Raw genomic sequence first — 121,896 nt, 5'->3', positions numbered from 1 at the left:
CTTCGTCTCCTCTCCGCACAAAATCCAAATCTGACTGCTCAACGCTTTCATCCACAACACAGAGCAGGATTAAAAGCGTGCAGCTCACCTATGTGGAAGCACCTGCATTTGTTTTACAGCGACTGCAGTTGTGTAGGCAACCAGGAAGATGACTGCAAAACCTGTTGTTTCATTCTGACATAATTATGGGGAACTGCATTCAAATATGAAAACCAACAGAGAGTTGAAATTTCAGACCTCAAAGCATTCTTGTGGTTCAGCTCAGGAAAAACAAAGAAAGTTGGTGACAAAGCTCACTATTGCTATTTTGAACAAACCCCCTATTGATTTAGAAGAAGACGCTTAATCACTATTCAAAGTGTTTTTTCAGATTTTTTTAACGATACGGGGAAGCAATTTTTAAAAAGCAGGAATGCAATGCTGCTGTGTTCGTTTAACGGACGAGTTGTATTTGTTAAGAAAGTGTTTGGCCTCGGACGTGATCACGACTCCTGTGCATTTGCTGGTTTCTGTTGCTGCTTCGTGAGGAGAGTGAAACACATGGTCACCTCGGCCTCGCACCCTCCCATTTCACTGTGGCTTAGATCCAAAACACAAAACAGCCTGTGGTTTTTCAGCAGAATCTACAGTTCTTTTTCAATCTCTCGGTTTATGTTTTTGCACACACCTCGCTCTTCTCTCTTGCTTTTAAAAAAAAATCTTGGCCAGCTGAAAATCGAAACTTAATGAAGCGAGGTGGATTTAAACGCATAAAGACTCCTAGCTGAATGCCAAATGGATACTCCTGGCATACTCTGCACATAAAAATAAATTTAGTTTTTTAATAAAAGTGGAAAAATTAATGATGAGGTCCGCCCCGAGTTCCTGAAGGCTCTGGACGTTGTAGGGCTGTCCTGGTTGACAAGCCTCTGCAATGTTGCGTGGAGATCAGGGGCAGTACCTGTGGACTGGCAGACCGGGGTGGTGGTCCCCATCTTCAAGAAAGGGAACGGAGGGTGTGTTCCAACTACAGGGGGATCACACTCCTCAGCCTCCCTGGGAAAGTCTATGCCAGGGTGCTGGAAAGGAGAGTTCGTCCGTTAGTCGAACCTCGGATACAGGAGGAACAATGCGGTTTTCGTCCTTGTCGCGGAACACTGGACCAGCTCTTTATCCTCTCCAGGATACTTGAGGGTGCATGGGAGTTTGCCCAACCAGTCTACATGTGTTTTGTGGACTTGGAGAAGGCATTCGACCGTGTCCCTCGGGGTGTCCTGTGGGAGGTGTTGCGGGAATATGGGGTGTCTGGCCCATTGCTACGGGCCATTCGATCCCTATACAACCGTTGCAAGAGCTTGGTTCGCATTGCCGGCAATAAGTCGGACTCGTTCCCGGTGGGTGATGGGCTCCGCCAGGGCTGCCCTTTGTCTCCGGTTCTGTTCATAATTTTTATGGACAGGATTTCTAGGCGCAGCCAAGTGGCGGAGGGCTTTCGCTTTGGTGGCCTCAGAATCTCATCTCTGATTTTTGCAGATGATGTGGTTCTGTTGGCTTCATCGGGTGAGGGCCTCCAGCTCGCACTGGAACGGTTCGCAGCCGAGTGTGAAGCAGCGGGAATGAGGATCAGCACCTCCAAATCTGAGGCCATGGTTCTCAGCCGGAAAAGGGTGGAGTGCCCACTCCGGGTCGGGGATGAGTTCCTGCCCCAAGTGGAGGAGTTCAAGTATCTCGGGGTCTTGTTCGCGAGTGATGGGAGAAGGGAGCCGGAGATCGACAGACGGATTGGGGCTGCAGCTGCAGTAATGCAGATGCTGCACCGGTCCGTCGTGGTGAAGAGGGAGCTGAGTGTAAAAGCGAAGCTCTCAATTTACCGGTCGATCTACGTCCCTACCCTCACCTATGGCCACGAGCTGTGGGTAGTGACCGAAAGAACGAGATCGCGGATACAAGCGGCAGAAATGAGCTTCCTCCGAAGGGTGGCTGGCCTCTCCCTTAGAGATAGGGTGAGAAGTTCGGCCATCCGGGAGGGGCTCAGAGTAGAGCAGCTGCTGCTCCACATCGAAAGGAGCCAGCTGAGGTGGTTCGGGCATCTGATAAGGATGCCCCCTGGGCGCCTCCTGGGCAGACCCAGGACACGCTGGAGAGATTATATCTCTCGGCTGGCCTGGGAACGCCTTGGTATTCCCCCGGATAAGCTGGAGGAGGTGGCTGGGGAGAGGGAGGTCTGGGCCTCTTTGCTTAGGCTGCTGCCCCCGCGACCCGGCCCCGGACAAAGCGGATGAAAATGGATGGATGGATGGATGGAAAAATTAATGAATAACGACAAAGACACTTTGGAAACGATAAAACCCAACAGACTTCAAAGGAGAGGAAGGAATCGCTTTTCTTTTTCCGTCAGTTTTCTAATATCAACAAAACACTGGTTTTCTGTATGACTTTATCAGGTTCCCACATCATTGCTGAGGATATTTTTGCCCACTTTTCTTTACTATTTGTTCAGTTTATTGAGGTTTGTTTATGAACAGTTGTCTTAGGGCCCAACCACAGCGTTCAGACTCAGGTTGAAGTCTGGACCTTGACAGGCCCATTGCAGCACCTTGAGTCTGCTGTGAGAATGACTAAAGGTGTCCAAATCATCACCCCTCAGCCACCGTGCTTAACAGTTGGTGTGAGGTGTTTGTGCTGATGTGCTGTGTTTGGTTTTCCCCTAACATGGTGCTGTGTGTTGTGGCCAAACATCTTGACTTTTTTCACATTTGGCTAAAGGGCAATGTTCCAGAAGTCTTGTGGTTTGTGCAGATGCAACTTTGCAAACATTCAAAGCTGTTCTGCCATGTTTTTGTGTAAGGAGGCTTTATCCATGCAAACCCTTCCAAACAAGCCACGCTTGTTCAGTCTACTGTCACGAACTTTGACATTTAACACGGTAACTGAGGTTTGTAGAGTCTGAGATGTGGCTCGTGGGAACAGTCTGACCTTGTGGTGAATTTGCTCAGACGTCCACTCCTGGGAAGATTGTGGGATTGCATTAACGCATTTCTAAATGCTCCAAACCAGCAGATTTGTTCATACTTGCTCATGATCAATTAATCAAATGCATTTGATTAGTAGCAGCACCCGGCTGCTACTTAATCTCTTAATTTCCATGGAAGCAGTAAGGGCTCAAAGACGCTGGTGAAAACTTATTTTTTTACATTTGACTGTAGATGAGAATTGAAATGCACACTAAAAATAAACTGGGCATAAATCTCGTCAGCATGCACAAAGTCACTGGATATAAAACTACTGGGTAACCAGTATCAATTCAAGGAGCTGTCCTGTTTTACCCAAGCATTAGTGCTGTTTTGTATTGTTCTTTGACCATTTTCCAAAAGAATGGATGTGCAACTGCATGTCTTTATGTAATGCTACTAAATCATCACATATTGTGACAGGTTGCCTTTTCTACAGTGTGTGAAATATAAATACTCATGCAAATACAATATGTATGAGTATTTGCCTCTAGTGTGTCTGTATCTTCACCATAGATTGGATGCTTTAGTTGCATAATGAATTACTGTTGGTCAGCGTAACAGGCTACCTAATAGCGAGCAACACTAAAAACATACAGACACAAATTGCTCTTTTTAAAACAACTATTTTCTGTGTATTTTAATCAGGGGGCTCAATGTAATTTATCCCTGATATAATACGTTTGAAGCTGCTGTGACTCTGATGCAGACAAACTGGTGAGGAGCAGAGTCTTGCACGACAGCACTGACATGGCTAAATATTGTAAATTCTGTGTGAGGTGAGCGGATGTTGCTTGTTGTGTCAAAGTTAAATGTCAAACCACACTCTAATACACACGCTCACTCACACATACGCTACCAGGACCACCTGACAGGACATGTAAAAACTCAAAAGTACACACAGGCCCACACACACACACACACACACATATATATAGAAACGTGCAAACACACAGGCTGTCTCCCACACTCTTTCTCAAGTCGGTACATGCCCACCCCTCAGCCCTCATTCCACAGAGACACAGGAAGTCAAAGGGTGACCCATTTCTACTAGAGCTTTTACTTTGTTTGGCGTCTGTACAGATGCCACTGAGCGTAATGGAAACATACTGCATGCGTAGAGACAAGGCGACATTTTACACTGACCTCAACGGCTTACACTACACAAATCTACAATGAGCAGTCCAATGAATTTAGCAGATCTGCTAAGCGTGTACTGTAAGCACAAACACAATTACTCACTCTGTAAAGTTTATTTAGATTTATTGGCAGATGTCAGCTCTGAGTGATTATAAATGTTCATCATTACAGACAGAAGAATAAAGACTATATCAGCACAATAGCAAATACACACTAAAAACAACACAGAGGCAAACCAGCTGCCTTTTTTTTCTTTCTCAACAACAGGTCAGTGTTAACTCGAATCAACATAATGCTTACTGCTGGTGTAGACTTGGTCCCTTCCCTTTCAATTTTATGCAGCCAAAAGGCATCATGATTACCATAATAAGCACACACAATACGTCACCAAAAAAAGAACATTTCACTACTTCAAAAGTTCAAAATCAACCTGCAGCAACAAATCATTTTCTGTCTAACAACAAAACAAAAATAGGAGCTTTAAAGCACTCTCATACTATTTGATTATTTGGAATTCATTTAAAGTAATAAAAAGCAAACTTTAAAAGGGCATTTATGTGTTGTTGTGGCATTTATACTTTTTTTTGTTTAAGGCTTTTTTCTAAAAGTACGACATGATGATGAGATGCTAAGTATGAGGCTAAATGATGCCCCCGCAGCAGCCTACATGCTGGTTAACTCTGCAGCGTTGTACTGCTTTCAGGAGTAGGTTGCTGGTTAGCATGCTCTGTCAGAAACACTGATTTATGTGCATATTTTTCTTGCTATGATACCAGTTATAGGTTCCAAACCATCTAAACAAAAGACCAGAAGTGTGAAAGTGAAACCTACATTAACCGATTAGCATGTAAACAGGAAAGCTTCTCTACTTTTATAGCAACAGCTGATTAAATGACTATATATGTTATATAAAATTGGCCTTTTTCATAGTTTATTGGCAAAGAAATATCACTGGAGTTCCCCTTAGACCTATGTAGCTTTTTGTTTCTTTATTAATGTTCCTTAATGCCAAAACTCAGATCAGCTTGCTGAATGGGAGCTTTCCAACAAAAATACATTCACCACTAGCATTCAGCAGCTATACAGCTACATGTCTGATGGAAGGAAACGATAGAAAGAGTATTACGCTCGCTTTCACCATGATTACACTGGGTGATTGCCGGCACACTTGCCATAAAGCTTTATAAAGTAACGCTTTGCTTCTGGAAGCAAGTCTAAGCACTCAGCAGCCATGCTGAAACACATTCAGGCACTTATTTAGGCACTTGTAATCAAAACTGCACGGCGATTTGCCGTGTATCCCGCTCGTGCTCAACATCTTTGTTGATATGTCAATTTTGCATTTTCTTTTGTGCTCTAATGTCTGCAAAATAACTCGTACACGAATAAATCATGTAGGCGATCGTGGAATTCGTTTCTTTGTCAGACTAGAAGTTACACTTTGTTTGTTGTGTAAACAGAAGAAGTTTTAATTGACTGCACAGAAACTCTAATTGCAACTTTTCAGATGGATTTGTTGCTGAATGTTGCCTGCAGCTCTTTCAGTGTCAGGTAGCCGGTTTTACCGGGCTCCATGGGCATGGAGGAAGATCTGCACATGGCGCCAGGCACGAGCCAGGCTGAAGAGCTATCATCGCTAGCAGCTGTCATGGGTGTATCCTCCTGATGGCTGTCAGAGGACATCTGTGGTTCAACAAGGAGGCTGGGAGGTGTTGGAGGAGAGAAGGCGGGGCATGTGTGTGGAGGAAAGCGTACAGGAAGGATGAGGAAAGGAATGTTGTGATCATCCAAGAGAAATTGCTCTCCTCCTTCCATGTACCTTTCTTCCTCATTGTCAGCTTCAAGTTCGATTCCGAAGCCCGAGTCTGGGCTCTGCGGCTCCCTCTTCAAACTCTCGTAGGTTGGAAAACCGCAGAGCGAAGGGCAGAAGGACGGGTGAAAATCATCGTGGTAGGTAAAGTAGGCCGGGGTGGGGTCAATGCACGCGAAGCCACCGGAGGAGCTGGAGGTGAAATAGCTCCGGTTGGAGAAGATGGATGAAGAGGCGGAATTGTTGACGATGCCGCTGGTGTCTGAGTTCTGGAAGTGAAGCAGGGCGCTGCTGGAGCTGGAGGAGGGAGAGGTGGATGGGACTACATCAAAGTCCTCACACACCTCCACGGGGGAGATTTGGTCGATGGGCTGTGCTGTGAAGAACGACTCTGAAACTGAGAGCGGATTCAGCCATTTCTGTGGGGGGGAAAACACTCAGACTATAATATTCACCCAAAGAATCACACAACAGTATCAGAATGTGTGTATGTGCGTCACACTCTGAAACTGAACAAACTGAAAGGTGAATTAGCACTTTGCATAGTAAGGACAGGTTTCACGAGTGAGCTTAAGTGCATTTTTAGAATATTTTGCTTGAACAAGGGTCAAAATCACGGAGCAGGAGGGATTAGGAAAACTTATCTTTTGCTCCCACTGATGCAGCCATTAACATCTGTTCTAATTTCCCCCTCAAATTGTTTGAATTTCACATTTTCATTGCAGAAATTAGGCTGTCCACTTAACAAAAAGGCTTCAAACCAATTGCAATCCAAGATTCTTGGTACCTGCACTCGCTGTTTAAGCATATGTGTAGGACAGACAGACAGTTACAGCACCATGGGAAAAACTGCTCTAATAATAAAAATGCTGTTCTCGTTTTGTTCAGTTTGAGGACAACTGTTAAAAATGTCTCATTCTTAATGATCCGTATGCATCAATGATTATTTTATGAAATATGGTGCTTTTTGGATGCTCAGACTCACATTTATTTAAATGCTATATGTATTTATGAAGTTACTTTGCTCAGTAGAAGTTTGTGTGAGATTTTGAATGCAGAATTGAAGTTGTGCGTATGTTTCTGTGATGGTATTACTCGTTTTTTCCCATAAAAGGATGTCAGCAGTTCTCTTTTGGGATACCAGCCTTACAGTTTGTATGATGTAGAGTGAACATGCGCAGTGACAGTTTAACTGGTTGAATCTTGGCGAATGTGCCAGAAAGCAGAAAACTAGAACTTTACAAACTATTTCAGGTGTGGCGGGAATCCAAACCCATCGCCACAGACAACTGACGGGAGTGCGGTTCAGGTCTTTCTCCCTTTGTTGTGGGCTGTGGGAATCAGCGCCTTTGATGAAGAGCTAACTTTATGACATTTTATCATTTTAATCAAACTTCATTGTCTTCATTTAATAAACATTACTGAGAAGGAGAAGCAGGTCATAAACTAACACCGTGGCCTTTGCATTATATACTTATATGTTGTTTTGATCCACGTCTAAAGTGAACAAATTTAGCCAGCGAACAGCGCACACACTCACACTTAAACAGTTAAAGGTCCCATGAATACCACATAATATACTACTTGCTGTGTGTTGACACCTCTGCAGTGAAGCGGTCTGTGTTGCCTGCGGCTGGATATTTTGATAAATGGATTGTTAGTCGAGAACATTTATTATTTTTACCTTTAGGTTTCCTTCGTGGACAGAGTGCAGCGACTGGAAATACTTTGAAGGGTTCGGTACTGCCTTCCCTTCGAGCAGCCTGAAACAACATGGGGTCGAGCGTGTATATCAGATATACAGAGTGTGTAGATATACACACATACATGCAAACATATGCGCACTCTGATAACAGCCAAAGTCACAGTTTACTCACCCCCTGGTGTTGCATCTTTTGTAAACGACCAGCACAACAACAATAATGAAACACACGGTGCCGAACAGTCCCATCTTCACCAGTGAAGACAGACTAAATCCCTCTGAAACAGAGAGCAGACAGACTGAACATGCACAAATGTACATATTCAGTTGACCTTTACTTTGTTGCCTAGACAACGAAGCAGACTGGATGCATCCTTTTTTCCAGCTGCACTTATTCCCAATGAAAAGGTTGAACTGTGATGCTTTTAAGACTGACAAGAGATAAGCAGAGTGTTCACCAAGCTCACCGTTTACACTGTTTGTGTTGTTACCAAGGTTGTCCGATGAATTCACTTTCCAGGATGACGCTGGACTCCAGTGGCTCCAGTGGCCGTTATATCCAGATTTTTCAGTTTTAACTCTCACTCTGACGTCCCCATGCCCCTTTAGTTCAGACAGAGCTAATCTCAGCTCTTTGTCTGGTGTTTTGAAATCTCTAGCCTCCTGAAAAATTGAAAATTCAAGACAGGGTCAAAATAAAGGAATAAAATACAGAAATACTTCTCCAGGCTTCTTAAAGGACAATCAAAGCTCTTCTTTGGATGTTTGCTGCCTTTTATTCTGTTCTCTGTCAGGATGAGGTCCGAGCTCAGGGGAGGCCAATCCATGACTGATCCTCCATTGTGTGTGTTTTTTCTATCAGGTATGCTTTTACTGCATTGGCAGTGTGTTTGGGATCGTTGTCATGCTGACAAATCAATCAGACACTTTCCAGGTGGTGTTTGATGGTGAATCAAACCCTGATGGTGGTTTTCTTTGTTGATAATTCAGTTTGACAAGATCTCCAACACCATGGGCTGAAAAGCAGCCCTAATCCACGACAGAGCCTCCGCTGTGTTTTAGAGATCACCTCCTCCATACATCCTTTTTGAATCTAAAAATTTCAAATTTTCTCCCTTTTTCCTTTTGTTAAGAATGTCTTCATCTACTGCAGATAGTATTTAGGCCTGCCAACTTCCTCTTTTGTCCTTTGCTTTTACACGTTTATCAGTTTTTTAAGCTTATGGCTTTTTGGAGTCTTTGGTTTTATTCTTGTCCTACCGTATTATCTGATGTGTTTTTGTAACAGGGTTCTGGCAACAACGTGCCTAAAATACACCATTTAAAACATTTTTTTGTGCCAAATTCATCTGAACATGATCAAATACAAGGACTGGACTAAAAATGAATGAAGAAGCAGAAGATGTCCAAAGCAAAAGCCTGAAAAATCTTGAGAAAGCCTGGGAAACTTTGCTCAAGTCCTCTTTAAGACCCAACCCATCAAAAAATACCCAGAAAATTCTGATTCTTTTGGAACTGAGATGTTTAATAATCCTTATAACAAAATCTACAAAACATGTTTTGCTGTATCATGTTGTTTATGATATATTTTTATAATTTATTTATTATATATTTTTTCTATCGCATTTCATACATTGGGCATTTTCAGCAACATTTCGTTAAGAACAATGTTAATTTTAGACCAAAAAAAAGAGTTTTGTCCATAACGTTTTGAAATCATGGCAAGTATTGCTAATGTTGATAAGATGAGGTCTCAGAAATTGATGAACATGTGGCAAATATGATACAAATGGCTTTATTGATTTACTCAGTAATTTGTCTAAAAACTCTGTTACTGCATGTATGTAGATGCTCACCGTCCAATCTTGGTCACTGGTTTTGGTCTGGATATGGAAGTAAAGGGCTGACAAGTACGGTAAGATTTTTTCGCCTGGGCTCCACGTTATGTAGAGGTCTGTGCCGTTGATGCTGACATTGGGAGCACTTGGAGGATTCATTATAACTGCATACACAGACGCACAAACAAGGCAGATTATTAAATGTTGGTAATTGTTGCAGTTATTAATCCATCGTTGTAACTTATTCCAACTGTGCGGTGTATCAACAACAATTTGAATAGAAGTCAGAGCTACTCACTGCAATCTACTGGGCGATAGTTTATTAGGGCCTCCACTAACACTCCATTACAATTCACACTAAAGTTCAGTCTTTTAAAAGGATTTAAAGTCTGGAAGAAAGCAATAAACCATTAAACAATGAGGATAGAACTTGTGTGAGTAATCCAGTTTGCCATGTTTGCATGTGTCCGATACTTACTTTGTTTTCAAAGACAATACTGCAGCCAAACAGAGAGTTCTCATGTTGTTCAAGCTTGCATTTTTGGCTAGATGAGAAAAGGACACAAAAAGGGCAAAATCTTCACTTAGCACTGACGTTTTGTAGCCAAACTGTGACCCATGATGTTCCTTTTTGTAAAATTAAAACCTTTGTCCCCCAACTAATACACACAGTTTTCAGTATGTCAGAAATATCTTACATATACAGGGCAGGACTGCCATGTGTCCAGATTGTCATCACACCCGAAAGCCAACAGTCTGCACCGGGACCCACGGCAGAGCTGTTCAGCGTGCAGCTGACATTGTTGTAAAAGTCATTTGCACAGGAAAGTCCTTGAGTAACAGAGACACAACAGAAAACAGGAGTTGGGATAGTGTTGCTTTATCAGTATCACGAGACTTTACGTTCAGATTAGACTGAACTCTGTGTGCACTCAAATATATGTGATGCTTTTAAGACTGACAAGAGATAAGCAGAGTGTTCACCAAGCTCACCGTTTACACTGTTTGTGTTGTTACCAAGGTTGTCCGATGAATTCACTTTCCAGGATGACGCTGGACTCCAGTGGCTCCAGTGGCCGTTATATCCAGATTTTTCAGTTTTAACTCTCACTCTGACGTCCCCATGCCCCTTTAGTTCAGACAGAGCTAATCTCAGCTCTTTGTCTGGTGTTTTGAAATCTCTAGCCTCCTGAAAAATTGAAAATTCAAGACAGGGTCAAAATAAAGGAATAAAATACAGAAATACTTCTCCAGGCTTCTTAAAGGACAATCAAAGCTCTTCTTTGGATGTTTGCTGCCTTTTATTCTGTTCTCTGTCAGGATGAGGTCCGAGCTCAGGGGAGGCCAATCCATGACTGATCCTCCATTGTGTGTGTTTTTTCTATCAGGTATGCTTTTACTGCATTGGCAGTGTGTTTGGGATCGTTGTCATGCTGACAAATCAATCAGACACTTTCCAGGTGGTGTTTGATGGTGAATCAAACCCTGATGGTGGTTTTCTTTGTTGATAATTCAGTTTGACAAGATCTCCAACACCATGGGCTGAAAAGCAGCCCTAATCCACGACAGAGCCTCCGCTGTGTTTTAGAGATCACCTCCTCCATACATCCTTTTTGAATCTAAAAATTTCAAATTTTCTCCCTTTTTCCTTTTGTTAAGAATGTCTTCATCTACTGCAGATAGTATTTAGGCCTGCCAACTTCCTCTTTTGTCCTTTGCTTTTACACGTTTATCAGTTTTTTAAGCTTATGGCTTTTTGGAGTCTTTGGTTTTATTCTTGTCCTACCGTATTATCTGATGTGTTTTTGTAACAGGGTTCTGGCAACAACGTGCCTAAAATACACCATTTAAAACATTTTTTTGTGCCAAATTCATCTGAACATGATCAAATACAAGGACTGGACTAAAAATGAATGAAGAAGCAGAAGATGTCCAAAGCAAAAGCCTGAAAAATCTTGAGAAAGCCTGGGAAACTTTGCTCAAGTCCTCTTTAAGACCCAACCCATCAAAAAATACCCAGAAAATTCTGATTCTTTTGGAACTGAGATGTTTAATAATCCTTATAACAAAATCTACAAAACATGTTTTGCTGTATCATGTTGTTTATGATATATTTTTATAATTTATTTATTATATATTTTTTCTATCGCATTTCATACATTGGGCATTTTCAGCAACATTTCGTTAAGAACAATGTTAATTTTAGACCAAAAAAAAGAGTTTTGTCCATAACGTTTTGAAATCATGGCAAGTATTGCTAATGTTGATAAGATGAGGTCTCAGAAATTGATGAACATGTGGCAAATATGATACAAATGGCTTTATTGATTTACTCAGTAATTTGTCTAAAAACTCTGTTACTGCATGTATGTAGATGCTCACCGTCCAATCTTGGTCACTGGTTTTGGTCTGGATATGGAAGTAAAGGGCTGACAAGTACGGTAAGATTTTTTCGCCTGGGCTCCACGTTATGTAGAGGTCTGTGCCGTTGATGCTGACATTGGGAGCACTTGGAGGATTCATTATAACTGCATACACAGACGCACAAACAAGGCAGATTATTAAATGTTGGTAATTGTTGCAGTTATTAATCCATCGTTGTAACTTATTCCAACTGTGCGGTGTATCAACAACAATTTGAATAGAAGTCAGAGCTACTCACTGCAATCTACTGGGCGATAGTTTATTAGGGCCTCCACTAACACTCCATTACAATTCACACTAAAGTTCAGTCTTTTAAAAGGATTTAAAGTCTGGAAGAAAGCAATAAACCATTAAACAATGAGGATAGAACTTGTGTGAGTAATCCAGTTTGCCATGTTTGCATGTGTCCGATACTTACTTTGTTTTCAAAGACAATACTGCAGCCAAACAGAGAGTTCTCATGTTGTTCAAGCTTGCATTTTTGGCTAGATGAGAAAAGGACACAAAAAGGGCAAAATCTTCACTTAGCACTGACGTTTTGTAGCCAAACTGTGACCCATGATGTTCCTTTTTGTAAAATTAAAACCTTTGTCCCCCAACTAATACACACAGTTTTCAGTATGTCAGAAATATCTTACATATACAGGGCAGGACTGCCATGTGTCCAGATTGTCATCACACCCGAAAGCCAACAGTCTGCACCGGGACCCACGGCAGAGCTGTTCAGCGTGCAGCTGACGTTGTAAAAGTCATTTGCACAGGAAAGTCCTTGAGTAACAGAGACACAACAGAAAACAGGAGTTGGGATAGTGTTGCTTTATCAGTATCACGAGACTTTACGTTCAGATTAGACTGAACTCTGTGTGCACTCAAATATATACACTCATACCATGTGAGAGTCTGTGGGAGTGGGCCGCATGCACTGAAATGATAACTATCAGGAGGTGTGAGCACAGCAGCACCTCCATCGCTGCGAATGTGGTATGACTGTAGGCAGAGAAGAGCGGTCATACACTGAGCGTTAGAAGGGCGAGAGGAATAAAAAGTTGTAAATACACCAGCTTAGACCTGGAAGTCAGCTAAATACAATCACCACAAAGCTTCTAGGAAGGGCAATATTCACAGCTTGAAAAGCTGTGGCAATATATCAACTGTGTTTTACAGTAAGGACCTCCTCTAAGCCATACTGTTAATGCAAGCAACACCTTATTTAGTTTACAGTAGCTGACTTCATACTTTGCAGTGTGTGTGGCTTTATGCTAATGAAACAAATGAGAGAAGATGAACAAACCAGTCTAAAAAAAACCTCGGGGAACATTATGTGACCTGAAAGAGATGAATCTTCCCATCACGCTATTTTGACTCCAAAAACTCACTAAAACTATCCAGTACAGTAAAAAATCATCAACTCCAAGCTGAAAGACACACTTGTGTTTGTGTGTATGTACTTTAAAATTATTACATCAGCAAATGATTGTTTTTATTAATTAACATAGTAATTCCCCCCCCCCCCTTAAACAGGACTAATAAAAAATGTTTGAAGAAGTAATAAATTACCTCATGAGTCTTGGTAGCAGGTGGTCAGGAAACACATTGTTGCTTCCTCTTTTGGACTGACGAGAAGATTTCCTTCTGTTCCTTTCTATTTGAACATCGCCGTCTTTTCTGGTGCTGTCGTTCTGTCACTCACAGTCATCCCCCTGCCTCCTCCTCCTCACCCCTCCCTCTTCTCTTAAGTGCCCAGTGATATTTTCCACTTGAAACCACAGCTTACAGGGGCTTACAGGAAGCTTCGTGCAGCGGTGAGTGATAATGAGAGACGATGGGCCGGGGTGGAGAGTGAGATGATGATGGTGGTGGTGGGGGCGGTGGGGGCTTGGCTTGTTGTACAACACCTCCTTCTGCTCACCACCAGCTGCAACTGCTACCTGAGGCCCCGTTGCCTTGTTTAAGGTAATAATAATTGTACCGAAAACAAGAAATCCAACCACATCCTGTTTTAATCACAATTGTAAAGTGGGTTGTATAAAGAGAAACTCGCGAATTGCTCTATGAAGTGGTTTATGTCAATGAAACTCATCTTAAAAAGGACATTCAAAGGATTATATAGGCTAAAGCTACCCGATTTAGAATCGTGGGGTTATTTAAAAATGCAAACGCGAGAAGCTGTGCATGAAAACCGCTGCTGTTACAGCCGCAACCGCTGCAGACACATACTGAAGTACTTCCAAAGAGACAGAGAGTAAAGGAGGTTGAAAGTTAAAGCAGCAGACAGCTCTTCAGTCAGTGGCCACCAGGCATTTCTGTAGTCAAAGGCCACCTGTTATTCCGTCTCACTGTGTCAAACGTTAACCCTTACAGCGAGGGCTATGTGGCAGTTGTTAATGGTGATATGGGGCAAAACGGTAAGCAAGCGAGTTTCTAGAAATACAAAATGACGAGCTGGAAGGGCATCACTTGTTATACAGCACAATCTGGTTAATTTGCACCTCAAAAGGTTGTCACAAGAAAAGTGACCGTAAGAAACCAGAATTTGTCTTTGTGCATATTGCCAGTAAAATCCGAAATATATAAAAACAATACCAAACAAGCTAAATGTGATAGGTAAAGTTGAAAAAAAGAAAAGAAACAGAGAATCTCCTGTTTAACAAGACACACAAACTTTTGTAGGTTTGTAGGTTGCGAGCACAGTGATTGTGCAAACCAAATCAGTGAGATCAATTTAAGTTTGCAGAACGTTTTTGTTCATCTTTGTCTTAAAGGTCATCGGAGGCCATTGTGTAACTTGCCTTTATACTAATCATATAGGCCTACAAACCACACGCACAAAAAAAACTTTCATGCAGAACATTACAACTGTTGCGACACAGTGTTTTTGAACTCAGCTATACTTTGTCTGCCTGAGTGGGCTTAGGCCTGCAGTAGTAGGCCAGAGGGTGATGGCGTGATGCAGCCGCCACGGGTTCCTGCAGTTACTTAGGTGTCAGCATCAGTGAGAACCAGCGAGACGAGAGCAGGGGAGGGTTTAAATGTGCAAAGGAGCGGGGGGGTTGGTGAGCGTATATGACACTCACTGAAAGGTCAAAGTCCGCTGTGCCTGTGGCAGGAAGTCGTCGAAAAGACCATAGAGATGTTTGTGCTCGGAAGGCAACAAAATCATCATACCACAACCATAGTGGGGAAATGTTCAGTGGCGAGAAGGTGAGAAGAATAACAAGGGAGGGTATACTCATAATACGAACCCTACAGCTCTATAAAACAAAGCACAGTGCTGCTCTTGAAAACTACTGGGTTAACACTGTTTCAAGATTAGTTCTCCTAACTGACAGAAATACATCATTTATTGACTCATCCCCCCCAACAATCAGACTCAACTAATATAACCCCCCCAATAAAATTATGAATTATCTTGCATAAATAGGCTGTTGATTTTCTTTACTCATTTCAGGTATTACCAGCATAATAGTTGCATGTTTGATCATCTTGGAATTTACCCAGATGTATTTATTTATTTAGACAGCGATTGTGACACCCCCCCCCAATGTTCAGCACAAAGTTATGCAGATGCATACATTCATATACAGCATTATTGTACATGCTTTAACAGAGCTAAACTCACCAGTTAACCTAACTGGTGGGCTGTGGGAGAAATATTTGATATTGTTGGGACAGGGAAAAAATGCAGGGTCCGTGCAAAACATCCCCAACTATCAGATGTTTCCAGACATTGATGGTAAATGTGCTGCAGTGTTATTCAAGCTTTGGACTATCGACTTCACTGATGAACAACAGCGTGTGGGGCCAAAGACTAGATAAGTTGCAAATGTTCAAAACAAATGTGGTAGATAGCATAAGTGCCCTCTTATCTGTAGTTCCATCAATCAATCAATCAATCAATCAATCAATCAATCAATCAATCAATCAATCAATCTTTATTTATAAAGCACTTTTCATACAGAGAAAATGTAGCACAAAGTGCTTTACATAGTTAAAAGCAGCCCAGCCCACCCTCCAACTCACTCCCCACACTCTCAATACACATATATCCCCCCACCCACACACACATACACACACGCGCACACTTAAAGAGTAAAAATTGGGCTGGGCTCGCATGAGCCAAGTGAGGAAACACTATAACAGGGAGCCGTCTGCACCGGGAGCCGGTCACAGACCGCAGCCTCCAGGCTGGGCACACAGCAGGAGGGAGGCAAAGGAGCCCCCCAGCCAGGCTGAGAGGACCCCAGAGACCCAGCAGCCACGGTCAATAACAGCCCCGGTGCAGAGAGCGCCCTCCGAGGAAACACTGGAGATATGACGCAATACGATATATACAGGGTAAAATGATAAAATAAATAAGAACAGGATATAATATAAATATAAATAGAATAAGAAGATTAAAAAATGAATAAGAATAAAATCAAACAAATATTAGGTAAATCCTAAATTAATAATAGAATAACAGGATAGAATAAATAAGCATAAAATAAATAAACGCTAAGTAAAAGCTAAATTAAAAAGGTGGGTCTTGAGCCTGTTCTTAAAAACATGTACGTTCTCTGCGGCCCTGAGCTCCTCCGGCAGGCTGTTCCACAGACGAGGACCATACCACTGAAACGCTGCCTCTCTGTGAGTATGTGTCCTGACTTTAGGGACAATCAAAAGGCCAGTACCAGAGGACCTCAGGGTCCGCGAGGGTTCGTATGGTAAAAGCAGATCTGAGAGATAAGACGGCCCAAGACCATTAAGACATTTAAAAACCAATAAAAGAACTTTAAAATCGATCCTGAAACACACGGGGAGCCAGTGCAGCGATTCTAAAACCGGTGTAATGTGGGCCCGCCCTCTGGTCTTCGTCAGCACACGAGCTGCTGAGTTTTGCAAGAGTTGTAAAGTTGAAATATTCTTCTTAGGAAGACCAGAGAGCAGGGCATTACAGTAATCAATGCGACTGGTAATAAAAGCATGCATCAGCATCTCCGTGTTGGCCCGAGAGAGAATAGGGCGGACTCTGGCTATATTTTTTAGATGATAAAATCCAATTTTAGTTACATGTTTAATATGTGGGATAAAACCAAGCTCAGAGTCAAAAATAACACCCAGGTTTTTCACTTGTAGCGAAGGACATAGTGAAAATGCCTCTAATTTAGACAAGAGTTTCTCTCTCTGAGCCTCAGGACCGACAATTAAAACTTCAGTTTTGTCCTGGTTAAGTTGTAAAAAGTTTTCTGCCATCCAAGATCTTATATCCAAGATACAGTTAAAGAGGGCATCCATTTGTCTGGTGTCATCAGGAGACACAGAGATGTACAGCTGCGTGTCATCAGCGTAACTGTGGAAGTTCACTCCATGCCTCCTGATGACACCGCCGAGAGGGAGCATATACAAATTAAAAAGTACAGGGCCTAGAACCGACCCTTGAGGCACACCACATGTCATTTTATGGATCTTAGAGGAGCATGTATCCATACTCACCATAAAAGTTCTGTCAGAGAGATAGGAAGTGAACCAGCTGTGTACAGCACCAGAGAGGCCCACCATGTGTTTCAGTCTGTTTAAAAGAATAGCGTGGTCTACTGTATCAAAGGCTGCGCTTAGATCCAGTAGCACCAGGACTGAGAGTTTTTGGGCGTCCCAGTTACATCTAAGATCATTTAAAACCTTTAGGAGAGCCGTCTCTGTGCTGTGGTTCACCCTAAATCCAGACTGGAATATCTCCAGGATCTGTCTATCATTGAGAAAATCAGTAATCTGAGTAAAAACAAGTTTTTCTAAGACTTTACTTAAAAATGGTAAGTTGGATACAGGTCTGTAGTTATTAAAATCATTACAATCCAAATTGCTCTTCTTCAGAAGGGGCCTCACCACCGCCGTTTTAAAGGCATCAAGTGAACAACCCAATGTGTTGGGCCAAAGATAGCACAATCCTGTCAGAATTCATGCACTACATATGTATATGGTGTATATATGTGTAGTTTCCACATATATAAGTATATATATGTGTGTGTGTGTGTATACACAAAATTTATATGCAACTTAAAATAAACAGAGAAAAAAAAAACGTAAAACATGTTAGCTTGCTGTGATAAACCAGAGCTAGCAGCTAGCAATGCTGGATTCTCTGTAAAAGGGAACATGGCACCACAACGCGGAACTACACACTGAAAGCATGAACCACTGGACTTTTAATTCATCATAGTGAACTGATGACATTTTGTATCTACATTAAACTTCTGCAAAAATGTCAAATTAGCTTCACACAGGCTTCATAACAGATGAGCTCAGACATGAAAGCTGTACTATCTGCTGATCAGTTCACACTTAACACATTCAGCTAGAGCTGAATTTGACAGTTTATGCATTGTCTAGTCAGCATATGCATATGCAACTTCAAAGAGACCCCTCCACCTCCTATCTTTGTGTAGTAAAGGATCAGATTGCTACTACAGATACTTATTATATAGGTCTGGGTTGACAGGAGAGGCAGGAGGTTGTGACAAAAACACAAGTTTCAGTGGTTTGTGTTGAAACCACCTCCATTCTACTGCCTTTACACATCACACAAAGAGCCAAATAACCGCTTTAGCTACTACTGCCATTTACAGACCCAGTTCTCCAAGTTATAATATGAATTGGGATTGCATTTTATAAAAGCGGTTATTTTATTCATTCATTTTTGTTTACTTTATATGCACATGAATCATATTGCTTTTGTTCTGCAAACTAAAAAAACTTGTGTTAATTGAGCGGGATATTACAGAACTTCCCCTGACTAAGCTTTTATTTCGAGCGCAATATTTATCTCTGTTTTGTGCATGCTAAAAGTGCAAGCAGCACCATCTCCAAAATAACCTACAGTGAGTCATAAGACTGGTGTGTGTGTTGTGGTATCAGAGTAGGAAACAGGACCTCGTTTTGCAGTGCCCTTTTTTTTCTTTTCACCATTTTCATCACATGCTTGGTGAGCTGCTGTTTCTTTCTGTTATACAGACAAAACAAACGATATATTAAAAATAGAAAATAGTGTAATAGTAGACCAAAAAAATTTGAAAATTAAGGTCAAATAAATATATGTTAAGCGACAAAGTAGAACAGGAAGAGAATGTCTCTACCGACTTCATCTGTCTTGTGACGCTACCACAGATGTGGTCTGCCAATCACAGGGCAGCAGCGAGGAGTTACTATGATACAGGGGAGTCTAAGGACAGAATATTTTGTGTAACATAATTAAGAGAAAATCTGACTAAGACAGTCATTTGGACCTTGGGCAAGATACTAACCCCGTGTTTGCCTACTGGTGGTGGTCAGAGGGCCCGGTGGCGCCTGTGTCCGGCAGCCTCGCCTCTGTCAGTGCGCCCCAGGGCAGCTGTGGCTACAATGTAGCTTGCTATCGCCAGTGTGTGAATGTGTGTGTGAATGGGTGGATGACTGAATGTAGTGTAAAGCGCTTTGGGGTCCTATGGACTAGAAAAGCGCTATACAAATGCAGGCCATTTACCATTTACCATTTAGAATTTTAAGTGTATGAGGAAATGGTGACTTAAATCTAAGGATGCAGGTGATAGTATAAAAATATTTTCAATAATAATGTATTATTATCATATAAATGATAGTTATAGGCACCTTTGAACACACTCAAGGACATCTTACATTAATTAAATACCAAACTCACAGTATTCATAAATTAACAACAATGCAGAATCAAACAGAATAAGTGGGCTTTAAACTCTCTTTGATATTTGGGCATATTGGGGCCCGATGAATGTAAAAACAAAGAATTACCAGATTTTTTTTTACCTTATTTTTGTTTTTAAGAAAAATAAGCACCACATATGAAAATATTTGTTTAAAATTTTGATAGAACAGTAGCAGTATAATGTCCTCGTAAGTGGATATCAGGCCCCTGTAGAGCAAAATTGAGTATTTTGGTCTAAATAACCTAAAATGTGATGTCCACATATGTGGACGCCAGGTCCTAGGAGGTTAAAGGCTTGCCTTTAAAGCCAATATTGTAAATGTGGTGCAGGACATGCCACTCAGCTGTGAAGCCCACAGTGGTCTGGTAAGAGGGCAGTATAATCTCAGCATACGGGACGTACGAGTGCCACTGTGCAGAAGATCAGAGAGATATGAAGGTGTGAGGTTACAGAGAGACTAAATAAGAAGCAGACACTTAAAATTAATGTGACATTTATCACACATATGGTTTATGGAAGAGGGTCTGGTAACACAAGCAGCCACATACTTTGAACCAGTTTTTTGTGCGGTAACCCAGAGAGGACAGAATTATATTAATCAAGTAATGCAGAGCATGAGTGAGAATAGAGGCACTGTCATGAATGGGTGAATTAATATTATGTAAGTGGAGATATTGATGCGTGCTTCATTAAAGGAGGAAAGAAGAAGGAGAGATTAGAAAATCAGAATCAGAATCAGGAAGACTTTATTTATCCCTAAGGGGCAATTAACATACAACAGAGCAGCATGACGTTGAAGATAAGGACAGGGCATAAACAGGCAGTAGGGGTGAGATAATAAATACACACAATATAGAGTACATACACAGTTTTAAAATTACACAGTATTAAAATTAAAGTGACTGAAAGGTGAATAAGTGAGTAAAAGTGAGTAAAAGTGAGTAAAGTGTCGACAGTATAAAAAGAGTGTAGAGTAGTTTATGTTTCTTCAGTCTGTTCCTCTTCTGAAGGCTGAGGGAGTGGAACCAGAAGGCGATGGAGAAGGTCATGATGCTTTCCAGGAAGGCATAGTAAAAAGTCATCATGATGGGTGTGCTGACTCCAAAGGAGTTGAGTTTTCTAAGGAGGTTTAGCCGTTGGTGGCACCTCCTGAGAATCTCCTCAGTGTTGTTGGAGAATTTCAGGAGGTTGTCAAAGATGGTTCCCAGGTATTTGTACTCCTCAACTACCTTCACTGGCTTCCCATGGATGGTGGTGGTGACTGAAGCAGCCAGATCCCTCTGCCTACTGAAGAAGGTCACCACCACTTTGGTTTTGCTCACGTTCAGTTCAAGTTTAGAGCTGTTACACCACTCTACAAACTCCTGCAGAGCGGGCCCGTGGTGTTGTGAGGGGCCTGTCAGCAGTGACAGGAGAACTGTCTTGTCAGCATTTTCACCAGGTGACAGTTGGGCTGTGTGGATCTGCAGTCATCGGTGTAGAGGATGAAGAGCAAGGGGGAGAGCACACAGCCCTGGGGGGAGCCAGTGGAGGTGGAACGGAGACCGGAAAGAGAGTTGTTGACCCAAACTTTCTGAGTCCTGTTGGTCAAAAAGTCCAATATCCACAGGATTAGCTGATCATCCAGGTGAAATCGGGAGGAAAGTTTAGTGGCCAGGATATGAGGCTGCAGAGTGTTGAACGCTGATCAGCAAATAGAAGTCTGGTGGAGGAGTCAGGGAACTCCAGATGTTTGTGGATGGAGTCCAAGATGAAGATTTTTGCATCATGGACACCTCTGCGTGCACAGTAAGCAAACTGAAAAGTCATGCACAGACAGAATTTATCACATATATCCCAAACAGTTCCTACCAGAAGAACCTCTATTTCGTCACTGTTTAATTTGACAACCACAATTCAAATCAAATCAAATCACTTTTATTGTCACATCACATGTGCAGGTACATTGGTACAGCACATGTGAGTGAAATTCTTGTGTGCGAGCTTCACAAGCAACAGAGTTGTGCAAAATACAATAATGTAAACAAGCAAAATACAAGAATGGCTACATCTGAAACTAATAAATATATGTACAATATATAATAGTATATGCATTTCTGGATGTGTATACTAAATATTTTTCTACGTGTGTGTGTGTGTGTGTGTGTGTGTGTGTGTGTGTGTGTGTGTGTGTGTGTGTGTGTGTGTGTGTGTGTGTGTGTGTGTGTGTGTTTATTCAATTTTATCTTCCGTAAACATTCAGTAAGAGAATAAGGCAGGAAAGTGGAACTAGACTTAGTGGAGAGACAGAGCTGTGTGTCATCAGCATAAGAATGAAAAAGTATGACAAATTACCTACAACTGTGAACTAAAGGTAAAAGAAATGATAAATATAAGGGGGACCAAGGCAGAGCCCTGTGTAACACCACTAAAAACTAGTCATGTGGAATCTTATGACATGGATATAATTTGTGGTCGAAACTCTGAAATGATTGAAGGTAAAATCGCAGTTTAGCAGCCTTACAAGCAGAAAGCCATTAAGGATATTAACTAACTTAAAAAATATTTGTGTTCCATCAACGTGTATCTAAAGCTTGAGGACTGAAAAAATATCAACTGGTAGGTTGTTGAATTTGGAAATTCATGTATATATATCCTGGCATGGTGGTTAGCACTGTTGCCGCACAGCAAGAAGGTCCTGAGTTCAATTCTAACACCAGGCCGGGGTCTTTCTGTGAGGAGTTTGCATGTTCTCCCCGTGTTTGTGTGGGTTCCCTCCGGGTACTCCGGCTTCCTCCCACCGTCCAAAAACATGCAGCTTGTGGGGATAGGTTAATTGGATAACCCAAATTGTCACTAGGTGTGAATGTGCGAATGAATGTGAGTGCGAATGGTTGTCTGTCCCTGTGTGTTGGCCCTGCGACAGACTGGCGACCTGTCCAGGGTGTACCCTGTCTCTCGCCCAGCTGGGATAGGCTCCAGCGCCCCCCGCGACCCTGAAAAGGATAAGCAGAAGTGAATGGATGGATTGATGGACGTATATATATCCTACACCTAAAGAGATTTAGTTCATTCCATTGAAATGTTGGATTTTGGCATATTAAGGTAACGGTATTTGGAAGAGAACCTGGAGAGAAGCAGAAGCAATACATTTGTGTGAAAAGTGGAGAGCCAAGGAGTAGAGTTAGTGAAGGTAGATCAGTTTAAAAGCCTGGGGTCAACTATGCAAAGCAACAGTGGGTGTGGGTGGAGATGAGTGTTAACATGAGGATAGCAGCAAGAGTGAAAGCAAAGGTTTAAAAGATGGAGCCCTTCTGTGATGTATGGTGTGGCTCTGACAAAAATACAGAAAGCCGAACTGAAGAAGATGGAAGAAGTGTTTGGATAATTTTCTTATGTGAATTAAATCCTTAAATTAATTTCTGCTAGCAAACATTAGCAAGAAAAAGAGAAATAATGTTATTTCACCATCTTCTGATCGTCTAGGAGTGGTGAACGGATCAAAGTCACTGAAATTCAAAGGACTCCCCCCCACCACCACCACTATGGTCAGCACAAACTGCTAACACTAAACGAACCTTGGAGTTAAACCTCAGTTGAGAAAGACCGCACTCTTTTGCTAATGTGTTGGGGTTTTTTTCTAAATGCTGGTCAAACATTAACATGGATACAGGAAAACAAATGAGTCATAAGCAAGTGTGTCAGGCAGTTCGGTTTGTTGCAGATTGCAGTGGACATGTCTATTCTGATACTCATACAGTGGTGTGAAAAAGTACCACCTTACTGCTTACACGGGAATTAAGAGGGTGAGTAGCAGCCAGATGCTGCTAATCAAACATACTTGATTAGCAGCAATCATCAGCAAGCGGAGCGCCTCTATAAAAGCAGAGGTTTCGACAGTTTGCTGTTCTGGAGCATTCAGGTGTGTTAACAGGGTGAATGTCATGCCCCCGTGTTGGTCATCATAATAATGCTGATCCAGGATCAACATTGCAACTGACCAATCATGTTGGCTTTGCAATGTGTGTGTGGTGGAGTCTGCTAATTAGCTAATGTCTTGGCTAATGTTAACAGATTACACAATGTCCTTGGTCAGTTTCTCCTGGACCAACATTGTTATGATGTGGAAACAACACCATCACCATCACGGGGATATCCAACTGTGTTGACACAATGGCTAGGAGGAAAGACATCGGCCATGATTATAGAGAAGCAACTGTTACTGCCCATCATCGCGGGAAAGGTTATACGGACGTTTCCAAACAATGTGAAGTCGGTCATACTGTAGTGAGAAAGATTATTCACAAGTGGAAAACACTTGACAGTTACCAATTTCCCAGCAATGGACATCACAGCAAATTCAGTCCAAGGTCAGGTTGTGCAATGCTTAGAAGTTAACCACGTAACTGGCAGCAATGTGCTTAACATAAATTTAGCTCAGATGTGAAAAGACCTCTGGTAGTTGAGAATGCATTTCAAAGCAGGAAAGAAAGGCGCAAAGTGGTCCAAGCTGCCACAGGTGAGGTGACACAAGGTTGATCCAGGACAAACTTGGCGATGTGATAAGAGCTTTCAACTTTTAACTGCCCTAAACCTGTAGCAGTGTGGTCAGAAGAAACAAACAAGAAAACAAAAAAAACTGCTTCGCAACATTTTGATTCCTTTTTTGGTCAGATGAGATCATTCAGAGATAAATTAAAAAAAAAAAAAAAAACCCACAGCAGAGGGGGAAAAACCCACAGCAGTGGGGAAGCAAAACAAAAGGTGTTAGATTTCTTAAGAATATCATGCAAGACATCCGAGGACATTACACCCTTTCATCTTCTGATGATAATAAGAAAAACATATTGGTCTGCAAAGGAATTGTGCTCCAGATTCACTTTGAACTGTAGTGGTAACGATCCTTGCAAGCAGCAATGAGCCCGGAGAACCAATGAGACGGGCTGGAATCTGTATAATCCCTTTAGGCACTTATTTTCAAATCTCCAAAGAACAACTTTGACTGGCAACTAAAGCACCACAGCTCAGTTTTTCCTGATCATTTTTCAGTAGACTGCATTTTTCTTTCAGCCTGTGATGGTTACAAGCTAATCCATGTCTGGGAAATGGCTGCAAAGGTGTGCAAGGGCTCAAAGATCAACCTCATGCTGGATTTTCCCTTTATTTAAAGCCAGATGAATACAAATTAAAATACTAGTAAATAACAAATTTCATAAATACGGAGACAATAAATGGCCAGACACCCCCCGTTCCCCGAAAAAGAAAAACAAGAGATCTGCAAAAGAAATGTTTTTCTTTGATTTTATTTCACAATTTGATGCATTTAATGTGTCCTTTGTTATAATACCACACACAAATGTCAACTGGCTAAAACAATATAAAACATAACTTCCACAATTTTCCGTTATTTATATTATGTACATGCACTCATATATTTAGAGGCAAAGAAAGAAAAATATCTCAGGCCATCTCTCACTCTCAAGTGCACTTTCATTTATCTTCTTTGCTGGCTGAGAGGCCATTCCAATGAGGATGCTTCAGTTTTTCCACGTGGACTTGAGTTTGGACTTTTTTTGTGAGCACTGTGGCATAAAATAACTGGGTGGACGGGGCCAAAAACAAACACACAGCAGTAGTTTATAACCTTTACGATGCAACTTTTCTACACAGCATGTTTGGAAGGTGATGACACACTGATGTCAGATGGGCGTAAAGTTTGGTATGGTGACAGTTTCTATTTCAGGTGTTTGTTTTTTTTAACACCATGTGGTTTCACTGCAATAAAAGATTATCAAGGCTCAAGGGAAGAACCAAAGGCCTGACTCAAGTGCCTTATTACTCCAAAGTCAAGCCATGGAGGTTATGTTTTCAGTGTTCAACAGGGGGTATTTGATCCCTATCAAACTTGTTTTGGGAAAACTCTCCAAATACTTTTAGTGGCCTTGGTGGAAGTCTGCACTCTCTCCCTTCCTGTTGCTTCTTGTTACTCTCCTAAGTGCACGGCTTAGCTGAGCACATAAGAAATGCCAGGATTGTCTTTTAGGTGCATTTACCTTTAGATGGTTTTTGATGGGTCACTGCCAGTTTTCTTTAAGTGCTTTGTGCCAGATGGTATGCCTGTGTATTTGTCATGATAATGAAACAGCGGGCAGAGAGAACAAAGGAAGAACAGACAGACTCCTGTTGTGCTTCTGCTTTGTCACAGTGAGAGCCCACATTCATGAAACACTATCTACAGTACTCCTGGCCTCTGATGGTTTGATAAAGCGTGTAAGGTTACCAAAAGGGCAAATCTCTGCTGAACATCACACTGAGTGGGTTGGGCATGATGTCTTACTTTTACAGCTCTGTCAGCACATTAGTCACACGCAGTTTTATTCGAGGCATGACCAAAACTGGATATGGATAGTACACATATTACAAATGTCATACTGACAGCAGGATTATCAGTTATGCACTGAAAATGCATAAAAACTGGATTTTTTTTGAGGACAGGTAAAATGTATGATATTACTGAATTGTCAAAAGAAGGGAAAAGAAAAACAGGCTCACTTGTAGCCTGTATCAAAAAATATATTTAGAATATATTTAGAATACTTAAAAGTGGATTCTTATTGGAGTGGTCCTTCAGGTGCTGCCTGCCACCTGTTTGTGAGCTCTCGGTTCAGGCTGCTCAGGCCAGGTCGAGGCCACCTCTCCGCTCTATGTGGGGGCAAACTTCTTGGCCTGCGCCCTTACCCTCTTCTCGTAGTCCATCCTGTTCTGACTGAATGATCAAACGAAAAGAAAGTGATACAACAGCCTTGCAACCACACTAATAACACATCACTGTTTAAAAAACAGGTGTGATTTCCCCTTAAAGCTTATAACAGTGTTAATATATTAATTTTAACTTGAATACATAAGTGACCTTTGGCAAATAGAGGCCTGTTCTTCCTGTAAAGAGGATGGTGCAGTTCAACATGCACACCTGATAATGTAGAGAGCTAGCATTTCAACTTCAGGTGACTTTTGGCTTTACAAAGGGTCGCCACAGCGGGTAGCTCTCTGTGCTTGATTTAGCAGATATTTTTACGCCGGATGCCCCTCCTGATGCAACCCCAAAAGAATGTATATCTCTGGGGATCAGTCACTTGTTAGGCTAATTTGCAAACCGCAATCACGTAAAAAGCAGATGCGGTTGTTAGTAGTTATCATGTTGCTATCAAATCACATGACATTACTTAATAATATCACAACATTGCTTAATAAAAATAAATAATTTCTTTCTTGATTCTTTTTTTGTAGGATCCACTGAGTAAATCAAACAACCACACTTACCAGTAAATTGTGTAAGCTTCCGCTTGTGCTGGATCTTGAATGTTGGGCTCATTCAGCAGCTCCTGGATTCCCAGAAGAATCTAAAAAACACAGCAATACAACCATAAATACATATAACTTAAAAGCAAAGCAGCCAACTCCAATGCCATTGAATTGAATCATTACTAAGGAACAGAGGGCTGTATAGAGAAATTACAGATGCCCTCCTTTTATGCTCCAACACTGTGAAAGTAATTGGAGTAGTCACAAAAACAAAGCTGCATTCGCGGTGAAGTATGGAGGACGGGACTATGAACACAGGAGCTTTCAAACCTGTTTGATGGTGATAGCAGGTCTCCAGTCTTTGTCCTCCTCCAGGATGGACAGACACACAGTGCCTGATGGGTAGACATTTGGGTGGAATATCGGTGGCTCAAACTTGCCTGAGGACAAATTATTGAAGACAAAGTCGTACAATCAAGCACGGGAACACTGACCACAAAATACATTAGAATCACTATAAGAAACCATCATTAGTTGGAACTAAAATCACAAGAGGCTGTGTGAAAGTGAATTTACACAATAGTGTTATTTTCCTTTAATTTTGTCTCAGAGATCAAAAACAGGCCTTTGAGTAAATCATGGGATTGTAGCGCTATCGTAGCACTGTTTCCTAACATCAGAGAGGGAAATTCAGGCATATAATATACAACATGTGATTCAGAAGTTAACAGTACAATGACACCAGGGAATTCTGGGATTGAGCTTTGGTTATACACTTTCAAATCTTATGTTGTGACTAAAAACATGACGCTGTCTTCTATATGTAGAGATGATAGTTATTTATCTTAGAGTCATGCTTTGACCAAAGCAGTTCACTGACCACACCGGCTTCGTGGCCCGACGCTGTTTTTAACGTTTCTGCTGTCTGTAACTTTCCAACATCAAACATTACACCGAGCCCGTCCTTTTTCTAACCATGTATCTTTTTCATTGTCCTAATGGATTATTTCTGCTACAAAAGCTTTTATATTTTCAAATACAGGAAAACTACAAGTTATTTTATTTGTTTGCAGTGTTTCGTGCCATCGCTATAAACTTTCCTTTAATCCTGTTCTCTTTTTGTCTCTAATGTGTGACTTTCTGTATGAATTTAATGTTCTGCTTTTTTCACTCGCTTCTGTAAACCCTGTTTTTAAAGGTGCTGTTTGAGTTAAATTGTTATTATTATTACATACCGAGAGTGGAGAAGAGATAAGAGGTACTCACATTTGGGTGGAGATGAAGGGTAGTCATCCTTGAACAGCATTCTGAGTTTATACAGTCCTCCTTCCCACAACGTCTAACGAAGAAGAATGAAAACAACTGTGTAAGCAAAGTAACTAACAACATACCAAGGTTATTTAACAACAGCAAAGCAGCGTTACAAAAGTAACTGCATAAACAAATTTCTAAACTGGCGTTTTCGTTCAGCTCATCTTTTTATCCCCATTCTTTGGGAGTACAAGAAAAATACATACAATGTTTTAAAAGCATAATTTCATAGATGTTAACACTAACTTTACCATCACAGTAATTGTCGCCACTACTTATAATACTCTTGACTGTAAAGTTTTGCTATTAAAGCTTGTGAAGAAAAGCAATGTTACTTTTTATTTGAGAAAAGAGTGGCTTGAAGTTGTTTTGATGATTTAGCCTATGTGTAGTACTTCCAAAGAGAACCTCGAATAGAAGCACATTACTCAGTTTTTGTGTCAAATGTATCTGATCAGCAATGAAGACATCCTGTAATTTAGCAGGTTTCTGTCCTGCATACAAAACTGTAGTTATACTAAAGCATAGCACAGATTTCTACTTATCAAAAACACAAGAACATGTAGAGATTTCAGACAAATAAAAGAGGAGACTGTAATTGCTCTCACTGAAGTAGGATTCCTGGTGCTTACATGCATGGGCACGTGCAAACGGCTCAGTGTGATCCGGTTTGGTACTAATGTGCAGACAGGTTGGGTAATAAAGTTGCTGAAGGAAATGGGGTATGCATTTTATGTGTGTGCGAACAAAGTTTGTGCTTAAAATCCAGCATCTTAGAAGGCCTCCTGCTGGTTATTTCCTACTCTACATCCAGCTCCAGGTAACTTACTCCTTTCTTCCCTGGGATGGCACACTCCCAATTCATCAGGTTCATGGTCCCATCTGGATTCTTAGTGGGAACAGCAACAAATCCCTGTGGTTTACATGACACGCAAAACATCAGCTGCCAACCCGAGTCTGGTTTGTGTTAGAAACACTCACAACAGTTAGTTTCAAAAAACACTGGACATGAAGTTGCTGCAGATGACAGATGCTTACAAAAGGGTGGTCTTTTCTCCAGGCTTTGCGCTCCTGGGACAGTCTGCTAAGAGCGATGCCAGACATTGCTGCTCATCAACGCCCCCCTGTGGAAAAACAACCCCAAAACAAATTGATTAAATGCGAATCGTTAACAGGCGGGTAATGTCCTTGTTTCTACTAAAACGGCGACACATGTTTAGCTTGTTATTACCACAAGTATGACTTGTTTATGAGTCCTGCTGTAACGCAACGGTAAGTACAGGTGAGCTCCCACAATGCTAACAAACGCTACACATGAATCACCTCGCATTACTGTGGGTCCACTGTCTAATAACATCACTTCTCGTAAACTCACCTCGTGTTTTATTTGACTAAATACCAAAAGTGAAGTTATATAAGTCTCAAAGGTGGCTCGTTTGCTTCGCTAATGCTAACGTTGCCCCCGTTACGACGGCGACCGAAAAAAAAAAACACACCCTTCGACGGTAAAAAAGAAAAAAACAAATACAACCAGGCTAGCTAGGCTACTAATGACCAAACCGGAAGAACAGTTTCTTTTATCAACATTACTAAAAACACTTTACTCAGATTACACTGAAGGAATTTTTCCCACAGTTTTGTAAAACAACGTGAGTCTGAAAACCGTTTCGACTTGCTAGCCTATCGCGAGGAAGGACCCCAATTTGTTTATCTCGTTAGGACCTTCAGGCAGCGTAACGGGCAGCCTAGTGACACCCATCAGAGATGACTTGATGCGTAGTTCACAGCCGTCTAGTGATTTAATCCTTTTGAGTCACGTCCAAACCCAAAATGTATCACCAGTCACGTCACAATTTTATATTTACCTTAATAAAAACCCACCTTTGTCTGACTGATATTCATATCACCTGGATAGCATCGTTACTATCAGTGATCGTTTTATTGTGCACCATCCCATCATTCAAATCAAATCACTTTTATTGTCACATCACATGTGCAGGTACATTGGTACAGCACATGTGAGTGAAATTCTTGTGTGTGAGCTTCACAAGCAACAGAGTTGTGCAAAATACAATAATGTAAACAAGCAAAATACAAGAATGGCTACATCTGAAACTAATAAATATATGTACAATATATAATAGTATATGCATTTCTGGATGTGTATACTAAATATTTTTCTACGTGTGTGTGTATACACATATTTTACAAATTAAATAGAGTCAACAATAAATAAAATATATAAAAATATACAGAGTTGAGACATGTGCAAAATATCTGCTTGTCTGATGCATGATAAGCAGGGTATTGCAGATGCACCTCTCCCAGTTTTATCTTGTGTGATCCGAAGATCCTTCCAGGACAGGTGAAACCTGCTATTTGTGTCTCTACCTGCTGGTCTTCATAAATCTTTACATGCCCAGGAAATGTCCCAGGGAAAGCTGGCACCTTTCAGTGCACAAGCTCTTGAGTTCCTCATCCTATGGACAAAACTTATGCTTATGCTTCAGCGGGAAATATATATTGTAATGTAAAATCTAACCTAACGTGCACCTCCTGAAAAATGTAACTACAGTTCCAGTTAATGCAGCCCAGAACTACTGTGATTGGCCTGTTCAGCATTGTTGACTTCTCCTGAGCATTTCCAGCTTGTAATTTGCTGCAGTATGAAGAACAATCATAGCATTGATAAAAGGACTCACAAATATCAGATTCCTGGAGGGAGATTGCTGAAAGATCCAGAATGCGCATGAAGGAAGGTACAAAGTAGAAAAACCTGACAACCGCACAATAATTAACAAGTAATCCACCACACATGAACATAAATGAAGACAAACACGTCAGCCACTTAGGAAGTTGATTGTAGGCTCTCCAAAGACTCCCCGCAGAAATCCAATTAGCAAATTTTGTTTTTCTTCCTTATGAATCTTTACAATAGATTCATTTAACCTTCATATGATTTCATGTAATCTACATCACAACATGCCTTTTAGGTCAATATATATTAATGAGGGTCAAAATAAAGAGCAAGAGTGATGTATCTGCTGCCAGTTGCAGAGCGGAAAGTTTGATTCATTTTTAGACAATGCGTTCAGCTGCTGCCTCATCTTCAGCCTGAGAAGAATCATTTCAAATGAGCTGTTCGTTCCTTTTCGCCCAGTTGGAGCGCTCTTTTATTCCGGACTCGGCATTTTTTTTTTTTTTACCTCAATGAGACATAGCAACAGCTGACATCATACAGAGTGGCTAAGATTACCCCTTTGCTACATTGTTAATGAGAAACAAAGTGCTACTCGAGGAAGAATAGAGTTGGAATAAATATATACTCTGATCAGTTTTTTATGAAGCTTTCAAAATAGCAGTCCTCATGATTGATTTAATGATTCTTTCTCAAACTGTAAATGCGTATTAGTGCACTTACACTTCCTGATGACCTACATGGTGTGCACAGAACAGCTGCACGTAGCTCATCCTGGCGTGAGCTATAATCCATAAACTTTATTTTGGCAATCGGGCATCTTTCCAGACACCTCATATAAAACTGCAGGAACCGGCTCAAACTGGTTTCCATTTCCTCTGTGTCAGCAATCTTTTTTTTTTTTTTTCAAAAACGCTGTGCATGTTTTAGAAAAAGTGTATTAAGTATTTTTAATTAGATTTTTATTATTATTATTTCTTCTTGGGTGCACACTAACAATGAATTACAATGACTTACGTTTTCAAAACTGGCAACTTTTACACAGTCCGATCAAGTGAAAGCAAAAAATCAAGATAATTTAACCTACCCCCCCCCCCCCCAAAAAAAAAAAAAAAAAAAAAAAAAAAAAAAAAAAAAAAAAAACAGGATCTGAAACAACATGTTTCCCACAACCCTGCGAGGTCACCTGAGGAAGCTATATCTGATCAACAGGGAATTTTGCCCTGTGTGGCCTTCTAACAAAGCTAAATATTTACTTTACTGGTTACCTAATGCACGTTTTCCTCCACCTCGTGAGCTAGACTTACTTTTAAAAGAAAAAGAAGATACCTGTGGTGGTACCCCATCAAAACGGAAGCACATAACATATTCAGGTTATTGTAATGGAATTCTAATGCATCACTTTTGGTTAAAGAAAGAACCAAAACAATACATATGAAGTGAAACTTTAGAATGTTACATTTGCTTAAAACATTAATTATTAAATTATTTGAAAGGTTTCTTACAGCTGAGGAACCTTACAACCTATAGTGTGTATAATATACTCGGGGGGGGGGAAGGATGTTAAGGCGTAGGTTTAAAGTTCAGGCACAATCTGCTGTCCCCGTGTTGGTGCTGTTCCTACAGCATAATAATGCATGTTGCTCGAGGACCATCAGCGCAAGTGACCAGTTACAGCTCTGCGACTTTGAGAAATAAGATGGGGGGGAAAAAAACAACATTTTTTATTGAACTCTAACCTTTAAAACTGTGTAAAACAAATATGGGTGTGTCATGGGGTAGATGCAGTGGTTAGAATTGGTGCCACATAACAAGAAGGTCCTGGGTTTGGACCGACCTCCTGGGGGGAGTTTGGGTGTTATTCACCTGTTTTTGTGGGTTGTCTCCAGCTTTCTTTCGCAGTCCAACAGTCCTAGGCTAACTGGCAATTCTAAATGTGCCGGTGCGAACATGACTGGCCGTCTGTGCTGCTTAGCCTTAGACCTATCGAGGGTGTTCTTTCCGCTTCTTGTCTTGACACCTAGGCTCTTGTTAACCCAAAGCAATTTGTCTCCCCTGCATAACATTTGTGAAAAAATATGGTCCTAACCCTAACTAAACGGTTCAAGCCAACCAACTTGCCAGATTGCTCTTTGTCACTTCACATGACTTTTGAAAGCCAAAGTCTGAAAGCAATCACCTCACACATCTATGCAACTGGTCATTTGCGATCACAGTCCTAGAGCAACACTGTGATGCTGTGGGAGAAACACCAACACGGTCAGGTCAGATACACCTGTAGCTTAGCTCCCTCTAAAGAAGTGACTTTCCCCTCACGCCTTCTTTCCCTCCCCCTCTGAGATGATAAGTTCTGGTGATGCCTTTTGAAACCACTCGCACCAGGAACCATCATAAAGGCAAACCCCGGGATGCCCGAGCAGGTGGGCGGCCAGAATGACTTGACACGCTGTGACGCCTGAGCCGCAAGAAGCCCAGAACGGTCGCGTCATGTCCACCCCTGCATCCTTGAAAATCTCAGCCAGGCTCTCGGTATCCTTCACCTTTCCAGAGGGATCCAGTAAAGTTGTATATGGTATGTTGATAGCTCCGGGGTAATGTCCAGGCAGTATGTCTGTGACCGGGAGAAAGAAGAGTGAGAAATTTAGGGGACGTATCAACATGTGACAGGTTTTTATCTTAAATTTCTTCCATAGCTTTTAGCAGCATCTCCTGGACATCATCAGTGGATGTTTGCTTCAGTGAAAACCACCAAGATAGAAGCTGAGCACACAGTATCTGCTGGTTATCTGCACGTGGCTCAAGAGCTGTAATTAGCAGCTGAAATAAAATTTGGGTGATGGCTTTCAACACGGCTCACAGTTTCTATCAGCAGCTTTTTTTGTGTAATAAAAAAACCCTACAGAGACTCTTCAATAATATTTGTTTTTTAGTTATCAATTATCATTAGATTTTTTTCCTTTTCATTTCACATTCCGTACCTACTTCAGATTTTACTGTAGTTTAAGTTCACTATAGTAACCTTACTGAAGAGTTATGTTCAGTGACAAAAAGCTGGAGCAGAGGGCAAGGCCACCACAGGACACGGCCTTTGATAACAGCCAAAGGTTTCCAAGATAACAGCCAGTGTATACAGAGTACCTTAAAAAACAAAGTACAAGTACCTCTAAAACTCAGTGCTGTTTCAAAGGCAAAGAGTGCTGAAGCTAATTTATTTTCCTGCACTTTGTGTAAAAGTAGCTATTATATAAAAAGTGCTGATATTAGTATTTTTTGAAAGCATGTTCACTTTGGAGTATTGCACACAGCACTGTGTACACGATAAATGACAGCAGCAACATGTGAAGTATGCAAAGCAGTCTCATCTTTCTTGTTTTGATGCAAAACCCTACATGTTGTATCTTATGCTCTAAGCTGTTTTTAACCCTTGGAGAACTAACACGACTGACAGATAAACTGTTGGCCTCTTCTTAAGTTTAAACGCTTAAAGTTTGACTCACCATCTCGGGGCTCTGGCTCAGTACCCTTGAACCTGCCAGGAGACCTGGCGTCCACAACCTGGACCTGCTTGGTTCTGATGTTTTCCAGCACGTCCTCGTAGCTTTTAACCCACGACTGGTTCAGAGTGGCCTTAAACTCTCTGCTCTCCGGCTTCAAGTACTCGGACGTCACTGGATAGCCGTCAACCAGCCAGTTCTTGAAGCCACCATCCAGCAGCGACACCAAACTGTGCCCGAACAACCGGAACATCCACCACACGCGGGGCGCGCTGTACGCCCCGGTGTCGCTGGTGTCGTACACGACGACGTGCGTGTCATTCCCGATGCCCAGATCTCCCACATATTGCGAAAAGTAGCTGGCAGTTGGCAACATATGATCAAACGCAGAGTTCTTGTCGGAACATTCGTCCAAATCGAAAAAGGACGAGCCCGGGATGTGCTTCTGCGCAAACTCCTCTCTGGTGTTCCGTTTGGCTTTCGGCAGGTACCAAGAAGCGTCGAGAACGCGAAGCTTGGGACCGATCAGGTCATTTCTGACAGCATTTGCCAGCCACTGACCTGACACCAGAGCACGGGTCTGAGCCGCCATGACAAGCCTCTGCATGAAATACAAACCCGGAGCGCTAGAGGGAAGTCACTGTGCAATTTTGTTTTTGAGGAGCGAACAAGTTCGGCACGTAAAGATCATTTTGAGAATAAAGTCGCAATTTCGAATTACAGTCAAAGATGAAGACGGTTAATTTAAGACTAACCGCCTGTTCAGCTGCTCATTAACGGAAATATCTAATCATCCAATCACATGGCAGCAACTCAGTGCACACAGGCATGTAATGTAGGAATGCTCAAACTAAGCCAAATGGGGATGAACGTTTAATTCAAGTGACTCTGAATATTAATGACACACTGGTTGGTCTTAGTATTTCACAAACTGCTAATCTGCCCACCTGAGTACAGCTGCTGACCATTTCCATTTTTGACCATAGTGTACCCGCCTTGTGGTGACAGCAAGTAAACGCACCACATCACAAACCCGAAATAATCTCAAACTGGTTTCTTGAACATAACAATGCATTGATTGTACTCCAAAGTCATCACATCCTTTGGTATGTGGTGGAACGGGAAGGTCACATCATGGAAGTGCAGCAACGTTGTGACCCTATCATGCCAATAAGGACAAAAAAATCTGGACTTAAATCAAAGAATCAGAAGTGTCGTAACTTTTAAATTAGAGTGTTGGAGCACTAGAATAGCTTCAGTGTGTTTTCCAAGAGCTATTTCCTATTTTGGTGTCGATGATGGTGATGCAGTGCTGCGTAACACGATGGTCCTCCCATAGAAGGTCTGCTGGGCTGAGATCTACTGACTGAAAAGCCTAATTTTCATATTCATTAAACCACTTCCTGACATCTCGTGCTGTACCTGTTGAAGACATTGCTTCCACCAGGATAGAAATGATTCATCATGTAAGACAAAGATGACCACTCAGGACACCTTTGCATTGATTTGCAGTCACCCCTTGCTGTTAGGTAAGAGTGTTAATCATTTTAGATCACTGGCCATATACAGCTCAGTTTCATCTCAGGTAGACTGGACCAGTAAATCAAAAATTACCAGACGCTAGAAGATGTAATTAATTTCTTTTAAAAGTATTTTTCTTATTTAACAAGTAGTTCATTGAGAGAACAGAAGATGGAGAGCCTGAGATGTCTTAAGGAACATCTTTAAGTGCACTTAAAAAAAAAAAAAAAGCCACTTTTTCTACTGTTATAGCGGAAATGTGGAACCTCTAAATTCACATGTAGAGTTTCTGCACTGAAACAGCAGTATTTATATAACTCATTTAGATACAGACATACTTTTCATTGCATCAGTTCTTATAAATACTGGCATATTAGTACTTTTTAGCAATGCAATTGAATCAATGATTCGATTGCATTTTTCAAACTTTGCACAGCACCATCATCAGTGAGATTTCCCCCCTTTGGTGGGACAGTTTCTTCTGTTCTCTACATGTTTATTCTCTTTAAATCTTTCTCTTTTGAGTTATGAAAAAATGTCTTTATCAAGCACAAAACGTCTTATGTATCTAATATTCATGTGAAAATTGCCCAATAAGTACTTTCTTGCTTTCTGAGTTTAAAACCGAGGTCACAATGAAATAAAAAACCTCAGAGTCAGATTTGTAATCAGATTTTATTTTTATCATTCATAAATCACAAATAAAGATGATAATCATTTCTAAATAAAGTTGCGTCACTGCTTATTTATCCTCAAAGCTTGCTTTTAGCCTCTGAGAACCTCTCAGACGAGGAAATACACGATGGCGCTGGCATCATGTGAGCAGCCAGCATCATGTGACAGGCCGTCACACTGGAGCCACAAAGCGGCTCACTCAGGTCCACCTGTGACCTCAAAGAGCTGCTTTAGCTCCTGCGTGGAAAGCATCATGCGGTCACTATCAAGGCAATTGGGAAAAAATGCATGAATCTGGAGTCTGGGATGCGACCTGGTTGGACGCCTGTAGGATAAAACACTAGTTTACATTTCTGCACACATCTGTAGCGCTGCTTAGTCAGGCATCCACACACTTTACATTTCCTGCAAACTCTTTTTCATAATCAGCATCACATGAAACAGTTTACGGTAGTTCCCCTTCCAGAATGTCTCACAGTCTTGTTGAGTGTTGATATACTGTAGGTGGTATTGCTGCAAAAGTGACAATGCATCTGTTTTCTTTTTGCATTCAACAGTAAGAGCTCTGAGTTTTAATGATAAAGAAAATTTTCATCACTCATGTTCTGAACAGTCTCCAGAGTTTGGTGACTTCGTTGGGACTCTCTTTTTCTCATAGGATTGATGCTAGTGCAGCATTAGTGTCTTTATTCAATAACCTAATAATACTTTAATAATCTCAGACACTGCAGGTGACTTTCTGTATTATTCTACAGTTTTTATGCTTCAATCTTTGTTTTTAGCCATTTGTTACGTACAGGTCGTCCACAGGTTCAGTCCTGTCTGCTGTGCTGTATGTATTTAATTAAAAACCGGTCTAATTAAATACATATTAAAGCATGGCGAGGGGATGTATTTAAATGCACATTTCATTGAACCTTACTGCAATGAAATAATCCATAATTGTGCATGGAAATGCTGTCTTTGTGAGATTATGGCAACATAGGCAACATATGTTTCTGTTACTATCCTTTTTTTTTTAGAAACATCCATGCCGGTTTCTTAACAGTGAAAGAAATCCAACAGTCTCTCTGGATCATTTCTATCCAGAAGATGGAACTCTTCTTATGCAAACACATTTTGCGCAAAGACAAAAATCATCGGACAAAACATGTGGTGATAAAACATCTGGTGACAAAAGGTCATCATTTTGTCATGCTGTAGTTCCACCTGGTGACAAAATTGTGACATCTTGTCTGGTGAGAAAATGTCACTTTTTTTCAAAAGCAGATTTTCTCTTATAATTTTCATTTGAAAGGAGAAAATCAGAGCTCCTAAAACTCCTAAAGGGATAAAGATTGAAGGGGATGATGATAAAGATTGAAGGGGATGATGATGCACAAAGCAAGCAAAAACACAATCTGTAAATGTTTAGTTGCATGAAAAATATCCTCACATTATTTTCACATGCAATATAACAAAGTGGTCATATAACTTTTCCTGTGAGCTTGACTATATGTGATCATTTTTTTAATCTCTACTTATTTCCCATACTCGTCACAAAATATTTATGATCTACAAAAAACTGCATATATATTACATTCGTGTGAACAGAAAAGTGCAAACACACACACACACACACACACACACACACACACACACACACACACACACACACACACACACACACACACACACATGGCGTAAAGCAGAAGTTGATCCCGGTATAAAAAAGGGGCACACCGTTAATGCAGATGTACTGTTGTCTGCTATACTAACACAAACTGCTGAATCTCTCACTTCCTAAGACGCTACCTGATAAAACTCCAGGAATTACTTTCCTGAGTGTATTTGGCAGTTTTTGCTGCATTGTGAGGGTCCAAATTGTGTGAGAGAGGATTAAAAAAAAAACACTAGAGAAGAACCACTGAGGGCAGAGAGCACGAGGACGACTGAGTGAGAGGCATTGAGAGGTAGAGAAAAGGGACAGGCAAGAGACTAAATTGCTTAATTGGAGTCACAGCCTGTGTGTTATAGACAAAGCCTTGTCTCTCCAGTCCAACCAAGTTTTATTTCCACTGAGTGGTCTTCCACCCTACCAGCTGGCCAGATCTCGAGACATCTTCATAGCGAGGTAAGTTTATTTTATTCTAAATAAAACGTACAGGTGAATAAAGGTAAAGGGTTCATGTTCTGGTGTTTATGGAGCAGTTTTCTACTGTTACTGCACTCAAAGCCCTTCAAATATGATGAGGAGATAATGATTTGATTTGTATTGATGCAGTTACATGTACAGCATACAGCATACTAACGTCTAAGGTGAATTGAAGATATTTCTGAAGTACTGACCCTTAATGCACAGACTTCAATATTAAGAAATGTTATAAAATCAATTTTTTGTGGATCATTTTCTTCAGATAAGCTTTTGACAACTATTTCTGTGGCATGAGTTTTGTACGTTTTTGGAAATAAATAGTGCTTCAGAGGCTTAAAAAATATCTTTTTAACACAATTACAATAACCTTTGTTATATTTTGGTTTCCTCTGCAGAAATATTAACAAAATAACACCCACCATTTGGCATAACCAAATGAAAATCTTATAAGAGATGAACTATAAGGCCAAAATGTCTGTAAGTGAGTTGATCTGAAAAGCAACATTTTCTAGTTTCTTAAACTAAACTAAACTGTGGTTCAACTGAAATCCAGGCCCTGCCTCTAAGAGCTTTGCTGGTGACCCAGTATGTGATGAGGTTAAAATAATAGATTTTTTTATTCTTAATTCGTTTAGATTTTTTCAAAAATAATGTTACTGTTGCTTTATTGCCCATCAGTTGGCTATTTCTACTCTATGATGTAACACACAGTAGTAGTTCTGGTAGCTGAGCTTTTGGAATCACAAGACCTGCTTCCCTGCAGAACCCAAATCCATCAGATGGAACACAAGATTCGGATAAAGGACAGACAGCCAGCATTGTGTGGGTGATTCAAACTGATGGGACCAATCAGGAGAAATCTAATTTCCCAAAAAGTCATTTGGCGAGGGACATGTTTCCTTGACGACCAGCAACAAAAAAACCCTGGCCAACTTAAGTTAGGGAAAGGGAGTAACTGCTTTCACGTGTGAGCAGATGAGCTTAGTTATGAGCCATTACAAGGCTCTGTATAGCTGTAGAGTGCTGGGGGTATTGTCTAATACAGAAGTAAAATCTGGATGCATTCCATTCATGTTCACCTCATTGAAGCACAAGGAAATCTGTGTTTCACTCAGCAGGCTCTTAAACATAAATCAGATAATTCACTTACAGGCTCCGCTAATGTGAGAATGGTTGGACATCATGTGAGGAAACCGTAAAGGGAAAATGTTCTGTTATACAGTAGCTATATGGACAAATACACTGCGGTGTGCCGGTTTGTGTAGTTTGTGTTACATGTGAGATCTGAGGTGTAGTTTGCCAATAAAAACTGTGGAACAAAACAGCTGTTAAAGCGAATTGTTAAATGTTGTCATTTTTATGCTTACCATCTCTACATTGTTTCATCACAGAGTTAAAACAATGTAGAGATGGTAAGCATAAAAATGAGAACATTTAACAATTCACTTTAACAACAGCAGTAATATAGTGATATATTGGAATATTATAATATATAGAGTAATATTTTGGAATATTCATCATTCTATGTTGATAAGCTAACATTTTCTAATCAGTACAAACACAAAAGGCACAGCTTAGGGTACAAGCTCTATACAAAAGATGCAATGTCACATATTTGTTTGTCAAGCTCTGTTTAAAGTTCCTAATTTTACCATTATGGATGTTAGCTAGCTTTGATAGAAGTTACATCCATAGCAGGGCCCTCGAATGGTAAGAGTTATGTCAGGGGTGGTCACGTGGTTCATGTAGATAGTTCCCTGGAGTGCTTAGCAGAAAATAGGAACATGTGAATATAGAGAGACAGAACTGGTAACTGGTAATTAATAATTATAAATACATTGATCTACAAAGGTTTTAATACCACATGTGTATGTAGTTAAATGTTGTGTTAGAAAACCTTACCTGATTACATATTTATGGTGGTATTACCCCACGTCTTCAGTCTCAGCTGACTGCAAGGCCAGGACCCAAGGAACTGACCTCCCAGTCCATTGTTCCCTCAGTGGTGCTGGTTTCAGTCATTATGCAAATGTACAGTTTATAAGATTGGGGAAACCTGCAGTCAGCTGAGACTGAAGAAGTCACTTGGATGAGTGATGAAACGCTTCGCCCACAAAACGCTACGTCCAGATGAACAGAATCAACTTTTGGGGATTTACTTACCTGGATGATTGAGCATGCATCAATATGATATCCAACTGCCTCTCTGAGACCAATTATAAGATATTCAAGGTTTTTGGGAGAAAAGCAGAAATGACCTCTCTTCCTGTCTTGCTCCTGTGACCACATTTTTAACATTTTAGTGGATCTGAATCTCCTCTTTCTGTCTCTGATTGATGGATACTTTTACAACTTGTCCTTCTCTCTTAGACTGACAGTTGAATATGATTATAGAGCCCTCCTTGAAATGAATCTACACACATTTTCACCCTCTTTAAACCAGTTCAACCATCTGCATGTCATTATCCTGAACTGTCTGAGATTTTGCATTTGAGGTTACAGTATGGGAACAAAAACATACTTTTAGGACAGTTATCCCAGGTCAGGTCATACTCCAGCTTAAACAAATCATCACAGCTTCAAGTATTTAAGCTGCTGTTCCCAGTTTTAAATTGTGTTAATCTGCCAATTTTTTAAACACACATACTGAAGGTCTGCTGTGTGTTGCTGGAGAAGTCCAGCAGTAGCAACAATTCCCCTACAGGTTCTCCAGAAAGTGCATAGTTTAGTTACTTTTACAAATATCTAATTATAAACCAAACCTCTAGATCCTTACAAAATGTGATTTAAAAACCACTTTTGACTGTCATATTACTTAGACATACTGTATTACAAAGTAACTGTGCTGCAAGAATAGTGTTCTACAGCTTTTACGTCAGCCCCATTTGTTTAAACTAAATCCATCAGTCTTCTGACTTGATAAATGTGCACAAGTATTGGTATCTGGTTCTTTTTGTCTTTGACTTTGATTTTTGACTTTGATTTTGATTTTATTGATTAGCATTCAAATTCAAATCTCAGTGAAAACAGTGAAAAAAAACAAAAACAGTGAAAACAGAACAAAAATCCACCATAAAGAAAGAAAGCATGAGACAAGGCTAATCAAAAGGTATTGGCTGAAGCATTTGCTTATTACGCCAACCCTTTTCACAAAATATCTTTTTGTATGCAGCTCCTGTACACAGGGCTTGAAGAAAATAATAAAACAAAGCAAAAAACAAACAAAAACAAACAAAAAACAAAAAACAAAGAAAAAAAAACAAAACAAGATCAGTCTTGGTTCTTTGCATGCTTGGAAAATCTCACAAAGTACCTGGAGCGGTCATGGACTTTCTCTCTTTTTCTTTCTTTTTGTCAAGCCTCCTCTGTATTAACAGGATGACCCTTCTCGACTACCCCATTCCAGATCTGGATGTTACCTTGCAAGAAGTGAGCCGTGTTCTGCAGCTTACTTTAGGACCCGATCTTTACCCAGAGTTCAAAAGTACGTTGCAACAACAAAGAGAGCTCCTTGAAGAAGCCCAGCAGAAATTAGCAACCAGTGCTGCAGGCCAAGAGAACTGGGTGACAAAGCAGTTCAAAAGAGGTCTGTTGTCTTGTGCTGACCCTCTCCCCATCTCCACAGCACTCCCTGTAGTTCTTCTTCCATCTAAAGCAAAGAAATGTAACCAGCTTAGTAGAGCAGCTGCTCTGCTCTGGGCAGCAGCAAAGCTTTACAGTGAGCCCGTCTTATTGGAAGGCAATATTCCAATGGAGCATACCCAGCAGGCTGAAGTATTCGCTGCCACCCGTATTCCTGGGAGGGTTCAAGATGAAATTAAGGTGAGATTAATAGCAGTACAACTATCTTGATGAATCCTAAAAGACTTTATTCTTTATCTATTGATGTACTAACCTACTGAATGTATATCAAATATTTTCTAATCTGTAGACTTTGTAATTGCAGATCTTCCCTGACAGCCTCCATGCTGTCATTACCTGTGTTGGCGGAGTGTTCCCTGTTGACATACTGTGGCGACCGAGCACTGGTGGGCCAGTTTCTGCACGGTCATTTATTGACATCTATAACCAGCTTGCTCAGGTGATGGATCAACCCAGGGCAGGGAAACAAAATGATCCTTCATCCATTTGCAACCTCACAGCTCTGGAGCGTAAGACCTGGGCTGCGAGAAGGGAAAAGATCCTTGAGGAAGGAGGAACAGCACTGACATCACTGAGGCTGATGGAGAGTGCTATACTTACGCTCTGTCTGGAAGACTATGATGCACCCTCTGAACTGGCTGATATCCTCAATGCAGTGAGGCTGGGAGGAGGAGGACACAATCCATCTCTGAGATACTATGACAAGGTAATGGAGGGAAACTAGAACAAGCTTAGTTCAGCTGTATTAGCTCTTTACTGCGAAACTTTATTATAGTTTTAACAACTGTTAAAAGATTTAAAGCCTCAGAGTAGTAATTAAGAGTTATAATTAAATAATTTGTTTATTGCTTGCTGATTTGTAGAGGACATCCATCCATCCATTTTATACTACTTATCCAATTCAGGGTCAAGGAGGGCAAAGAAACCCAAAATAATCCCTTTCTTTTCTGTGTTTTTTGACAGGTGTTGAACCTGGTTGTGTTCAAAAACTGCACAGCTGGAATGGTGTTTGAGCACAGTGCTGTGGATGGGATGGTGGCTGGGCTTGTGACTGAACATGTGTATGATCTGTCGGAGACTGTTGACTTAAACCCACTGCATACTGGCACTGAAAACATGACTGGATCTGTTGCAGTAAACAATATTAATTCTGTTTGTCCCCATCCTCTAACATTCCCTTTACAGGGTGTAAATACCCCCCAACAGAGCCTCGATTTAAAAACAAACCACCCAGTTCTCACCTTTGACATCTCCTCCTATCCTGATGTCTTCTCTACTCTCAGAGGGCACAGAGGTCTATATGATGCCTGGATCAACTTCTCTTTGCAGCTCTCCATGAGGCAGACCTTTGGAGAAGCTGCTTCAAATCACATACTTGTCACACCTTCCCATATGCGCCACTACAAACATGGTCGTTGTGACCCTACATACTCAATCACCACGCATTCTCGTCAGTTAGTAGGTGCCCTGGCATCCTGCATTGGTCCAGATAACGCCATCCAATACACTACTGACCTACTGCAGTTGTTCCATGTTGCATTTCTGGAGCATAAGAAGCTAATAAAAAACACCAAAAGTGGTCAAGGTGTTGGCCCCCACCTAGCTGCTCTGCGCCGAGCTTTGCCATCTGAAAATCCCTTGAAAAGGTTCCTGGACCCCTTTGGGTGTCCATCTGTGTATCTGACAGGTACAGATCTCATGGAAGGAGTAGAGTGCGGAGTAGGAAATGTCTATGCTCAAGATCAGTTAGCTGTAACCTACCTTGGGAAGAGGGACAAGGTTCGCATTGTGCTTAATGGGAAAGGTAGCTTTGCTCTTGCACTAGACAAGCTCCAACAAAACCTCAAGATGAACCTGAAGTTATTGATGCTTCTAGCTGTTAGATATGCCATTGCAAGTGAAATGGGAGCCCTTGAGTGTCTACTTCAGCAGGGTCAAAGAGAGAAACTTAATGGAGAGAAAATTCATTATCCAGAGAGCACAGACAAAAGCACTGCTGGTAGTACCCTTGGCATGAGTCCAGACTACACTCTAGTGATTCATGGGGGTGCTGGAGAAGAGATAATGCTGAACTCCCAAGTAATAGGGGTCATTGAGTTTGCTCTACAAACAGCCTTAACTCTCGGATCCCAAGTGCTTCAACAAGGTGGCAGTAGTCTGGATGCAGTTCAGAGGTCAGTGGAAGCTCTGGAAGACTGCTTTCTGTTCAATGCAGGTAAAGGTTCTGTATTTAACAAAAATGGAAAAAATGAAATGGAAGCAACCATTGTGGATGGCAGTACAAAGAAGTCAGGATCTGTTGCCTGTGTGCAAAGTCTAAAGAACCCAATAAAAGCAGCCAGGTGTGTAATGGATAAAAGCTCACATGCACTGATCGTGGGAGACGGAGTTGAAGAGTTTCTTGAAGAGCTTGAGGAAAAGCAGAAGCCCGTTGGCCCTGAGTATTTCTACACTGATGTACGTCACAGAGAGTTAACTGCAAAACTCAGTAGTGGAAAAAACTCCAAAAACAATCATCCACAGACAGTTGGTGCTGTGGCCTTGGATCGCTGGAATAGATTGGCTGCTGCAACCTCTACAGGCGGGTTGGTAGGAAAGCTGAAAGGGCGAGTTGGGGACACAGCAGTAGTAGGAGCAGGTATATATGCTGATGAAAAGTTAGCCATTACCTGCTCTGGAGATGGGGATGTTTTTTTGAGGAACACAGTTGCTCAGAAAATAGCAAGTCTATACCATCATAAAGGCCACAGCCTTAGGGAAGCGTGCAGAGAAGTGATAGCTGAAGATCTGAAGGAGATCTGTGCTGGAATCATTGCTCTGGACGCTAAAGGTGATGCTGTCATTGAGACAAATGCTGGTGTGATCTTTGTGGCCTCAATGATTTGTGGCATTTCACGAGTAGAGGTCCTCAGACCCCTGAGAGATCCCCCTAATGTTATCTGGGAAACAGATGAGCTTGTTGCTTATCTAAATCTCAAACCCTGGATCCCTGGAGCAACGATTCTGACTAGAAAAACTCTTAGTGGGGCAAGCAGCATCTTCCACTTAGCTACAGCTGATTTTGTTGCTATGCTACAAGGAGCAAGAGTTGTCTCAAACTTGTTATGTGAGCGACTGGGAGTGCAACGTTGTGCCTTGGTATTCAATCCAAGTCCTGGTGAGCCAGCACAAATCAGACTCCTCCCTCTTCATGGCTTAGAGCCAAAATGGCAGCCCCATCTTGCTAGTGAAGAAGAGTTCCACGCTTATAATCCTGGCTATTGCACCTCAAAAAGTGGTCCACGCTGGGATAATGAAACACTGGCTCGGGTTCAAGATAAGATTAGAAGTGCACTGCCAACACCAAATGCACCTTTTTGCTATGATTTTTTGGGGGACCTATCCAATGACAACCTGTTCAGTCGCATTGTTCGTGGGGAGCAGCAACAGTGGAGAGTGTGGGAAGACAGTGAGTTTGTTGCCTTTCTGACACCTTATCCAAACAGTCCTGGTCTAACTGTTGTGGTGCCACGCAAACCTCTGTCCAGTGACATCTTCAAACTGAAGGAACCTGACTACACAGCACTGATCTTGGCCACTTACAAAGTTGCTCGACTGCTGGAAGAGGGGATGAAAGCTCCAAGTGTTGCACTGATCTTTGAGGGATTTGAGATCGACTATGCTCATGCCAAGTTGATCCCTCTGTTACCTTCACCAGATGGCACTAAACCTGCTGAGCTGCAAACAGAATGCTTCCAAAGCTACCCTGGATATGTTTCATCACTGAATGGCCCACCCGCTGACTCTGAAACCCTCAAAACCATCTACTTGAAAATTACCCAGTGCAAGCCTGCTCGTTCCTGGACAGATCCTGAGTCTCACTCCATGGCAGCCATCAAGAGCCAGTGGTATCGAAACCTTTTCAAGATCCAAAACACTCTTTTCCACAGCACAGTGGAATACTTCAACAGTTCCTGCCAGTACGCATATGCTCTGACACCTCTCACCACTGACACCATCTCCTCACCAATGGGCTTGGGTTCTGACTCAGAGCCAGTTTCTGTCAATCTCCTGGGCCAGGGTGTGTACCTTGCTGACTCAATGCAATTTGTACTGGAATACTTCCTTCGCTTCCAGGAAAACCTGCCAGGGACCTACTACATATCTCCCAGCTTCAGAGGGGAAGATCCTGATGCCACACACTTAAACCAGTTCTATCATGTGGAGTGTGAACTGCAGGGTGACATGGACAATGCAATGTCCATAGCAGAGGGATACTTGGTTCATCTCACCAAGTCCATGTTGAAGAAACACTCAGATATAATCCTGAACACTGCTGGGACCCTTGCACATGTCACAGCTCTGCTCAGTAAGCTGGAGGGAAAATCCAGACTTTCAAGAGTCTCTCTAGACCAGTCCATCCCCATGATGCCCTCTGCTGACTGTTTAGAGTGGGTCCAAGATGGTCAGCCGAATTTTGGCAGAAAGTTAACACGTAAAGGAGAGCGGGTTTTAATTGAGAAATATGGTGGAGCTGTTTGGCTGACCGAGATGGACCATCTGGCAGTTCCATTCTACCAAGCATATGTGGAGGGCACTGGGCAACGCAAAGCCAAAGCTGCCGACCTTTTGCTGGGGCTGGGTGAGACTGTAGGTCTTGGTGAACGCCATTCAACTCCTGAGATCGTACAAGAGGCTCTGAGGCATCATGGAGTGTCAGAGAAATCTTATAAATGGTACATTAACATGCGCCAAGTGAAACCACTCCTCACCAGTGGATGGGGTATGGGGACCGAGCGCTACTTGTGTTGGTTGCTCCAGCATGATGATATCAGGGATATACATATCATCCCCAGGATGAAAGGGGTTAAGTACATGCCTTGATTATGAGTTTTCCACATTTTTCAAGCCATTGAAATTGACTTGAAAAATGGCTATAATGCATGTGGAATTGTACCATGAAAATGTTTCAGTAATCCCTAGATTACTAGAATTTTCCACATATGTCTTGGACAGAAGAAATCTCTTAGAGCTCCCTTAGTGCAACCTGGTCATTGACACTCTGCAAATTTTTACAACTCCAGCAGAAGCTGTAAAAGAAAAAATATGCATTTAAATGTAGAGTGGTAAGATCACAGCATTAATGTGTGTGGAAATGCATGAACCGTTAATGGATTTTGAATTATGTATACATGTTCTTGTAATGAGACTGATTTTCACTATTGACAAAATCATTATTTACTGGGTTTAAATTGTAGTAAGTAAATACATTTTAATTGAGTGATAATTTGATGACTTTACATAAACGTTGTATACTATTTTAAGTGTCACCTCTTTATATTTTTTCCATGATGTCGTGTTTTTTGTTGTTGTTTCTATCACATTACCTTTTTATGTAAATGTTTTTGCTGAGGTCAAATGGATCGTGACTCACTGATGTTTGCACTCAGTATTATCGATATTCAAAAGAACTATTGGATCCAAAATAAATATCAGTGACAGATTCGTATGGATTACTGATGTATCCAATTGACCCTTTTCATAGGAGATCTACATTCTTGAGACTAAGAGATATATGTTTTCATGCCATTGGAGTTTATCAGAAAAAAAATCAGAATACGTTAATAATCCTGTTTAAGATAGTTTAATGATATATATCAACTGTTTAAAATGATAACAGTGTCAGCTGCCTCAGTGTCATTTGGCAAAGTTGGTTGGATTCACTGATTCTCCAAATAGTCTCACATTGCTCAGAGCTATTTGGTTTATTGTTGATTTAATAAACATTTGTTGATGCAACTAAAAAGATCATGACTTTGATGTTCTTATAAAGTCTTACATACACATACATATTATATATATATATATATATATATATATATATATATATATATATATATATATATATATACACACACACACATATATATAAATACAGAGACAATATAAATAAAATATACGAAGGGGATAAATAGAATAAATAGGAATAAAAATAAAAATACAAGTGAATTGCACATTTCAAGTACTGAGTCTATTGCACCGTTGACTATTTACAAAAGTATTGCACAAAAGGTATTGCACAGTGAGGTGAAGAGGCACTACAGCTTAGTTGTTCCCCCCTCCTTTGTCCTCCTGTTTCCCCTCCCTCTCCCCTCCAGGGAGGAGTTAAACAGTCTGATGGCGTGTGGGACAAAGGAGTTTTTAAGTCTGTTAGTTCTTGTCTTTGGGAGAATGTGTATGTATGTATATATATATATATATATATATATATATATATATATATATATATATATATATATATATATATATATATATATATATATATATATACATACTGTTCTCCACAATAGAGAAAAATTACAGAAAGTTCTTTCTTGATTGCATTAAAATTGAGTGCATCAGTTTTCATCTTTTAATATTAATTAAATGTTTATTTGTTTGTCAATTTTAATCCATCCTTCCAATAAAATTTATTAGAAAAAAGTGACACTTGGACAAAAAATTATGCTACATGCATTCACAATTTTAACATGAAACAGCAACCAATCCTCCAGACAGAATTCCAGAATCAGCAGTTTAGTATGAAAGAAAGAAAAGTATGAAAGAAAAAGTATATCTTTGGCTTAGATTTTTTAAAAATAGCCACAGCTGATGCTTGTCCAGGGTCTCTCTGGAGGGTAATTCCAGAGTTTTAGTGCAATGATAGCAAATGCATGAGCTCCATTTGAAATAAGCTTTAAATGTGGGATGCATATCCACCACATTTGCAGGCGCGAGACCATTTAAGGCTTGAAACACAAATAGTGCCAATTTATACCTGATTCTGTAACGTACAAAAAGCCTTCCAACACCGGAGTGATGTGAGCTCTCTTTTTTTGTCCCAGTCAGTAATGTGGCTGCAGCATTTTGGATAAGAAATGACTGACTAGCTCCGGTGTACAGTGCATTACATTACCCGTGTTTAGATACAACAGACATATATATAAAACCCTTTTCCAAATCAAGTTTAAGAAAAAGTTCTTTGTCTGGAGATTGCTGTTACCACAGCAAAATAGTGAAAACACAAAATTGAAAAACATCACCTTTTTGAACTTTAAGACCTCAGTACTACACAGGTATCAGCTATAACCTTATTTCAATATAGATTCATAGTATTAAATTTATTATTATTATTATTAAATAAATAAATTAAAAATAAATAAATGTTGTGTCTTTGTGATTTTAATAAATTAAAACTGAATTGAAATTAAGGCACAATTTCTTAAAAATATAATTCGACGGACAATGTTATTAATTCAAAATAAAAGCGTAAAAAACACTAAAAACTGACCCGGATATACTGTATGAATAGCAGACTATTTGTTTCCGGTTTCCACTATCGAGTCTGACCCCCGGCTAGAGCAGAGGTCTGCTTCCCCCAGAAGACAAACTATCTTTGGTCCTTTTTTCCTGAGAAGTAGGTGGCTTTGATTTGTTTTGTTGTGTCTTTGTGTGGCTCGTTTATCCTCGCTCGCACAAACGTTTCAATGACCATATTTTGTCCATAAAGCTGGCTGAAAGTAAGGTCAGCGCTTGCTTCGGCAGCTAGTTAGCGTGTTGTGCTACAAAGAGATGTGACTTGATCCAGCCATTTTCTAAAGACTAGTGAGCCTCGGTATGTAACACGGCAACGCTTTCTTTTCGCTGATGAAACGATCCCATAACATGTGCCAGAAAACAGACTGCGAGCTTTAGTGTTTGCTTGGTTAGGTTTACACAGAGGCTAACGTGGCAGTCTGAGCTGACGCTGTGTTTTTACAGCGTGTGGCATGTTTGGTTTTCCACTTTAAAGATTGGATTTTTACACGGATGAAGCCATTTCTAACTATCACTTCAGTCCTCTAATCATCTACCCTGTGCTCACCCTTTGCACAGGAGCAAGGGTATCCCCCTCCTCTCCATGTGTGATCCCTGATGGGCAGCTGGTCTCGCAGTGCGGTGCTGGAGCTCTACAGGGCGCTGCTCCGGGCAGGCCGACACCTTCAGTACACAGACCGGAATTACTATCGCCGCGCCGTGGCTCGCGAGTTTCGCCGCTGCCAGGCACTGACGGTCCCAGAAGATAAGGAGGAGGCCCTGAAAAGGGGCCGGTTCTTTCTCAGCAGCCGACTGGGTGGGCTTATGTAGGAGGAAGGGGATCAGGGGCCATCAGGTGGTGGGTTAAAGGTTGTCCGAAGGTACATCTTCCAGGTGGGTTTACACGTAAAACGTCAGGAGTAAACAGACATTCTTTGTAATGGTTTAGTTTGTAGGAAGTGATGTAAACAAGATCACATGGTGATGAGCTATCCACTGATTTCTTGGCTCTTCCCACCCTAGGCATCCTGACTCCACTTCTTCTTCTTTCTTTTTTTTCCCAGTGCCAGGATGGCGGGGGTGAACGGAGACCGAAAAGGAAAGAAGGATGATAATGGGATTGGAACAGCTATTGACTTCATGCTTTCAAATGCCAAACTTGTGCTGGGGGTGGGAGGGGCAGCCATGCTTGGCATTGCAACACTAGCCGTCAAAAGAGTGAGTACTATCATGAAAAGTGTGTGTGTGTGTGGTGCGGGGGTGGACTAACTAATACCAATACAATGAATTTTATGTGCAGATGTATGATCGTGCCATAAGTGCTCCCACCAGCCCCACAAAGATGGAGCAGACAGGAAAGAGAAGCTGGGAGGAGCCTGCCTGGATGGGGTCGTCCCCGAGGGTTTTAAACCATGACATGAAGTCCACAGTTAGCAGGTCACTGCAGTCTCTGCCCACTTCTTCACATGCTTTTGAACCAGGTGAGGGGAAGCAAATTGTCCTTTAATTTATAACTTATATATGAGGTAGACTATCGGCCAGCTCTCATCTTTTTTTAAATGTTTTTGTTTAATCTGCTGACAGACAGTCTGTTTGGAGGATTCTTGCTCTTCCTTTACAGTGGGTGCTGGCTCGTTTAAGTTTAGATACCCAGCTGTTTTATACTAATCTTTAATTGTAATGTTATAGAAACTGTAGAAGCCCCTTCAGTTAGTCTTCGTAGATTTAGTTCTGTCATATTAGAATATTTAGGGAACATAACCGTGCCACTCCCATCCTATTACACTTTTACCCATCGCTTCCTCCTGAAAGCGCAGATGAGGAAATCTCACAAAATCCTGCTGCACTTATTAAAACAATGCATCTGTAACTTGTTTTCTTCCCAGACTGTCTGCGAAGGGCTGTGGGTCGAGCTGCTGTGGGAAGAAGTGATGCCACCCGGTCGGATATGATGCGGGCCCGGATGCGTCTGTCTTTGCAAGAACACCTGTGGGAATTCTACCAAAATAATGTCAACATCCCTGCTGAGGAGCAGGCCATGGCCAGGAGGGCGGCGCTGGACATCTGCGCTGAGCTCAGAGTGTTTCTTCATGCCAAACTGCCTGACATGCCGCTCAGAGAGATGTACCTCAGTGGCAGTCTGTACGATGACCTTCAGGTAAGAGCGCTTATTTTTGGGATTGTTTTTTTCATAATGACACATTCATTTAATTGGAAACCATTCTCCCCTGTTCTGCCTCCAAGGTTGTAACAGCCGACCACGCCCAGCTCATGGTGCCTCTTGTCTTGGAGAAGAATCTGTGGTCGTCCATCCCCGGAGAGGACACGATCATGAATGTCCCAGGTTTCTGGCTTGTCCGTAGGGAGAATTTGGAATATTTCCCTCGGAGCAGCAGCTATTGGGACCGATGCATGGTCGGAGGTTATCTCTCCCCGAAATCAGTGCTTGAAGTCTTTGAGAAGCTTGTTGCAGGTTCTATTAACTGGCCAGCTATAGGGAGTGTCCTTGACTATATCATCCGTCCTGTGGTTCCCGCCGAAACGCTGACTCTGGAGGTACAGTACGAGACGGACAGGAAGCTGTATGTGGACTTCTTGCCTTTGCTCGTGATGGAGGATGGAACCTCACTGATTGCCAAACCGCACCGGTTTGCTGCAGAGCGCCACGAAAACCTGTGGCGGCAGAGCTTCCGCGTGGCCGAGACCGCGCGGCTCAGGGCACTAGATCAGGAGGATGGCGGCTGCCGCTGCACCTGCCTCAAAGTGGCGAAGGCTGTGTGCAAGCTCAACCCTGCCCTTCACAAGCTCAACTCCAGCCAGCTCACTAATACCATCCTGTTGCTCAGTGAAAAAGAAGGTGACTGGACTCAGGAAGCGCTGGCCGACCGCTTCCTTCAGCTGCTACGAGCGCTAGTGGGGCACTTGGAGGCTGGGAAGCTGCCGTGTGCCCTTAGCCCTAAAGTGAACTTGTTTTGTGAGCTGACTGATCAAGAAGTGGACGAGCTAGGGTATACCCTCTACTGTGCGCTGTCTGATCCCGGGGGACTGCTGAGAACTGCAGCACAGCCACCACACCTCTGAATGGTAACGCTGAGCTGTGACGAGGTTGAGGGAATAAAAACATGTGCATGGAATAATCCTCTCTTGTGCAACACATGCTCTCTTGATTAGTCATGGCCTCCTCTACATGCAGAGGCCCGTACACACAGTAGCAGTTACTCAAATGTTGGGGATATGTTAACATTAAAGACGTATCGTTGTGATCCAAATATTATTTTGATCTCAGAGAACAGAGGTGGTTTTTTGGTGCTGATGGCTCTCACTAAGGCCATTGTGTTAATGAAGTTAAGAATGGATGCACCATTATGGTCGAGTGTTGAGTTCCTGCAGAAGACTTGAAATGTGTTACACTTGAAGTCCAGTGTTTTAGGAATACAGACGTGTCCGATGCAGGTCAGGGTTACATGAACCGATTGCTAACTCAGTTTTTGGGATTTGATTCAAAGAACAGAGTGTAATGCTGCGTGTGTGTATGCCAACTCAAAAGTTAATAAATCGTTAATCATCCTGAATGACATCTGCGAGGAATCTTCATTAATACAGTGGCTGCTTTTTATTGTATGCTTTACGTTACCTCGGGTATGTGAAAACAGTCATTAAGTGTGTGTTTGGAACGTCTGCTGTTTGCATGTGTTAATATGGAACAGGTTTAAATACAGAGTTGTATGTCCATGTCTTGCTCCACACCGTTCAACCAAGGTAACTGATTTAAAGTTTACTATAAATAGAAAGAGGACATTTCTGGGTAGTCGCTGGTTGATGAAATTCCCCAAAAGGAGAAGTAAAAAAGAGGATTCATGTGATGATTGAATACAAAGTTGCTCTTTGTTTGCTTTTGCTCATCTCCAGACTCATGTTTGCTGCTTTAATCCACAGGTCTGATATGCTTTAATCCTAATTTTGTTCATTTTCTCTCATTACTAGTGTCCTGCTGTAAATTTGGAACAACGTTAGGCATTCAGGAGGACTGAAAGCGCTGTATCTCTTGGCCTTTGCTTTAATTTCCTGCTATTGCTCTAAACTATATCCAGTATGTGTTGCATTCACTTGCTCCATCTGGGCCTCCGTGTCTTTAGTAGCAGGATGGTTCTTTTGTGTTGGCAGTTTTTCCGCCGTTGTCCTCGTGCAATTTGAGAGTTAAAGAACAACAAACATGGTTTTAACCCGCAGGGGGTTTTGTTTGTCCTTTTGGTGTATTAGTCTCAGTATTAACTGAAGCCTCAGATCACAGTCAGAGTAGAGCCTGTTGTCTTTGTGTGCTTGCATATAAACCCTGATTAACTTGTCGGTGCCAGTCTGTTGTGTAAGTTGCCAGACACAGATTAGAGCAGCGCAAGTCCACATCAAGCAGGTCAAGAGGACGACTACTGTTTATCAGTACTGCCGCTGTGACACATAACAGATCTGTGTGCCTGTCAGATCGTCCTATATTTGACTAGATTACAGGTGCTAATGTTTTGGCTCATGATCTGATGCACAGGGATCTACCCATAGATCTTCAGTTATGTAACAGCAGCTGTAATAGCCAGGGTTTCTAAAGTGAAATTATTCTATCAGTTCATGGTCAGGTGACCGGTAGAGTAACTATTATAGCTGCCTCACTGACAAGTAGTCTCAAAAACAGTATTCAAAATATGTCATCCAAATAATCACATGACCGCTGTCTGCTGTCACTTTTAGCCTTAGAGTGAAGAAAATGCAGTGATATGGAGTAAGTGTCCCCTCAGTCCCCATCCCACTATTTGTATTGTGTACATAATGGAGGGGTCGTTTATAGTTCCGTTATGCGTCGAGTTAATAACCACTTACATGGTGATGATGATGATAACAGTAACGGGGGGGGGGGAAATAAATATTTTTGTATTTATTGTACATTTGTAACCAAAAAGAGCTTCATATTTATTTGCACTGATGCAGGTTCAACATGTAATGTACTCCTTGTTGTGCTTCATTAAGTGCTTTGATCTGGATGTGTGGACAAAAAAATGACTACAGTAGATCTTCTTTCTCTGCAAATTAAGTGTCTTCCTTTGCTGACCTAGTTTATGCTATAAACAACTAGGGGAGTCACTGTGCCACATTTGTAATGTTGTAAACAAAACCCAAAGTAGATCACTACCTCTACCTTGTGGAGTGCATATTAGCCATAAACCATGTTGCATGCTATGTACTTTTCCCAGCTGTTTTTTTTTGTTTTGTTTTGTTTTTTTCCCCCCCAAGCTGAACATTGAACAGTGCAGCTCTTTGTATACTACATTAAAAATGAAAATGACATTCTGCACCCTGTTGTTTTTGACTTAAAGCATATTGTGGTTCCACACTGATGGGTTACAACTAATAAACATGTCTCCCAAAAAAAGTGACAAAATATTTATTTATTTTAAAGTTTTATTTTGTCAAAAGTCAGTAATCAAATTCAAAAATGCATGTTACACAAATCCTCATATACACTGTATGGACAACAGCAGTGGGCCCCACCTTAAAGCATGGTGCTGTAATAGGATGGCTACCATTGCAACAAGGCAGCCTGGGGAATTCTTTCCTCCTAAATATTCTACAATCAGTTATAAGCGGTATTGCAAAGTGGAAATGTTTAGATACCTCAGAAAACAAGCCACAAAGAGTCAAACCATATAAAATTATAGGATGGGGTCACTGACAGCATTAAAGTTGCCATTGCTCTCCTGGCTCCGTAACTGTAGAGGTCCAAACCTCTGCTGGCGTTAACATGGGCACCAAAATTGTATGTTGGGAGCTTCATGGCATGGATTTCCAGCCGCTCCTGCAGGAGTAATGTGTAGGTAGCCCAGTACTTTTGTTCATATTATTGTGCTTTTTGTGTACAAAAGGTGTCGCACACTTCAAATCACACAAATTTAAACCATCCAAAGACATTGAAATGCACAGGTTTGCATAGTATTCTATAAAATATATGTTAAAGCTAAAAAAAATCAAAAGTATTTAAACAGAGAAGTGTAAAAAATGGGTTGTAGTAGTCCCTTTGTTCACATCACTCCTTTGATTTGTGGTCATTAATGTAGCGTCCCTATTAGCTCACTGCAAATCATTTGGTGATTAATGAAAACCTCGTTTCTGCATGCAAATGTCAGATATCTCTGCAAATCAAATAAAGCAAGACTGTCGATGAAATTTTGCATTGCGGGACTTTTAAAGTGAAATTACTGTTAAAAAGGAGAAGTGCAGTATATCTTAAACTGTTTCATTGTCTACTTGGTAGGGGCGAACCCCACGCGATCAGCATTCCTGTCGAACACTGTGTAGTACTTCCCAATGAATACATCTCCCAGGATCCAGAGGGGTCCTGCAGGAGGTGGGATATCCATGGCCATAAAGCCTGACAGACAGATAGTCACACCCAGCTGAGACTCCTGCAAACAAGGGGAAAGATTTTACTCCTTACCCTCAGCAATCATCATCTTTGACCTCACTACCACTAAAGGACATGTGACAACTGATGATTGTTTCTTACAGTTTTTGGGCAATAATTACAAAAACTGTCATTAGATTTTATTATGACTTAAAAACACCACTTCTTATTGGTTTAAGTCAATACCTTCACGACATAATCCTCTCCGGTCAAGTTGAACGTCTTTCCTCCAATGTCGAAAGAGATAACGGGGAGAGTTGGAATCTTATTACACTCGATCAAGGCCTGAAGGGGACAGAAAATGTATGTCAAAATTAAGTTAAAAATCAAGGTGGAAAGATGCAGTGGGTGGCTTGTAATTACACACTCATCTTTACCTCTCCCATGAGCAGGGGGATCGCTCCAATGGCTTTCTGCAGTGCCTTGACTTCCTCCTTAGGACCCACAATTAGGGACGTCCCTGTGTCAACGATAGCCTGGCAACCGGCTTTGCAAAGAGTCAGCTGGTTGCCAACATCAACTCTGTGGGGACGGTAAGAAGGAACCAGCATGGTGGGACCAAGAAAGAAGGGGCATGAGCTTATGTTCACTATCTGCTGTTCACCACACATTTAAACCCAACTTTCATCCGCCTACACATCCAACTGACAAATCTCACATATGTCACACTGCTTATACTGCTTTAACTTACGCACAGCTGCTGCCCCTCTGCAAACTGTGTTGCTACCCACCTGCACCCTTCTATTCCCTATACCCTTAATGCATTTAATGTGCTCAGATCCACACTATGGAAACATATATTTCTGTAGGCAGAAATAATAACAATCTAACCTAATCTAATCTGAAATGTTTTTTTCCTGCATGCACACTCACTTTGACGTCACTGATAGTATCCATGACAAACAGGGAACAGAAAGTCTGTCATGTGTCATGTGGACTATTCAACTTTTAAGAACAAAGCCACTCAGGTTCCTTCTCACCTGTTCATCCCGATCTGCCAGTAGGCCTTTCGTGTCACATTAACATAGTGCAGGTCTCCAGTGTAGTACTGCGGATCTGTCCCTCCCAGCGTCAGCTCCCCTCCTACTTCTGCGGTCGGGTCTCTGGTGGAAGGTAAAAGTAAAAAGAAGCCATCGTGTTAGCAAAAAACACCAAACACATTTTCACAGCTGACTTCTCCACACAGTTTAAATAATACAGCAGTGTAAGGCTAAACTGTCAATTGCATACCAACCTGCTAATGTAGAAAGAGAAAATGTTCTGGGGGAGTAGCTTGGCAGCCATGGCCGTGTCAAACACCGGCATGACATCAGCTACAGATATTGAGGGGTAGCCCATGCCCAGCACCCCATCGAATCGCGCAAGGGCAAACGTGATCCCGGGCTGCTTCACCGCTTCTCCAAACTGCTGCCCAGGCACAGACAGACCTGCAACCTGCAATCCATGCCAAAGGAATAAGAGGGAATGGTTAATACACAATAAATGCTTCGAAGGAATGCCAGGAATGGTGTGATCACCAAAACTGAGAAATGCAGTCAAACAAAGAGCTTAGTGATAGTGACTGAGTGTTTCTCAAACTCACAGTGACAGTGTCCCCACTGATGAAGCCAGACAAGCTGCCCCTGCCATACTGGATGGAGAACTCTGTGCCATTCTTGACATATGTGCTCGACTTCTTTGAGTTGTAGCGGTGATGAAACCCTGATAAGAGAAAACCATCAATCATACTTAAAATTCATGGATTTGTTGGACTTCATACTCCTGCATACATGGGGAGCTGCCCAGTGAGCTGCTCCCAGGCCCCTGAGGGGCCCCTGCCATTATCCACCACATATGCTGTCAAATCTAAATGAGGATGTGGTTCCAATAAGTCAATAGCACTCTGTCTCTGACTGTTGAGTGCTATGTAAAAACCACAGTGTATTTTCATAAAATCTTGTGGAAAGGTGGTGCACAGGGCAGAGAAAGAACCCATCAAACTTTGGCATTAAAGTTACTAAAAGCTTTTGAATCTGAAGTCCTTTTTTCAAAAATGACAAATAAATAAATATTCAAACTCACAGCAGGCAATATCCAACACGGAGCAGTGAATGGAGGGGACCCACAGGTTGGAGGAGCCAGTGTCAAACAGCACAGTGAAGTTCTGTGGTGGGGTGCCAATACTTATAATCCCATAGTACTGAGACTAAGGAGACAAAACCAGGAAACAATGCAGTACCGACAAAGTTAAGCAGGATCGTGCAGGAGTTACTGCCAATATAACAGTTTGTCTTTCAGCTGTACTAGTTCTCAGCACAAAATTAATCTTAGCATTAATCTCAGACTTTTTTTTCCATCCCCCAAGTTATTTCAAATACAGAGCAAAGAAGAAAGGGGGGGAAAACATGTGTTATCACAGGTGCTTAAGTCTAATATTTACTTAATTTAAAATCTCTCTCTCACAGGTTAAAATATGCGATTGACCCTTGAATAAGACCTGCACACTAACATTAGGTGTATTTACGTTCATGCATGAACTGTTAATTTGTAACTTTTAACTGAAGTGTCCTGCAGGTGATACATACATCCAAGAAGTTGGTCAGCCTTTCCACGGGCAGCTGTGGGGATGGAGCGCTGTCCGGTGATCCGGTGCTCTTCGCCAAAGCCCGCAGCTCATCCACGGACAACCCATTATCGCTCATCAGGCGGCGCAGGCTCCTTGTTTTATAAAGAGGAACTCTGCCATAACAAAACGAGATTTAATTAAAGGATGCGCGCGCAAAGATGCAGCTTCCTGGTGCTGTCCACACGGAAACCCTTCTCACACTGAAGCCTCTCAAGTGGACAAAACTGGCAGTAAATAATATTTTTAAGTACACCTGCGACAGGTGCTGCCTCAGACCGGAAAGGACAACAGCACGCGAGCATTCATGAATCCTTATTTAAAGTCAGAGGGACGGATAGCAATAGTAGCACGCGCAAGTTACATCACTACTGGCAGATAAATGTTATTTACCTCAGGATGGCGGTGCATTGTGCTAGCAGCAGCACCCCGGCCACACAAAGTATCTGCAGTCGACTCATTTCTGACCTCCAGAGTAAAAGTCCACTTAATTTCCGAGGCTAATGGACGCAGAAACGCGGAACCGTCTACTTCAACTGACGCACTAAAGCTGAGTGAAAGTACTTCGATAACATCCGCTCTCACTCGGCTTTGTCCGCTCTGCGGCTCCGCGGTTGGAGGGCAATAATGAAAAGGAAGCTGCCATTGGTTGAAGAGTGCGGCCGTCACTCAGAGCTACAAACAGGCGCACTAGGTGTGTGACGGGTCACGAGTTCTACTCTGCTCACTGCGCATTGCACAGATGTGTTAAAATAATGGAAAACGTCCCACAAAAAGCTCGGTGAATAATCTGTAAACATGCAGTTTGTTACTGGCTGTTGGTGAAAGGCTACTTTTGATGAGGCTCCTCAAACACAGACCTGACTAAATAGAGTTAGAGAGATGTGTGTGTCAATTGAGTTTCAAAAACATGGGCTCCTGCTGCAGTTTCATCTTTGGTAAAGGCACTGGTGTTTATAAGATAGTTGGTTTTTATAAATGCTTGACATGGCGAGTAGTATTCAGCCTGTGGTTTTTGATAAAATAGGGAAGTAACCAAGCCACGAGGACTCGATTTTTTTTCTTCTGCTGCTTTTAGAAAGTCATTCCACAGTGTCCAAATAACTGACCGCTGCTTTTAGAAGCTCACCATTTAAAGTCCTACTCAAATATGAATATGCACACTTTTGGCTTGTTTTCACTTAGGACTGTTACCTCACAGTTGAAATTGTTGGTTGGATACACTGTTTTAGGTATGTTCAAATATATTAAACATCCATGTAATTATTGGAGTAAAAGGGTAGCATTAGACACTTATCCCTACTGTTTATATAGGCAGGGATGTGATGATGTGTGGTGTAGAGTGCCCAACAGCACGTCATATGACAGATAATTATATAACAAAATGGAAGTAGCTGTAATCTGTGATCTAAACCCGAGTCCTAAGGTGAACAGTCCAAAAACCAGGGGAGGCTGGGAAATGTGCAGGAGACAAAGAGACCTCATCCAGAGACAACTCAATATAGAAAGGGAAACACAGAACACCAACCACTTTATTAGGTACACCTCACTAGTATCAGTTTGGACCCCTTTTGCGTTAACTTAATTTTTCATGCATTCAACAAGGTGCTGGAAACCTTCCTCAGAGATTCTGGTCTATATTAACATGACAGCATCACACAGTTGCTGCAGATTTACCAGCTGTATGTCCGTGATGTGAATTTCCCATTCCACTATAAACCAAAGATGTGCTATTGGATTAATATCTAGTGACAGCTGAGGCCATTTAAGTACAGTGAATTCATTGTCATGTTCAAGAAACCAGTTTGTGATGATTTGATTTGAGCTTCATGACAGATATTCAGCTGGAAACAGACATCAGATGATCGATACACTGTGTTGAAGAAGGGATGGACATGGTCAGCACACTACTCAGGCTGTTCAGTTTAACTGATGCTCAGTTGGTGTTGTGGGCCTCAAAGTGTGCCAAGAAAATATTCCCAACGTCAAAAGGTAAACCACCGAGCTTGAAGGCTAAACCGCCCACAGGGGCGAGCGGGGAATTTATATATATATATGATTCAGCTCTCGCCCCGGCGGGCGGTCTATCCTTCAATCTCAGGTCCTCTACCAGAGTTGTGGGAGCTTGAGGGTCCTGCGTAGTATCTTAGCTGTTCCTAGGACTGCGCTCTTCGGGACAGAGATCTTTGATGTTGTTCCTGGGATCTGCCGGAGCCACTCGCCTAGTTTGGGAGTTACCGCACCTAGTGCTCCGATTACCACCCTCCACATTTTTTCACACTCTTCTCTGAGCCTTGGTATTTCTCGAGCTTCTCGTGTTCCTTCTTCCTGATGTTGCTGTCATTTGGAACCGCTACATCGATCACTACGGCCGTCTTCTTCTGTTTGTCTACCACCACTATGTCCGGTTGGTTAGCCACCATCATTTTGTCCATCTGTATCTGAAAGACCCACAGGATCTTAGCTCGGTCATTCTCCAAACTGGCAGAAATCTGAGAGATCCCATGATGAAGCATGAGAAACAGTTGCTGTCAAAGCAGGTGCACAGCTGGCCTGTCAAACAAGTTTTAGATTAAATCCCCTGCACAGACAAGTGTGTTATCGACTGACAGGTATACAGGCATGAAAAAAAAACAAAAAACTAAAATGGCCAACACACACACACACACAAACGGGTTTGAAAGTTGTCTTTAGGTTACTATCCAATTTTTCATCTGTCTAGAAACTGGATCCACCCACATATTTGCGCCTCCATCATGACGCTGGTGGGAGGAGCAGGCACTGTGGCGCGACAGGTGCTACCAGTACAGCATCCAGTGTGTTAAAATCCTTTAACACACTGGAGTCATGAAGGAAAATACAAGGAATAGCAGATAAAGTTACCTTCTAAACGGGAGCACGGTGGTAAGAATGGCCTTTTCTTGTGTTTATTTATTTTATTTTTATAGAATTAAAAGAATATTCTATAGAAAATATTAATATTATAGAACATTAAAAGGCCTAAAAGCTACATAATGTTACAAAGAAAATGTCACCATCACCAAGAGTTTGAGCATGAGTTGAAGAGCTATCACCTATATGCTGCAGCTTATACAGTTAAATACTCAGTTTAGTGTAAGATATAATAGATATAGTAAAACATAACTGGATCCCATGTTCCAATTATGTTTTGGAACATAATTGTTCATTCAAAGAAGATTTCACACATCTTTTTAACCAGACTGCAGATGTGTTTGCAGGTGTCGCACGCTTCCTGTAAAGGCTTCTGTTAGGAAAGACACATTCGTTTTTATCAGCGATGCAAGTCACACATAAGCTAACTTGTCATTGCATTCTAGGCATGTATTGTTTTTTCCTTGCACGAGTCTGATCATTTAACTGCATAACCCAACTTTTCTGCTATAACCCATGAGAAAACAAAACAAGTATTTATAGTCTAGCTGAGGAAGACAGTATAAAAGTATTAAATAATTACAGGAAAGCCGCGGTTTGCTGCAATTTGTCTGTAAAGATGGCCAGTTGCAAGTAGAGATTACATTGGACTGGACTTGAAAATAGCTTTGCCTGAAACAGAGCTAATAAAGTCAGAGAAAATCATCTAAAATAATGTCTAATGCCATTATTAACGGCAGTGTCAGGTGTGGCTGAACATCAGGTCCTTAAAAATATGACATAACAAACTTTTTCATCTCTAATCTTGACACGTGTCTTTAAGATTCTTGCTAAATCTAGAATGAAGGCCTTCAGTGGTTCACTGCTGTTCTTATAAGTGTGTTTTCCTGAGATATCAACAAACCAATAATCCTGGAGAGGGCCATAAGTGCATAACTGGCCCATGATAGCTGCTAAAATCCAATCCATAGACAGCCACATCATATGCACATGTGTAGTCTTATATGTTGTAGAGGTGGAGCTGGGGAAAGGAAGGTATTAAGTTAGGTTTTTGAAAGATTGTCAGGAGATAAAATGTATAGAAACTGAACTTAAAAAAAAAAAAGGTAAAAAAAAAAATCCCTTCCTAGCAGTTCCTGGTTAACAGAAGAATTTCTTGTAACATCTAATTATGAGTTGTGTTTTCCTGACAAATCAACTAAACAAATAGGCATTCTTTTTCCCTTATCAAAAATAATGAGTTTTTTTTTTTTCATTTCTGTCACGCTTTAAACCCCAAAGTCATCCAGTCCCTGAAGGACAAATGACACAATGGAGTCAGCCAGCTCAGATGAAATCCAACAGCCTATCTACGAAGACCCGGACGCTTTACTGGTAAAAACTGATTCACATTAACCTCCTGCGTCCATGAACTGCTGAGTCTTTATTTTTTGGGTGTTCACACTTCTAATTTAAACATTGTATCTATTCTCTAGAAGAATTCTGAACATTTATAGCAGTATAAAAAAATGGAATTTTAGGCCTTGTATGTGAATAAACAAATCTTTCAGCTTTCCTTTAATTAAGCTCAATATTTTTGTAATTAAACTGTTGCTTGTACAGAATGCAATGATTTGCAAATCCTGTGAACCCATATTTTATTCACAAGAGGGCAAACTATCATGCTGCTGTCTTCTCTGAGGCAAAGTGGAAAACCTTTTTGTGGTCAGACGAATAGAAATTTGGAATTCTTTATGGATAACGTGGATGCCGTGTTCCCCAGACTGAAGAGGAACAGAACCATCCGCCTTGTTATCAGCACTCAGTTCAACAGTCTGCATTTCTAACGGGTTGCATTAGTGCCTATGGCATTGGCAGTCTGCACGTTTAGAAGGACAGCGTCGATGCTGAACGGGATGCACAGGTTTTAGAGCAACATATGCTCCCATCCAGAGTTTCCATGACATTTCAGCAGATAATGCTGAGCCACACATTGCATCTAATAGTGTACCATGACTTAGTAGTAGAAGAGTCCTGGTTGTGAACTTGCCTGCCTACAGTCAGACAACGTTTCATTCCCAAAAGTCTAGCAGACGTTTATGAAGAAGAGGAGCTGGTAAAAAACATGGCGCAATTTTTTTCTTAAAAATGGTATATTTCTCTGTTTAGACAGTTTTATGGATACTTTATTGATCCCCATGGGGAAATTACTTGTTTTAAACAGTTTGAAAACAATTTGACTTTATGAGATTTCTCAATCATTGCATTCTGCATTTATTTGCATTTTACACAGCGTCCCTGCTTGTTTGGCACTGGAGTAGCAGATAACAAAATGCTAATTGCCTGCTATTTTTGACAGCCTGATGACACACATGAAGCTCAACCAGAAATTAAAGTCAAGCCTGTACCAGCGCCCAGGTTGAAATTATATCAACAAACCAATAGCACCAGTAACAAAGCTGAGTCCTCCAATAAGGCTGGAAGCATAGCACCTACTGCGGTAAGTTGAGCTCTTTTTTTTCACTTAATCACATATTGGCTCATAAAGATAGCAGATACTAATAAGTATGTATTGATTCATTTCCTCTTTTTTGTGACCAGACTTCCAGTGGATCCCCTGTGGGCTATAAGAGGCCTCAGCCTGCTCGCCCTGCTCCCAAACCACCAACCGATACTAAAAAAAATGCTGAAAAACCAGCAATCGCAGAAAGCGCTTCAAATGCTCATTCACCCGTGATGGTAGAAAAGTACTTTTATCTTTAGAAAGAATACTTGGGGAACTATGCGTCCTTGTGGGTTTTGTGACAAGGAAGCTAATGCCTTTTCATGGTTGTTAGACAAGCTCCGTGAACATAAGACAAAAACACAAACTAAATGTGGACTTCTCAGAGTTGTGCTGACGTATTATATATAACAGGTCAGTGTTAAAACCACAGACCATATAGAAGAAAAGGTGTAGCCATTGTGACATCAGTCACTAGTTTTATTTTACTCCAGCTGGGGCCAGAATTGATCAAGATAGATATCATGCAGTGCTGGTAAAGACCAAAAACTCAGCTGGGAGGTGTTTAATGAGGTCACTGAACAAGCAAGCATCTATTTCTGTACATTTTCATGCCTTTTTGGAACCACATTAGTCACCACATGCAGGCTCCTAGAAAGACTGAAAGTTTAAGATACCATGAGTTGTATTCACTTTTCAAACTCACGGCCAAGCCTAACTTTTACATTCATTCTGTGCTAGTTACAAGAATCCAGAAAGTCACAGGAATAACTAATGGAGAACACAATCTGCATTTGATCAGGCCAAACCTTTGTTCCATTTAGTCCTTTTCTCGCTATCCCTTTGTGAATTTGGTAATGTCTTTGAATGTTTATCCTGTTCAAAGGTCCTCTTCTTCAATACGTCTCTGATATGATCCATAGCTGACTCAATGACTGGAAGCTTAATTTTTTAACCTGAAAGTTTTTCCTAATGCTCTTCCCACTAGCGATGGCTTTTCCACAGCATTCCCACATAATCACTGTCTATTTGTAGATGTATTCTGTGATGACATTTAGAGTTTGTGGAGATGTCAATGGAAAATTGTACTTAGTAGTCAGTATAAGCTTTTAATGATATAAGTTTGCATGTGATAGAATACTGCATAATAACCTTTTGATGACTTAGACTGTTGTTCACTACAAGACTTGTTCTTCTCACAGCGATAATAAGAGCTGAACAAGCGGTTTCACTCCCTACCAGGAAGTGGAGAGAACATTTTTATCTTCACTCCCTAACAAGAAGAGGGGCCGCGTCCTTCAGAATCACACACACACATACACCTAACATACACAACCACATATGCACCTGCTCACGTATCAACATTCCACTGAACAAATGTATTCACTGTTGTATTATTCTTGTGTATAAATAAAGACAAGTGCAAGAACAGAGCGCACATCACAGGGCCCCCACTCTGATGTGAGCGCTCTCTGACCGCCCTTGCAAGTAAAAACTGCAGCGTGTGTTTCTCCACTCTCTGACTCTCCGCTGAAGAAGTGTCTTTTAGAATAAATCTCTTGACAGGAGAGTGTATCTTTTTAATTCAAATGCTCTGACTGACTTTGATATTCCTGCCAGTCCAGAAAATTGTTTGAATTTATTGTAAATGCTACATGTATAATTTGCAATTTATTTTTCTGCCACAGACTCCAGATCTACACATTGAACAGGCTCCTCCTCCCCCTCCTCAGCCTCATCGTTTTCCAGCTTCCCACAGCAGTTATGGCCAGATGAGTTCATCAGCGAGTCAAAGATACGAGGTAAGGGCTCCATCGTCATCAAGATATTTCCCTCAGGTCATAAACGTAGAGTCAGACTTCTCTTCAACATCTGAATGTGCAATATATTATTTTCTAAGCTGGCGTTAAATTGTTATTAGAACAAAAATACATGCATGGAACCTGAATCTTTGTTGAATCAAATAGTATTATGCATTTTCATTTTCTTTCTTTCTTTCTTTCTTTTTTTAAAGAACACATCAGATCATCAATCCAGGCCTCCCTCTGCAGGCTCCACACATCTAACTCCTGTTTTTCCAGCTCTTTCTCAGGAATCACCAAACGTAAGTGAGCAAACTAAACCGCAAACTTAAAGTGATGCACTACAGAGAACGCTTCTTCTCTGAGCTTCTCTGAACCTATACAAGCAAACATAGCGTTTTCACCGGTTTATAGATCTGTTCTTCATCTCCCTCCTGCTCCCCCATGCAGCTCTACGGCAGCCCATTAAATGTATGGGAACATTTTTGAAATTTAGCACAACAGTTGGTGACCGTCCCCTGATTAATTTCTCCAAGTTTCGTGTCAGTATCTTGAGCTACCAGCCAAAGCTGGTCAAAGCTGGACCTGTATTTAAACACATCCCTTTTGAAGCAAACGAGTTTCAGTTTGACTAAATTCGAATGAATAAGGTGGAGACACCCTCACACAGGAAATGAGATTATATTTCAGCAACTGTTTACATCTCTTGCCACAAAACTTTGTTTCTTGATCACTGGCTACAGTTGCCACGTCAACTTTGACCAGCTAAACTGCCTGGCTATTCACTGTTGCTTGCAACTATAGTCGAGATAATATTTTACCAGAGTTTTAGTAATATTGTGGCAATGTTGGTCCAACCCAGCAGTAAACAGCAGGAATACTCAGCTCTGTAAAATGTTGGACTACACTCAGATTTTTGTTCATACTCAAGCACATCATGCAACTACAACTTGAGAGGAAGTAGGTCGTTGATTCTCAGACCACAAACCGGACTAACAAACTTTTCTTTTCATCTCATCTCCAGGAATCCCCCAGCAGCAGCACTATCTCAGGGAGAAACTCTTCGCCTTTACGAGTATGAGAGTTGGTCCTTGGATGCACGCCATCACAGCGATTAACAGTGCAGAAAAGCATGCGCTCATCATTAAGAGATGGAATGACAGATAATAAAGACTTTACACCACACTTATATTACGTGTCGAGCACTGACAAGCACACTTTATCAAGGTCAACCCACAAAGGGAATTTTTGGGATTATTTTTAAGCATTAAGATTAGTAATAAAAATATTTCTTGTCTGTAAAAAACCTAATATGCCACTGGTTCCAGAAACGACTTCCTGATCCAACCTGTTCCATTTATTACTTTTGAAAAATGCTTTTTTATTTCCATTAGATCTGTTTTTATTCCCTTTTCTGGATTTGGTTTTGTCTTTGGAGGATTAATCTGTTGAAAGATCTGCTTCTGGTTAAATGCTAAATAAATGTGTAATTTGCACTTTATTTTTTGCCACAGAATCCAGATCTGCATATTAAACAGCCTCCTCCTCCCCCTCCTCGGCCTCATCGTTTTCAAAGTCCCCCCCAATATTATGAAACACAGTCTTCAGCGAGTCAGAGATACGAGGTAAGTGCTCCATGCTCGACAAGATATTTCCCTCATGTCATAAATGTAAAGACAGACTTCTCTGAGACATCTGAATGTGAATTGTAATATTTTCTAAGCTGGAGCTAAATAAGTATTACAATAAGAGGACATAAATAGGACCTGACTCTCTCTAGTTAAAATAGTATTATATGAAATATTTGTCTTATGTTAACTTTTTGTGTGTGACTAGAACAAGCCAGAATGTCAGTCCCCACCTTCCCCTGCAGGCTCCACACATCTAACTCCTGTCTCACAGGCTCGTTCTCAAGAATCACTGAACGTCACTGGAAACAACTACAATACACGGGTAAACTGCAAATTAAAAGTCATGCAATATGGATACAGACTTCTCTCGGGTTTCACAAACTAATGCTACACAGTGTTTATATGTTTTTACATTATCTCCGTCCTGCTCTACCATGCAGGTCCATAGCAGCTCACATATTTTTTTGTGAGTTAAAATTTCTGAAATTTGTCACAACAGCTGGTGACGGTCCACTGATTAACTTGTCCAAGTTTCAAGTCTGTACGTTGAGTTACCAGCTGATCGCTTTTAAAAAATATCTCTATGCTTCATCACGCTATAAAGTCACAGTTTTTTATTGAATTTCATAAGCCACAAATTCTTTTTCAAGCATTTACATTCAAGGCAACCGGCCTCTTTGAAGAAGTGGGCTTTCTTTCATGATCTGTACTGTTGAAGGGCCTGCCAGTCCTGAACACCAAGTCATTTTAAAACTAAGGCACTTGGATTTTATATCTAGTAGTATATATAAAATCTAGGGACCACGGCTTCTGTGGGAGGGGTAGCTGCAGTGGTGGGGATCGTCCTAGCTCCGGTGACCATGGGTGCCTCGCTGATTGCGACAGCTGTCGGCGCTGGCATGATTGCATCTGCTGGAGGTATGGGCGCTCACGCCGCTATAGTCAGCAAGAAGATGGTGACGAGGACGGCAGTTGAGAAACTGGTAAATGACTACATGGAAGGTGTCGCTGATCTGGAACGCTGTCTAGATTATATTATCTTCACAGTGATGGAGCTGCGAAGGCACGGCATTGCTAGGTTAAAGAGTGCAGGCGCTCATCTGGATGCGGTGAGGATGTTATACATATTATGTGATGGAAAAAGCAACACAGACATTCATGGGGGGAGAGCTGCACAACCAGGTGGGACGTCATCTGAGAAATTACTTCAAGCTTTTACCAAGGAAATGGATCTTTATTTTACAGAAAAGAATGGTCAGAAGCTGAAGAAGTCAAATAAGAGCATTTTTTCGGGTAAAGTTTGCCTGCTGGTTGATGGTCTACAGGAAGGACTGGATCATCTGATTGACATGTGGAAAAAGTTATCTTGAATCAAAGACCACTGTGTTTGTCCTTTGTGTGTGTGTGTGTGTGTGTGTGTGTGTGTGTGTGTGTGTGTGTGTGTGTGTGTGTGTGTGTGTGAGTGACAGAGATGTGAAGTGTGTTTGACTTGACTCCTTTTTGATTGATTTGAAAGTTCCTGTACATTTACATCACTGCAAAAATGGAAATGCTTATGTTGGAGTCACTACTGAAGTCCTGATAACAATTATGATTAAATATATAAATTAACAAAAGTTACTCTTGTATGCATTTAATCGTGTGGTATCAATAAACAGTACTGCATCACCTGCAAAGTTGAGTATCAGTAATTACTTTTTATTTTTTTAGGACACCAGTCAGCGACAGTGGCTGCAGTGCAGAATACAAACAATGGCAGAAATCATAAGGTTATGCTGCAGAAGGATATCACACTCCTTGCTTTAGCTTTAGCTTCACAACATACACCTTGTTTTCTTCACCTCGCTACACCTGTGTTATGGTATAAAAAAAAGATGAATGTTTGACTCATTAAGCGCAGCACTCCCTCAGAATTCGGATAATCTCAAGGATCTTGGGGTTATTCAAAGAACCTTGTTCACCTTGTAGTTTTCTTATGGAACCTTTAATAGCTCAATTTAGGAAAAATAAAAAGGTTACTGGAGGAACCTCTATTAATGCTTGAGGGGCTCCTGCAGGAACCTTATTAAAATGCTTCCATCAAGATCCTTTTATAAAGTTCAGTGCAGGACTAACTGATGCTGAAGAGGCTGATAGTTGTATAGTTGTAATCATTCAAAATATAACAATTTCAAATCTCAATATTTTCATAATATAGATCACATGTGCATTATAGTGCCAAAAGCATTCACTTATCCATTGGATCACTGAATTCAGGTGATCCAGTCACTTTCATTTTCATAGGTGTATAAAATCAAGCACCCAGGCATGCAGACTGCTTCTTCAAACATTTGCTCTGTTTGCAAATGTAATTATGGTGTTGGGTCGTTTTTCAGGAGTTGGGTTCAGCCCCTTAGTTCCAGTGAAAGGAACCCTTAATGTTTCAGCACACCAAGAGATTTTTGACAATTTCATACTCCGACTTTGTGGGAACAGTTTGGGGATGCTCCTTTCCATAACTGCGCACCAGTGTACAAAGCAAGGCCCACAGAGACACGGATGAGCAAGTTTTTGTGGGATATCAAACGGGAGATATCACATGGAACCCTACAGATTAAGAATGGGAAGTCACTCAAGTTCATATACATGAGAAGGCAGATGAGTAAATACTTTTGGCAATATAGAGTACCTTTTATGCTGACATAATGCTTAACAGCTTACTAGCTTTAGGTGGCACACTTAGTTGAATGTTATGAGAAGAAAAGCATTGTCATTAACACCAGTCAGACCAGATAATTAATCATAAACGTCCCACCTGTGGGACCTACACCTTGTGGTGAACACTGTGTGGAATGAGCATGTGCAATCACATAGACACACAGATACAGACTAATGCAATCTAGCACAAACAGAGTGAGGAACTGCTTTTCCACTGAGCTGTGGCCTCCAGCAACCCTCACCCAATCCCACATACACTATAATAACCGTCAGGACTGTTATTACACTCTATAATCACTCCCTCTGGCATAATGATGTTTTTATTTATTTATTTGTTTTGGGGTTTTTTGTTACTATTTATTCTTTTTTGATGGGTATAGGAGGGATGCCAGTGGCACTTGTGTAACAACAGCACAGTTCATCCTTTTCAATTCTGTTAAAAAATTAACCACCCAAAAGTAGTTCTTTGAAAAAACCTTCCTGTTAGAGGAAACTTTATAATAAAGCTATTGCTATGTTATTATAACAATTAGTCAGTTAGTCGCTATCTATACAGATAAATGGCAGTTACGCTTATATATATTGAAAGATGTGGTATTAATAAATACTGCGTCACTTTCAGAAGTTTATTTTCAGTGACTACTTTTTCAGACAGACAGCAGACAGTGGGTGTGACGCGGATTGATAATGTGGGCACGGCGGATGCATATTGCCACTCCTTGCATCAGCTCTATATCGCGAACTGCTCACAACTATCGCCATTTTCCCTCCTGCGGAACAGACAACGAGCAGATATTGTTGGACACCGCGCTATTTGCCGAAATGGCAGTGTGAAATTGTGCCGCGACCCAGCAGCAGCCAGCAAAACAGTGCATCCAGCCAGTGCACTGAGTCACTTCTAATTCAGCAAAAATGTCGTAAGTATTATTTTTTAACATACCAGCTGTCGGGGACAACCGTCTGGCCTGGGAGCCGGTCTGACGAGTCTGCTGTTATGTTTATATATATATATATATATATATATACCATACAGTTATTTAATAGAACGCTAAACACCTTTATTTGAAACTATTAAATCAAATGACTACAAAACTGAAGTGACGCAACACGTGTTACTGTCACGATTTGTAACATTTGACACAGTTTTCGCAAATAAGCTCGTAACATTGTATCTGTGAAAACGCTAAACCCTCTCTCACGCTGATTAATCAAACTTGTGTTCTCACGCCGGCCTCCGAGCGCCAACGTGGCACTCAGAAAATGGTTCGTTTCCTCTTTGTGTCAAAATGGCGGCTCGCTGCAGGCGGACTGAGAACAAAAGTGTAGCTGTTTTGTTTTTTTGTGGGGAGGGAGACGGACTCTTTGACCTCGCTTGCTAGCAGACTTACGTCAGAGTCATAAGACTGGGAGCTGCGCGGAAACACGTGATAGATCACTGGTATTGCAGTCTTGGGGGCAGTGTTGGTAAAAATTAAAAGAATTTGACTCAGGATGATTTTGTTTATACTTGGAACTTTCTTTTCTGTAATAAATGTGAAGTGTGTGTGTGTGTGTGTCTAAAATGGTGTTCAGGCATTCAAAAACATTTGTTCATCTTTCTGTCTTCAGGTCCTACGTGGAAACCCTCAGCACTGCTGCATTCGACAGCATAATAGAATTCGAAGCTACCCTAGCATTGTCACGCTCCCCATTTGTGACCAACAACAGCCATTATGACCATGATGATGACCAGCTCACAGTTTGGCCAGGAAGACATGGAGGCCCTTCTCTGGGGGCCTTCCTCTCCCATGGCTGACGCCATGGACTCGCTGTTTTTCCGCCCTGACAAAGAACAACAGAAAGGAGGAGGAAGCTTGGAGGGGGATGCTGAACCTGCTTCCCCCCTCACCTCCTCATCGCTGTCGTCTTCCTCTTCTCCTCCGCCCTTCTACTCCCCTCCTCCCTCTCCGCCGGCCCTCCTCCTCCATGGGGACAAAGTCGGGATGGAGTCTGATCTGCTCTTCCCTTTATTGGCCCACCCAGGTCAGCTGACGTGTAGCCAGGCGCTCTCAGGTGACGGCAAAGGTAACGACTTACTGTTGAGTAACACCTAAAAGTTCGGACACCTGATGTCAGAGTGTAACGAAGTATAAATGAATAGCTCATTCATGTTTTGCTTGCTCTGCCTCCACAGAGGATGCGCTCAGTGACTTGGACTGGATGGCCGAGAAGGTGGATCTTAGTGACCTTGACCTGGACTCGCTGATTGGCTCCTGCAGTCCTGCTGAAGAGTCTCACAGCTCTCCAGAAGACCTCCTGGCCTCCTTTGATTGCCCCATGGAGCTCGACTCCCTCCCCCTGCCAGCTCTCTCAACTCCTGTGCTCATGGATCCTCCCTCTGCTTCTCTTTCAAGTACACCGCCCCCTTCATCTTCCACTGTCTGTTCAGATACTGCTGTCATCACTGTGGATGATCCTGAATCCTGCATCGATGGGCAGGAGGTTCCTTCTTCTCCACTTTGTATCCCAGAGCCTCAAGAGGAGCTCGAAATCAAATCAGAGCCTACCTCCCCAGACCCTGAATCCCCCGTAGTAGAGTCTCCCTCCTCCCCTACCTTTACCCTGGACCTTGGCAGTGAAGTGGATGTGTCAGAGAGTGAGGTGAAGCCAGTGGTAGCCACTGTGGTCCCTCAGGTCCCAAAGCTTGTACTCTCACTCTCACCAACTCGCATCGTCCTCGTGCTTGCCCCGAAAAAGGAAGTCGGGATCACCACGTCAAAGGTCATTTGTTGCTCCCCACCATCCTCCCCTCCAAAAACACCCTCCAGAAGCAGACCCTACCCGGAACCAAATTACAAAGCTAGTCCGCCCTCTCCTAGCACCACCAGTGTCAAGGTCAAGTCCCCACGCGGTGCAGGTGGACCTGAACGTGCAGCTGTGAGGCCTCCAAAAGACAAAAAACAGAAGAAGATGGAGCAGAACAAAACTGCTGCCACGCGCTACAGACAGAAGAAGAGAGCGGAGAAGGACGCCCTCGCTGACGAGTACGTGCTGTTGGAGAGGAAGAACCTAGAGCTGGCAGAGAAGGCCGAATCTATGGCCAGAGAGATCGAGTATCTCAAAGAACTGATGGAGGAAGTTCGAATGGCAAGGCTCAAGAAGGGTCTGAGTGCTGACCCCTAGTGGCAGGACCTAGCAGTGACTGATCATGCGTGATAGGAAGTGATGACTAGAAAGTGGGCTCAGTGGGTTTTATTTTTTTGAAAATGAATAACAGTATAGTTGAAGCTGCATCTGCACTGCATGACTTGGATGCACAAGAAAAGAAGTGTTTGTCAGATGATCACCTTTTATGTATCCAACACTGGTATTAAATATTGAATAGTCACGTAGAAGTAGAAGCAAGTAGTTGAAAATTAAGTAATCTTCTCCCAGTATAAACATATTTTATGTATGTATTTGCGTGTATTTGGACCTTGGTAACCTAGGAACTGACTTTTTAACCTTTCAACTTGTCTATATTATATCACAACCAGACTACATGTATTCTCTCAATAAAGAGTAATAAAGTGCTTAAATGAATTGTGGCAGTTTTTCTTTTTGCATGATGTTGACAAGAGAATGCTTTAACATTAACCAGATGTTGAGTAGGAACTGGTGTTGGTTTCTGAGAATTCTTTCGTTAGTGTTTAATAAGTTTGACCTGAGTCTGAAGCATGAAAGTAATGTGGATGAATACTACAAATATTATCTGTTATCTAACTCCAAACAAGGCTGGTCGCTATCTCAGGGTTTTCTTTGAAGCAGAACTGAAGATAATGGGGCCCGCCTGATGGTCATGTTGTCAAAACGCATGATTATTCAAGTGACAGTCATGTGAAGTTAATTCTATTTATAAGTTTATAAAAACATCTGGGTGCTGCTTTATTTCCCAGTGCATAACAACACGTTTGATTGGGCAGATTTCTCTACACTGGATACTCTTAATGATACAACCCCAAAAGATGTAATAGTATGTTCAGTCCCTCTGCAGCTCATTAAGGTGGTTCAAAAGTTTATGCTGGTCATGAAATTGAGCATATTTTTATTTGTGCCAGTGTACAGGAGAGGGGGAGAAAAAAAAGTGAGAGTGCTGACTGGTGCTGACCTAGGCACAACTCGAATAATGTTACCCAACAGAAATGTGTGCATTCATCCTACGACGGGACCTAGGTGTGCGCTCTGTAATTGGCCTGGGCTCGTTTCCAGATAGCTCAGGGACTATTTACCATACCTCTCTGGACAAGCGCCAAAGTCACAGCAGTTCAGCACTAATAGGCAAAATATTCCTTACAGGCAAAAACCTTTGCTAACTTTGTGTAAATGCCCTCATTTTTCAAGAGTGAAGCAAGAATTATTAGACTCTCTTTTTGTCTGCCAATGCAAAACAGATCTGAAATTACCTTTTTTGCATTATTTTTTGAATAATCTCCTTTCCCAGTAATGCAAATATTACTCAAGTTGAAACAAACCGTTTCAGAGCTCATTTTTATCTGCCTTCATCTTCACATGCAGTATTTTGCTTACTACACTGCCACCTAGTGATGCTATCACCACACTACCAGATCCTCTCAGAGGTAAAACAGTGAGATCTTTTGTCTTCAAAGACAGGATTTGCATTTTTATTGAAATGACAGTTAAATAATAAGACGAAAGCCAAAAATACACAACAATATATCCATATCTTTTATTATCATTGTCTCAGGATGAACAAAGTACTGATGTTGCAATCTCCACATAAAGAGGGACCACAGAAAGGGACGTCACTTTGGCTACAGTAAAGTGGTAGAACTTACACAGTGCAAAAATGCTTCACTAAGAGCCTAAAATGGTACATTATTTTACACTGTTTACTACACTTTTGATATACTGAGGTGGTTTGGGACTCGCGGGACGTCCTCGTATTAAAATGTGAAAGTCATGCGTGTCACACTTAAGTGCTGCCGGTGGCCTATGTGGCTAGATGAAGCACAGAGGTTGCTGAAGCGTTGAGAGGGAGCAGTGCTGCGGTTTCATTTACAGGCTACATCATTTGTAGAAAATTCCATTTTACAGCATGGCAGTGCTATCGGTCACATATTATGTATTTGTTTTTATTTCAGAGGGTGAATTCTATTTTATCCCCTCCTTTTTCTTCTTTTCTTTTTTTTGCAGCTGTAAAGGTAGAAGGATGTGATGTGATACCAAAGAAATCGCTTATTCAAGCAAGAAGAACGAAGTGAGGTTGCCTTCAGCTCTATAGGCACTCATTTTTCCACATGCTATGTCTTAACATGCCTCTGATGGCTATATATATTTATATATATATGTATGTATTTTTCTTTAAACTACTGATGTTTGATAGCTCAAGGATGTAGAAAAAGTTACAAGGTATTAAGAGCCCTATGAGAGCTTGAGTGGTTCATGAGGTTATGCTGTTTCTGTAGCATGCGAAAGCTTGATGTAGCCTATAGGATACTGCCCTGCTGCTACTGCTGCAGGGTGTGCTCCTGCTGTCTCGCTTTGATGCTGAGGCACGTAGCTGAATCTGCCTTGTCAATACACGCACTGAGTGCATGACCATAAGCAGCCAAGCAGAGCTGGCCCGGGTGCTCCACGGGGATCTGAGACTGCGCTAAGTTTCGACACAGCCTTCTTTAAACTGTCTTCCCAGCTCCTCTTGAACATGAATGCAGAGGTGTGATAAAAATGACTTGCGCTTTTTAGCTGGTTCTTAAAGACTCACTCCCTTTAAGCTCCCGGTAAACTAAAACAAACACTCGGAGAAAGCCCCAAATTTGGATTAACATGTGACTCACGTCCACATTTAAGCAATCAACATTAATCTGCGTCTCTGTGGCTGTGCCAGATTTTGCCCCTTTTTAAATTAATCCAACTCAGACTCCCTGAGCAGCAGAGACGAATGCATTTTTAACGGAGATCATTTCAGTCTCACTAATGTGAGAGGCAAGCGTTACCTCCTGTTTTTAACATCTGAAGGTTGTGCGTGCACTTCCAGCACACTTTGTCCATGTTTGGATTTGGTATTAAGTAGCTTGCTTTCACTTGAGCTTTTTTCTTTTGCTTGTAAATCCTTTCTGATTCAAACTGATTGACATCAGAGGGAACAATCTTCCAAAACTTGCTAATGACACATGTGATCCCACCCTCAAATCTGACATTGCAGTTTTTTTTGTTTTGTTTTTTTAAACGTGTAGCTTTTTTGGTTTGGATTTTGCCGTTTTTTTGCAACACGTAATACAAAGTTGATCAGTGTGGACGGAATAAAGATTTACAAAGATTAGCAGCAGCTGACTTCTGTGGACATGCTCGCAGGCTCGGCGTGTGTTTTTGAGCTCAGGTCGCTCGAAGCAGGACATCTCTCCTGCTGTTCGGCATGAGGAGCTCGTCTTAAACGTCTCACTCTCCAGACCTACTCATCTGAACCCTTTGTTGTCCCTGAAACTCTTGAGAGTTAGAGAGGGATATCTCAATGAGATTTTAGTTTTATGAGGTGATGTTCATGCCCCATTAAAAGGCTCACAAGGAGGAAAAAGACTTTTCCGTTTAGTCTGATTGTGTCACTGTAGCTGGCATCCCCGGCAGTCGTCCTCCGGTTCGGTGTTGTCAGAGGAGTAGGAGCTCTCCTCGCTCACTGTCAAATGCAACATCATTTTATTAGTGTGCATAATTTTCATAAGCAGATCAGCTGTGTACATATGTGTTTTTCAACTGCAACACGAGACAAAAGCCACTGAACATTAGCTATCGTTGCAAAATATATAGAAAAAAAGGACTTACACCACTCTGTCTGTATGGGAAGGAAGGCCTTGTCGCCGTTCTCTCTGATCATCTCTTCAATCTTGTCCAGCAGGACCGACACACTCCTGTCTTTGCCAGGCGTCTTACTGTCCAGTACGTGGTAATAGTTCCCACAGTATTCCAACAGTCTCTGCAACTCGCGTCCGCCTCTGAGGATGTGCTCCTCAATGGGCGTGCGTCCCAGCCAGTCACCACAGCTGAACAGCACCATGGTGTGGAGGCACGCGCTGTCGCCAAACAGAGTCTCTATGTGCGCCACAAGCGTTCGCCGCTTCCTGGCGGTGAGGGACGAGACGACGGGGAGGACCAGCAGCAGGGTGTGGGGTCCGGGCCGCAGGAGGGCAGCCCCGCGCTGGGACTCCTGGCGGATTCGCTTAGGGGTTCGCCTCACCGAGAACCAGTCCCAGCCCGGCGTGTCTACAATAGTGACCCGACGACCAGACACGAGCGCCTGCCGCCTGAGGCACAGCTCTGTCTCTTGTCCTGATTCAAAGTAGCGGCGGCCCAGGATGCAGTTCCCCACAGAGCTTTTTCCAACACCCTTCCAACCCAGCAACAGCAACCTCAGTTCTAAACAGAATGACGAGGACAGGATGAGAAATAGAAGAGTAGTCAGATAAACAAAGCGGAGAGAATGAAAACACTCTGAATAAAAAGCAACGCAAGCTCAACAGGAATGAGTAAGCAATTTGCTACAACACCATTTCGTGGGGTGGGGGTGGTTGGGGGGGGGGGGGGGGGGGTTGTTTTCCCTAGGGTAGAATCGTGACACATGTGAATTCAACTCTCCTTCACCACATGACTCACTCAATTACACACCTCAGCACACACAAACGCTCATACCTCTGGGAGGTCCTCCGATCATCTGCTCCCTCTGTCGAGCGTGCTCCTCCATCCTCATCCTTTCTTCCTCCAGAGCTCTCCGGGCCTGTTCTTCCTCCAGTAAAATCAGCTCATTCACCTCAAAGTACCATCCTGCATGAAAGCACCCATAAATTATTCACCGAACTGTTGTGTGTCAGCTCTTAATACACATTAAATAAACAAGCACGAGTGAGGAGGGGGGAATATTAATGCACATTGCACATCTGGCTCTGTTACGATTATATCCAGGGTTTGAAGCCACATATAAAGCCTTTCAAGCCTTTTCATGGGAAGTCCATGTTTATTTTCAGCAACATCCCAGAATGCTGCTGGCAGAGACCGGTGTTAAATGAACCCGACTGCAGTTCTGACCACAAACATTTGTGGTATTGTGAACAAAATACAACAAAGGAAACTCTGAACAATAAAACGACGGCAGTTCCTTCCTCAAACATAAACACCACAGGATACAGGTGAAATAATCTGTCGTCTTTTATTTGTGTCGCTGGCTTCAACATTAATATAAATTCATGAAAAAACAAAACATAAACGTGTTTCATTTCCAGCATTTGAGATGTTTCCCTACTGTTTTTAATTAAAACTAGAATTAAAACGCTTCTCATCTCATGAACTCTACATGGTCTTTACTTTAATAAATCCAGCCAAACCTTGGTTGTCAGTGATCATTTCCTCCACTTTTTCCATCAGCTCGGGTACTTGTGTGTTTTCTTCTGTTTCTTTTCGAGTGTTATCAAAGGCGTGGTACCTGCAGGGGGGAAACCAGCTTTAAAAGGAGCATGACATTCAATTTATTTAGAACTACATAACAACTGCAGCATACAGTTTCCTTTTGCCCTGAAAGAAACTTTCCACAGTTTTCAAAAATGTCAGAATTGTTGTCTTACTGACAGCATTGCTGTTGGTTGGTGACAAAACTGAACTGAAAATCAGGAACCTTTAGATCTTGGACCTTACATTCACTATAAGCTAAGCAGTCTCTGGTGCTGCCAGTTTGATGTTTAACACCAACTAAGCAATCCAGTGTGAACAGATGCAGACGTTTTAGCATGGCACTCTTCTATGTGGAGAGTTAAAAATCCACCATGAAGTAGTGACTAATCCACCCTGAAGCTTCATACACTCAGTTTTATTGTTATTGAAGCTTGCAGCCAAAGTTGACTGAAATGATACTGCTGGAGATGTTATCAGATTTGCACAACTGTTTTTTCCATAGGCAGCATGTTCAGCGTAAATCAGGTTTGAAGCACAACATCTGCAGCCGTTTCCCTTTGGGTTATCTATCAAACTCCTGCTGCACAGTCTAAACATTGAGTATCTTTTGAGAAACCAGAGGAGACATTGGGAAAAACGGGAAGATAGCAAACTGACGTTATACCTGCTTCCACATCTCTCCACCAGCCATTGCAGGGCTTCTCCAGTGTTTGCTATGTGCTCCTCAATAAAAAAACCCTTGGGCAGCTTGTCTATCCCGGTGAACAGGACCATGGAGTACCTCCAGGTCCCTCCCCCGAGGGCGCCGAGCTGCTCCTCCGCAGCCCTCCGCTCAGTCTCGGTGAAGGGCTGGGTGACCGACACCACCAGAAGGATAGCGTGCGGTCCCGGAGGGCAGAGAATGGCCCCCATGCACGGGCCCTCGCTGTCCAGACTCGGCGGCGGGCGGCGTGGGCTGTCTGACTCGGCCCCCGCGTTGTCGTTGTTGTCAGCTTCGGCGTCGTCGGCTGGGTCGGCCGGGATGGCCCACGGCGGGGTGTCGACCACGGTGACACGGCGGCCGTAGATCTCAGTGTGGCCCACGTTGCTGTGTGTAGTCTCCGTCCCACCATCAAAGACTTCATCTCCCAGGATGGTGTTGGCAGTGGAGGTCTTACCGGACCGTGGACCCCCGAGGAGCAGCAATCTGCGCTCTGGGGGATGGCGGGCCCGGGGGTCTCCTGTTGTAACACAGTGACATCAGAACGCTGCTTCTCTACTGAATTTGAGTACTCAAAGCGCTTTCTTACAACCCACTCACACACAAGTGCTTTTTTTTTTTTTTTTTTTATAATTGGACATTCTCACACACACACACACACACACACACACACACACGTCGTTTCATATGTAAAAGTGAATTTTGCCAAACTGCTTAAAATACTTTTGTAAATTACCTTTTTTTTTCTTAAAGAAATCTACCAGATCATGTGTAATTTTCATTGCAATATTAATCGCATTTAAATTAAAAGGGGATGGCAGTGAAACTTCTGGCGCTGTGATGTCTCTCTCGCGTTCTCGGGAAGTCCGAACTCCCGTGTGAACTTACGAAATACAGACTATCAAGTAAGGACTAGCGTACTCGATTATTGAGAAACAGCCATAATCTGATGGATGCATCAGAGGCAACTCGGGGTTCAGCATCTTGTCCAAAGGTGAAGGAGCCAGGGATCAAACCTAGGTAGAGGTATATACTTTTAACATTCTGTCTGAATAGATTTTGGATCTTAATTTGTTTAAACCCACTATTGAGTCTTCCTACTGTGTTTTGGAGATTGCTGCACCTCTGCATCCTTCACACTGCAATGCAATTCTACATTCCCCCCTTCTTTCCTGGCCTCCCTCCTTCCATTCCCTCTCTGCTCTCATCTTATCTGAGAAGCTTGCTACCTTATATCTCATCTCTTTCCCTGGCTCCTCGTTCATTCGCGTCTCTGTCCCGCTTTGGCTGATCTCCCAGCATCCCTCATCTTTTTATCTGTCCTCAGATTTCAGAAAAACAGAGGCAGACACACCACTCTGTCATGTGAACAAAAACATGACGCACTCTGAGTTTTGATTCTTCTTTTTTTCAAAGGCATCAGAGAAGTATTTGAATATCCAGAAGATGCTCAGAGGAGTGATGCGTGCTCCATGAGGAGGAGGTGGTGGAGGAGAGTATGAGATGCAGTGAGAAGTTTATTGATTAATGATGCTCACTGACTTTCCATGTATGCCACCAATCACAGAAGTTGACACGAGCAACAGTTTCCACCTCCAGCCGACGTTTGAGAAAGGATGCTGCTGTTAAAGTAAAGGTGATGATGTCGAGCTCACTGTGAGGTGTCTGGCAAAATATTAAAAAGCCACTTACCGGTGTCAGAGGCAGAGGACACAGCAGCCATCTTGTGTGTAGAACCTCTGGCTTCCTCCTCCTCAGCCCCCCTCCTCCGTCTCCGTCTCACCTCCACGGTGCCTTCCTTTTTCGTGCCTCTTCAGAAAGCCACGGATGCGGAGCTCAAATGCTTCCCTGCTCTTGCTTTCACTCTAACCCTCATTCTGCTGCAGTGTAGTCACTCTATCTTCAGTTTCCTGCCCCTGCCTCTCTTCATTTCCTCATACTTAAACCTCTCCCTTCTTCTTTTTTGTAATCTGTTTTCTTTCACACCCCCTTCACCTCACCGTGGCTCTTCCTAGTCTTTTTCTTTATGGATACATACATATATATATCCCCTCCGCTCCCAGTCCTCCTCCCCTTCCAGTACTCCTTTCTTTTGTCTTCTTTATCTGTCCGAGCTGAGGGAAAAGATTGTGCAATGCAGGAGACTGGAAGCCAAATCCACCCCTTCAGCAGCTGCTCCAATAAGATGTCTGTTCATTTTTTTGAGAGAAAACAGAGGAAGCTGTGCCTCCCACTCGCTTGTATCAGACGGCAGCAGCAGCAGCAGCAGCAGTGTGGCACTATGCAGACTGCAGTCAGGTGGACAGACGGAAAGATGGATAGACAGAGAGAGAGAGTCAGTACTTTGTGCTCGGCTTACAGCTGGATGTGCTCCCCAGATGTTGCATCATGCATGAACACAGCTATTCATAATATATATGACGCCTCTAGACATGAGAGTATTGTGCGAGGCAGGAAGGGGGATTTATGCTGCATGAATACATTTAAATGTGATACAAGAAACGGCTTACATAATAAGTAAGAGCTTCTATAAATAGCAGATGACTGTAAGACGCTGTCCGATCGCTTTGGAGTCAAATCTTCGCCTCCTTAGAGTGGATACTGCCTGAAGAATACGACACGTTTAGCAGAAAAGTCATCCTGAATGTCTGAGCTCATCCTTGGCTCCTTACCAGTTGAATTATGTCCGCTATATGGGGAGGTACGTTCAGGGAACCTAGGGAAATCACGGAAGTCAGAAGGTTAAAAAAGAAGAAGCAACATTTGCTGTGTAGATTTTAAAGACGTGGGTGACAGTGCTAATATGACTCCAAACTCTTCGCTGACGTACTCGTGTTTATTGCAGCGATCATAACACGTTTTAAACGTTTTGTTGACGTATTTTCATGTATCGAGGCAAAGTTAGCGCTTCGACGTCCCAGCGTTTTTGAAGTCTGTACAGTCACGTCACACATTAAAAAAAGGACACCTTCCACTTGACCACGTGATCCTACCAGAAGTCGGCTGTTTAAAGGATGGTGATGTTCAAAGCATGAGATTAAAAGTGAACAGAGGACATTCAGACCCTGTTTTTTTTTTTTTTAAACAAACAAACAAAAAACAATTATTATAATGTGGGGAGAAGGATTTATCTCCATATCTGTAATCTGGGTCGAAGTAGGCCATAGATGGATGAAGGGGACTGACCTGTCTGGAGCAATAAACACTATAAGGTGAGCTCGTATTTAAGGAAATAAGAAAATGGGTTGGGATTTTCACTTTTTACAGATGGTGAAGTAATTTACTAAGAAATTTAGAGTTTGCTTACTGAAACTGTTGTCACGGTCCGGGTGCGCTGCTGGTAAATTACCACTGAGTTCTATATTCTTCGATGTCCGCCTCTGGGCGGAGCTGTGACCTCCTCACCTGTCCAACTCACCTGGAGCTAATCTGGGGTAATCTACTGAGGGTATTCAAGACCAGTTTTGCTGTCTCTTCGTCAGCTTACCCGGGTAGGTAACAGGCTCTCACGACTCATGTGCGCCCAAATCTATGTACTTACCTTTTCTTCCTTGTGCTACAGCTCTCTGGTTCCGCCACTCGGACACCGGATCACACTCACTGGATTAGTCGCCCAGCTTCACGCTCCCTCTCCCGGCAAAGATTTTCAATAGCGATGGCCAAATGAAGCTATCTGAAGCATTAGAACTTATGTTGAAAACCTGTTCATTACTTGAAGCTTTTCACACACAGTCGTGTTTGGTGACATCTGTTGGCCAAAAATATGAAGAGCCGCTGGAATCTACAGCAATAATGAACTGCTTTCTTATTGATTGCCTACATTACAGAGCTGACAGCTTCTGTTTGATATCATGCGATATCCAAATTATGTTATGTCTATTCTAATAATAACTAATTTTGTATAATATGCTATAACTTCTATAATTATAACTATATGTATCGTCAGTAGCGGTTTTTGATACGGGCGACACGGGCGGTTGCCCGGGGCGGCATCATGGTGGGGGGCGGCATCACGGGCATCGGCAAAAAAAAAAAAAAAAAAAAAAGATTACCCGTACTCATGCTGCCCCGATATCATGCCAGCGCATATCGGGAATGTCGAAGACACCGATTGGGTTTCCATCAACCATTTGCTGGGAGTAAGCGCCTGCTGCTTGCTGCACAGGGAGGAGAAGGCGGGGCGGCGGGGGATTCTCTGGCTGGCTGGAGCAGCATCTAATAACCAACTCGCAAAATAAAACAAAATAAAAACAAACCAACAAACATGAAAACACCAGACATTATGATGCAGGCTTATAATTTGCACCGATGTTTTTGGGGTTTTTTTTCAAAATTCTATACGCAAAAAGTGAGCGCGGTGCGCCTGCTCGCTGCTGAAGTCAAAGTAAACTTTGTTATCTCTGCTCAACCCGTTCGCTCTGCAACTGCTACATACAGTTCAGTATATGGAGAGACGAGACGACGTGGCTCCAGTTACAGCAGTGCAAGTAAACAAACAATAAATATGAGAAGAGTAAGAAAATAAATATACACTTTAGGACCAGGGGTAAAGGGATCAATAACAATTTAAAATTTATAATTTACAGTTTGACGATTTAAAGCAAGGGCGTAGATTTGGCATGGACGGAAGGGACATGTCCCCACCAATAATTTGATCTCTTCGAGTAAAGAAAAACAAACCGGATAAAAAGAAAAAAAAAACGATCTGTCAACGTTTCATTCACCCAGCGGTGCAGAAAGACTTAAATTACGATCTCTACTGGAGTCCTACCTCATGTGACAAATATGGCCAATGTGATTGGCTGTGCCTTTCAGGGAGCTCTGTTTAGTTTTAGCAGCTGCAAGCCTGCGCTGCGAGGACCTGCAAGGAGGAGAGGAGGATGACAGCAAAAACGAAGAACCTGGATATAAGAAAGTATTTTTCAAAGAAACCTGTAAGTCACTTAAAGTCAAGTTCACTCATAAAATGTGTCCGTCATAATAACGTTACAGGCTATGCTAGGCTTTGGCCCACATCAGTCTAAAATTGTATGTAACAATGAATAACGTGTTTTGGAAACTAACTGCACAACAGTTAGTTTCCAATCCAAGCTCATAAATCCAAGTTCTCTCAGTCTCCCAGAGTAGCATTTCTAATTTTGATTGAAACTGTCAGAGAAAACGGCAGCCTCGAGCAAGCCAGGATATTAGTTTACAGAGGCTGTTAAAATTATATGCCTAACGTTAAAATGTAAAATGCTTAAAGGTAAAATGCTGTATGCCATGTCCACCACGAGAGACTGGACAGTATAGATGTAAAACCAATATGCCAGCAGTTTATCTCAGTTAACGAGAGGAGAAGGCATGTGTTTGGCTCCTTCACATAGTGGACATTGAGTTGTGTGGGGCACCAGTAATCCATGGCTGTTGCTGTAACAGTAGTTCATGTTTAGAATGAAAAATCCCAGCTCACTGATTTGATCGGGGCAATAGTGCCTAAAATGTTGCATAATTTTGCTGCGAGATCTTTTACTTTGTGGTAATCTTAGAGTAGTTTTATAGACAAAAACCAGCAGGTCATTCACTGTTCCCTTAGTGCTAATGTATCAGAGATGTTTGTGTACTATAACTGAAGTAATGTTGTTAAAGTCATATTCTTTTATTGTCATGACTGTATTTGAAGCTATTTTTATATGATACCTGATTTATATGGAATATGGCTGAAGTAAACTAAAGTCTAAAATTCTTAGTCATTTGTTTAATAGTAATTTAACATTATATAATTCACACAAAACTATGAATTGTAATTTTAAATGGTTTAAAAGCATGTAGACTAGCATATGTAGGCAAGTATATTTCTCCTTTTTTTAAAAATCAAGAAGCAAAGACAAAAAGGAAAAAAACAAAAACAAAAAAAACAGGGCAGGGTTTGGTGGTTGAATCATCCGTCCCCACCAATGCCAAAACCAAATCTACGCCCTCGATTTAAAGTCTCACACACAACCCGTCAAAAGGGGAGGGGGGCCTGCTTCTTCCAAATAGAGCACATTTCATTCATAATGTTGTAAATCCAAGCCCATTATGGATTCGTGATTTGAACCCTGGGTTGTGCGAAATCCCAGAAATAAACCCTAGACAAAGCAAATCTGTGAACTAAGGTCTAGGTCTGTTAGGTTATGTTGTGGTGATCCTCGGGTTAGGGGATGGGTGTTCATACTGGAGTGCAAAATTAAAACCAATGGAAGATGGACAAGAAAAGTTCTGAAGTAAAGTCTGCAACCTTTATAGAGCCCTATCAAGTCTCTTGGTCTTAACATACTGTTAGTATACAATAAAAAGAAATTGTGTATAAGTCAGAAAACATTTGGCAGTTCCAGAGTTGCATTTTATTAAAATAATAACAGAAAAAAAATTAAGGAACCCTGTATATAGCCTATACAACAAACAAAAATATAATGAAAAATCAAAAAATAAAATATATGAAATTGCATTTTTTGTGAGTGATTTAATATTAGATAAATGCAGCTGATAATCACAGATTTTTCACGAGTCTTATATGCTTGGGACAGCGCAACTACTTGCTGCCTTTCCTCTTCCTCCCATACACTGCGGACCTCACGTAGACAGCACATAATGATCAAAACTGGAGAAAAGGCAAGCAGACAGGCGTCTGGGCCAGCTCTGTCCTCGATTGTCTGCCCCACACACACACACACACACACACAAAATTTGGTCTCCAATTTAGTGAGCCTGACCTCCAGAGCTGCAAATATGCAACATGCCTTACAAGTGTTATTACCTAACAAGGCAGAGAAGTAGCAAAAGATCTGACACACTGATCACTGAGGAAAATACAGGAGCAACAAGTGAAGAAGCCACTGGCTCAACAACATAACAAGCTAGCAAATTCAAAAGGACAAAGTGAATGAATACCGTGAATATAATTGCCAGGTGATTCAACGAATTTGACTTTTTGCTGGCAATGTGGACCAAGCTCTCATAACGTGCCAGAATATCTTTTGGAGCGACCTCAGAGCTGTGGCATCACTCGGCATCATTTCATGGACTCGCCATAAGCAGCTGTGAGAGCTTGTCAGCTTGGTGCTGAGGCCACAAAGAAGAAGCAGAGCCGTTTCACATAGAGAAGTCTACGAGATCAAAGGCTGACTTGTTGGCAAAAAACTGGATTTAAATGACATGAAATAACACTGAGGTGTTATTTTCGCAGTCTAGTAGGGGCCGGTAATACAACTGAGGCTGTTTGCTATCAGCTTAGCAATGCAAGTCACTGTGTGACTTTTACCCAAACATCCTTTTCATTAACAGAAGAGCCAATACTGCAAATATGTGTATTTATAATAAAACATGTATTTATATAAAACGTATTTGCATTTGTAACTGTTGATAAGTATCTTAAAAGTAAAGAACTGTATTATCAAGAGTCAAAAAGCTCCACATAAAAAGTTGTAAGCAGCTTATAAGTAAACTCTGAAAATGAAACCCTGCAGGAAATGGTTCAGAATTCATTCTGTAACTACAAGCACTTTTGTTTTGCCAGCTCTAAACTTTACGAGTTGCTTGTAGGAACTCTTCCTGTTTGTCATCATGTCTCTGTGTTCAATGTTCTCCTCCTCAGGCTCTGGGTCTGCCCATCACTGATGCTCAGATTGCAGAGATGGAGAGCCATGCAGAGGACATTGACTGCCATGGCGGCTGAAGAAGAGCGAAAGCTGAGGCACGATGTCATGGCGCACGTCCACACCTTTGCACACTGCTGCCCCACAGCTGCTCCCATCATCCACCTCGGAGCTACGTCATGCTATGTGGGAGACAATACTGTAAGTAGGACTATTGCATAAATAAACCCAGCAGTGATGAGTTTTGACTCTTTAAAGCTTCTCATGTTTGTCGTTTCTCTTCTTCAGGATCTCATTGCATTGCGTGATGGCTTCAACATCCTCTTGCCTAAGGTGAGACTCACCTGTTTGTCCAGAAATTCTATGAAAACAGTGCAAATTAATATATTAATATCAAACAAGCTTGTCAGCTAGTTTTTTGTTTTTACAGTGAGTCCATTAATATTAAAAAACAAAAAAAAAACAACCTAACAGGACATTTTCAATGAATTCATGAAAAATTATATTTAAAAATTACAGGACATGCATTGCAACATGTTGGTTACATTTATTATGCATCTTCACTGCTTCTGGGAGCTAAAGATCAAAGCTGGCTGTTTGTAGCCCACGATGTAAAATAAGTTTGACACCCTGATTTGCATCATTAAAGGCTTGTTTTTCCTGCAGCTGGCCAGAGTCATCGACCGGCTGGCAAACTTTGCAGAGGAATACGCCGACCTCCCCACGCTCGGCTTTACACACTTCCAGTGAGTCCGACTGCAGCTGCAGTGTTTTCATAGGCCTTCATCAGACTGATGGAGCTGTCTAACTTTGATGTCAAAGGTGCACAAGGTGAGGAAATGTCTACATTTAGTGGTGGTTAAAGAAACTTGGGTCTTGAGCTCAGGATTTTCAAAAAGCTGATGTAACGGAGTCTAAACTTTATACTGTCGTCTGCTGTAGATCTGCACAGACATCCGTCTGCTGGCCAACCTAAAAGAGATCGAGGAACCTTTTAAGGAGCAGATTGGTACGTTCGCTCATTCAAAAGCACTTTTTCACCTGTTAAACTGTGCCTCAGCCTAAAGCTTTGCCCGCTCCTCTTCCAGGTTCCAGTGCTATGCCCTACAAGAGGAACCCCATGCGTGCAGAACGCTGCTGTAGCTTGGCCCGACATCTGATTGCGTTGATGGCCGACCCCCTGCAGACTGCCTCAGTGCAGTGGCTGGAGAGGACACTGGATGACAGCGCCAACAGGTCAGCCAACACAGACACACTTACACTGCTGTGAATTTGGTATGATGCAGTTCTCCTCTGTGAAGTAGATATCACATCAGTGTGGAAGCGTACAATAAATAGTAGTGAACAATGATTCTCAGTTACGAGTGTTGCTTCTGCATCATCAAGGTCTTCTTGTTAAAAAAATTGAAGACTTGAGAGGAACAAAGAATCCTATAACTGAGAGAACAAAAGCTTAACATTTTCCAATTGTATGGTAGTATGGAAGTAGTCAATTTGTTAGTTAAACATAACGTAAAAATAGCTGAAATATTAAAAAAAGTTGAATAGTTCAATAGTTAAAAAAAAAAAAAAAAAAAAAAAAGATAAACCAAGGTGAAACAGTTGTGTGTTCACTGCTAAATTAGTGCTAATATGATTTCCTTGCTCGCTAGTCTCAGTAACCGTGAATCGGTCCGCCGGGGTTTCCGCCCTTGGCCACTGCCCGGAAAACACTGCACCTGAGTCCTAAGGTGCCTCCTGCAGGTGGTGGACCTACAGAAGAGTGGGTCCATTTTTCCTCTTCGGGGTGTGCCCAGCCGGGCCCCATGGGCCAAAGCCCGGTCATGAGACACTTGCCCTCTGGCACCCTCCCCAGGACTGACTCCCAGGTTGGGGCTCCGGTAACCCTACCCTGGGCAGGGTGAACTCTTCCCTATATTTTTCCACTCATTGCCGTCAGCCGGACAAGGGTGGAGTGCCAGGGTCAGGGATGAGTTACTGCCCAAAGTGGAGGAGTTTAAGTATCTTGGGGTCTTGTTCACTAGTGACGGGAGAGGGGAGCAGGAGATTGACAAACGGATTGGTGCTGCAGTGATGTGGGAGCTGTAGCGGTCACATTACCAGCTACCATTTCTAAGGGTGGTTGGTCTCTCCCTTAGAGATAGGGTGAGTAGTGCGGCCATCCAGGAGGGGCTCAGAGAAGAGCCGCTGCTCCTCCACATTGAAAGGAGCCAGTTGAGGTGGTTCGGGCATCTGACTAGGATGCCTCCTGGGCGAGGTGTTCTGGGCATCTCCCACCATGAGGACGCCCTGGGGCAGACCCAGGACACACTGGAGAAATTATATCTCTGAGCTGCCTAAGAATAAGCTGGAGGAGGTAGCTGTGGAGAGGGAGGTCTGTGTTTCTCTGCTTAGGCTTCTACCCCCATGACCCGGCCCCGGATAAGTGGAAGAAGATTGATGGATGATTTTCCTGTTAGAAGAAGAAGTAGCTTAATTTAACAGGCCTATGGTTTTTGCCCACAGTAGCTTTTATGGAGTGCCACCGTGACTGCCCACTTTTATAGGGACTCTGGTTTTAAAAGTTAACATGGAAATCACATATTGAACATGTTTTAAAAAAAAAAAAAAAAAAAAAAAAAAAAGTTGGCTAAAAGTATTTATATCCTGGGTAATGTTAGATATATATTAGATTACAAGACAATGAGAATATTATATTTTTCATTGTTTCTACCCTATCTGAGCTATTGTGTTGAAGTATGGGGGAATACATACATGACTAATATGAAAGCATTATACTTATTACAGAAGAGAGCACTTCGAATTATGCATAATGTTAAATATAGAGAACACTAATAATTTGTTTATAAAATCGAAATTGTTAAAACTAGAAGACATAGTGAAATTACAGACTTTAACTATTATGTTTAGGGCAAAAAATAAACACTACCTCTTAAGTTAAAGTTTATTTGTATTGTGTTCAGAAAATGGGGACGGCAGAAGGAAGTTTTATTTTAAGCACCGGTTTGCTTGAACCACACAAAGGCAAATGTGTCCAACAGTCATAGGAATTCTCTCAGTGATCATCTTAAGTGTTGTATAAATGTTTCTCAATTTAAAATCTGCTATAAGAATAAAATGATAAACCAATATGAAGAAGTTGAAAAGAATAGAATTTAATTGTAGAAAAATGATCCTTTTAGTTTGATATTTAGTGGTATTGCTCATTGTTGAGTATATTGTTCTGTTTGCTTTGTTATGTGCAGAAAATTGTCATAGTGTAATTTTGGTTGCCTACTTGTATTATCACAGATAGGGGGCAGGTATCAATAAGAATTTATTCTTCTTCCTGCTCCTTTTCATGCATGGAAACAGTGTTACTTTAATTGAAAGGAAGGTTGTGTATGGGAATGCATTACTGCTGTACCATGTGTGAAACAAAAAAAAAAAAAAAAGTGGATTTCTCCTTCATATTTTCCACTGACACTTCAGGAAATCTTCCAGAGTTTTAGGCTTTGAACCAAGCCAAATAGCTAAGACATAAATCATGGCCATAAAGCAACAAAAGAGAAAACCTAAAGGGAAAAAAGAAAATAAATCAACAGTAAAAGACTATGGCTGTATCCCAATTCAGGGTCTGCAGCCTTAAAGTACGTATTTCAAGGCCGATTACGTCACAGCGGCGCGCCGAAGGCTGTCCCAATTAAAAGGCTGCTCGAAATGCGGCCCTGAAATGAGTCCTTCATTTCCCTGAATTTTAAGGCTGTGGCAGTGTAGACTTCGTGGCCCAACATATCCCAGAATGCATAGCACGGTGATGGGTGTGGATAAATTTGCAGAAAAAACACAAAAAACAAACTGCGGATGAGGGGCGGCCAAAGAGTACACTTTAAGTACTGAATATTATATACCTTATTTATGTGCAAATGTTTAATAACGAAGAACATTAAACATTACTGTTGGCCACATGTCAGCAAAGTTATGTGACATTAGTGACGTTTGTACCAACTTGGTTTTAAAGCCTTTAAAATATACGCCGTTCAATAGCTGAGCTTAATCTTACAGAGAATGATCAAAGCTCATGTAGAAACAAATAAACAAATGAACAAAAGATTCTCCTTCATTTCTGTCAAACAAAGCTATGACTCGTTTCCAGTGGTTCGTATCATGGTTGCTAGGCAACCTGAGCAGTGCAACAGAGGCTCTTTTTTTTTTTTTTTTTTTTTACACTTTATTGACAAACAACAGTATCAGCGCAAAGGAGGCTAGACCGTCCCATTACACAAGCCTCGCACTTCCGGCCTTAGCGGTCTTTGAGTACGTGGCCCTTGAGGATGGTTGAGGCTGCGTACTTTAAGGCTGCAGACCCTGAATTGGGATACAGCCCATGTACATAATTGCGTTAATGGTTAAAGAACTACACATCCTACAATGCATTGCACATTGTTACCCAGGATTCAGTGGTTGAGTAAAAAGCTGTTATTGTGATTACTGATGGTTTCTTTCCTCTCTTCTCTGCCTTGCTCCTGTGAAGGAGGATCTCCCTGCCCGAGTCCTTCCTGACAGCAGACATCGTCCTCAGCACGCTGCAGAACATCACAGAGGGTCTTGTGGTCTACCCCAAAGTCATTGAGAGACACATCCGCAATGAGCTGCCCTTCATGGCCACAGAGAACATTATTATGGCGATAGTGAAGGCAGGAGGCAACAGACAGGTAGGAGAGAATACCCTGTGAGTCAGAATGGACACAATAATTTGAACATAACTGGATGAATGCATTTTTGCTTAATCAGGAGAGATGGTTTACTGGGCAGAAGATGCCAGTGGTAACCAGAAATTCAGATGACTGAAGTGAGATCATCTTACTGACTAGTAACCAGTGTTTTGACCATTTAAATGAAGAAGCTGATTACCAATAACCAGACCTGACATGGAGACCCAACAACATGGCTGTTAAAGTCAGCTCCACCTTAATGTTTCTGTTTTTTCCTGTGTCTCTGTTAGGTTTTGTATTGTTCATTGTCATTTATGCTTAGAAATATTTAACCATATATGCTTAAAGGTATATAATCAATTGTGTAGTGATAGGACTGATCTTTAGCAGGCTGTAAAGGCTTGGTGTGTATTCCACACTAGAATGCACACCCACAGTCTAGGAACATCAGAGAGGTCCTATCTTCTTTGTTGATATATGGTATAGCAAACACACGTATATCTCTTTAAGTATAAGAGCCTTTTGTTTAGATAGATCTGCTAGACGCCTGGCACCAGCTTTGGGGAGGCTTCACAGGGTCACATCTTGACCTCACACAAATCACACACACAGGCAAAGTACTCTTTGCCTGTGTTAATGAACCTATGCATATTCATGTAACCTCAATAAAAGGGTAGTGTTACGGGAGAACGGACGAGAGCAACTGGGGTCAAGCGAAGGAACGGCGCCTGTCCGGTCTCTCCCGTGCACGAGAAACATGAAGAACTTTGCCTACCCGTGTCTTGCTTTGCTGTGTAATTATATTGTCTTCAACGTTCCAGCGGATAGGTTCAAGCTACAAACCTATCAGCAGGGCCGGCCCGTGGCATAGGCCGTATAGGCAAATGCTAAGGGCGCCGTCCATCAGGGGGTGCCACGCCAGTGCCACAAATGTTGAAAAAAAAAAAAATAAGTTGGTACTATTATTTCTAAATACAAAAAAATAATCCCACGTTAATTAAAATGCAAAGTAAAGCTTATTTAATAGAAATATTATTTGTTACAACATTACGCCCCCCCCCCCCTCCCCGCACGGTGCGCCCCCTCCCTTCCCGTATCATGGTTCCTTTTGGACGTCACCACATCAAAAAGTCAACACAAGATGTCAAAAAGGCCAAAACTGTCAGGTGCCCAGGGAAGAAAAAAAGAAAAGAAGAGGAGGAGAAACGAGAAAAAGACAGAGGTAGGTAACGTTAGCCTACATGAAATTATTTGTCTGAATGTGATAGTAACCTAAATTTTTAGCATTAAGCTAATGTTACATGATTCGCTAATTGCTAATCAATAAATAGCTAGTTAACTGTTTTAATGTCAGTTAATATTGTGGAGGGGGCTAAATTGTTATGGAAAATAATAATGTAACGTTAGGTAATTACAGTACTCCCACCATTCCTTATTTGTATTCATCTTTTAAGCAGGTGTTTTTTGTTTACATTGTTATTGCCTTCTGGTTAGCTAACGTTTACCCTGCAGGTAATAGTCACTTTTCCACCCCTGTATATATTATAGTTGTAAGCCTAGTTGTTAAAGTGCACATCATTAATGTTAATTAAGCAATATCACATGAGAGGGAATGCTGTTTTTTAATATGAGCACTGCTGTGATTCGGTCAAAGATAATCATAACATAACATTCTCATATGATATTATACTGTTACTTTGCATTCTGCTATTCAGCATTTCACTGTAATGATGACAATAAATTGAATCTAATCTAATTTGCATATCAGTTAACATCATACATATATCTCTTTGGTTTTTCATTTATATTATATAATTTCATTTTATTCCTGGAATCATATGTTTTTATTATTAGACTTTAATACTCAGTGGTGTCACATACTCCTCTCTTCAGATGCACTGTTGAAGTTTCTAAATCCCACCCCTGGGCCATCTACCACATCTACCGCTGCTGCCTCCACTTCAGCAGCACAACCCACCAGTGATGCAGCTTTAGCAGCACAACCCAGCCATGATGCAGCAGCATCAAGCGGTCTTCCTGTTGCCTCCACCTCAGCAGCACAACCCACCAGTTTTGCAGCAGCAGCAGCATCAAGCGGTGTTATTGTATTTCATATATTCATTTTTTAATTTTTTGTATTCATTTATTTATTCATATATTTTTTTATCTTGTTAATTATTCTGATTGTGAATTTGCTTTCTTTAAGTAAAAAAAAAAAAAAAAAAAAAAGGTCAAAGACAAAGCTATTCGGTTTCTTGTGAGTACATACACTACACTGCCGATGTAGGGGGGCGCCACCTAAAATCTTGCCTAGGGCGCCAGATTGGTTAGGGCCGGGCCTGCCTATCAGTCTCCTTCAGGAGTGCCATAAGAAAATCTGTGTTCTCTCCCAAGAGTCAGCAGCTGTGGTTAAACAGGAAGGTGGAGACAATGACCTGCTGGCCAGAATCCAGCGAGACCCCTACTTTGCACCCATTCTAGGGCAGCTGGATGCTTTGCTGGACCCCAAGACCTTTATTGGGCGTGCTCCACAACAGGTACAGCATGAACAGCCTTATTTTTGTTCAGTCTGACCACAGATGAATGTTTTCATCTAAGCCACAGCTCCCCTATTACTGCAGCTGTGCCTGCTGCCCCGGTTGGCGACGGTGACGACTGTTAAGAAACTAATGGTGTAAAATGTATTTTCTTCTTCCTGCTCCTCTCCTCCAGGTGTCAAAATTCCTGGCTGAAGAAGTACGCCCCCTACTGGAGCCATTACAGCGCTGAATTGACAGCCTCTGTGTAACATGAGGCTGATATGGTGCTTTGAACATATATATGCTTTTGGCTGGGTGAAAAAAAAATAAAAATAAATTATGCTATGTCTATTGTAAAGTCAGTCCCTTCATTCACATCATTATATTGGTTTGCAATTATCTTAGTAATATAATTCATGAATGTCTTCACTTAAACCTAACACTGATGTTATGAAGCGTGCACATAACAGCATTGTGTGGTTTTTCAAAAATTGTTTCTTTAATATTAATTATGTTTCTCTTACTTTGAGTTACCTGGTTTGGGGAGGTGGCTGTTTTCTGTCTGGGCAAAAGGTGTTGCCAAGGGCTGAGGACTTTGTAAACACCTGTTCAGCAGGACCAACCAAGTGCTTGTGAGAAACGGGGGTGTTTTGTGTTTACTTACGTTATTCTGTGCTTAGTTAGTATTGGTGTTTGTTTATGTTTCTCCCTATTGTGTGTAAATGGTTTGGCCAAACCACTATAAAAGCTACCCTCCTGCGTCTTTATGTTTAGGTCCGTTTGTGACTGAAGTTGTGTGATTACGTTTCTGTAAATTACTTTTTGTAGAGTTACATTTAGTTAACCTCTTTTATGGGCCAGGGGTCTGTTCTTCATACCTCGCTTACTACATCCAAGATCAAATCATCGCGCCAACTTTGAGCTTGCTATTCCGGTTCTCCGAACACACCTGTTGTTGACGATTAGTATAGCTGGATGAAGTAATGTGAGATCACTGGGTGGCTTAAAAGTGGCTACGCATCGATAGTAGAAACATTGATCGGCAACCCTTTGATTGGTCGGCAAAAATGTCGAAGGAGCGCGCTCAGTATTTTTCGGCAGCAGAGCAAGAACTCTTGATTGAGGGATTTCAGGAGTTTCAGAGTTCAATTAAAACGCAAGGGAACACTGCAAAGGCTGCAAAAGCAAGGAGAGAGGGCTGGCAGAAAGTTGCTGACAAATTAAACTCTTAAGTAATTTATTATATTACATTATGTCATATTATATTACATTATATCCTCTTTCACATTAGAGCCACAACAGGACCCACTAGAACATGGGAACAAGTAAAAGTGAAATATAAGAATATTCTACAGAATGGTAATATTTATCACTTATATTGCTTTTAGTCTCTTGAAAAGAGTCCCTGAAATAATCTGTTTGTTTGTTTATAACAGCAACCAAGAAAAGGGCAGAGCAAAAAAAGACAGGTGGTGGTCCTGCACCCCCTCGTCAACAAGTTGGTTAAGTAAATAATACCCTCACGGGAATATCGATATCTCTCTATGAGCACACTGTCGCGCTGAGCTAAAGGATCCTGTCTGTCCCGCAATATACGCTGAATTCTGAAAACTCTCCTTATCAATCTTGCACCTTCCGCAATGGGTGGCTCGCGTAAACGGACAGGACATGGCTGCGACAGGCTTCCCAAATCCACCTTCGCTTTTATAGCCGTGGTCTCTCATCTTGATTACACGAAGTAATTTACTATTACTACTCTAAAATATGAATTACATCTGAAATAATCAAATACATGTACTATTAATCATTCTATTACATTTCCCTTTTTTTAGGAAATGACCTGTATGTATCTGTATGAAATCAATAAAAGAATCAAATACTGCATTATCTTTAGTTACATTGATAATATTTATTTATGGAAAAACAGTGGAAAAATATCGCTGTTGCTTTCGTATAAATGAAGCGGACATACCCGAGTGGCCGCGATCTAATCCTGTTTACATAAAGTAAGCCTGCTCCTGAGCAAGTTTACGCTTACGGCTTTGTTGCTATGGCAGCAAGTCTTGGATCGCTTCGGGGAACCGAACGATCCAAGATCACGCGAAATCGTCAACAATCAGATCCAGCTAACTTACTTAGCGAGGTACGAAGAACGCACCCCTGCTAATTATATTTTAAACTTCGTCTTTTTAAACTTTTTGGGGAGTTTTCCAGTCACCCAAGAGTTACGAGGCGCAGAATCATCGACAATGATAACCACATCCCCAGGAATGAAGTTCCGTCCGATTCTCTGCCACTTCTGACACTCCAAAAATCACCAAAGAAGCTGGAGAAGATATCGCTGTGAGAGCTGTGGTGACCCTCTTTGAGCCTGTACTCTCCATACATGTCATACAGTTTCCCTTTTCTCCTTATCTGAGAGGACCTCATAGGCTGCCCCCAAATCTGCAAACTTGTCCAGGGCTTGCGGGTTGTCTTGGTTTCTGTCGGGGTGTAACTGCAAAGCCAGCTTTCTGTAGGCCTTCTTGATGTCCCTGATTAATGCACTCTTGTATTCATTTGCATCAACAGCATTAACTAAAACGGCCATTTTAATCTCTGGATCATTTAAAGAGATCTTTCCCAAATCAAGGTTCACTGGCCAATTAATTTCTGGTTCAGCAAGAAACTTTGGCCCTGACAACCAGGAATCATCCTTGACAAACTTCCGTTTAAGGCTGTGAGGTTCTTTTCATTTGGAAGGAAAGATAAGCGCAGACAGAGTCCGGAGAGGTGTCCAAAAAGTGATTTATTAAACACACACTTATTATACAGTGTGGGGAGCCGGTCCTCTCCTCTCTGCCCCGTTACAGAAAGCTTTATAGCCATTATGACGTCAGGAGAATTCCTGGACCTCCTCTTCTCAGCACAACAACACTCTCCCAGGCTTGAAACCAAATGTTTCCCATCATCGGTATCTGGGAACATAACCAATTGTGTAGACGAATGTGCAGTTTTGTGAGATTGTAGGTCCAAGCCAACGAAAGTTGACTGTCCTCAACTGACTTCGGCCTGCCTGGACCTGCAGGTCCGCTGGTGCTATTTGCATGATAGAGTATTATATCTAAAAGGTGTTTTATTCTGCGTGCTCTGGCAGATTTACTAAATGATAAATGATACATGATAATATTGATAATAAACTGATGATAAGTGATGCAGACTAATGAAGTACTGATGAAATAATGACAGTGCATATGAATGCTTGCTGTTCTACAGCCTTCCTATTATTTGGCATTTTTACCTGATTGCACCTAAATGGTAAACCAATGTTGTAATGACCATCAACCAACTTAACAGAGTCCATCACTGACTTCATAAACTGCTGATCTTCTCTAGACAAAGCAAACTGCTCATCCTGAATACATTCTGGAAAATCAGCCTTTATTTGACGTTCCCACAGCTCATCCAATCTTGCCACGGAAATCCTATTGACACTCACATCAAAAATGTCAGTCTTACGATCCTCTCTGAGAGGACCAGCATAGTTTTTACTGCATAGGGACCTCCATCCTGACTTCTAACAACATCCCATGGCTCTAAAGCCTTGGGCACATTGGTCCTGATCAACAGGTCTACCCCAGAATTTATCTCCAGTATCTTAATATAGCGCAAATGTGGCCATCTATCGAGATCTTCCTGTCGGGGAATATTACATTGATGAACAGGCATGCTTTTCTGAGTAAATAAGTCAGGCAAGTCACAGTAGTGATCTAAATCCAAACCAGCTACTTCCAAATCTGAAACAACATAACTACTGACCATTTTCTCCTGACCCATTGTCCGCAAAAGAACGCCAGTTTTCCTTCCTGAAAGATTCAGCCTATTCATGAGCCCTTCAGTACAAAATGAAGCTGAACTCCCAGGATCTAGAAAAGCATGGGTTATCAGTGACTGATTACCTTTCTTGGCCTTCACTAACTGGTATTATGGACAGAGCACTATTTTGCTCACCAGCCCCAGTAACGCCACTGCTTTGCGCAGCACATGAAGGACCTTCATCTGGTGGTTCTCCCCCTCCTACAGTTTGCACTGAAACACTTTCCCTCTGCTTGGAGTGGATATGTAAGAGTGTGGGGTGTTTCTGTTTACAGACTTTACACAAGAGACGTTTCCTACAGTCCTTGCTTCTGTGCCCAATGCGCAGACAACCATAACACACACCATTCTCTTTCAAAAAAAGATAATCTTTCACAGTGCAACTTTCTTTCAAACAAAGGACAAATCCAACATATGCCCTGCTCCACAAAACAAGCAAACCTTGGTCACAACTGAACCACTCTCTCGCCTCAATGCTGGCTCAATCTTCCCTTCCACCTTGGCCACTGTAGTAGCAAAACTACTCCGCTTAGCCTTAGGGTAAAACTGAGACTTAACATTCCTCGCCTCTTTTCTGATGGCTGGAGGATCCTGTATATCTCTAAACAATGGGTCACTTGCGATCTTAACTTGCCTTTCGACAAACTCAACAACATCGCAAAAAACCACTTTACGTTGAATCCTCTCCTGCAGATTGCACACAACATTCCTCCACTTATCCCTGAGCTTATAAGGCAACTTTTTATAACTGCTTGCATATTAGTTGAAGTTGAATTCTATTCTATTAGCAGAGACATCCAACTCATGCAAGGACTCAACGTCTCCCATTGCATTACAACATTGCCTTAATAAAAACCCATATCCCTGCAAAGCCTTCACATCATCAGATTTTATAGGTGGCCATTTATTGACCCTTTCAATGTAGGCAGCAGCAATTTTCAGCGAATTGCCAAAGTTTTCCTGGAGCAAAGATTTAGCTTTAGCATATCCATACTCAACAGGCATATACTGACAGCTTCTGACCATTTCTCTTGGATGGCCTCTAGTATATTGCTTGAGAAAATATAAACAATCCTTAGCACTGTGAGCTTGACTCTCCACCATGTGCTCAAACGCTCTCATAAATGTTTGATATTGCAAAGGATCACCATCAAAGAATTGAATGTCACGCCTTGGTAGCAAAAACAGACAGCTGCTCAGCCAATAAAGTTGTAATTTCATTTTGTTTCTTCAAAACTGTGACTAGATGATCATGACCCTCACCACCTTGCACTGTATGTGTAAGAGGTTTTGATTGTGCGTGAGACTGCGACATCATCCGATTAGTTGAAACTGCACCTGGAAATACTTGATGTAACTCCATCTCTGACTTTTCCAACAAAACGACCTTAGGCTGAGAAATATTTAACCTTGGGCCTTACATCCAATACATGCGCTTGATGATCACTTGCATCAACACCCTGATATGGCTGCTCTGGTAACACAGGTTTGAACGTAGGAGCGTTAGGATTTAAAATGCCTAAACTCCTGTTCTCGTTCTAAATACGAATTCATTCCATCAGATTTACCATTAACAGCACTTGAGACTCGGGACATTTCAGAAGCTTTTAAAACATTCACCTTTGCTGCTGAGGCTGCTATTTCAGTTTCTAAGTCAAGAAGCTCCTTTCTTTTCTTAAGCTGCATTTCTTGTTCTTCCAAAGCATGCTTTTCTTTCAACAACCTCTGTCGAACAAGAAGGACAGCCATGTCAGCTTCTGCCATTATGCGTGCTGACAAGGCAGATGAAACCATTGAGCCACTGAGTGATGATTTACTTTTCCTACAACTTCTGGTTCCAACATTAGAGATGCTTTCACTTGGATTAACATCATCTATCACAGCACCTTTACCAACATTCCCGGCGTGCCTAGAAGCACCAGAACCATTTCCAGCAGGTAATACATCAGAAGACTCAACACCAGGTGGATTTATATGTGGCAAATCAAGCTCAGACACCTGATTTTTACTCTGAGGGTTTCCCTTTGCATCATGAAGCCATTTCTTTATCTCTCCCATAAACTCAGTATTATGTGCTCGCACACTTATAAACCAAGCAGTTTGTTTTTCTTGAGGAAGCAAAGGAAGCAAGGTTTCATGCAGACGAGTTGCCTCATTAAGCAACACAGACAAATTCTCTAACTGAGCCTGAACAGTGGAAACGTTATCCTCAGATTGCTTTAATTCTTTAATAATCTTTATGACCTTTTTAATTTTATTAATCTTAGTGTGACGTTCTGTTTGAAGCCTTTCAATCTGATTCTCCAAAGCCTTAGTAGTCGGTTTCGGCTGTCTTTTCTTTCCATCCACATCACCACATTGTATTAATTGGTGTGTCTCCATTTTTTTTCAAAACAATACAAAATCCAAATGCTGAACTGCACCTATGCCACACAGCTTCATTCCAACGCATCAACTTGATGACATTCCCTTCAATAAACCTTGGACACACAATTAACAGGAGCAATATCCCCCACTATCTGCCTATTAAACCTAACTAACTCAACCTAGTCTTCCGTACATACTAGCGGTGGGTATTTATGTACCTCCATACCGTCAGCTGTGAGGAAGACAAACTGTCTTAAACACAAACTGCGGCGGTACTCCCAAGCCAATGGCTTCAGCCGCCTGATGCACAATAACTAGAAAGTAAATCAGTACAACGCCTTGTGCAGCTGTACTGCTGAAACCTAACAGGGGAATAAGACTCCTGAAAGAAATCTGCTTTGTGTAGCCAAAGGCTTAATCTAAAAGCTGCGTGGACAAAGGCAACAGCAAATTATAAAACTCTCATCAATAAAACTCATCTATATATAAATAATCCAATAAAACCTACAAACTTTTCTGTTGACAATTTGTTGCGGCTCCTCCAACCTATGGCCGCGGCAGGCTAAACATGAGGACACAGATGACGCGCAACAATAAACACATAAAATACACTTCTGTACCATTTGCTCCTTTTATTCCACATGCAACTGTCCAATATACAAATCATTGCCTGGGATTAACTATTAAACAAATGCACAGACTGCACAAACAAATAACTGCAACTCACCAATAACTGCACTAACTACTATGCCAAATTACAACTTGGTCTATGGCATCAATTAGTGCACAAATATACAAAAACCATCAAGTTACAGTTAAAATACATCAAAACAATTCAAGCTGCGGTGAACAGAAAGTTTTGCCTCATGCTCACCCTACCTTTCTGCTCATCAACATCAGGTGCTGTGAACAGGTGAGTGCAACCACATTTATCATCTACCACACCCATGAGACACGCCCCACACCCGTGCACCAATACAGTGAGTCCATTTAAACCAACCCACTTAGTCAAAAAAGGAACAACTCATATGGCTCCTACAAAATAAATAAATAAATAAATATATATATATATATATATATATATATATATATATATATATATATATATATATATATGTTATAGTAGTGAGCTTGAACTCTGGGTCAAAGATTCAAGTTGCAGTTATTTATATTTCCTATCACCTTAAATCTTCACTCAAAGACAAATATCTTTGACAGTGTATATATAGATGTATTATATATGAGAGACAAATATTGTTCATTTAATATGTTGGCATTATTACATTTGGCTCAATGCTTACATACATGTGTAAAAAGGAAAATGTACGAGCTGTGAAAACTGTTTCTGATAGAATGAAGAGTAGTCTGATATATTAAATATTCCTTTATTGGGTGAGAAAATCAGACCATGTCATAACTGCTTTAAGTCATCTGGGCAGAAAGTATACAAACACATAACATCCTTATAGAATATGATGTAACACTATAGATCAACTTACCTCAGAATATATAAAGCATATAAACAATTACAGCAATATGATGCAACAAACACAGCAGTGCTACTAATCCAAAATACTCAAAGCTTCATAGAACTGAAACAAACATTTATTTTTAGGTCCATTCTGCTGCTGATACATACTTTAGGTTTCTGAATATTAAACTTGTTGCTGCCTTTCATAGTGTGTAACTTGAAGGCCCTGAGTACTTTCTCCCACACTGAAAACACTGGAATAATAAAATATTTTGAACATTACCTAATGAGACTGATTCAGGACAGGCAATTAGTTATTTTAAACTTTTCTAGCAGTCCTTCACAAACAGGGAACAGTCTGTCTATTCTCTCCATCTGTCAGCAGCTGCTGACTCTTCCTCCTCCTCTTCCTCACACACTGCTGAGTTTGTCCTGGTGGATCATCAGGGGTGCAAAGCCTCACAGATGATGTGCAGCAGTGTGTCCCTCAGTCTGTCTGCAGTTGTCACACATGGAAATCAAATGTGTGAGAAGCTGCAGGATTCAAACACAAGTGTAACTTATAAATACATGTTCATACTTTTATTACACAATCAGAAAGAAAGACAAAGAGAGAGAGTGCAGGACAGACAGACAGGTGACAGTCTCAGGTGTACACTGCTACAAAACAGCACGAGAGAAGGAGGATTTAGTGTTTGTGTTATTACGAGTGCTAAACAAGAAGAGTTCCCAGATGGTACAGTGGACACATGTGTGACTCCTGTGATTAAAGCATCTTTCTTTCAGCTTCACGAGTGAACCGCCAGCTCGTTCAAACACACGTTAAAGTCCGTTTGGCTCGACACCACCGAACAGAGGCAGCAATATAACAAAGCTAACATTAACAGTGCAGTGAATCCTGCTTGTGCCGTGATATTCAGGACAAGTAGCGGTTTTTGATACGCGCGACACGGGCGGTTTCCTGGGGCGGCATCATGGTGGGGGGGCGGTATCACGGGCATCGGCAAAAAATAAATAAATAAAAAAAATTACTCGTACTTATGCTGCCCCGACATCATGCCAGCGCATATTGGGAATGTTGTAGGCACCGATTGGGTTTCCATTGCCCATTTGCTGGGAGTAAGGGCGCCCTCCGTTTGCGAGGTGCGCCTGCTGCTTGCTGCACAGGGAGGAGAGGGCAGGGCGGCGGGGGATTCTCCGGCTGGCTGGAGCAGCATCTAATAACCAACTCGCAAAATAAAACAAAATTAAAACAAACCAACAAACATGAAAACACCAGACATTATGATGCAGGCTTATAATTTGCACCGATGTTTTTTCAAAATTCTATATGCGAAAAGTGAGCGCGAGAGCCCTCGGTTCTTCCAAATAGAGCACATTTCATTCATAATGTTGTAAATCCAAGTCCATTATGGATTCATGATTTGAACCCTGGGTTGTACAAAACCCCAGAAATAAACCCTAGACAAAGCAAATCTGTGAACTAAGGTCTAGGTCTGTTAGGTTATGTTGTGGTGACCCTCGGGTTGGGGGATGGGTGTTCATACTGGAGTGCAAAATTAAAACCAATGGAAGATGGACAAGAAAAGTTCAAAGCCATCAGGTGCTCAGTTTAGAAAAAAGAGAAAAGAAGAGGAGAAGAAACGAGCAAAAGATACAGGTAAGCAGATGTGTCATTGGATAATGGCAGGTCATCCTGAAACAATGAGAATCAGAGGGAGTGTTTGCCCAGGGCGCCAAACAGGCTAGGACCGCCACTGGTATCAAACGCTTTGCAGAAATCTACAAATAAGATAAAGCTATCATCCCTACACAAATCTGCATAATCAATTAGGTCAAAAACAAGTCTAATGTTGTTGGATATGTGTCTGTTAGCCATAAAGAAAGTTTCATCAATAATATCATTCAAAACAGCTTTCAGTCTTTTGGCAAAGATCTGAGCTAGGATCTTATAATCATTATTAAGGAGGCAAATTGGCCTCCAATTGTCAATATAAGTGGGATCTTTCTTTGGCTTTGGGATTAGGGTTAACAGACCTTGTGATAAAGTGGGGGGAAGAGACTGATTTATAAGACTTTCAATGTATACATAAGAAGAAATGGAGCCAGTTGATCTGCAAAAGCAATGTAAAATTCAGAGGTTAAGCCATCGGTTCCTGGGGATTTATTAAGTTTAAGACGTTGAATAGCGGGCAGCACTTCACCAATAGATATCGGCCTATCACAGAAACTCAACTGATCTTCTGTTACTGTTCGCACATCAGGGATTTGTTCCATAAAGTTCAGACCAGCACTCTCATCAAACTCTGACTTGTATAAATCTTTATAAAAATTGGAGCAATAGGTGGAGACTTTTCGGGGGTCATCAGTTATAATACCGTCAATATTAAGTCTCCGAACAGAACTAAGTTTAGAATGAGATTTCTCTAATTTAACAAAGTAGGATGAGTGTTGTTCACCTTCTTCTAATCCTCTTCTCCTTGATCTCACAAAGGCTCCCTCTGCTTTCAGTTTATAGATATCATTTAACTTACTCTGTTGCAAAGCTAAGTCAGTTTTATCTTCTTCAGATAGGTTTTCTGGTGGGATCTGAGTGAGAGCAGATATCCTAGGAATTACATTAATTTCTTCATTTTTTCTTTGTTTTGCTGCAGATGAGCCATGCTCTCTTAAATATTTACCGGCTTCAAATTTAAAGACTTCCCAATTTTGACAGCAGAGATGACTGGTTAGGGCTTTATCCCAGAAACGTTTGATTAATGACAAAATATCTTCAATCACTTTTTCATGTTTTAGAAGGGAATTATTAAGTTTCCAGTAGCAGCTCAGTGATACCGCTTTGTGGTCCGTGAGTGGAGTTGGCATTATATTGGATATAACATTATTCCTATTTAAGCAATCAGATATTAACCAGAAGTCAATACGGGATTTAGAAGAGTTGGATTTGTTACTCCATGTAAATAGTCTGCCTTTAGGGTTTTTAATTCTCCAAATGTCTATTAAATGAAATTTTTGCATAAATGTATTTAAACAACAGGACAGAGAGTTATTTGAGCTAGGTGGCCATCTGTCTAGTGAAGGATCTGGAGCAATGTTAAAATCGCCTCCAACTAATAACAGGAGATTAGGATATTTGGATAACCAGAACAAAAAGCGTGTTTCAAGGGCATCCAATAACAAGTCATTATGAGACTTAGAATTAAAACCATACACACTGGCAAGAAGAAGAAGTGTACCATCAATGTTGACTATCATAGTGTCCTTCTGAGTCCATTTCAGAGTGCATAACGTTCCCATTAAATTTGTTCTTCAGAGTAATAACTCCTGTCAGTCAGTGGCATCAGTTCAGGACTTTTGCTGCGGTTGTAGTCATGTTCGGCAGTCACGGCATTCTTGGGGCTGGTTTTGGAGCCAGCTACACCCGTGTTTCTCTCCATTTCCTTGGTTGCTCCTTTGGTTAGACTTTTAAATTTCATGGGTGTTTCTTTTTCCTTCCTTTTGCTACCCTGAGTTGTTGGAAACCTCGCTGAGGTAACAAAGCTTTCCTGCTGTTAGCTGAGCTATCGCTTTGCAAAGAGGCTAGGGTCGCGAAAAAGTTCTTTGAAGTATGGTTCAGGAAGCCATTAGTTAGAAGTGCCGCATACGTGTACTGAATAAGATCAGTAGGATAACTCACTTGTGATTCAGAGAAAAAAACGACGGCTGAAAGGGAAGTAAAACTGCAAAATCCTGCTTAGCCACGGAGAAGAGCGTCTACCTCGGTCACCATCTTGGCCCCTCCCCAATACAACTGTAAGTTGGTACAACTACTCAGAGGAAGAGGAAGAAGGAGCGGGGCGGGGGGAAAGAAGTAGTGATGTGCGGATCGATTCTGAAATATCGATTCCTCCGATACCAATCCATACTTGCTTCATGCCCTGGGGGACGGGGCTGTGGCTCCCCCACACCCTCTAGCACACAGGTGTCAAACTCTGGCCCGCGGGCCAAATTTGGCCCGCAGCCTAATTACATTTGGCCCGCGAAGCCATACAAAATTACTATTAGAGCTGGCCTGCCAGTATTATACAGTGCATGTACTGCTAATACTACAATTCCCAGAAAACTGTTGTTGTTGTGGTGCGTCAGTCATGACAGGACCCATTAGCACCCTCTCCTCTGTTGACCATAGTCATAGCAACCATGCAAATACTGCCATGCTACCTATCCCAAAAGGGAAAAAAGAAATGCAGAAAACAGGAGCTTTCAGGACAGGTGGGAGAATATGATAAAATTTGATAAATGATAAAATGATATATACATATATACATATGCATATACATTTTTTATTTAAGAAATGAATTCCACTGATGTGTTATTTAATTGGAATTTTGATTTTGCATGTGTGCAATATTAAGTTATACGTTTATATAAGTTATATATATTGTTTAGTATTAAGCTTTGCTTGTTCCATATTCAGTTTTTCAGCAAAACTTGTTTGAGTCCATAAGAAAAGATTCCTTGTTATATTTGGAGGAAGATTTTTTTTCAATAAATATTAATGTTAGCCCGCGACTTTGATCTAGTTTTGAATTTTGGCCCACTGTGTATTTGCAAAACCCGGTATTTGAGTTTGACACCCCTGCTCTAGCAGATCATTACATGAAGGAGCCTTTTAAAAACAAGCGCATCCATGCTCACAGGTGTACACACGGGTGCTCACACACCCTTTTTGGCTCCTACCCCAAAGCCCATGCGCTGTCGATTTTACGTGCTGCACAATAATGTTTAATATTTAGTATTTACTGTTATTTTCCCATGTTATATTCGTGATGTTGTTTATTGTATTGCTCTCGTTTTCTTCTGCTTGTTTTCTTTTTTCTTTCTCAACAGGTGATCCAGGTGATTGATATATGTATTTTTGTTGTCTGCTTATTTAGTTGGTTTTTGTTTTTTTGCCCTTTATCCCTGTCCCTCTTCTCCACTGTTTTTTCCCCCTCTTCCTTTCTCCCTTTTCTTTTCCTCATTCAAGTCTGTCCCGTATCTAGCAAGTGAAAATGAAAAATAAATAAAATAAACAATAAAAGGTGAAACAAATACACCATTACAGCAAGGCTGGGATGGTCAATTTGGTAAAGTAAATCCGTTGGGCATCTTTCTTTGCCTTTAGACAATAATTCTGATGGCAAAAGAGCCAAACGGGACAGGCAAAAAAAAAAGAAAAGAAAGGAAAAAGATACTAATAACGATTAGAGGGGTTGTTGACTCCTCCTCGATGTACAAGACCGTTTTCTTTTAGAGTTTCTGTCTGTCGACAGTTTTCTGCTACTGAGAAAACCTGTTGGAAAAGTAGCTCAAAAACTGAAGAAAAACTCTTTACTTTGGTCTGAGAAGGAGTGGCTGCACAAAACCAAAATACCTCACCGGGGTGTTTTAATGGTTTAAGTAGGACCGAGTTCTGAATATGTGCGCGGTGCTCTTTTCACTAAGGGATATTATTTTTTTAAACACATACAAGGATGTAGCTTGCCTCCACCAAGCGCTATATAAATGCAATCCGTTATTAGTCGGATAATCTTAAAGGTTTTTTATTGCGTCTGTAATATAAGAAAGCAAAATAAATCCGCTATTGTAAAAGCACACAAAACCAAAATTACCTCATCCGAGGGTGTTTTAATAAAATCATTCGGGGCTGATTTCTGAATATGTGTGTCACGGTCTGGCTGGCAGACGGTGGGGATGTGGGGAAAGGAGGACCCAAAACGCAGAATCTGCGATGCAAACAGTGCTCTTTATTTACAGTGAAAAGCTGTAAACACAATAACTCCCCGTTGCTCCCTTGAACCCCGTGTGCGTGCTTCCGTCTGTGCTCGTGCTCCCCGCTGTTGTGTTTCCGCACACCCCGTGCGTGCTGCCTTTCTGGACCACTCTTCCTCCTGCAGGGAAACCGTAGAAGCAGCCGTCAACACTAACCCTCGGCGGGTATACAGCACTGACATATGCTGACACACTAACTTGGTACGATAACTCAATGATCCCGCGGCGGTGGGAGCTCCAACACTCTCCTAAGTAGCTCCCCCGACGAGCCTGATCACCAACAGGTGTGGCAGGAACTTCAGGTGTGGCCAGTCCTCCCGCAGGGCCACACCCATCAGGCCTGCAGGTGGCTGTGCTCCATCCTCCAGCCTCACCCGCAGACATACACACGTACACACCCACACCCTGCCTATACAGGGACACAGACTAACACAGCATTGTGCAGAAAAACACACACATCACCAAATAATAATAATACTAATAACAACAACAACAACGGTCAAAACTGCTCACGGACCCCCGAGTCCTCCAGAGCCGGGTCCGTGACAATGTGCGCGGCGCTTCTTTTTTGTACACATACAAGGATGTAGCCTGCCTCCACCAAGCGCTATATGAATGCAATCCGTTACTAGTCAGATAATCTTAAAGGTTTTTATTGGGTCTGTAATATAAGAAAGCAAAATAAAGCCACTATTGAAAAAAGAAATAGTTATTTACTGTGGAAAAAAAGATCACATTGTCATAATAATGAAACAGAATTCTGACTGCTGTCTGTGGAAAACTAACTGCTGCTCTGTCTCTCTATACAGCACTGACTCAACAGAAATCTGCTGCGTCACCCCCATGCCTCAGGAACCCCTCCCTCTCTGATCCCCCCAGGAACCATACCCCTCCCCTCATGCTTATGGAACATATTACACACATCTGAAAACGACTAGACACTTCCGGAGTATTTCTGGTAGGGTCAAAAGGTCTAGGCTGAGGCCATCAATCATAAATATGTCCAATCTCGCCATTGCTGTTTATTGCAGCAACAGAAATGCTTTCCATACTGATTAAAAATGCTGAGTTTGGCAAGATATCTATCCTGGGTAAAGGATTTGGATTTGGGAATCAAAGCACCCCCAAAGATTTCTTACTTTTTTTGACAATATTTGCTGTTTGTGGGACACACTACTAAAATTATAAAAAGCATACAGTACATAATTGAGATGCAACATTTTAACAACAAAAGTTTAGATAACCCCTCCTCCCTCCCAAAATGGTTTGTTCCAGCTCGGCTCTCCCCTGCTCTGGCTCTAGCACCGTTGCTGCCAGAGAGATGGTGGCTGAGACGCAGCGAAGCGGAGGTGGAAGCACCTGCCTTAACACAGGACATATTAACTGCATTTAACCTTCAGTTACTCTTTATATAGTTAGGTAGGAGTCAGGCCATGTTTCTTTTTAGCTGAAAAACATTACACCCAGGTAACCTGCTGTGTTGAAAACGACTATGTTTGCTACCCTACAATCCGTCCTGCTCTGTAGTGAAATCAGCGACATTTGACCGTCCTGTTGCTCCCATTGAAATGTATATAGCCTATTTAAAGTCTGAAACTTAACACTGTCTGTAGCCTGCTGTTGTTACCACTGTCCTGTTTGAAATGGAATGAGAGAAACTGGTTAATTTGTCCTATGTGTATGTGCCGATATTGAACCCAAGGTACTAACTGCTAACTGGCTGGTGGCCCATTAACCTTATAACTCCTGGTGTGTGTGTGTGTGTGTGTGTGTACAGAGAGACACCCAGATTCATAATGGATATGAGGAAGTTTTTTCAAAAAAAAAGGAGCCACATTTAGGTAAAAGTGTAAGATCAAATGATTCGTGAATAAAGGATAATGTTGATTCAATATTTATATCCTTTATTAGATGTACATGTGGTTTGGTTATTTGCCTTTTGGTTGAAAGTACACTGAGAGAGGACTTTTTTATTAGTGATCTTAATAGTATTTTCTAATCCAATTGAATACAATCTATTTGTGTATGATTGTCAGTCCAAAGAAAGAGAGAGGAAAGAGGGGAATGTACAAGGTCAGGAAAAACCAGGTAAGAAAACAGACAGGGAGTACTAACAGGCAAAACAGAAACTGTTAAACTGGCAAAGAAAAAAAACAACAACTAATTTTACTCATGCAATCTGGAAGTTGTGTTCTCCCTATATTAAAGCTGCTATACAGAATCTGCAAAACAAACTGGGTTGTCAGCCCTGGCACTGCATTACCATATTGAGCTTCAGTCAGAGGAAGTCACGGTTGCCAAAAACCTTTTGAAGCTCAAGAGTGAGGCTGGTGCCATTCCAGATATGCTAACATTGTACAATCTTCTGGATAATCAGATCTTCCCCACACTGAAAACTGTTATTCAGGTTGCCCTAACAAAACCAGTTAGCAGCTGTAGCTGTGAGAGGTCATTTAGTGTCTTGAGTCAGCTCCATACCTGGCTGAGAAGGACCATGGGTCAAAGCAGACTCCAGCACCTGGCTGTGATGTCAGTTGAGAAAGAGATGCTTGAGAGACTTGACCACCAAAATGTGATAGATTTGCCAACCTCAAGGTGAGGCGACATAGGTTAAAATAAAAGAAAAAAATCTGGAGAGCCATAGTCGTATCTGCAGTAAAGATCTTTTCATACATTGTATACATTGTACCATAGGCCAAGGTGTCTCAATTTTTCTAATTTTTTAATAATATTTTGTACATTTCAAGGACTCTTCTATTTTTGGAGTGTATTTTTTATGTATCTGCATTATATTATACATTCACTTTAAAAGTGAATCTCTGTCCAAAAAATGCACTCTGTTTACTTTTTACTCACTATGAGCATCATTCATTATTCTCCCACAATAATTAAGGTTGGGATATGTATTTTTTTAAAATTCCAATCCATTCTTCTTTTGCAGTAGTAGTCTTTAGCAGCATTTAAATAACCTTTATCAGATTTGATGGTTTTGTTACAGACTTTTCAAAAAAAGTGTTTTGCTTTTCTTTCCCAAATGTGGGGATTAAATTGTGTTAAAATGTAAAAAACAGTGATGCCATGTTTTGTGACGAGGACCCAGGCACAGAGAGACTTGATGAATTTAAGAATCTTATGATTTAATAAAGAAATTTGCAGACTTGCACAGAGAGGGTAAAATTATGATGACTGATAATGGAGATGAAGACAACAGACGATGAGGACAGGGAGGAACAGGGGTTTAAATGCACCAAGGAGACAGTCAGAGGGAACTCGGGAGAACGGGAGACATTTAAGGATGCAGGGACTAACAGAGACAGGAAAGAAGTCTCATCATGACGAGTAAAGTTTACCTTGCCTGGATGGGCAGCTCTCTGGGTGCTCAGCACCCCCAAAGCTCTGATCCTAGAATCGCCCCTGGGGTTAAATCTGAAATTAAACAAATGGGAGATCTTACCCTTAACACTAGATTTACCATTGTTGTGAGTGCGCGCTAGTGATGTGCATTTATACAGCCGTATTTCGCACATGACTATGAAAGGCGGAAGAGAAAGTAGTTCCTTTGAATGTAGACAATCCGAATGTTATAGTTTCTTTCCACTGTGTTCCTGTTAATGATAAACTACAAATTTACTGTAAATTACTAAAATATCGATATTTTAATGTGAGAATTGATTCCAGAACATAAATGATTGGTATCGGAGGAATCGATATTTCAGGATCGATCCGCACATCACTACTTAAGATCCTGTCGCTACCCCGCAGTGTTCACTTTTCTAGCAACCATGGCCGGAGCCGGAGAGCTGTCCAGCTACGCCAGCGAAGAAATGCACTACAACTTCAGCGACAAAAAGAAGTTCATCACCTGGAGGAAGCTGTGGATTTTCCTCGCCAAAGCGGAAAAGGTTTGATATAATGATCTGCTGATACAAGCTTATGAAAGAAGTCCGCGACCTTTACAGAGCCCTATCAAGTTTCCTGCTCTAAACATAGTTATAAGGAGGTCTTACGAGTCGTGTGGATGCTACCCGGTGCTGACTGAGCAGACTGTTACCGTCTTTGTCTGGAGGTCATAGGTCATATTTTAAATGAACATTTGGCTGTGTCCACACGTACCCGGGTATTTTTGAAAATGCAGATTTTTCTATGCGTTTGCACCTTTTGTCCACACGTAAACGGCGTTTTCGGTCATTGAAAACGGAGATTTTTTTTTTTTTTTTTAAACGCCTGCCAGGGTGGATATTTTCAAAAACTCAGTTTTTGCATTTAGGTGTGGATGAAGAAAACGGGAGAAAATGCAACATCAAAGTGTGCGCCATTTTTGACGTCACACTGTGCGCCACGTTATTTTGGTGAAATGAATTTCTACAATACTGTTAATTGTACTCTCTGCAGTGTCTAAATGCTTAAATATACACAGTTACTGCCCCTCTACACATAGGACTCGGTTCTGCTTCTATGCCCCATCTTTGTTTACTTCTAGACTTCTGATTGGCCAACATTTCTACACGGTAGGAATATATCGCCAACTGTTGCTTTGGCATGTTCCTAGCAGCGTTTTCCTTCATTTTTGCGTTTACGTGTGGACGGGATTACTTTTTTGAAAACGGAAAATCTGTTTTCAAAAATACCCGTCAACATTATTATGAGATTCTAAAATTGAAAATCTGCAGTTCGTATTTTCTATCGCAGAGCCACGTGAGCTTCGACACGCATGCGTACATGTTCTGAATCATTTGAACAGCTGCTGCTCTCTCGACAGCGAATGTTCCTGTGAACGAAAAGCTCTTCAAGTGGGAAAATTGGTAACAGTTACTCTGGCTAAATGCTGTTGTGTTTGTGCTCTCTTTTCTACTGAGGTTTTATTTGACCAGTCTGACCTATGACCCCTTTGACTGGCGCGAGGTACTTGATTATCTGGAACCTTTCTGTACTGCTGTAGGAATCACGTGACTACGGTGTCCCAACAGAATACAGTCCAGTCTAATCAGCATATTGAGCGCCTGTGCCGCCTCATGAGGACAGCACATGATGATCAAAACTGGAGAAAAGAGATGCTAATAGACAGACTACTGACTAATGAACAGCAGGCTGTTTGCTATCAGCTTAGCAATGCAAGTCACTGACTTTTACCCAAACATCCTTTCCATCAACAGAAGAGCCAATACTGCAAATATGTGTATTTATAATAAAACATGTATTTACATAAAAACGTATTTGCATTTGTAACTGTTGATAAATATCTTAAAAGTAAAGAGCTGTATTATCAAGAGTCAAAAAGCTCCACATAAAAAGTTGTAAGCAGCTTATAAGTAAACTCTGAAAATGAATGAAACCCTGCAGGAAATGGTTCAGAATTCATTCTGTAACTACAAGCACTTTTGTTTTGCCAGCTCTAAACTTTACGAGTTGCTTGTAGGAACTCTTCCTGTTTGTCATCATGTCTCTGTGTTCAATGTTCTCCTCCTCAGGCTCTGGGTCTGCCCATCACTGATGCTCAGATTGCAGAGATGGAGAGCCATGCAGAGGACATTGACTTTGCCATGGCGGCTGAAGAAGAGCGAAAGCTGAGGCACGATGTCATGGCGCACGTCCACACCTTTGCACACTGCTGCCCCACAGCTGCTCCCATCATCCACCTCGGAGCTACGTCATGCTATGTGGGAGACAATACTGTAAGTATGACTATTGCATAAATAAACCCAGCAGTGATGAGTTTTGACTCTTTAAAGCTTCTCATGTTTGTCATTTCTCTTCTTCAGGATCTCATTGCCTTGCGTGATGGCTTCAACATCCTCTTGCCTAAGGTGAGACTCACCTGTTTGTCCAGAAATTCTATGAAAACAGTGCAAATTAATATCAAACAAGCTTGTCGGCTAGTTTTTTGTTTTTACAGTGAGTCCATTAAAAAAAAACTAACAGGACATTTTCATTGAATTCATGAAAAAATATATTTAAAGATTACAGGACAGGCTATCCAACATGTTGGTCACATTTATTATGCATCTTCACTGCTTCTGGGAGCTAAAAATCAAAGCTGGCTGTTTGTAGCCCACGATGTAAAATAAGTTTGACACCCTGATTTGATCATTAAAGGCTTGTTTTTCCTGCAGCTGGCCAGAGTCATCGACCGGCTGGCAAACTTTGCAGAGGAATACGCCGACCTCCCCACGCTCGGCTTTACACACTTCCAGTGAGTCCGACTGCAGCTGCAGTGTTTTCATAGGCCTTCATCAGACTGATGGAGCTGTCTAACTTTGATGTCAAACACACCCACTGTGCCCCTCTCCTGCTCTCTGTACAGGCCTGCCCAGTTGACCACAGTGGGGAAGCGAGCGTGTATGTGGCTGCAGGATTTGGTGATGGATGTGAGGAACCTGGAGCGAGCCCGCGATGATCTTCGTTTCCGTGGAGTCAAGGGGACCACAGGCACCCAGGCCAGCTTCCTGCAGCTCTTTCAAGGGGACCATGACAAGGTATAAACAACCATAAGAACCACGTGGGTGATTTCTGAAGTCCCACAGCACCGTATTGTGATGACTTTTTAATATCAGTTTTCCTTTTGTGCCCCCAGGTGGAAGAGCTTGACAAGATGGTGACAGAGATGGCTGGCTTTAAGAAGTGAGTATCAAACTCCTGTCTCCAATGTTGACTGACATGTTTTTATAACATGGTCCAAGTAGGAACAGTTTGAAACACAGGCTATAACTCATTTGTTCCATTCTTATCCAGAGCCTACCTGGTGACTGGACAGACGTACAGTCGCAAAGTGGACGTAGACTGCCTGTCCACCCTCACTAGGTTGGGAGCTTCTGTGCACAAGGTGAGGAAATGTCTCCATTTAGTGGTGGTTAAAGAAACTTGGGCCTTGAGCTCAAGCTTTTCAAAAAGCTGATGTAACTGAGTCTAGGGCTGCACGATTAATCGTTAGAAAATCGCGATCTTGATTCATACTTATGTGCGATCTCATTTCCAAATGACAACGATTTAAAAAGGAAAAAAAAAAGACGACGACGATTGTATCGCATTTTGATCCGGGACGTAATCTGCATGAAAACAAGCGCTCACTCTTCCTGCTCAACAAATGACAAGGGCGGAGCCTTAAACCACAGATACAGAAGCTGTGCCGTGTGATGCTAAAATTAGCAGGGAAAAAAACAGCGGAGTGCACGTCAGGGATGACGAGAAAGTGACAGGAGAAAATCCGTCCCGGTCAACCACCCAAACATCAATAGCGAGAACCTTATACAGCGCTTCCCTATACACATCGAACTCCCGCAGGCACAAAGAAATTACGGAGGCTATCACTTATCACCTGACCAAAGATATGGCTCCCATCAACACTGTGCAAAACGAGGGATTTAGGAAAATGATCAACACCCTAGACAAACGCTACACAGTGCCGTCCCGCAACTATTTTTCTATTGTTGCACTACCTGCTCTATACACGCAGCGTCGAGCAACGGTGGAGACGGAATTTCAAGCAGTACAACAGTTTGCAGCAACAACAAAACGTGAGACATTTGTTGTTTTGTTTATTTATTGTTTTTATGTTCAGTCTCAACTGTTATGAAGTTGATGTGCAGTTAAAAAGTGCAATAAATATTTATACTGGAAAAGAAAATTGTGAGAGAATCGTGATCTCAATTCCAAGCCAAAAAATCGTGATTATAATTTTATGCAAAATCGTGCAGCCCTACCTGAGTCTAAACTTTTTGCTGTCATCTGCTGTAGATCTGCACAGACATCTGCCTGCTGGCCAACCTAAAAGAGATCGAGGAACCTTTTGAGAAGGAGCAGATTGGTACGTTCGCTCATTCAAAAGCACTTTTTCACCTGTTAAACTGTGCCTCAGCCTAAAGCTTTGCCCGCTCCTCTTCCAGGTTCCAGTGCTATGCCCTACAAGATGCATGCAGAACGCTCCTGTAGCTTGGCCCAACATCTGATTGCATTGATGGCCGACCCCCTGCAGACTGCCTCGGGCCAGTGGCTGGAGAGGACACTGGATGACAGCGCCAACAGGTCAGCCAACACAGACACACTTACACTGCTGTGAATTTGGTATGATGCAGTTCTCCTCTGTGAAGTAGATATCACATCAGTGTGGAAGCGTACAATAAATAGTAGTGAACAATGATTCCCAATTACAGGGTTTGTACGGGTGCTTGAAATCCTTAAATGCTTGAATTTTAATATTGTCTTTTCAAGGTTTGAAAAGTGCTTGAACTTCAGATGTGGAGCTTAAACGTTCTTGAAACTGTATTTCACTCACCACAAATAACTCTGAATAGTTTTCTTATCAGATAGAGAAATTAAATGAGTTGCAAAGTGTAAAAGCAACATTTCTCCGCCCGGGCTGCCGTGCACCTCTGCATGTCAGTCCGTTTCTAATGTCTGACTCCGCCCCGCACAGTCAGGGATGAGTGCACTAACATGTTGGTGTTTTAATGATCGTTTGATGGAAAACGACAATGGCGGAGTTTGCGCTCTTGAGACACATGACAGGAGAGTCCTAGTAAATAATTTTCAAGAATGTATACATGACGCATGCTAATTTTTAAAACTATTATCATTTTGCTAGCTATCAAATTTTCTGGAGAAATGATTGAAATGCATTGAGTGTAATGCAGTATGGCAGTGCTATTACAGTAGTTAGTTATGGCATTGTGATTTATGGAATATGCTGTAAACTTAGCTAACATTACTTGGCAGTAGCAGTAATGTGAGTTTCTTCACTCAAGTGAAAGCTTTAAACATTAGCCTGATACTTAACTAGCCAGCTTAAGGAAATAATGGTAATAAGAGGCACTGATCCATATGGGCACAAAGAATGGCCACTTTTTTGTGCTACTGAAGTTCCCTGGCTTTCATTTAATCGGTTTATTGTGAACACCTACACATTAAACAACTTAAAAATGATAAATGGCTTCAAGCTCAGACTGAGGTCTGTGGGGCACTATCAGCCACTGAGACAACAGACAAATATGTTTTAATATATGAATATTTCATACTTTATGGCTGCCTGTTTATTAAAGGGAGATGAACAATTCATTATGTTCAAAGCGTCTCCCAGTCAGTGCTGTTCTCCATGACTGTCTTACTGTGCATGTTATTAGTAGAGATGGCATGATACCACTTTTTTATGTCCGATACCGATATCATAAATTTGGATATCTGCCGATACCGATATGAATCCGATATAGTGTTTTTTTTTTTTTAATCAACAAAACTGTTTTTTTTTTAAATATCTTGCTGCATTTTGTATAAGTTCATACTCAAGTTTAAAACAACAACTACACTAAAGCTATTCTGTTATACCTGTATGCAAAAAAAAAATATTTCATAGTTCAGCAATACTGATCAATCTAATAAACTTAAACCTACACCATCCTCCCTATTCTGGTATTTTAAAGAGTACTTAGCGTAAATATTAAGCAACCTAACTAATAGGGTTCCAACTCCCAGCAACAACAAAAATAAATAAAAAATAGGGAACCACCCCTCACGCTCCACCTCATGATGCTTAATCGACGTAATGAACCTTAATTTGATGCAGTGTGGAAATTTTTTTTTCACAGAAATCAATTATTTTTCAAGAAATATTAAATAGATTCAACATCTTTCTTCACCAAAATTGCAGACTGCACAGATGGTACCTTCCCAAAGGAAAATGTACTATAGCTTACTAGGGTATGTATGTATGTAACACCCAAAAACTTTGGGTGTAAGATTCAGATAATTGTTTAATAACAGCCAGACATTTTAAATGAGAGCTACGTAGAAAAGGATCCTGGTGTAGAAAGTAATATTAAATAAATTCTAACAACAGCTTATCAAGCTTAAACGAGCTGCTGTTGTTCAGCCGCTGGTTTCCTCTTTCTGGTGCAAAGTGGGCCAAAAACAAAGAATGGAGACGGAGTTGCGACAGAAAAGCCGATCAGCTGATCATTAAGCAGTTTCATGATAGCAGCAAGAAGAGGCAGTCGCTAGTTAAGCTTAACGCAGGAATGCTTTACAAACATTCAGAGATGGACTTACACACTTGCTTTACTTCTCTCGGGATAACTTTGTCGGAGATGAAATGCCGGGTTGCTAGCGAAGCTCCACATGCTATCCAGACCACCACAGGTCCCGCATGCCACAGCCGCTCTATCACGTGATGCATACTGCTCCGACGTGCTAACGTTCTGAGGTGAGTTACGGCGTGTTGCAAGTTTTGTGAGGTGCTTTCCTGATATTTAATGGATCGGATTACATTTTTTTAATTTTTCTCCGATATCCGATCCAGTAATTTAGGTCAGTATCGGACCGATACGTAATATCGGATCGGTCCATCTCTAGTTATTAGCACAAACACTTTAAAGATAATCATTTAGGACTTTAACAATAATACAGACAACAGTGTAGTTAAACAACTTACAGTTTTATTGGGAATTCACTTTAACCTGTTAGGCCTCCAGGGGTTTTCTGAGCTTTCTGCTTGAAAATGAAATGACTAAAATAAATGGAGTATTTCTCCACAGTTACAAACTGTGTATGCAATCTTGCTATCAAAATAAAGCTAACACTTGTGAGATGTCATCAGAGGTGTAAATATTACTGCAGATGATACTATGTTATAAGTTACTGTGACTCAAACATAGAAAAAAATGATTTTTAAAAAAATTTTTTTTTTATATCTCACACCTAATTAAAGTATTTTAAAGCATTTAACACCTTTGAAAATATGCTTTGGTTCACATTCAACCCCAGAAAATCATATATCAATATGGATATTACCTGTCCACAGATTCATGGTGAGGTAACTGCTCTTTTAACGGTTTGGTGTCTTCACTTTGTTTGGTGGTTTTAGAAAATGGTCTGAAATTCAGGTTTCTGTGGACACTACTCATGTCAGCATTTATATTGTCTTATCCCTCCTCGTGTTAACCGATTAAACGCGATCTCCTCCCTTTTGCCCTCGTTTTGGGGGGCGTGAGTGCTTAACTAGTTAAAATAGTGTGTGTGTGTGTGTGTGTGTGTGAGAGACAAATGTCAATATCTGATGAGAAGACCTATTAATTTGGCCTTGCTCTGTATTATTGTGGTGTTTGGTGGGGGGGGGGGTTTGGTTTTTTTTTTTTCTTTTCTTAAAGTGGAAATGAATATCTCTAACAAGTCGATTTGTTCACATTTGCACTTCTTTTGGACATGACTGCTTCTATTCTCTCTTTTTTTTTTTTTTTTTTTTAAACATTTATATTTTTAATTTTATTCAACTTTTTTCAACAAAAATTTCCCATGTATTTCAATGGGGAGACCCTTCAAATTCTCCTACTTCCACATAGTTGACAAAGAGCCACCATTCAAACTTTAAAACGAAGCCAAGACATTGAACTATTCAACTTGTATTTATCTTTTCAATATCTATTATACTTTGACTTCAGTTCCAGTTTAAGTTTCATGATGTTTTTTCACCCGTTTCAGAGTTTATAATGGGTGTGTATGGGACGGAATGTTGGGGCTAGAGTGAGGCAGCTCAACTGCTAGAGTGAGAGGAGCAAAAAAATTAATCTTAAAATCTTTTTTAAAACTGCTGCTGTGTCCACAGCGTTTGCTCTACAGGTATAATTTTACCCTTAAAACGTGGCCATCGCTGTCCTTTCACCCAATGTGTTATTGTAATAGGTGTTATGGTTCTTTCATAAATGTCACCAATGCACAGCCTCCTCCCTCCAAGTCCATAGACTCTAATGTTAAAAGGCTCAGAAAGTTTGTCTGAAAACCAGAAGTACAGGCCGTCTTTACACTGTCACCACGTCCATATAATAAACTCCACAGGCATGAAAACTGAGAATTCAGTAGACTAGACATTGCTGCCACTCACGGTGAACGAATTTTGTCAATACGACTTGTACTTTTTAATTTCGGAACAATTCATTTGGGGCTGACTTTTCTGTTCATTTTAAGCAGCAAAAGTGAGGCGCATGTCTGTGTGCGTGTGTATGGAGCCATTGGGTGCAGTCACTATAGCAACCGGGCTCACACCTGCCTGCCTAACGAGCTCTGTCTCACTGTGCCAAGATTCATCTTAAACACTTCTCTTTCAACTGCTGCTGTGTTTGCTCTACAGCCACATTTTACCCTCAAAACATAGACAATGTTGTTCTCTGTCCAACACAGTGTCTTTCAAAGCTCAGAGATGTAAACCTTGTAAACTGTGTGGATCCAAGTGGAGGGATCACATTTTAGTCATTCAGTGATTCAAAGAATAGGAACTTTTAATATTCATTCAGATGTTTTCTGACTCCAAATAGTCTTTTCTCATTTCTTAGGTTTATCTAATTTACATTTTAAACATTTTCAGCTCTTTTCCAACTTCTCTGTGGATGTCAGCTTTTAGCAGTTCAGCTTTTTTGTTTTTCATCTCATTCAACATTTTTAACTTCAGCAATTAATTCATTTCAGTGCATACATTAAGATTCAAGCATTCATACTGCAGTTTCTTCAGAAAATTCACTTTCTAGTTATTAAATGGTCTTCCTAAGGTGGTGCTAAGTGAAACATGCATTAATTTATTTATTTATTTATTTATTTATTTTTTTGGTAATGTACTGGAAACGCTTTAAAATGGACCTAGAAAGTGCTTAAAGTGTTTGAATTTGACCCTGAAAAATGCATATGAACCCTGCAATTAGGAGTGAGTAGCCCACGTGGAGTGCCACAGTGACTGCCCACTGTTTTTAAAAGGGGATTTCTCCTTCATTTTCCCACTGACACTTAAGGAAATCCATGAGAGTTTGAGGCCTTGAACCAAGTCAAACAGCTAAGAGAGGAATTGTGGCCATAAAGGGAAAACGGAAAAGAAAGCAAGAGTAAAAGACGATGTACATAATTGCGTTTAATGGTTAAAGAACTACACATCCTACAATGCATTGCACATTGTTACCCAGGATTCAGTGGTTGAGTAAAAAGCTGTTACTTGTGATTACTGATGGTTTCTTTCCTCTCTTCTCTGCCTTGCTCCTGTGCAGGAGGATCTCCCTGCCCGAGTCCTTCCTGACAGCAGACATCATCCTCAGCACACTGCAGAACATCACAGAGGGTCTTGTGGTCTACCCCAAAGTCATTGAGAGAGACATCCACCACGAGCTGCCCTTCATGGCCACAGAGAACAATATTATGGCGATAGTGAAGGCAGGAGGCAACAGACAGGTAGGAGAAAATACCCTGTGAGGAGTTCTCCTCTGTGAGTCAGAATGGACACATTAATAATAGTTTTGAACATAACTGGATGAATGCATTTTTGCTTGATCAGGAGAGATGGTTTACTGGGCAGAAGATGCCAGTGGTAACCAGAAAAACAGATGACTGAAGTGAGCTCATCTTACTGACTAGTAACCAGTGTTTTGACCATTTAAATGAAGAAGCTGATTACCAATAACCAGACCTGACATGGAGACCCAACAACATGGCTGTTAAAGTCAGCTCCACCTTAATGTTTCTGTTTTTTCCTGTGTCTCCTTCAGGAGTGTCACGAGAAAATCCGTGTTCTCTCCCAAGAGGCAGCAGCTGTGGTCAAACAGGAAGGTGGAGACAATGACCTGCTGGCCAGAATCCAGCGAGACCCCTACTTTGCACCCATTCTAGGGCAGCTGGATGCTTTGCTGGACCCCAAGACCTTTATTGGGCGTGCCCCACAACAGGTACAGCATGAACAGCCTTATTTTTGTTCAGTCTGACAACAGATGAATGTTTACAGCCAAGCTGCAGCTCCCCTATTACTGCAGCTGTGTCTGTTGACCCCCTTGATGATAGTTTGTTTTCTTGTTCCTGCTCCTCTTCTTCAGGTGAAAACGTTCCTGGCTGAAGAAGTACGCCCCCTACTGGAGCCGTATAAGGCCAATATGGACGTCAAGGTTGAGCTTGTGCTTTAAAACATCAGTGATGTCTTAAGCTGGTTTTATGGTCGAGCAGAGTTTGCTGTCCACTCCACTCTAGGGACTGACCGTCTGTCTGCCTGGAGCGAGCTCTGTTGTCAGATGGAGGCAGCGCACAAAGTGTGTGGTACAACCAGCGTGTGGGCCGCTCTTGCTTGTACTGTTGTTGGTCAACCAGCCGCGGTGGAGAGAAGTTATAACAGATGAGATGAAGCGAGAGCATTAAAAACAGTAAAATGTCCACTGCAGCCACTGTGTGTTTTTTGTTTTTATCTTTGAAGTTTACACAGACGGGCCATGAGACCAGCATTACTCCCACTGACATGGG

General features: G+C 41.5%; 11 protein-coding genes and 1 pseudogene across 12 annotated transcripts; 7 read left to right on the top strand and 5 right to left on the bottom strand.

Annotated features, from left to right (window-relative positions):
• Positions 1–5,633: 5,633 nt before the first annotated feature.
• On the bottom strand, positions 5,634–13,498 carry il2rb (interleukin 2 receptor, beta). The gene is made up of 10 exons (XM_085352210.1): positions 13,462–13,498; positions 12,794–12,891; positions 10,185–10,311; positions 9,959–10,025; positions 9,779–9,869; positions 9,499–9,644; positions 8,134–8,305; positions 7,818–7,920; positions 7,625–7,703; positions 5,634–6,359 (listed from the first exon to the last, which is right to left on the bottom strand). The coding sequence occupies exons 1-10, from the start codon at positions 13,464–13,466 to the stop codon at positions 5,634–5,636; spliced, it is 1,614 nt and encodes a 537-aa protein (XP_085208336.1). The 5' UTR covers positions 13,467–13,498.
• An 11,415-nt stretch (positions 13,499–24,913) lies between these two features.
• Positions 24,914–29,881, bottom strand: LOC146633390 (SUMO-conjugating enzyme UBC9-like). The gene is made up of 7 exons (XM_085352208.1): positions 29,566–29,881; positions 29,229–29,314; positions 29,020–29,103; positions 28,146–28,218; positions 27,210–27,319; positions 26,898–26,977; positions 24,914–26,343 (listed from the first exon to the last, which is right to left on the bottom strand). Exons 2-7 carry the CDS (start codon positions 29,292–29,294, stop codon positions 26,280–26,282), a joined length of 477 nt encoding a protein of 158 aa, XP_085208334.1. The 5' UTR covers positions 29,295–29,314; positions 29,566–29,881; the 3' UTR covers positions 24,914–26,279.
• A 2,129-nt stretch (positions 29,882–32,010) lies between these two features.
• mpst (mercaptopyruvate sulfurtransferase) lies at positions 32,011–35,027 on the bottom strand. The gene is made up of 2 exons (XM_085352207.1): positions 34,386–35,027; positions 32,011–33,499 (listed from the first exon to the last, which is right to left on the bottom strand). The coding sequence occupies exons 1-2, from the start codon at positions 34,987–34,989 to the stop codon at positions 33,201–33,203; spliced, it is 903 nt and encodes a 300-aa protein (XP_085208333.1). The 5' UTR covers positions 34,990–35,027; the 3' UTR covers positions 32,011–33,200.
• A 7,063-nt stretch (positions 35,028–42,090) lies between these two features.
• LOC146633388 (uncharacterized) lies at positions 42,091–47,217 on the top strand. The gene is made up of 3 exons (XM_085352206.1): positions 42,091–42,534; positions 42,659–43,060; positions 43,318–47,217. Exons 1-3 carry the CDS (start codon positions 42,091–42,093, stop codon positions 47,215–47,217), a joined length of 4,746 nt encoding a protein of 1,581 aa, XP_085208332.1.
• A 2,505-nt stretch (positions 47,218–49,722) lies between these two features.
• Positions 49,723–50,556, top strand: LOC146633387 (mitochondrial ribosome and complex I assembly factor AltMIEF1-like). Its single transcript, XM_085351461.1, has 2 exons — positions 49,723–49,789; positions 50,248–50,556. Exon 2 carries the CDS (start codon positions 50,287–50,289, stop codon positions 50,497–50,499), a length of 213 nt encoding a protein of 70 aa, XP_085207587.1. The 5' UTR covers positions 49,723–49,789; positions 50,248–50,286; the 3' UTR covers positions 50,500–50,556.
• On the top strand, positions 50,509–55,072 carry mief1 (mitochondrial elongation factor 1). The gene is made up of 5 exons (XM_085351459.1): positions 50,509–50,562; positions 50,733–50,886; positions 50,969–51,149; positions 51,555–51,826; positions 51,913–55,072. Exons 2-5 carry the CDS (start codon positions 50,740–50,742, stop codon positions 52,747–52,749), a joined length of 1,437 nt encoding a protein of 478 aa, XP_085207585.1. The 5' UTR covers positions 50,509–50,562; positions 50,733–50,739; the 3' UTR covers positions 52,750–55,072.
• Positions 55,073–55,136: 64 nt separating this feature from the next.
• napsa (napsin A aspartic peptidase) lies at positions 55,137–59,257 on the bottom strand. Its single transcript, XM_085351460.1, has 9 exons — positions 59,112–59,257; positions 58,681–58,834; positions 58,178–58,301; positions 57,699–57,817; positions 57,351–57,550; positions 57,097–57,219; positions 56,494–56,638; positions 56,303–56,401; positions 55,137–56,117 (listed from the first exon to the last, which is right to left on the bottom strand). Exons 1-9 carry the CDS (start codon positions 59,177–59,179, stop codon positions 55,956–55,958), a joined length of 1,194 nt encoding a protein of 397 aa, XP_085207586.1. The 5' UTR covers positions 59,180–59,257; the 3' UTR covers positions 55,137–55,955.
• A 3,664-nt stretch (positions 59,258–62,921) lies between these two features.
• Positions 62,922–68,895, top strand: LOC146633384 (uncharacterized). The gene is made up of 9 exons (XM_085351849.1): positions 62,922–62,984; positions 63,949–64,089; positions 64,191–64,328; positions 65,781–65,894; positions 66,107–66,196; positions 66,919–66,969; positions 67,409–67,519; positions 67,731–67,854; positions 68,324–68,895. Exons 1-9 carry the CDS (start codon positions 62,922–62,924, stop codon positions 68,893–68,895), a joined length of 1,404 nt encoding a protein of 467 aa, XP_085207975.1.
• A 2,058-nt stretch (positions 68,896–70,953) lies between these two features.
• atf4b (activating transcription factor 4b) lies at positions 70,954–73,768 on the top strand. The gene is made up of 3 exons (XM_085352205.1): positions 70,954–71,139; positions 71,831–72,286; positions 72,396–73,768. Exons 2-3 carry the CDS (start codon positions 71,935–71,937, stop codon positions 73,382–73,384), a joined length of 1,341 nt encoding a protein of 446 aa, XP_085208331.1. The 5' UTR covers positions 70,954–71,139; positions 71,831–71,934; the 3' UTR covers positions 73,385–73,768.
• Positions 73,769–75,732: 1,964 nt separating this feature from the next.
• LOC146633382 (GTPase IMAP family member 8) lies at positions 75,733–81,108 on the bottom strand. The gene is made up of 6 exons (XM_085352204.1): positions 81,030–81,108; positions 79,302–79,857; positions 78,574–78,671; positions 77,885–78,016; positions 77,021–77,611; positions 75,733–76,874 (listed from the first exon to the last, which is right to left on the bottom strand). Exons 1-6 carry the CDS (start codon positions 81,058–81,060, stop codon positions 76,801–76,803), a joined length of 1,482 nt encoding a protein of 493 aa, XP_085208330.1. The 5' UTR covers positions 81,061–81,108; the 3' UTR covers positions 75,733–76,800.
• Positions 81,109–82,030: 922 nt separating this feature from the next.
• LOC146633381 (adenylosuccinate lyase-like) lies at positions 82,031–94,416 on the top strand (annotated as a pseudogene). The gene is made up of 11 exons (XR_014906149.1): positions 82,031–82,038; positions 84,153–84,252; positions 86,953–87,154; positions 87,242–87,286; positions 87,620–87,699; positions 87,744–87,784; positions 87,906–87,962; positions 88,042–88,189; positions 91,467–91,647; positions 94,008–94,184; positions 94,360–94,416. The product of XR_014906149.1 is annotated as an adenylosuccinate lyase-like (transcript).
• A 17,018-nt stretch (positions 94,417–111,434) lies between these two features.
• LOC146633380 (adenylosuccinate lyase-like) lies at positions 111,435–121,801 on the top strand. The gene is made up of 12 exons (XM_085351457.1): positions 111,435–111,554; positions 113,121–113,324; positions 113,412–113,456; positions 113,763–113,842; positions 113,954–114,125; positions 114,224–114,270; positions 114,382–114,472; positions 115,384–115,453; positions 115,533–115,671; positions 120,663–120,843; positions 121,158–121,334; positions 121,479–121,801. Exons 1-12 carry the CDS (start codon positions 111,435–111,437, stop codon positions 121,563–121,565), a joined length of 1,413 nt encoding a protein of 470 aa, XP_085207583.1. The 3' UTR covers positions 121,566–121,801.
• Positions 121,802–121,896: the final 95 nt, after the last annotated feature.

The sequence above is a fragment of the Diplotaxodon limnothrissa genome, linkage group LG4, assembly GCF_057381915.1.
Source record: "Diplotaxodon limnothrissa isolate DT_005_m linkage group LG4, D_limnothrissa_male_GT1.1, whole genome shotgun sequence".
NCBI lineage: Eukaryota > Metazoa > Chordata > Actinopteri > Cichliformes > Cichlidae > Diplotaxodon > Diplotaxodon limnothrissa.
The sequence above is the reverse complement of the archived record's forward strand: the minus strand, read 5'-3'. Positions and strand labels throughout refer to the sequence as shown.

What these genes read in the sequence shown, in the direction of transcription:
- il2rb (XM_085352210.1), bottom strand. An exon ending in GTATTGTCTTTGAAAACAAA is followed by an intron (nt 9,870 to 9,958) that starts GTAAGTATCGGA and finishes GCTTTCTTCCAG; the next exon opens with ACTTTAAATCCTTTTAAAAG. An exon ending in GAATTCATCGGACAACCTTG is followed by an intron (nt 7,921 to 8,133) that starts GTAACAACACAA and finishes TCTCTGTTTCAG; the next exon opens with AGGGATTTAGTCTGTCTTCA.
- LOC146633390 (XM_085352208.1), bottom strand. Translation starts at nt 29,294, where the DNA reads ATGTCTGGCATCGCTCTTAGCAGACTGTCCCAGGAGCGCAAAGCCTGG. An exon ending in GGAGAAAAGACCACCCTTTT is followed by an intron (nt 29,104 to 29,228) that starts GTAAGCATCTGT and finishes TGTAAACCACAG; the next exon opens with GGATTTGTTGCTGTTCCCAC. An exon ending in CCATCCCAGGGAAGAAAGGA is followed by an intron (nt 28,219 to 29,019) that starts GTAAGTTACCTG and finishes CTTCTTCGTTAG; the next exon opens with ACGTTGTGGGAAGGAGGACT.
- mpst (XM_085352207.1), bottom strand. Translation starts at nt 34,989, where the DNA reads ATGCAGAGGCTTGTCATGGCGGCTCAGACCCGTGCTCTGGTGTCAGGT. An exon ending in TGAGCCAGAGCCCCGAGATG is followed by an intron (nt 33,500 to 34,385) that starts GTGAGTCAAACT and finishes TCCCGGTCACAG; the next exon opens with ACATACTGCCTGGACATTAC.
- LOC146633388 (XM_085352206.1), top strand. Translation starts at nt 42,091, where the DNA reads ATGACCCTTCTCGACTACCCCATTCCAGATCTGGATGTTACCTTGCAA. An exon ending in GGGTTCAAGATGAAATTAAG is followed by an intron (nt 42,535 to 42,658) that starts GTGAGATTAATA and finishes TTGTAATTGCAG; the next exon opens with ATCTTCCCTGACAGCCTCCA. An exon ending in CTCTGAGATACTATGACAAG is followed by an intron (nt 43,061 to 43,317) that starts GTAATGGAGGGA and finishes GTTTTTTGACAG; the next exon opens with GTGTTGAACCTGGTTGTGTT.
- LOC146633387 (XM_085351461.1), top strand. Translation starts at nt 50,287, where the DNA reads ATGGGCAGCTGGTCTCGCAGTGCGGTGCTGGAGCTCTACAGGGCGCTG.
- mief1 (XM_085351459.1), top strand. Translation starts at nt 50,740, where the DNA reads ATGGCGGGGGTGAACGGAGACCGAAAAGGAAAGAAGGATGATAATGGG. An exon ending in CAACACTAGCCGTCAAAAGA is followed by an intron (nt 50,887 to 50,968) that starts GTGAGTACTATC and finishes TTTTATGTGCAG; the next exon opens with ATGTATGATCGTGCCATAAG. An exon ending in GTCTGTACGATGACCTTCAG is followed by an intron (nt 51,827 to 51,912) that starts GTAAGAGCGCTT and finishes TCTGCCTCCAAG; the next exon opens with GTTGTAACAGCCGACCACGC.
- napsa (XM_085351460.1), bottom strand. Translation starts at nt 59,179, where the DNA reads ATGAGTCGACTGCAGATACTTTGTGTGGCCGGGGTGCTGCTGCTAGCA. An exon ending in GGCTGACCAACTTCTTGGAT is followed by an intron (nt 58,302 to 58,680) that starts GTATGTATCACC and finishes TTGTCTCCTTAG; the next exon opens with TCTCAGTACTATGGGATTAT. An exon ending in CGTGTTGGATATTGCCTGCT is followed by an intron (nt 57,818 to 58,177) that starts GTGAGTTTGAAT and finishes TTCTCTTATCAG; the next exon opens with GGTTTCATCACCGCTACAAC.
- LOC146633384 (XM_085351849.1), top strand. Translation starts at nt 62,922, where the DNA reads ATGGAGTCAGCCAGCTCAGATGAAATCCAACAGCCTATCTACGAAGAC. An exon ending in CAGCGAGTCAGAGATACGAG is followed by an intron (nt 67,520 to 67,730) that starts GTAAGTGCTCCA and finishes GTGTGTGACTAG; the next exon opens with AACAAGCCAGAATGTCAGTC. An exon ending in CTACAATACACGGGTAAACT is followed by an intron (nt 67,855 to 68,323) that starts GCAAATTAAAAG and finishes TATAAAATCTAG; the next exon opens with GGACCACGGCTTCTGTGGGA.
- atf4b (XM_085352205.1), top strand. Translation starts at nt 71,935, where the DNA reads ATGACCATGATGATGACCAGCTCACAGTTTGGCCAGGAAGACATGGAG. An exon ending in GCTCTCAGGTGACGGCAAAG is followed by an intron (nt 72,287 to 72,395) that starts GTAACGACTTAC and finishes CTGCCTCCACAG; the next exon opens with AGGATGCGCTCAGTGACTTG.
- LOC146633382 (XM_085352204.1), bottom strand. Translation starts at nt 81,060, where the DNA reads ATGGCTGCTGTGTCCTCTGCCTCTGACACCG. An exon ending in GTCCTCTGCCTCTGACACCG is followed by an intron (nt 79,858 to 81,029) that starts GTAAGTGGCTTT and finishes GTGTTACAACAG; the next exon opens with GAGACCCCCGGGCCCGCCAT. An exon ending in TCCCATACAGACAGAGTGGT is followed by an intron (nt 76,875 to 77,020) that starts GTAAGTCCTTTT and finishes TGCATTTGACAG; the next exon opens with TGAGCGAGGAGAGCTCCTAC.
- LOC146633380 (XM_085351457.1), top strand. Translation starts at nt 111,435, where the DNA reads ATGGCCGGAGCCGGAGAGCTGTCCAGCTACGCCAGCGAAGAAATGCAC. An exon ending in GCTATGTGGGAGACAATACT is followed by an intron (nt 113,325 to 113,411) that starts GTAAGTATGACT and finishes TCTCTTCTTCAG; the next exon opens with GATCTCATTGCCTTGCGTGA. An exon ending in TGGGAGCTTCTGTGCACAAG is followed by an intron (nt 114,473 to 115,383) that starts GTGAGGAAATGT and finishes CATCTGCTGTAG; the next exon opens with ATCTGCACAGACATCTGCCT.